We start from the raw sequence: 144,179 nt of genomic DNA, 5'->3' as shown, positions 1-144,179 counted from the left end.
CTAAGCAAGAGATGGAGAATCCTTTCAGTGTTGAATCACGTCGGACTTAATTTATGTGCTACGTAACAAAACACTACATGAGCTACCCCAAGTCACTTTGCAAGACCTGCTCACTAGTAAGTCGATATTCCGTTGTGCGACTTTAGAGTAAGTTTTACTGGACCGTGATATACTTGTTCCGTCCTTACCAATGAAGCAACGGGAAAGGGAGCTGACATGAGGGAGGACAGTACAAGCAAAGAGAGATGACGAGCAACTGCGTACTTCCACGTGGCTACCTTCAACCAAAATAATAAACAGAGATCCTTTATGCGAATTACACTCGTAAGCAGCAGTAGAATCATCAATACTGCGCAAATTACGAATTCATACATACACTCTGTCTGAGCTACATCTTATTTCTTCTGCCCCACAAATATTTTCTGCATTACTTTACTTTGGGAGTTTCCATTTGGCGCATTCAACTTTAAAGTTCGTTATCTCATCAGTGTAGATAAGGTCTCTTTCTCTTTCAGTTTTGATTAGAAATTTTCTTCTGTAACTTGTCTGATTGTAGCCAGTATTTTTAAAGGAAAAGTTCCGTCTACGCAAACTGGAGGAACGAAAGTTAGCCAATAAAGTACTAAAGTAGACTCTTATCTCCGACAGAGGAACTTCACAATCACGAAAGGAATCTGAGAGCATTATCTGCAACATCAGAGCTCAAAATTAAAACAGTCACAAGATGTAGAACCAAAATATTTCATCTAGGGATAGTATTGTCAAATATCTTGGTGCAACGAAACGTATGTGGATTTTGATTACAGTGTTAATCCCAAGATAAAACTGGCCCCATTCCGTAAGCAACACATGATTTTACTGTTTCCTGATCGGCGGATTTCCATGACGTAGCGGGCGTGGTTCATCGTCGTAGTTTCAGTTGTAGCTTGTCGCATGAAAAGTGCTGTGAATGGTTCCTTTTTGGCATCCTGTGAGCTGCGAATAGAAGGGTGCGCATAGTTCAAGCTTACAACCGTAGACTCGTGGAATTTTTCAAGTGCTATTTCCTAAGTCCAGCACTGCTGCGACAGAAACGACAAGAAGCCGATGACGAAATAGTGACTCAGTGGCGATGTCTTCAATTCTAAGATTAACCATAATAGTCCTTTTCGAACTCCACAAGCGGTTGCAAACTATTTGGTGACTTGTAAACCTTGTTATTCTATACTTAAGACTTACGACGATGCATGTGTCTGGCATTACATCCTAAAAACTGAAACTAAACTCCGTTCGAACAGGCCTTGGAAGTCCCAACGACACTGACCGGCCGCCGTGTCATCCTCACTCATAGGCGTCATTGGCTGTGGATATGGAGGGGCATGTGGCAGGCAACCCGCTCTCCCGGCCATATGTCAGTTTACGAGACCAGAGCCGCTACTTCTCAATCAAGTAGCTCCTCAGGTTGCCTCACAAGGGCTGAGTGCACCCCGCTTGCCAACAGCCCTCTGCAGACCAGATGGTCACCCATCCAAGTGCTATCCCAGCCCGACAATGCTTAACTTCGGTGACCTGACGGCAACCGGTGTTACCACTGCGGCAAGGCCGTTGGCGGCATTTCATCCAACTGAGAAAATAGTGATTAAGTATTGCGACTGATTGCTTAAGAAGATTATGGACGGTAAACTTGACTCTACGAAGTATTTTATGAGTGACGAAGCTTGTTTTCGCCTTTAGACTAATAGCTTCTTATGTTTGATGTAACCAGTGTTTTTAGAGGCGTTTAACACCAATTTTTCGAGAATTTCTACCCTCAGTTAAATGAACTTTTACATTTAAATGGATCGAAATCTACATGCATACTCCGCAAATTCCTTTTAAGTGCGTGGCAGAGGGTTCATCGAACCAACTTCACAATAATTCTCCGTTATTCCAAACTCGAACAGCGTGCGGAGAAAACGAACACGTATATCTTTCTGCGCGAGCTTAGATTTCCCTTACTTTACTGTAATGATTGTTTCTCTCTGTGTAGGTCGGCGTCAGCAAAATATTTTCTTATTCTGAGGAGAAAGTTGGTGACTGAAATTTCATAAGAAGAATTCGCCGCAACGAAAAGGCTTTTGTTTGGATTATGTCCATCCCGTTTTTCTAGAATCGGCGGAATGTTCGTATGTGTACGAATGTCCATTTAGAACATCTGAGATGAAATAATGAAATAAGGTCCCACACTGTAATTTCCTATGATGCCGCACCATAAAGTTACGGTCCATGGCCGTTGGTGCTGCACCTGACGAAGCAAAGTTGCTTCATCGGTAAAGGGTACACCTTGGGAAAGGTAAGGTCGTCTCTCAGTTGCTGAAGGATAAACCGGCAAAATTCTGTAGAACGTTCGAAATCACATTCGTCGAGTGCCTGAAGTAGTGACAGATGATAGGGATGGAAATTCTGTCGATGCAAGATGCGAGTGGCACTCGTCTGGCTGAGTCCATATTCCTTGACAATATGTGTCGCACCACTGTGCGGATTCATTGGCGTCGTAGCCAGATCAGCTTCCTCGTGTTCTGTCAGCTTCAGTCTTCTTTCTTGTCCTCTTTTTGACATTCAAGCAGCCTGCCTGGTATGTCGGGCATTGGCGATATAGCCCTATACCGCTGTACTGTTTATACATGAAGTGTGATGCTCTCTATGTCTCCCAGTATTGACGGAAAGCGTGGGTTTGTCCCCATATACAAACAAATTCCCCAGCTACGACTGAACAGCACTGTCGCATGGTGGTATGCAGTCATCATCATGGCGGCGCTGTCGCTGCTGGATCAGTGCTTTACTGTTCCTGATAACACATATTGATAAAACGAATATCGCACTTGACTAATTTTCGGCCTCTCTATCGACTGGGCAAGTGAAATTACGATTTAATAATCGCTTTGTTTACAACAGGACACACAACGATGCTTTCCGTCGACACTGGTCGTCACGTTAAAGACCTCATGTGCAATACTTGGTTGGGCTGACTCCAGCTACGCACAGCAAAAGCGAATCTGTAAATGCCTGACGCAAGCCAGAGGATGTGCATGATATCTCTCAGGAGAGATACCTGGTATATAAAGTATACGATTTTATTCATAGCTTTTGGTTATGACCCTGTAATGTGGCAGGGTATACACAATCTGTAACGTTCATGCGCAATGTGTATTCTCTATCATTCAGGCATCTGCTTTGCATGGAAGGCAGTAGATTCCGCCAAATTAAACCTACTGATTAGATTCTAAAATATCTTTCTCCACTTAGAGAAATGCCTATTTTTTGCTGAAAATCACTTTAAAAGTTACTGGGTTAGGTAGTATGCTACACAGGAGGCTAGTAGACACCGCTAGTTCTGTGAAATCTCTTCGTCCCAAAGATGGCGAATACCAAAGGACACCTGGCGGCGCTCGGAAGTCTCAGCGAGCGTTTTGCGTCTAACAAAAGTTGATCCTAATGGGAAAATCTATCACCCCTAGGCGTTTATCGCAAAGACTTAGAAACACCATGTATACTGTGGGTGTCCCTCCGAACAGTCGTCAAGCTCATTTTATCTGGTGTTTCAGCAGATATACGCAGCTTCGTTTTTGCAATGTACACTATGTGATCAAAAGTATTCGGACAACATACGTTTAGCCGGCCGCTGTGGCCGAGCGGTTCTAGACGCTTCAGTCCGGAACCGCGCTGCTGCTACGGTCGCAGGTTCGAATCCTGACTCGGGCATGGATGTGTGTGATGTCCTTAGGTTAGTTACGTTTAAGTATTTCTAAGTCTAGAGGACTGATGATCTCAGAGGCTAAGTCTCATAGTGCTTAGAGCCATTTGAACCATCTTTGAACAACATACATTTTTCATATTATGCGCATTGTGCTGCCACCTACTGCCAAGTACTCCATTATCAGCGCCCTCAGTAGTCACTAGACATCGTGAGAGAGCAGAATGGGGGGCTCTGCAGAACTCACGGACTTCGAATGTGTTCAGGTGATTTGGTGTCACTTGTGTCATACGTCTGTACGCGAGATTTCCACACTCCTAAACGTCCTTAGGTCCACTGTTTCCGATGTGGTAGTGTAGTGGAAACGAGAAAGGTCACGTACAGCACAAAAGCATACAGGCCGACCTCGTAGTTGACTGACAGAGACCGCCGACAGTTGCAGAGGGTCGTAATTTGTAATAGGCAGACGTCTATCCAGACCATCTCACAGGAATTCCAAACTGCATCAGGATCCACTGCAAGTACTACTGACAATTAGGCGGGAGGTGAGAAAACTTGGATTTCATGGTCGAGGAGCTGCTCATAAGCCACACATCGCGCCAGTAAATGCCAAACGGTGCCTCGCTTGATGTAAGGAGCGTAAACATTGGACGATTGAACAGTGGAAAAACGTTGTGTGGAGTGACGGATCACGGTACACAATGTGGCGATCCGATGGCAGGGCTTGGGTATAGCGAATGCCCGGTGAACGTCATCTGCCTGCGTGTGTAGTGCCAACAGTGAAATTAGGAGGCGGTGGGGTTATGGTGTGGTCATCTTTTTCATGCAGGGCGCTTGCACACCTTGTTGTTTTGCAAAGGCCTACATTGATGTTTTAAGCACCTTCTTGCTTCCCACTGTTGAAGAGCAGTTTGGGGATGGCGATTGCATCTTTCAGCACGATCGAGCACCTGTTCATTATGTACGGTCTGTGGCGGAGTGGTTACACTACAATAACATCCCTGTGATGGACTGGCCTGCACAGAGTCCTGACCTGAATCCTATAGAACACCTTTGGGATGTCTTGGAACGCCGACCTCGTGCCGTGTCTCAGCGACCGACAACGATACCTCTTCTCAGTGCAGCACTCCCCAAGAAACCTTCCAGCACCTGACTGAACGTATGCTTGCGAGAGTGGAACCTGTCGTCAAAGTTAAAGGTGGGCCAACATCATGTTGAGTCCCAACATCATCGATGGAGGTCGCCACGAACTTCGAAGTCATTTTCAGCCAGGTGTACGGATACTTTTGATCACATAATGTGTATCTGGAGCCAGCCCGCACAAACACTACTCATCACTTCTTTCATGCGAGCCGAGTGTCGGCGGAAAGTGCCGGTTTAATTCCCGTTACAAACAAACTGATTTTTAATATGGAATATAACGTGCTCATTCGATAGAGAGGTCAAAAATAAATCGGTATCTATCAACAGGAATTGAACCGACTGCTACCTTAATGCAGCAACCCTCCTCAGTCGCTGTTGGAGCTCTTTTTCTTCATATTCTGCTTATGATATCGACATGTACATTTAATCCATTTGGACTGTCCCACAGTCGACCTTGCTCCAGCGTCGATCGGGGTTCAATATCTCGCGCTTAACTACAGCTCAGATATTAGAGAAACTATGATGTGGTTAGTCTTAAAAGGGCACAAAGTGGTTAAGAAAGTTTTTGGTAATTCATATTATTTGATTTAAATTGCGTCCGTATTTAAGATGTTGTGTTTCTGTGTGCTGTATTTAGAGTTCTCGGTTAGTTTGGGAACTAACTTGTCTAGCTCCTTCTCTAGCTAAGTATCGTTTATGGGTAAATTAAAAGCCAGGTCCTTAAATTAGCTAACTACTCCAAACTTTGATGTTATTAAGGCTCAAGCTATTTTATTTACATTGCTTTGGTGGTATAAGTGCTTAATAGATGTTGAGTTGCAGGATGTATTATAGCTATGTGCAGAAATTATGTTGATGAAAGGCCGAAATAACAACCATAGAGGTGGCATGTGCAAGTGGTATCAGCTGATGGCCCAATAAGTTAAGTTCTTTTGGAAGTGAGGTGCTTGATTTTCACTTATTTGAAAAGGGATTGGCCTATTTGGCAATGCATTTCTAATCTGTCAAGTGATTTTATCTGTTGATAAATGTGTATATTTGTTTTCATAAGGTTGTTTTTTTTTTTTTCGAAATTAGTGATAAGGACTAAGGGACAAAACTGTTGAGGCCATCGGTCCCTAGACTTACGCTCTACTTAATCTAACTTAAAGTAACTAATGCTAAAGACAACACTCACACCCGTGCCCGAGGGAGGACTCGAACCTCCGTCGGTATTGAAAAGTTTACCTAAAGAAATTTTCAAGTTGATGAAAGCTTTGGAAGTTTTAAAGTGGATGTTTTAATGTGTTGCGAAGTTAATAATTTTTTGAGTTTTGGTCTTATTGCAAGGTCGTGTGTAGAAATAAATGGTTTTGCAAATAAAGGCTTTGCCTGGAATCCAACAGATGGCAGTATTTACTACGAGAGTCGTCTACAAAGTAAGTTCCGTTTGGTTATACAGAACAAACGTTTGCAGATACAGAAAAAATATTTATTTTACAAAACTTTATAACTGTTAAACTACTTTTGTACATAGCTTCCGAAATTTTGTAGGCACTTGTCATAGCATGGCACAAGTTTTTGTACGCCTTCTTCACAGAAGGTTGCCGCCTGTGTATTCAACCATGTGGTAACATGTTATTTCAGCTCCTCATCATCGTTGAAGTGTTGACCATCAATGACAGAGGTGCGGGCTGTACGGAGGATGATCAAACGCGTCCCAGTGACATTCCCGTAAGAGTTATTTGGTCATATTCGCCGTGTGAGGTCAAGCATTATCGTGGGAAAGAAACACCTATTGACTGTAATCCGCGGCGCTTGATCTGTATTGTTCTCGCAGTAACCATGTGCATTGATTGTTTGGCCTCGTGGTAAGAAATCAATCAGCAAAATGCCTTTTCTGTCCCAGTAACCACAGACGGGCGTCCACTTCGTTCTTCATCGTGCACTTGATCACGTCCTTCATTAACAGTCTGACCCATCTTCTAACCATTGAATCACTCATAGCATTTTGTCCGTAAACCTCGCAGATTTGCCGATGAATTTCCTTTGGTTTAACTTTTTTTGCATTTAGAAAACGAATCACATATCTGATTCCACACGCGGCGGAATTTTCAATTACGGCTGACATTATAAAGAAGCACTACAAAGCACACATCGGCAGCAGCGATCTGAAAATGGCGTACATGTCTTATCCTTGAGTCAGAGTAACTGCCACTCATGCTCGAAGCTGCGATCGTAGCGCTGCCGTGGATACAAATAGAAACGGGACTTACTTTGTGGACGATCCTCGTAAAAGAAATAAGTTATTTTAATCAGTGCTTATCATGTCTGGAAGTGGTGTATGTTAGTTCCATAAGCTTGAAACTACGCATATGGTCAAAAATTAATTAATATTTGTCTAATTAAAACTGTGTGGAGTAATTAAATTATATAATACTTTCTTAAGTATTGACCCAAACTGGCAGCAGAGTGTGGTTCAATTTCCAGTTTAAACTACCAAAAAAATTATTAACAAGGGAATAAGCTAGGCAGACTCAATCGACAAAAATTAAATATGAATAAACTGCGCATCAGTTGCTTGGTGCGCTACGCTCTTTCAATTTAAAGAGATATTTCCATCATTTCACTACGTGGGCACTGGAGTTACATCTATGTCTGGTATCCAGTGCGAAGAAACTTCACACAGGTCTGCTTTAATACAAATTTTGTAGAATAGGATAATTGCTTACCAAATGTAAAACTTGCGCTGCATTCTTTGTCACTAATGCTGGAATACCATTCTCATATATATTAGTCACACTAAAAGACCCATCTGAGAATGAGAACATTGTACACAATACGACCAACAACTTGCTACACAAGCTGCCTACGGAATGGTGCCTGGAATGGGAATAAACAGCACTGCTTTGTTGCAAGTGCAGTCCACTCGTGGAACTGATCCACACTAACACATACCGGTTGCAGACACTGCAGCATTACATACTCCATTCATCTTGGCGGGATCCAGCTGGCACATAAAGCCACCCACCCACACTTGGCACCACACACAGTGGCTCTCATGTGGATAGCTGCTCTATGGCTTCCTCTTTATCTATGCAAGGAAGCATTGCAGACGAGCTCTTTCTCTCTCTCCTTCTCTCGCCATCATGCGCACCATTTTAAGACTACATGTGCCAGAGTTTCTGTAATAACAGAGGTGCAATTTAACGTGAGATATCGAACACTGATCAAAGCTGGAGCAACGTCGACCGGACCACAGACTTAATTGCTCGCTCCCTTTAAACCACATCAAGGGAAGAGGGAACGTTCTAAGTAACTGGAGAATTTTCCCTACGCTGATTACCAGATCCCAGTTTTAAATGGATAAAACTGGCTCTCATTTTTCGCTTCATGCTGCGGTCTTGGTTAATGCAGCTCACTGGAGATAATACCATTATCACATCACAGGGCCCCACAATTCTTTAGTGCATCCTCTTGTAATTTTTGCACTACCCTTACTTTGAGCCCAAAAATTCTTCACTATTGTTTCCACGAGAGTCCCTTGTCGTATTTTACGAAAATAATGCTCTAAATGAGACGCTCTGAATAAGCTGTTCATGAACAGAACTGTTCACTGTAACAGTTTGTCTGACCTCCCTTCCTATTAATTACGAAGCGTGTTCTGGTCATACTATTTTCAGCTGCTATTGATATTACCGTGTACTCCTATAGCCAGATGTCCTTATCTTCTTCGCATTTTAATTATCTGACTGATATGGATCCATGCTCTGACTCGTAAAACGTTACTCTCTAATTGGTTTTCAATGCTTTGCTCATGGTTACCTTCCCATTGGCTGGCTCCTTCGAGAGATCTGAATAGGGTACTAACATGGAATCTTAATGGGACATCATCATGGAACTTTTTGAATTACAGTCCTCACATTATGTTCCTGAAATGCAGTGGCTTCCATTGCCATCTGTAACCACATGCTGTTGATCATTGCTCTTTCTTCCGATTTTTAGTATAGTTTCCCACTCGAGAAACAAATGAATTCCACGAAACACTCTCCGTTCCCCCGCTCTCTTTGTCCAGACGTTGACAAAGCGAGGGTGCCGCTTTGTGCTGAAATTCCTCGCCTGCTATTGTTGAAGATTTTTACTCAAAATTTAAGCAGTGGCCAGGGACGTAGGACTTTTAAAACGCTATCCCTAAGTGAAGAAACGGCAGAACAAAAAATTAGCTAATTATTTTTCACAGTTAATCTGTGACACTTCTGTGAAGTTATGAAACTTCATGGCGGGTGAAAATGGGGTGCTACACCGGGACACGAGTCTCTAACAGTGCCTTGCCCTTACCGACTGGACCACCCAAACATGAACTCCGATATATCTGATTCACTTGGTCATTCCCATAGTTATAAATGTACTATCAAGCTCAAAAGTACCCGGTATGGCCTGAATTAGATTTGACCTGAGTTTAATGCATCCCACATAAATTAACTGTATTGTAGGTCTTCTAATCTCGTTTCGGTACAGGCATTTGACTATCCAAATGGTTAAGACTAGTTACCACTAGAATACACTGTTCTGTATGACAATTGCTCCAGGTGTGAATTAATACCATGATACAAAAAATTTCGGGGAACACCTGAGACAGTCCTTAACGCTTGTAAACTCAAAACTGTTACAGGAAGTGACATTTGCGTTTACCACTGTCATTAGTATCTGAAACAAATAATGACTGTAACTCTAATACATCATCTCGCAAACCACCTATCGTGCTTGTTATCTAACATTAAGTGACATTAAAAGTGAAAGTTATTCATATGTCGTGAGACTCCACCACAATACTAATCGTCATTGCTGGCTAACCATGAAGGGACGTGATACAATACATTCCTAGCCGCTATCTCTTAGCAAATCTGAACTTCAAATTAATGACGAGAATTTCTGTATTGGACCAGGCAACTATCCGCAAACTGTATCCCTGTTAAGTAACCACAAAGATGTTAAATATGGTTTCATTCGTGAGTAACAAACATTAATTGACGTAATGCATGTGTTGGATAGTGATTCGAACACAGCACCTAACCAGGTTGGTATTTAAGCACAGACAAAGACCATATATCGAAATTTTCTCAGCAGTCGCTAGATGTTTGAAACTGCAGTGACGAGTAAAACGAATAGTTACTCCCCTCCCAGGATTCGAACCCAGTATCTATCGCTGTTGTTTTCTAGGCACCAATAGACATTAAATACATTTTTCTTTCACTAAAAGTGAGTTGTGAGCATGTCAGAACTGGACATGACGTCACGAAGAGTACAGTGATGACTGGGCATCAAACCCCGCACATGTCGTTGTTGACTATACAAGAAGACACGTTATCTATCGAATTATTTTTTAGCAGTAGCTAGGAGTGGCATATTTGAACTTGAAATGATGTGACGAAAAGATCTATGGCACGTTGGTAGTAGAATACGTCATATACCGTTATTCACGTGCATGAAGAGACGTTAAAAATCAAAGCATTTCCGTCAACAGTCAGGTGTGCTCATGCTAAAGCCTGAAAAGATATAATGAAAATTTTTGTGCCGAACTGGGATTCGAACTCTGCCACGCACTTTAAGAGCAGAAATTGAGGAGTCTGGAACGTTGAGCAAACAAGGAGTTGGTGGCACTATGTGACCACAAAGAGATCAAATCCTATGAAACCAGAACCAATGTACTCAACATCTCAGGGTGCAATAACAGATACAGTAAATGATATGTGACCTTACATGGCATTTTTTCCTTCCACTAAAGCCGGCCGGTGTGGCCGTGCGGTCTAGGCGCTTCAGTCTGGAACCGCGTGACCGCTCCGGTCGCAGGTTCGAATCCCTGCCTCGGGCATGGATCTATGTGATGTCCTTAGGTTAGTTAGGTTTAAGTAGTTCTAAGTTCTAGGGGACTGATGATGTCAGATGTTAAGTCCCGTAGTGATCAGAGCCATTTGAACCATTTTTGATGGCAGACTTGGCAGCCGAAGACTTCCAGCATAAGAAGTCAGCCTCATTCTGCCAACGGTCTTGTCAAAGAGGGCGGAGGAGCGGATAGAGGTTCAGGGCACTCTCTTGTCCTAGGGGTGGGAAATTTCCCCTAAAGGTGTAAGAATCAGCAATGATCAACGACATGAGGCTGCAGAAGGCAATGGAAACCACTGCATTAAAGACACGTAACGTGTATCCACAGGACATGTGGCCTGTAATTGAAGAAGTGTCATGATGATCTCTCCATTGGCAAAAGATTCCGGAATAGTCCCCCATTCGGATCTCCGGGAGGGGACTGCCAAGGGGGAGGTTACCGTGACAGAAAGATTGAATAATCAACTAAAGGATAACGTTCTACGAGTCGGGGCGTGGAATGTCAGAAGCTTGAACGTGGTAGGGAAACTAGAAAATCTGAAAAGGAAAATGCAAAGGCTCAATCTAGATATAGTAGGGGTCAGTCAAGTGAAGTGGAAGGAAGACAAGGATTTCTGGTCAGGTGAATATCGGGTAATATCAACGGCAGCAGAAAATGGTATAACAGGTGTAGGATTCGTTATGAATAGGAAGGTAGGGCAGAGGGTGTGTTACTGTGAACAGTTCAGTGACGGGTTGTTCTAATCACAATCGACAGCAGACCAACACCGACAACGATAGTTCAGGTATACATGTCGACGTCGCAAGCTGAAGATGAACAGATAGAGAAAGTGTATGAGGATATTGAAAGGGTAATGCAGTATGTAAAGGGGGACGAAAATCTAATAGTCATGGGCGACTGGAATGCAGTTATAGGGGAAGGAGTAGAAGAAAAGGTTGCAGGAGAATATGGGCTTGGGACAAGGAATGAAAGAGGAGAAAGACTAATTGAGTTCTGTAAAAAGTTTCAGCTAGTAATAGCGAATAGCCTGTTCAAGAATCACAAGAGGAGGAAGTATACTTGGAAAAGGCCGGGAGATACGGGAAGATTTCAATTAGATTACATCATGGTCAGACAGAGATTCCGAAATCAGATACTGGATTGTAAGGCGTACCCAGGAGCAGTTATAGACTCAGATCACAATATAGTAGTGATGAAGAGTAGGCTGAAGTTCAAGACATTAATCAGGAAGAATAAATACGCAAAGAAGTGGGATGCGGAAGTACTAAGGAATGACGAGATACGTCTGAAGTTCTGTAACGCGATAGATACAGCAATAAGGAATAGCGCAGTAGGCAGTTCAGTTGAAGAGGAATGGACATCTCTAAAAAGGGCCATCACAGAAGTTGGGAAGGAAAACATAGGTACAAAGAAGGTAGCTGCGAAGAAACCATGGGTAACAGCAGAAATACTTCAGTTGATTGATGAAAGGAGGAAGTACAAACATGTTCCGGGAAAATCAGGAATACAGAAATACAAGTCGCTGAGGAATGAAATAAATAGGAAGTGCAGGGAAGCTAAGACGAAATGGCTGCAGGAAAAATGTGAAGACATCGAAAAAGATATGATTGTCGGGAGGACAGACTCAGCATACAGGAAAGCCAAAACAACCTCTGGTGACTTTAAAAGCGACGGTGGTAGCATTAAGAGTGCAACGGGAATTGCACTGTTAAATGCAGAGGAGAGAGCAGATAGGTGGAAAGAATACATTGAAAGCCTCTATGAGGGTGAAGATTTGTCTGATGTGATAGAAGAAGAAACAGGAGTCGATTTAGAAGAGATAGGGGATCCAGTGTTAGAATAGGAATTTAAAAGAGCTTTGGAGGACTTACGGTCAAATAAGGCAGAAGGGGTAGATAAAATTCCATCAGAATTTCTAAAATCATTGGGGGAAGTGGCAACAAAACAACTATTCACGTTGATGTGTAGAATATATGAGTCTGGCGATATACCATCTGACTTTCGGAAAAGCATCATCCTCACAATTCCGAAGACGGCAAGAGCTGACAAGTGCCAGAATTATCGCACAATCAGCTTAACAGCTCATGCATCGAAGCTGCTTACAAGAGTAATATACAGAAGAATGGAAAAGAAAATTGAGAATGCGCTAGGTGACGATCAGTTTGGCTTTAGGAAAAGTAAAGGGACGAGAGAGGCAATTCTGACGTTACGGCTAATAATGGAAGCAAGGCTAAAGAAAAATCAAGACACTTTCATAGGATTTGTCGACCTGGAAAAAACGTTCGACAATATAAAATAGTGCAAGCTGTTCGAGATTCTGAAAAAAGTAGGGGTAAGCTATAGGGAGAGACGGGTCATATACAATATGTACAACTAGGAGGGAATAATAAGAGTGGACGATCAAGAACGAAGTGCTCGTATTAAGAAGGGTGTAAGACAAGGCTGTAGCCCTTCGCCCCTACTCTTCAATCTGTACATCGAGGAAGCAATGATGGAAATAAAAGAAAGGTTCAAGAGTGGAATTGAAATACAAGGTGAAAGGATATCAATGATACGATTCGCTGATGACATTGCTATCCTGAGTGAAAGTGAAGAAGAATTAAATGATCTGCTGAACGGAATGAACAGTCTAATGAGTACACAATATGGTTTGAGAGTAAATCGGAGAAAGACGAAGGTAATGAGAAGTAGTAGAAATGAGAACAGCGAGAAACTTAACATCAGGATTGATGGTCACGAAGTCAATGAAGTTAAGGAATTCTGCTACCTAGGCAGTAAAATAACCAATGACGGACGGAGCAAGGAGGACATCAAAAGCAGACTCGCTATGGCAAAAAAGGCATTTCTGGCCAAGAGAAGTCTATTAATATCAAATACCCGCCTTAATTTGAGGAAGAAATTTCTGAGGATGTACGTCTGGAGTACAGCATTGTATGGTAGTGAAACATGGACTGTGGTAAAACCGGAACAGAAGAGAATCGAAGCATTTGAGATGTGTTGCTATAGACGAATGTTGAAAACTAGATGGACTTATAAGGTAGGGAATGAGGAGGTTCTACGCAGAATCGGCGAGGAAAGGAATATGTGGAAAACACTGATAAGGAGAAGGGACAGGATGATGGGACATCTGCTAAGACACGAGGGAATGACTTCCTGGTACTAGAGGGAGCTGTAGAGGGCAAAAACTGTAGGGGAAGACAGAAATTAGAATACGTGAAGCAAATAATTGAGGACGTAGGCTGCAAGTGCTACTCTGAGAGATGAAGAGGTTAGCACAGGAAAGGAATTCGTGGCGGGCCGCATCAAAAAGAGTTCTAGGGGACTGATGACCACAGATGTTAAGTCCCATAGTGCTCAGAGCCATTTGAACCTTCAACTAAAATCAAAATACTGGTGTTAGAAACGTTACCGATGGCAGACTGCCGGCCAGTGTGGCCGAGCGGATCTAGGCGCGTCAGTCTGGAACTGCTCGACCGCTACGGTCGCAGGTTCGAATCCTGCCTCGGGCATGGATGTGTGTGATGTCCTTAGGTTAGTTATGTTTAAGTAGTTCTAAGTTCGAGGGGACTGATGATCTCAGATGTTAAGTCCCATAGTGCTCAGAGCCATTTGAACCATTTTTCATGGCAGACTTTCTACATGCTTCCATCTATGCCTCTGTCATGGCCCAACCTAACCCGTCGTCGATAGCGAAGAGACATCAAGCTTAATGTGAATTTGAAACTACGATGGAATCGTGTGTTCTTCATCTGGCATAATCAGGGGTATATAGGATCTACTTGTGCCTATTAAAAACCTCTTCGCCTGAAGTAACAGCGAACTCTGACTCTACGTTTGCTAACCTAGTATCAAGCCCCCGGAACATTTGTCTGAGTCATGATTTGTCATAACCCTGGTGCACCAGAGTGGATGAGAATTCTGGCTTCCTGTCTATGAGGGAGCAGTGCATGGAAATAATGTATTAACGAAAATTCTCTTAGCTACAAGGAAATTTGTTATTTGGTAAATTGGAAATTTTTTCAGAAGAGAGAATCCCTTTTCCATTCATAAAACATCTCAAACGGCCTCTCTTACTTAATTCACTTGGTGGGGAAATGTCAGTATTCAGCACACTTTCATTGATAAGGAAAATTCATTTCTGCTTGTACGCCGGATGAAGATTTATACAAGTAATGTAGTTTGATGAAGGTTGATGACAGCTTAGAAAGGCCAGCACTGCGACAAGAGGGTTCAATAGCCGACATTTTGTTGGCGTGCACAGATACATACGCAATACTTATGTACCTTGTGTACATTTCCCACAAGTGTCTGGGCGTAAGTTTCTATGTCTTCACAAGGTATACCATCCATACAACTATCAGCCAGTGCACAAGGTTATGACGAGAAACTGCTGTAGTGTCTCTTTAGGTGACTCGTACAATCTTTCTGCAAGTGTCAAAAGTCATGAGTGAGTGATATGTATATGTACAGAAGGCGGTAGTGTCGCGTGTACAAGATATAAACGGGCAGTGCACTGGCGGAGCTATAATTTTAAATGGTTCAAATGGCTCTGAGCACTATGGGACTTAACATCTATGGTCATCAGTCCCCTAGAACTTAGAACTACTTAAACCTAACTAACCTAAGGACATCACACACATCCATGCCCGAGGCAGGATTTAAACCTGTGACTGTAGCAGTCGCGCGGCTCCGGACTGAGTGCCTAGAACCGCTAGACCACCGCGGCCGGCCTATCATTTTACTCAAGTAGTTCATGTCAAATGGTTTTCGACATGATAATGGCCGTATGATGGGAATTAACAGACTTTGAACGCAGAAGGTAGTTGGAACTAGGCTCGCGAGACCCTCCATTTAGGAAATCGTTAGGGAATGCAACATTCCGTGACCTACAGTGTCAAGAATGAGCAGAGATTACCAAATTTCGAGGAATTATCTCTCACCATGGACATCGCAGTGGTTGACGGCCTAACGATCGAGAGCAGCGGCGTTTGAGTAGAGTTGTTAATGGACAAGCAACACTGCGTGAAATAACCGCAGAAATCAATGTGAGACGTACGAAGAGTGTATCCGCTGGAATAGTGCGGCGAAATTTGGCGTTAATGGGCTATGGGAGCAGACGAGCCCCAAGAGTTTTTCTGCTAGCTGCACGACATCGCCTCCAGTGCCTCTCCTGGGCTTGAGATCACAGCGGTTGGATTCTTGACTACTGAGAAACCATGGCCTAGTCAGATGAGCTCCTATTTCAGCTGGTAAGAGTGGCGCAGATCCCTTGAAACCATGGACTCAAGTTATCAACATGCACTGTGCAAGCGGATGGTGGCTCCACAATGGTGTGGATTATGTTTATATAGAACTGAACCGATGGCTGGCTACAAGTAATAATGTTTGGCTACTTGAAGACCATTTGCAGCCATTCATGGAATTCATGTTCTCAAACATTTATGGTATTTTTATGGATGACAGTACTCCACACTTCTGGGCAACAATTGTTCGTGAATGGTTTGATGAACATTCTGGACAATTGTAGGGACTGATTAGGCCACTCAGATCGCCCGACGTGAATCCCATTGAATATTTTTGGCACAAAATCGAGAAGTCAGTTGGTGCGCAAGCCCTGCACAGGCAACACTTTAGCAATTATGGACTGCTATAGGCGCAGCATTGCTGAGTATTTCTGCAGGGGACTTTACCGACTTGTTGAGTCCACGCCACGACGAGCTGCTGCACTACGACAGCCAACAGGAACTCCGACACGATATTAGAGGGTATCCCACGACTTCTGTTGTCTATGTGTACTTGTTCACACAGTGGCACGAGGGGTACAGTGTTTGATGCTATCATGGTATAAGGCCAATAGGGAGGACACTTTACCTCTTACTTATTAGTTCAGGACTTATTTTAGAGGAGTTACAGATCACTGACGTGTGAATAATTTATATATTTGTACGAACAATTGAAGGAATTGTTGGTTCCAATAACGATGTATGTAATGTAAGAGCGCGATCCCAGTCAGAGGTCTCATTGTCACAGATAGGAACTACCTGTAATGTGCTGTAATGTGCTGGCGTGGCGTTACGCCACGGCGTCGCTTATACGCCAAAATTTACCTGTCGGTGACCAGCTGGTTACCAAAATCATTGACCCTTCATCATATGGCGTGCGTGAAATTTGCGGCAGCCGTACCAAAACAAACCTGCTTTGGTGTGTATAAATACTGGCCGCCCAGACATCCGCTCATCGAATTGGCGAGTCATCGAGTCGGCGTTTGCTGTAATTTTATCTGCCTGCCAGGGGTCCAGGCCGAGGATCGAATTGAGCCCTTCCAGCCACGAAGGTTCAGGGCGTTCGCAACAGCTAGGCGCCGGCGGCCAGACGCAGCTCTGAGGTTCTACCTGGTTGCCTCCTCCACCTTACTGTGGACCTGTTGTGCACTACTTCGTACACAACGGAGGGTGAGTTACGGTGTTGTGCGGCAGCTGCCGCCGAAGGGACGCTGGGAAGGAACAGAAATGATTGGTGAACACGTAAATATGGTACAGAAGTTTCACTTAACTTGCGTCCTCCAAGTGTTGCGAAAAAGCATTAAAAAGAACAAACAGCAATAAAATTCTGCTGTTGAAATAAGCTAAGTGAAGGGCGTCATATAATGCGGGGCTACGTCTACTAATGTACGAGTGAAGTGTCAAAGGCTGACTAAGATTGAAGACTGAAGCAGACTGCGACACACACTGGGCCTTGCAGCTGCGCCGGCTATCCTATATCACGGCGGCAGAGGGCGCACTTAGAAATGCTGAAGTTGTGGATCAGTTTGCACGCATCATTGGATCCCCGCCAGACCACTGTCGGGGCCTGACGGAAACGTGGGTTTCCGTTGCCAACTGTGAGGCGCCGATGAGGGTGGTATCGATCTATAATACCACATAACCGATCGCGAGCCAGCCACCTACGACTATGGTAGAGTCGGCAGTAGTACCTTGTGGAGCAGCGAAGCAAGCATCGCCGGCAGACTATACGGACAGTGCAAGGTCATCACGCTATCAGCGTCACCTCCACATTTGGTGCAGCTCCGTCCGAGGGTACGACGCCCACCAATCCCATCCAGCGCGCCCCTGACGTGGGCATGATCCTCAAAATAAAATAGGGTGCCCAGGACACATAACCTGGCTCACTGACTCCTTCTTCACAGGACGACAGTTCTTCGTAAGGAAGCGAGGCAAGTCCAGCCATACACGGCAGATTGCGGCAGGGGTCCAGCCAGGCTCGGTTTTAGTGAATGGCTTGTCGAGAAATCAACTGTCTCTTGCGGGACACTGTAGGAGCCTCCACGAAGATTGCGTTCACCACACGAACAACAAGCAATCGGGCGTCCCCTGGAAACGACCTAATCAGCAATCCTGCAAACACCGGAGCACCAAAACTAAAGATGCCAAAACAGCTCTCCGAAGAGCCCCAAAAAAGGCCTTTAACAAGACCATCACTAGTGACAACTTCCTGCAATATTGAAGGCTTATCTATAAATAAAGAAATTTTATTATCTGACATGTGTAAACGGAACAACTGTGATGTTTTAGTGTTACAAGAAACACACAGAGCACCAACTAGCCATAGACCAAGAATACAGGGCATAAAATTAGTTCTTGAGAGACCACACGAAAGGTACGGAAGTGCTATATTTGTGAAACCGAACTTAGACGTATGCTCCTGTGCTTTGACCTGCGAAGAAAATATAGAAATTTTAACTATTGAGCTACATTTATGTACTGTAACATCCGTGTACAAACCACCCAGTGCGAGGTTCAGATTTACGGAGCCTGGAAATTTCCATTCAAAAAACATTAAAGTTGTACTAGGGGATTTAACTGTCACGGTCTCGCAGGGGGCTATAAAGAGACAAATGACGATGACGAAATGCTGGAGATCTGGGCAGACCAGGCTAAACTGACTGCCACAGCCCAGTGGTACTTCATATACAACACAGCACAAGCACAGCCCTCGATGCTTCAGTAAACATTGTTGGGAAATAAATAACCGCTTCTTCTGACAACGAACTGCTTTTGATTCACTCTGACCCACTAATCTCCGCTGGAGGACATCCGACACCGTTTCAGTATAATCTTGCCTCGCTAACAGTTATAAAAGCTGCGGTCATTACTGTTCTGCTGTGCAGGGATGTATGTCCTCCGGTGACACTGGAGAAGGCAGTCTGTTTTGATTCTGTCGCTCTACGATTCGCTTTGAAGCAGTATATCAAAGAGGTGGGCCGCGACCGCGCAGGCGCAGTGTCATGTGTATGGAGCTCTGTGTCGATGTCACCGCGCAAAGCAATTTCCCGTGCGTATGGCCGCTGGGAACAGCGTTATCAATCAACGCACTGCAATTTGCTAGCCTCACTGTGCGTCAAAGGCGACGTGCGGTGTGGCGCAGCGGAATAAATCGGTCAGTATTTCCCTTTTAGAAACAGTCAAACGTTGCTTTTAGCTATTACCTACAGTGCATGAACCGCGTAGCGGAAGCTGTAAAACAGCGAAAAATATTACTTATTCCTTCCCTTCGTAACTGGAGATCGCGCACGTACACATGCGGGCATCATAGGAGAAAATCGGCTAGTATCAGACAAAGGATTGTATCGGACAAGAGCTGTTTCTAAACTCTAGCGCTAATGGAAGCACCTGTCGCTTCCTGCAGTGTAAACTAGGGATAGAGAGCGCTTACGGAATTTCGATTCAAAACTACAGTGCGTTTCGGGGAAGCAATAAGTTACCTGTTTCACTTACTTTTTCGGTACACGAACTTAATTTTGGAGTGTTGTAATTTGTTTGGTAGTGCAACAGGCGTATATGCAGCACTTGCGAGAAAACAGGTTGAAAGGAACATGGAGGAAACCTTAGAAAAGTGAGACTTCTTGACATAACAACTGGCGAAGCTTGTGGGAAATATTTCCATCTAAGAATTAATTTGGTGATAGAAATACAGTTTCATCGAAAACAAAGACATGGTCATGAAACCTGTTTTAGAAAATAGCAAACTTTTTCCGTGCACATTCATCGAAGAACAGGAAACAACATTGTACGATAAATGAAATGCTAGAAGAAAACTGAATTCGACACAAAAATTCGTGAGCCCATGAGAATTGTGCCAACATAGAGAGCTGAACAATCTTTGCTATATGTCTGTTAAATGTTTTACTAAAAGTCAAACTAACTTCGATTGAGGCTTATTGAGTTCAAAAATTTAACTTAATATCTTTATTATGAAGCTTTGCTTGAGTCAGTTTTCTCCGACCTCGAAAATTAACACTGTGTAACTTGTAATTAACTCAGTTTAATGTTCATAATCATTTACGATCCAACCAAAACGTTTTTGTAAAAAAAATAATTATTTTACACCTTACAGTTTCATGTCCTACACAATCCTCCAAAAATGCAAAGAATGAGAAAAACATAAAAATCAAGGAATATTTATTTTTAGAACATTAAGTTTTATAATTGTATTTAGCAACATGTCATAGTAGTGATTAGTATGATGAATGTTTCTATAGGAGCCTCAGGAAAGTATGAAATTTAGAAAAAGCTTATATGTCTGATACTATTCGAACCGCCACTTATCAACATACGGCACTGTTTCCGTAAAAAATCTTGTTCACATTCGAGACCTTAATGAGACTATGTGATGAGTTTTATGCAGTATACCTTGAAGGGTATGTGCCCTTTCTGGTATTCTTATTATCTCGCTATGAGGATAAACAAATAGTAGGCTCTTGTGTTTGCGGAAGAGCAGCGTCTTCTTACTTTTATTATTACAGAAGTTATGATCAGTGGCCTCGTGTTTTGTATTCCTAAAGACAGTCACGTTTCTTCTTAGAGTAAGCACAGGGGACAAATAATTAGTTACCCCTAGAGTTATCAGCTTAACTCCCTCTGAGACCGCCTGTAGCCATGGTAATTAAGTCAAATAGACAGGAAAGGGTGGATCCACAGCTTTCTTTAGGTAATGCAGTGATTAGACTCATAGAAAGTGATACACAGAAAGTTAAAGCTACCCTTAGAGCGTAATGTTCAAAAAGAAATTTATAGCATGATACAAGAAGCAAAAACTAACGATTACAAAGTTCGCGAGGTTGAATAAAATGAAACAAAGACCCCTGAATACATTAAACAAAGAAGAACCGAGTTTGATCAATAAGACGCAAATGGGTCATGTATCAGTTAAAATGTTAGATCATTTAGAAATAAAAACATTAACGCAAATTACGTCACTAGTAATTGATTACCTTCAGAGGAAACGAATGTATAGCAGGCAATCATTGTAACAGATTTTACTGCTTTGATGTTTACCAAGTTCTGTGCGGTATATGTCGTACACAGTAAATAGCAGACATGCCGTAATTCCAGTGTTCACTTTAAGGAACATAGTACTGGAGTTGAATGTAGTAAATCCTTACTTGGACAACAGGTGCTACAGAGTACTCAATGTAAAGATATCTCATAACGCCCCTGAAGGTATTTCATTAGATCCTCTAGAAGAAGTACAGTCGGCATAAAAATGGACCCCAAGGCCTTCTGAACGAGCAAATCGATTTCAAGGAGAAAATTTTCAACGATTTATTTGATGATTTAATGTAATGTTCTTACTGTTCTTTTGTTTTATGCTTTCCTATTGATCCTTGTGATCTTACGACTTTTAGTAACATAGTCTCATTCTGATTATGGTTTTATCATATTGTTTTTATTTTTATACAGGACTTCTTATATAGTTTTAATCTTTTCAAGTATGTCAACTCTATATAGTCTAATAGCAACGTTACACTCCTTCATTTTTCAGCAGCTACTTTTGACCTATTGTTGTGAACTACTATTAACCTATGAACTCAAGGAACAATAAGGAGCCGCGCGGGATTAGCCGAGCGGTTTAGGGCGCTGCAGCCAGGGACTGTGCGGCTGATCCCCGCGGAGGTTCGATTCCTCCCTCGGGCATGGGTGTGTGTATTTGTCCTTAGGATAATTTAGGTTAAGTACTGTGTAAGCTTAGGGACTGATGACCTTAGCAGTTAAGTCCCATAAGATTTCACACACATTCGAACATTTTTGAACAATAAGGAGATGCAGTTTTAATATCCACTTATCAAAACTATAATTAGAATTATAATGATGTACTAATGACGTTTCGCATGAGTTTGTAAATACGCAATATCGCGCTGTCATAGGTGCATCGCTGAATCAAACTGGTGACAGAAACGACGATAACGAAAAATTCATCCAGAAACTTCGACAGAAAGTTGGCAGTGATGTTTGTACTATCTCTGAAGTAAGGATTTTAGCTGTATTTAGGTGCTCTCTGAAGTTCAGTGTCGCTCACAACCTAACCAGAGGACGGAGTTGACGGTCGTGATATATTGTGGCTAACGTGAAGACAGCTAAGGTTTATGATTCATGGAAGTTGGGATACGTTAGGAAATTTCCTCAGACATCGTCTAAATCGAAGATTCTTCTCTGGGAGCTGATTCGAATATCATGAGTGAATATTTGTGGGTTGGTAATAATAAATAAGGAATCTCCTTATTGATCTAAATATATCACAGTTAGACTCCACAAAAGTGTATTACTTAGCTGCTCGCAAATAGAGAGTGGGTACTGATGATACGTCACAGTGGACGTAGGCCCTGACGTATTAGCTGTGTCGAATAGCTGTACATCCAGATCCGATTATTTCTGAATATAAAGTAATGCATACCTAGTGCTTTTATGCAGAATGTTTAAAAAAAAATCATCCTTTTTCGTAAGCCTGTGTCCACAATGATGTGTAAAACTTAAGGACGAAGTAACTTTCGCATGATCTGTCATTGCCAAGTAACATAGTTGATGCAACTCGAACTATACGTATATAGAACTGTTACTGTACAGTACAGTAGGTAACTGAAAGACATACACAATGAGATAAACAGGGACGAAGTTTTATTTAAAGATAATAATTACTCTGAAGTCACCGCCATTTATGATGGTCCTCTGCAAATTACAAAAGGCGGGACATGGTTCTTAATAGGGTGTCTGTCCATCACCGACGGGAATGTATGCTTTGCAACGTGCTCAAAGTTCTTGTGGTAGGACGTTCCATTCCTTCATTAGCACAACTGACAACTGCTCGATGGAAATGGAAATGCCGTATGGCTGGGTCCTCCCGTCGGGTAGATCGTTCGCCTGGTGCAAGCCTTTCAAGTTGACGCCACTTCGGCGACCTGCCTGTCGATGGGGATGAAATGATGATGATAAGGACAACACAATACCCAGTCCCTGAGCGGAGAAAATCTCCGACGCAGCTGGTAATCGAACCCGGGACGTCAGGTATGACATTCTGTCTCGCTGATCAGTTAGCTACCAGGGGTGGACACTGCTCGATGGGTTCGGTAAATGTGGACGTGTTGTAATACGTGTTTCTAGTGCATACCACATGTGCACCATGTGACTGAAGTCGTCGAATATCCTGTCGTTCCAAGAGCTGCTGCAACTGTGCAGTTCGATGCCATCTAACACTGTCATCCTTAAGAGTGAAATCAGGGCAGAATGCACGTAGGGAAATAGTACAGTGTTACAATAACATTGGCCACTAAGTGTACTGATCTGGAGGTCAGTACCCCTATACAACATTATGTTTCCCCACACTACAAGACCTGGGTCACAAGAACCACCATGTTCGACAACACTTCCGAGAGCATTAAGTGCTCCCATCTCTCGCCATATGAAGGTACGTCCACCTTCTGGCCGTGACTTCATTTTTGTGGGCGACAACGTGCGATCACATGGAACGTCGCAGGTGGAGTAACTCTTGGAAAGAGGGAATATTTGGCGAGAGGATTGGCCTACATGTTCCCCATCGATAATGTGTGGGATGCGGAGTGGAGACATAATCACACCACCTCCACATGCTCCAAAGACAATCCAGCAGTTAACCACGCTGCTGGAGGAGTGGAACGCCCTCCCACATGAACTCCACTCCAACCATGTGGCCGTTATTTGAGCACGTTGCCGTCTACGGTTATCTTACACTCTATTAAGCACCTTGTCCCGGCTTTTGTAATGTCCAGGGAACCATCATGAATTGGGTGAATTCAGTGTGATTGCCGTCTCATTTCGGATCGTGTTATAGTACATTTCACGCAGTTGCCTTCTGTACTGTACTGTACTGTATTGTATTGTAGTATACTACAGCAGTTCTTTCTATGTATGATTGAAGCTTTCTAAAGCTATGTTATTTCTCAGTGACATATCAAGGGAAAGTTACTTTCGTTCTTTAGTTTTGCACACCAGTACACAACATTTATCTTCTGCACGAATAGAGGTAGAAACTTGGGTTACGTTTTCACTCGCGCAATAAATAAATGTAAATGACGTATGACTAGGCCCTCCCGTCGGCTAAACCGTTCGCCGGGTGCAAGTCTTTCGATTTGTCGCTACTTTGGCTACACAACACCCAGTCCCTGAGCGGAGAAAAATCTCTGACGCTGCCGGGAATCGAACCCGGGCTCTTAGGATTGACATTCTGTCGCGCTGACCCCTCGGCTACCGGGGGGGGGGGGGGGAAATACTTACGCATTGAAACCAAATGATTACCTTGGAAAATGTTACAAGTCGCCATTTCAGGTGCTTCCGGTACGGTTTTTTATGAGGAAGCTGGCTCGCCCTCTCGTTTATTACCAATGAGAGCCAAGTTGAGGTGCCGATAACAAAACAGAAAAATCTGTTTTCGTTCTGCGTTTTAACAGCTGCAACGTTCAACTGTGCGGCGCCGATTAGGTGAACACTACGGCACTGCAATTCTGACTGTTTAAAGCACTTGACAATGGCACCACCACTCTTTCATTTGTCTCCTGGGCTACCTGATCTCATGATATGTAATGACTCTGAGAAACTTCGAGGCCGCCTGACAAACACAATGAATGCACTAACTTTAGCCGCGCTCGTGAATTTTGGAACGAGTCTGAACTATGGTTTATCGTGTGGCCGGTGGATAGGTCGTTGAACACTTGTGGAAAGTAACTGAGTTCTTTGAAACTAAAGGTAACTGTTACACTACCCTCAAGCTCGTATGTGTCTGCATGTGAAAGATAACCCTTGTAAAATCGGATGGTTCTGTTGAAAACAAAAACTTCGAAGTCCTAGGCGCAAGTTAAAATCCACTCCAAGTTTCTGTCTTAGGAAATGGCCCTTTGAAATCAGACGAATATTTTTGATAGTCCCTGTTTTCATGCAGTGTTTTTGCTCCTCGACCTTGTCGTTGCTCTAAGCTTCTGGCATTTAGAATAAGCTACTTATTTCCTTTGCTGAAACTCGAACGTTAATGATTGAACAAATGAAATGTATCAAAATCAATAAACGGTTAACTGCGATGATGATGGTTTCTTCGGTTTGAAGTAGCTTTGACATTCTGAGTAACTCAAAAATAAATGTAGTTAACTATATCACTGATTCCAGAAAAAGGAGCTTCAATAATCAGTGTCCAAGTGTCAACAGTAGTGTTCAATAATGTTGCTATTCTGACTAAATTTAATCTCATTATGTAATTGAATGTGTTTGGAAATTGTCCTGTCGTCCGTCTGGTGTTTTATATTCTGGTGTCGTTTATGAATTTCTCTGTGAAGCTTCTTCCAATGCGTTTCCGAAAGTAACTGGTACAGTCACTTTTCTTTTGTCATTAGTGAGGATAATGGGATACTGGATTGTGAGACTAAATCTGTAAGGAAACGCAACCTTGAGGGAATGTACTTTGATTGATTTAATAACTCCAGTAACTATTGTGTACCGTGTGTTTCAAAATTGTTGCATTTTATCATTAAATATTTCAAAATCTTAAGTAGCAACTTTCGTTGTTCTTGCATAAAGTAAACCTGTTTGTTAAGGTGCGTTTACAAGAGCTATGGGACGTCGAAAATAATGTATACTAAGACCCCATTCTGAGAAAGGATAGTTGGCAAGTTGTTGCCGATCACGTCGGAATCACACTTGATAAATAAATGTAAATGTCGTGTGACCAGGGACTCCCGTCGGGTAGACCGTTCTGCGGGTGCAAGTCTTTCGATCTGACGCCACTTCGGCGACTTGCACATCGATGGGGATGAAATGATGATGATTTGAACAACACAACACTCAGTCCCTAAGCGAAAAAAATCTCCGACTCATCCGGGAATCGAACCCGGGACCTAAGGATTAACATTCTGTCGCGCTGACCACTCAGCTACCGGGGGGAAACGTCACACTTGATGAAGCATAAAAAAAATTCCAGAGTCCTCTCATCTTTGCCAAATGAGAGGCAAAACAGTTCTGTGGTAACAGTGGAAGCGCAGGTGACACTTCATCCACATAGATTGCATTTGACGCCATGAGACCGATATTATCTCTCAAGACAGGCCTGACGCAGGAATAGTTGGTGTGAACAGTGATTGGTACTGATGAATAAGAATAAAATATAAATAAAAAACTGCATTATTATTTATAACTTACCGTCACGAAATCATTCAACATGTGTACCGTAACATTGTACACTTATGGTACGGGGGATGGACAAAAATGTGGAACAACCAAAATCACAACACGGTACCACTCCTAATTCGGTGAAGGAAACTGTTGGTATTCGAAACAGCTCCCGTTCGTCTCGGAATTGACAAATACAGGTCGTGTACAGTTGCCAAGGTAATCTTATAACATTATTCCTCAAAACCAGTGGGAAGTTCAGGTAATGATAATGGACGTGGAAGATGGTCACGCACTCTTCTCTCCAGAGTGGCCAGGGGGAATGCAACAATTCATCCACGCTCTCCGAAACCCAGTCCTGGATGATGCCAGTTGTACGAACAGGAGCTCCGTCATGTTGGTACGCAGCGTCACCACTGGGGTGGGTACCATGCGTTGACCTCTTCACCAAAATGGTCATATAATCCTTGACGGTAAAGCGACCTTGTCGAGTGCGCAAAGTGCCCATGAAATACCACGACACCGGTGTGCAAATCAACACCTAACCTTCGTCATCCTTCATTCTTGGGACGTACTTTTGACCAGAAGATGGAAGCAGTGTAAAACTAGACTCATCCGATCAAATGAGTTTCTCCCCGTGTTCCTTATTGCTGGTTTTATGTCTTCCTCATTAAGTTTTCCTCTTAGTGGCGTTTACATCATTGATGAGTAGTAGTTTTGGGATTCCAGTTCGTCCTACAATTTCCTACTTGTTTCGATGCTTAGAGGGTTGGCTAGCGCGACATTTAGTTCTGCAGTGACGATTGCAGCCACACCCTGTTTTCTTGTCACACTCCTCTTCAATGACCGCCAGTCACTATGACTCACCACATCCTTTCGACTGCGTTGTGATTCATCGGGTGTTTTTTTTCCGTTTTGTCTGTCTGTGGTACGAATCTTTGATATGTACCTCTTGAAATATCAAACACTTCCGGTAACTTGGTAAAAGAAGCACCCACCATACGAGCGTCAACAGTTTCCCCATTTTCGAATTCACTTAGCTCCGGCGTAGTGCACTTACATCTACAAAGAACACTATTCTGGCAGCAACGACAACGTATAGAGGACATTGCACAGGGTGCCGCTTGCGGTCAAATACAATAGCTCAACTTGCAGGCTTGGCTAGCCACCTGCATTTATATTCGATCATGCATTTTTGGCTGTGTTCAGATATTTTCGTCCAACCTCTGTACCAAGAGCCTTTTTGATGAACAGTTCAGTTTAAAGAAGTGCGTTAGGTAAACTTTTGTACGAACGAATCACCAGTAACTAGAAACGGAAGGATGGTCACCAGTTGGGTTATAACTTGTATATAGTGTCTCAGCCGGCCGTTGTGGCCGTGCGGTTCTAGGCGCTTCAGTCTAGAACCTCGCGACCGCTACGGTTGCAAGTTCGAATCCTGCCTCACGCATGGGTGTGTGTGCTGATATTACGTTAGTTGCGTTTAAGTAGTTCTAAGTTCTAGGGAACTGATGACCTTAGACGTTAAGTCCAGTAGTGCTCAGAGCCATTTGAACCATTTGAACAGTGTCTCATATTTGTATCATTTTAGCAGTTCTCCAATTAGTTGCTTTTACGAGATATTCAAAATCGGGTTTCGACATTCTAGTAAGATTCTGGGAAAGGTATGTATGCAACATCAGTTCTCGAGTTGAACTTTCTACAGCATTCCGTTTACTTAAAAATAATAAAGAACCGCATTCACGAAGCCCTATTTCTCTTATTGTTTCTTTATTTGTTGTGAGATGTAAAAGGAGATCCACAATCGTCTCCACTAGCTTGCGTTCGTCCTTTATGTAGCAGTGGTGGAGCCATGCGTAAATACTTCTGGCGCGTAATTGTACTGCAGCAAACATTTCTGGGCAACAGAGGCCTGTAATGTACATGCGGATGCAACTTGTGTGTCGCAAAAGTTTCCAGAAAAAATTGTCAGTATATACAGGATGTAGCAAATTGGTATGGCCAAACTTCCACGACACGTCCCTGAGAGAAAAAGAAAATATATTATATGGACACTGGTCCAGAAACGCTTTTTCCATGTTGAAGCTCATTTTACTCGTCTCTTCGTGATCACATTAATCATGGGAAACACAGCTGCTTTCAATCATATTTAATAGAGTGCAAAAGGTTCGCTAAATAATTCAATCAATTCTGGAAGTAGAAAAGCTATTGGTGACAAGGGAGAAATTACGAATGGAATCTCTCAAGGTTCAGTTTTGGGTCCACTCATATTCTTTATTATGCACTGTCGTAAACTGTCATGATATTGCGTAATAAAGTCACTGATAAAGGTTTTATGTCAACGTTTGGGCTGGCGTTGTTGGTGTTCTTTCCTTAGGGACTCGCGTTGTTCCACCCGTTCCTAACGGTGCAACGTACTATGCTTTCTTAGAAAATATTGTTTCTTTTGTGCCAGAATAAGTGCCTTTACGAGTGCGACGAAGGATGTACTTCATGCACGATGGAGCTCCTCCTCATTTCAGTGGTAACTTTCGTAGACGTCTAACAGATGCAGTGACTAATGAAAAGGTGGAGATGGACTAGCCCACAGCCTTCATGTATTTCGTATCTGTATCCATTAGAATATTATTTGCCAATTTGTGGATGCACTTTAAAGATATTGTGCGTGGAATGCCGGTACGAGATCCACAGATTCTTCGTGCCCGTATTGTGGAAGGCTGTGAAACATTATGCTTCTCTTCAGGGATGCTTCAGCGAGTTAGGAATTCAATGAGACGGGAGGTTGATCAATGTATCCTTACTAACGGAGAACAATCTGAACATTTAATGCAGGGATGTGATCCATAATGTGCTCATACGTCCTTTTTGTGTGTGTTTCCTACGATTAATGCGTTGAAGAGTTGTGGAAACTGAATGATAACATGCAAATGAAGTATTTCCGGACCAGTTTCTATACAATGAATTTTCTTCATTTACGTGTGACGAACGTTTCCTGAAATTCTGCCTATAGATATTTTGTCACAAGCTGTATTGTCGGCAATACGCAATTTTTAGGCTGTGAATTACTTTTTAGCGCTTGCGATTTATTCATGTTGCATAGTAATTGAGGTCGGCGTAATCAAGTGTTTTAATTTGACCTACCGCGCAGCTGATCCTTTTTTATTACAATTTCCCCTCTTTCTTGTGCCTCACTCAATCTTATCTTTCTTGGGTATTTTCCTCTCTGTGTGTGGTATATAAATTGAACTTTATTGTATGACACCCTTTTCAATAACACATGTAATGGTAGTTATATGTGTAGATAACTGACTGTACACTTTCCCTCGAAAGTTATGCCGAAACTCCTGCATTGTATTAAGAACTCTTAGGCACATGCAAGTGCGATCAGATGCTTTGCTTATTATGTCGTCTAGTACAAGGTAGCTGAAGTCTTTTCTGTGTTGCGTTTTTAATTACATCATGTCTACTTGAATGGTACAGGGTGATACATTTCTGAACAGGTCTTGAGGAAAAAAGTCGATTACTGAATTAAAGAAAACAGAAGAGTGCTATTTAAAGAAGATGTTTTGCTGTATATATTTTCATAATGAACGAAGTTACATGAAAGGGAATCACACTGGTTCATATACTCACAGTAGCTAAACAACATTTGCTTGATTTTTTTAAAAATTTTGCTTCTGGAGTGTGCCAACACATAAGTCGCCACTGTTCCGATGCATCTGAACTATGGCGTACACCTCTGACGTTGGCGCTGTCGACCATGGCGCCTCCTAAAAGAAGCTGCATGCCGTCTGCCATGGAGTGACAACGCTTTCTCTCTTCCGCCATCACTTGGAAACCTGAAGACACTATCGGCGGAATCCACCCCGCTGGAGCCCTGACTGGAAATGTTCGTCAGTGGTGGCGCCTACCGTTGGGTGATCCAGTATGCTAATGGTCACCTGCTCAGTACTGTGAAACCTCGTGTATATCGACGGAAGCGCAGGAGGACTGCGTGGCATGTTTGTTACCCGGAAAGGCTCTGGTCGTGATTCACCTTAGCGTTGGTGTTGCTGGCCGAAGTCAAGCTGGCTGTGTTAAGCTGGTGGCTCCAGCCATATCTGTTGCTGATTAAAAATGTGGATGGTTGTTTGTGCAAAGAAAAATGCTTCTCTCTATCTGATTTAGGCATAACGTCATTCATGTCACAACAGTAGTGTTCGATGCATGTCCACTCAGTTCTTGCGTAACATGGAGAAAGAATTACTTGGTGTGATCAGGATAAATGGAACACACTGTATGTGTAACAAGCTATGTGCATGCCAGGATGTAAACTCTGGCGACGAGCAAACCTGGGCATGTGGCTCAAAAAGTTTTAATTGCCACCCAGAAAATACAAAGTTACGTAAGAAATTTTTGTTTGTTTGTGGGTACGTATCTTTAGTACTAATACACAGTGAAATCTTCCATGCCACACTACCGTAGCAAGCCGCTGGAGGATCCGAAACAAAACGACGCAGCCCAATGGTAAAGCGAAGATCTGCCATGCTATTGTTTCTTCTCCTGTGGAGGTTTGGTACGGTACTGTGGCGTGAAGACTTTAATGTTGACAAATTAATAAAAAAACTAGTTTTTTCTGGGTGCCAATTAAAACTCTACACGTACCCGTCGTACAGCTTGAGGTGAATGGGACCAAGTCAGTGTTTCGGTGGTGTTGGTGGTGGTGGAAGGGTACTGACCTGGCCCGACCTGCTTGGCGGGCGTGGGGAAGGGCCGGCGCTCGACCTGCGGCGAGTGTCCTGGCTGGCCGCCGGGCTGCGGGGGCGGCGCGCCGCCCACGCGGTGCTGGCGCCACTCCAGCTCTCGCTCCCAGCGCAGCTCCTCGCGCCGCTCGCCCGCCACCTTCTCCAGCTCCTTGAGCGACGCGGGCGACACGTCGGAGTGGCGGCGCAGCTCCGGGGACCGCGGCGGCGCCAGCCCGCTGCCGCCACCTGCGAACCAGTCGCAAGCTCATACCCACTTGTCGTATACAATACACTGGGTAGATGGGGACTACTTGCCTACTGTAAATATGTAATAACTTTAAGGGGGGTAGGACGTCAAATGGGTCGACTTAGAGCTGGAGAGGCACCACAGGCCATTTTAATTTCCACTGTCTATACTTTTAGAAGTAAATTCATAAAACTTTGTCAGAATGACCAGGAGGGATTCAGGATTCACAGTCATAGCAGCGGAAGTTCAAAAACATAACAAAATAAATTTTTTTACGTGTGAAATTTCATCATTTTTTCATTTACTATTGGCTGCATTTGTTGCAATAAGTACACTTTTCTTCATAAGTAAGAGATAGTGTTCGATGAATTTTGCATAGCATACAAACCATACTTACAGGTGTCTGAAACTCTAGAATCTATTTAACTTATGAAAAATTGAATGGGCTGTTACGTTTTAAACTTTATGTTTAGAAAAAAATCAAATTTTGTAGTTAATTATCTCAATTTTTACCACAGGTTTTAATACACTTGGAAAACTCTAGAGTTTCATAAATCAGTAAGTATGGTTTGTATGCTGTGCAAAATTCATCAAAGGATCTCTCTTACTTGTTAAGAAAAATATACCTATAGCAACAAATGCAGCCAACAGTAAGTGAAAAAATGATGAAATTTCATATCTAAAAAAAATTTATTTTGTTATGTTTTTGAACTTCCACTTTTATGAGTGTGAATCTTGAATCCTTCCTGGTCGTGCTGACAAAACTTTATGAATTTACTTGTAAAAGTATAGGCACTGGGAATTAAAATGTCCTGTGGTGCCTCTCCTGCGCCAAGTCGGACCGTTTGACGTCCTACCCCCTTTAATAAACACGAATGTCAGAGAGTGTTCAATAAGTAATACAACACTTTTTTTACGAAAGCAGCTAGGTTTCGTTCGATATTCCAGTACATAATTTTATTCCCCACTCATTTGGTTGCAAAACCGTATTTGTATACGTAATCTCCGTTTAATGCGGTGGCGTTACACCACCTTACTCGGAGGGCTTGCATGATCGCAAGGAACCACTCTAGTGCTTCTACGTCACAGCCAATGTCTTGCTGCATCAACAACCTCCACATCATTCACGTGGTGCTTCCCACGGAGAGCATCCTTCATTAGGCCAAAGAGATGGAAGTCACAAGGTGCGAGGTCCTGGCTGTAGGATGGATGAGGTCGGTTGGTTTGTTGATTTGAGATAGGGGACCAAACAGCGATGTCATCCGTCGTTTCGGATTAGGGAAGGATGGGGAAGGAAGTCGGTCGTGCTCTTTCAAGGGAACCATCCCGGAAATTCCCTGGAGAGATTTAGGGAAACCACGGAAAATCTAAATCAGGATGACCGGACGCGAGTTTGAACCGTCGTCGTTCCGAATGCGAGTCCAGTGAGCTAAACACTACGTCACTTCGCTCGGTGATGGATGAAGAACAAAAATATCTGCACTTCCACACCCACACACTATATATATATATATATTTGATTAATTGTTACAGCCCTCACTGTTCAAAACTTGTAATACAACTATGGAAAAATATTGAAAAATCATACTGTAAAAACTTTGTAGAAGAAATGCTGGCAAAGTCAAGGAATTCCGTAATGTTTGGAATCCAAAAAATCAATGCCCATGTTTACAATAATATCGTTGAGCGCGTGCACCCGCAGGCACAATATCAGGCAGAGAATGGAAAGAGAGAGTTACTCTTCTTGTGTGCTGAAGTACGGACGTAAGGTTGGGCGCTCTAATGCATGATTGTGATTGTCTTCGAAATGGTGTCATAAGCATAGCAACGCATTGTGGAAATGTGGGAGACCATATATCTACGCATAGACAAGGTATGTATGAAGAATCGTTACATGAGGAAGAGTTTAATGTGGCCGAATATTATTAACAGCTGCTCATTGTTAAAGAATAGCCTGGTGTCAATAACGGACATTAGAAAATGTATGACGTCGTCCCACCAGCAGCTCGCCACAAAGTAAGACCAAGATGTAGATATATAGCGTCCTAGTTACGTAGTCGGCTTGCCAGCGGAGTAGTTTCATTATTTGAAAATTGTAGTGTATATTTCATTGTACCATAAACCTTGTAAGTGATACGGATTATTTCGTTTGTCATTAACCATCAGCAGTGTCCTTAAAATTTCATAATGAATACCAAGACAGTCACAAGAGAAAGAGATAATTAAGTGAAGATAAAAGCAATTAAATTTTTAAATTAATTACATCAAGTTATTCATGAAATCAGTTTCAGTAGTAATGAAAGCTTTTTGTGTGTTGTACCGCCTTTACTGTACCCAATCAGAAAAGTAAAAGTTCTTTCACAGAAAAGTGCTGATGCTATTTCAAATAAAGTGATTCATAATTTTATGTTGTACATTTTGCTATTACATCAGGTGCTGTTGGTTTTCGTAAGACTGGCATTGCCAAAGTTCTTGTTATTAATGGGTTAGTTTTTTATAACGCATTGGCTTGTCTTCAGTATTTGTTTCACTGAACCTGACAAAATGTAGGTTTACAGTGGGTAATGCAGTACATTTCGTGGGACGTGTTAATAGTTAGTAACTATTATAAGTTTTTATTAACTGCAAGTAATTTCAATACATTTCGAATGAATTTAATATTGTTCACGATACGCGTGGCTTTTAAATTAAACTCACGTGTGTGTAATTTTGTTCCCCTACTGCCTTACTTTACATTTATAATTATTACGTAATTTGAGTGTCAATTCAGTCACTAAACAATTTTATCTTTTGCTCGTTTTTGGGCTGATGGCCATAATTAGTTATCTGCAATCTAAATTTGATACTGTTTCACTTACCTATTCTCATTTATTCTCATTTATTGCTGGCTACAGTAACTCATTTAATCTATTACAAAATTTCAATTCGATGGTTGTTGTGCTCGATAAATATCCGTGCGGGAGCGATCACGTCGTAACTATCTGCATTCTTTGTTAGCACTGTTTTTCGGATTGATGCCTTAAAATAAGGAACATTAGGTACACGCACCGTAAAACCATTTATGTATGGGAGAGTGTACGTCCGTTATAACACATGATGTTTTTAAGTTAAAAAGTAATACAACAGGTTTAAAATACGATAAAAATCATTACTTTTATGAATTTCTATCGAACTCGGAAGGCGACGGTCACACATTCAGGAACTCCCTCGATATGAGCTAGTACTATAGGCTCTTTGGATGAAAAGAAAGGAATGGTGGAGACACGAGAGGAAATCACAAATGGGTCTGGGAGTAAGAGGATGACGTTGGGCTGGAAAGATGGAAGTACGCTATCTGATCAAAAGTATCCAGACACTCTGTCTAGTGAGGAACTGACCACGAGATGTCATGGGAGGCGCTCCTGCCAATATGAAAGGAAGTGGGAAGTATTGTCTTGGCAGTAGATAAACGATAACAGCCGGATGGGTCGTCCAGGAGGGCTCGGTGACTTCGAACATACATTAGTCGCCGAATGTCAGGAGAGTAACAAATCCACCAGGGACATTTCGACCCTTTGGAAGCTTCAGAAAGGAGAAATTTCTATCTCTGCGGCATTCGGGCAATGAAAGAATTCATTGGTGACAAATGAAAGCTGGGCAAGTCGTCTGTTGGTGATGTGACTGTGAAGTGGAAACACGAAGGAACAGCCGCAGCAAAACCAAGACCACGCAGACCCCATATTCTGGCGGACAGGGACCATGGGGCAATGCTGAGAGTAGCTGAAAAATCTGGGAAAGAAATCGTTCGTTAGTTCCAGCAGTCGAACTAGCACAGTGTATGTGCGTAGGAACTTAAAAACACTGCGGTACAATGGCCGGTCAGCTCCTCATAAGTCAAACATTTCTGTAGTCAATGCTAATCGATCGATGGTAAGAGCGACGCACTGGGTTGTTGATGACTGGAAACGATTGATTTGGAGTGATGTACCTGTGGCAGCTCGCCTGAAGGTTTTGGGTTTGATGAATGCCCGGAAAATGTTACCTACCATTATTTTTAATATCAGCAACGAAATTTGGAGTAGGTGATGTTAGGGTACCGGGTACTTTTCGCGGTTATGGTGTAGTCAACTCATTGGAATGGAATGGAAACGAAATCCCATGATTATTGACAGAGCGTAGGGGAACGATGCGGGAGACCCGCACCGCCGTACGAGACAAGGTCCTAATGGAGGTGGTTTGACGTTGCCTTCCTCTGACCGTAATGGCTATGAATGATGATGACGAAGACGACACAACAACACCCAGTCATCTCGGGGCAGGTGAAAATCCCTGAATCCGCGAGCAATCATACCCGGGACCTCGCGCTTGGGAAGCGAGAACGCTACCGCGAGAACAAGCACCGCGGATCTTCACCGGGAATATCGGCTAGATACCATCTTGCAGGTATTCCGAAAACTCTCCACACGACTGTACAGAAACACAATACACTCGCGTAACCCGTTTATCCTTTCTCTGGGTAACTGCGACCACAACCATAGATGGAAACATAATAGACCAAAGACACTATTAGCAAGAAACTAAACATCAATGGTCCATAGCACGCTAACACGACAGTACTGACTGGCCCCTAAAACACAGCTACTACTGGCAACCCCAGATTCTCGGCCCGCCGAAAAACAGGCAATCGAAGGGAGAACCATACTGTAAACAGCACGCAAACCAGCCACACCCCCCCTACACTGTGAGCTGATCTATGACCGATCACCCATTAATATATGACGACCTTGAATAGTTACAGGGGCGCAGCAGCTGCAGCAGGCCCTACAACGAGCACCCACAACGACAAAGCTAACCGTGCACGATACCTCGCACTAACATAACCACACTTTGCATGCACTGTCGCAGTTAGCAGTTCGCTACAGCCCTTACTACCCGTCCTACTGTCGCAGAGGATTTTTTTCCCTTGGCGCTTGCCTTGTCACTTTTTTCCCTCGATCGCTTTCGTCCACTTTCTGTCTCCTGACGGACCATGTCAATGAGTAATCCTACCCAGACGCATGAACAACATCACAGCCCGCATCCTGTGACTCACGATTTGAAAACTAACGTGTTATACGGAGGTGACAGTAGAACTTATGGTTTGGTCACCAGGGTGTGGACGGGCCCCACTCCCGGGAGGGGGGGGAAAAGGGGGGGGGCTACGGACAGTTAACTCATTGGCCTCAAGAAAACGTTAATTTGGAAGGATACAGACACATTTTACAGCTATGTATGTCGCGTACAGTAGGAGCAAAGTTCGGAGATGATTAATGTATGAGCGGCACAATGCACTGCATCATAAAGCAGCAATTGTGAAGCAATGATTTTTGGATAATGAAATTCCCGAAATGGACTGGACTGTCCAGAGTCCCGACCTGAAACCAATGAAATACCTTTGGGCTGACTCAGAACGTCGACTCCACTCCATTCCCTGGGTCCAACATCACTACTTTCTTTGGCTTTGGCTCTTGACGAAGAATGGGCTGCCATTGCTCTACAGAGATAAAGACACGTCTTTGAAAGCATTCGCAGGAGAGTTGAAGCCACCATAAATGCGAAGATTGAACGCACCTCATATTAATTTCAGCTAACAAGTCTCCTGATTCTTTTGGGGAGATCGTTCTGTGATGCAGAGAGATGGTGTTGGGTTGTGCGTACAAAGATCATTAGGACTTGGCGTCTAAAACTGATGACTGCGACATCCGGGATGAACGTTGTGAGAAGCTGCCTAGTAATCGACATCAAGAAAAAAATGTACAATTCATCCCGATGACCTGAAAGGTGAACTCCAGAGAAGCCGTGAAAATAATCTAACGCAGTATAGAATCCGAAATTTTATTAAAAAGGAGGTGGAATTTCATTCGTGGAAGCTGCGGAGCTACCAAGAAATATCCGCAGAAGACTGCGACTGTCGGATGGACACCGTACAAATCATGCTGTGCTAGTTCTTAGACTTCCCCGAGCTAGTTTCAAACATAATGTGGAGTAATAAGGTCTGTATCTCATGTGAATGGATTTACAAGCCGTCGTAATTCACATTCCTGGGTAAAAGATTCTCCACATCCCACTGTCGAGAAAATCCACCATGACACTAGGGCTACCGTCCAGTGTCGCGTCGACACAGTATCAAAACGACACACAGACCCGTCCCTTCTTCGGACCCCAGTACACTAACACCTGTACCTAGATGAGCTGGTCAATTGTGTCGACGCACATCAGTATCAACGACCTCATGTTTATGTAAAACTGTGCCCTGCCACATTTTGCAGTCAGTGTAACGGAACGGCTCGATGACCATTTCTCATGACGTGAGACAGTTCGCCACGGTCCTGACGAACGAACAGCGCGGATCCCTGATCTCACAGCGTGCGACTGTGCGACTTCATCTTGCGGGGGTGGGTGAAGATAGACGTATATCGTCACAAACCACGTACTGTGGATGATGCTCACCAAAGTATCACAAGGATTCCCCTTGATGTCAGTTGAGAACTTCGAAACGATTGTAGAAAATGGTCGAAAATGCTAGCGCCTGGATGGAATGAGCACTGTAAAAACAATTTACACTATGCCAATGAAATAAAGCGCAATGCAAAACTAAAACGTGAAAGTAACTGTCGAAATCAGTTGTCACTGTCAACTCATGTAACTCGCTGAAACTTAAAAACACACTAAAGAAGTGCTGTAGTTAAGAACAGTACAATACAGGAGGTGTCTGAAGTAAATAGGCAAAAAAAAAAAAAAAAAAAAAATAAGTAAATTAGATTTTCATTCAAAGAAAATAGTTACACTGAAGGTATCGCGATTCATGATGGTCCCCTGGACATTACAAAAGACGGGACATGGTTCTTAATAGCATGTGTGATCACTACGGATGACGGTGCATGGTCTGAAACGTGGCCTCATACTGGCCACAAGGTTGGTAACATCTTGTGGTAGGGCGTTCCATTCCGCCACCAGCGTAGCTGAAAATGGCGTATGCTCGTTGGCGCATGTGGGCGCCCTGCAATACGTCCCCCCAACGTACCTCACTCGTGCTCGATGGGATTTAGGTTGGGGAATGGGCAGCCCGGTCCTTCCGGCGAATATGCTCTCGCTCCAAAAGCTTCACCACCTGCGCAGTTCGATGCCCTCCCTTATTCTCATCCATACTTACTCATGACCGAATGCACCCCTGAAAAAGATTCACAAGGCGAAGGAGTACATTGTTACAATGACGCTGACTGACGGCTGTACCGTTTGAAACAATTGAGGGTCCATTCGCCCTTGAAACATTAAGCATCCCCACACCATAACAACTGGGTCACCAAAACGATCATATTCGACGATACAGGACGTACTCTCACATGGCGAGAACTGGGAACATATAACGCACCCAGAAACTTTATCAAACGTTATAGTTCTGCTAGCCTAGATGTTATGGCGGGGGAAGTGGGTGGTGAGGTATAATGCTGCGTACTCCAAATCTTCAAGCACGGTACACTCACAAGTCAATGTTATCGTGACATTTTGCTTCTCCTATATGTACGTCTTTTCAGACGCGCATTCGGCTCTCACTTCGTTTTCATGAATGACCGCATCAAACAGAACAGGTGGAGAAACCAGAGGATACTCGGCGAACAGACTGGCCTGCCCATTCGCCAAGCATGAATCCGTCGAGCATGTGCGGGATGCATTGGGGAGACATGCACCAATGACCATCCAGCGTATCTCAGGCTCGCTGGTGAAGGAATTGAAAGCCCAACCACAAGAAATCCATACCAACCTTGTGGCCAGAACTGGAACACATTGCAGAGCATGTACTGTCATCAGTGGTCATCACACATCTTATTGAGAACCATGCTCCGCCTTTTTTACTGCCCAAGGGACCAACACAAAACGTGTTTACTTCAGTGTGATTATTGTCTTTGGATAAAAGTGCCATTTCTCTTCGCCCCATTGCGCAACCAGCTGCAGGAAGGACTAGACGTTGACTGTAGTGGGGTTTTATAGTTAGTGCCCAAGGTAGAAGAAACAAAGTACGCACACCTTATATCCAATTCGCAGTACGCATAGACTTATTATTAGGCGGCTATTCCTACAATAATATGAATAATGAAACGGTATATGAAAATTGTGAGGACGTCACAACTTTTGTAGTATAGAACTGGGCTAAAAATGAAAACTTCCAGAGCAATTTTGTCTCTCTATGTAATTCGGCTTTAAAAGATACCATGACATAGTTTAAAATGTAATTCATCTTTATACTTCTTCTATAAAATTAATTAGATGGATTACAGTGACCACCGGTTCATCGTGACGATTCGTGGATTAATACAATAGCACTGTGGCTAAATATTATCAAAGTAGTACTGTGCGCGAAGTATTGGCAAACAGAAATGCCAGCCACTGTTTAGTTGTGTTACGCAAAGCATTGACGCATACAGATGTCTTGCCTGTGGCAGCGCTCCGCTTGTAGGAGTACTGGGATGCACACTCTACTACTTCGCCTGTCTGTTTATTGGCTACAAATGCGTAACAGAGGGTTAGAATATACTGAATAAAAGTGCACCTAACTCTAAATTAGACGTGAAGATAAAGTACTTGAAGAATTGTTATTTTGCTCACGGCAGCTGCAATTTCAGACGGCGTCGACTAAATAATGATTAAGAAAGGATTGTATTATGCCAACTGAAAATTGGCAAGAACTCGATACACATCTTGACATAAATAAAGTTATACAGGAAGAGAAAGAGACAGTAAGATCTCGTACCGTTACTCTCAAATAGCTTTTAAATGTGTAACGCTGTAATACAAGGTATTGGGGACATAAGCGCAGATATTGTGATCATTGGCACCTTAATATGCACCTAATTCCGTCCGTTGGTTGCGTTTTCACTGCGTCTAACAGTCTTCCCGCAAAAACGCCACATAATAAATTACCTGATGTTTTCCGCTCGGTCGTAACTACATAACTAAGTGTATTGTGACTGTCATTAAGGACTTACCATTCTGCGCCCACGCGACCACACTTCAATACCTGACCTGCTGGCTAGTGGAAAATAAGCATTAACGGCTTGCGCTAGCCAGAAGTACTTGGAGGTACTAACCAACGTAAAAACATACTACTCCTGATAGCAATAATTATTAGTTTGCAAATGAAGTCAATACTGATGTAATGTCGTTCAGTACACCGTGTCCAATCACCGATAAAAATATCTACACTTATACCTCTAACACACTGTATGGCTGAACCGTAAGCAAGTCCACAGAATACAGCAAAGTACAGGCATTATGTCATCTGAGATCCAGTTAGGATATAATTGTCCCAACAACCAATTAGTTATACGAACCCAGATTTCTTTTACGAGCACTGACTGCAAAGCGCAGGGTGTTCTGTCTGCAGACCACTGAATACGATTTATGAAAATTCTGTGTGTGTAGTATGGTTTTAGTAACTTAGCGAAATGGAAGCAACGTGAATGAGAAACATATTTCATTCCACCTTGGCAGTGCAGAATAAAAACGTCTTGATTACGAAATTATTTAATATCAGTGACGCGTTTCACCCTTTTGGGGCATCATTAGATTGTGTAAAAATAGCTGGACACGTAAACCATCAGATATAAGGCCACATAAAATGCAATCCATGAGGTATAAAATCATATGAAATGGAAGATGGACTTTGAGCACACCAGCAAATTCAGCCATATCACTACAAAACTGCGTCACGCTTACAAAATAAATGTGGTGTGAGCAGCACACAGTACACTTTCCGTTTGGCGTACACAGAATAAATATTGCTGCCAATATTTGTGTGCACGAAAACGGAAAATATGCTGTGTGCAGTCTTCTGATCAGTTTGAAGTGTCCCGTCACGATTTCACCTCCTGTGCCAATCCCATCTCGGAATAGCACTTATGACCTACGTCCTCACTTATTTGCTGGATGTCTCCCAATCTGGGTCCTCCCCTACAGGTTTTACTCTCTAGAGATCCCTCTAATACCATGAAAGTTATTCCCAGACATCTTAACTAATGGCCTACCATCCTGTTCCTTCTTCCTGTCAGTGTTTTTCTTATATTCCTGTTCTCACTGATTCTGCCTAGAACCTCCTCGTTTCTTACCTCACCAGTCCACCTAATTTTCAACATTCTTCAGTAGCACCACATCTCAAATGATTGATTCTCTTCTGTTCTGGTTTTCCCTCAGTCCATGTCTCACAACCATACAACGTTGTGCTCAAGATGTAATTCTCAGAAATTTATCCCTCGAATTAAATTCTGTGTTTGTTGCACAGCAATGACCATTTTTATACATGCTAGTCTGCTTTTGATGTTCTCCTTGCTCCGTCCGTCAAGGATTATTTTGCTGCCTAGGCGGCAGAATTCCGTAACTTCATCTACTTCGTGATCCCAAATCCTGATGTTTAGTTCCTCACTGTTCTCATTTCTCCTACTTCTCATCACTTTCATTTTCTTGCATTTCATCTCAGTCCATGTTTTGTACTCATTAGATTGTTTATTTTATTTAGCAGATCCCGTAATTCTTCTTCACTTTCACTGAGGACAGCAATGTCATCAAAGAATCTTATCATTAATATCTTGTCACGCTGAATTTCAATTCTACTCTTAAACCTTTCCTTTATTTCCGTCACTTCTTCTTCTATGTACATACTGAACAGTAGGGGCGAAAGACTACATCACTGTCTTACACCCTTTTTAATCTGAGCACTTCGTATTTGGTCTTCCACTCTTATCAATACCTCTTCGTTCTTGTATATACTGCATATCACCTGTTCCCCCATAGCTTACCGCTATTTTTCTCAAGATTTTGAAAGTCTTTAAGCATTTTACATAGTCGAACGCTGTTACCAGGTCGACAAATCCTATGAACGTGTATTTTTTTACTTAATCTTGCTTCCATTATCATCCGAATCGCCAGAATTGCGTCTATGGTGCCTTTTTCTTTTTTAAACGAAAACTGATGGACATCTAATATACCCTGAATTCTGTTTCCCATTCTTCCGTAAGTTATCCTATATCAAAAACTAGGATGCATGAGGTGTCCAGCTGGTCGTACAATAATTATCCTCGGTTTTTGCAATCTTCGGAATTGTGTGCATGACATTTTTCCGAACGTCGAATGGTCTATCACTAAAAGCATAAATTCTACACACCAATGTGAATAGTCGATTTTTTGCTACTTCCCCCAATGATTTTAGAAACAATGATGAAATATTATCTATACTTTCTGCTATATTTGAGTTTAAGTTGTCCAGAGCTTTTTAAAATCCTGATTCTAATACTAGATCCCCTGTCTCATCTGTATCGACTCGCGTTTCTTCGTCTATCATGTCATGAGACAAGTCCTCCCCCGCTCTCTCCGCCACATTTAACGGTGGAATTCCCATTGCACTCTTAATGATCCGCCATTACTTTTAGTTTCAGCGAAGATTGTTTTGACTTTCTTATATGCTGAGTCAATCATTTAGTTTGCGATTTGTTCACATTTTTCATGCAGCCATTTCGCCTTAGATTCCCTGCACTTCCTATTTATTTCGTTCCTTAGGGACTCGTATTTTTGTACACTCCTGGAAATTGAAATAAGAACACCGTGAATTCATTGTCCCAGGAAGGGGAAACTTTATTGACACATTCCTGGGGTCAGATACATCACATGATCACACTGACAGAACCACAGGCACATAGACACAGGCAACAGAGCATGCACAATGTCGGCACTAGTACAGTGTATATCCACCTTTCGCAGCAATGCAGGCTGCTATTCTCCCATGGAGACGATCGTAGAGATGCTGGATGTAGTCCTGTGGAACGGCTTGCCATGCCATTTCCACCTGGCGCCTCAGTTGGACCAGCGTTCGTGCTGGACGTGCAGACCGCGTGAGACGACGCTTCATCCAGTCCCAAACATGCTCAATGGGGGACAGATCTGGAGATCTTGCTGGACAGGGTAGTTGACTTACACCTTCTAGAGCACGTTGGGTGGCACGGGATATATGCGGACGTGCATTGTCCTGTTGGAACAGCAGGTTCCCTTGCCGGTCTAGGAATGGTAGAACGATGGGTTCGATGACGGTTTGGATGTACCGTGCACTATTCAGTGTCCCCTCGACGATCACCAGTGGTGTACGGCCAGTGTAGGAGATCGCTCCCCACACCATGATGCCGGGTGTTGGCCCTGTGTGCCTCGGTCGTATGCAGCCCTGATTGTGGCGCTCACCTGCACGGCGCCAAACACGCATACGACCATCATTGGCACCAAGGCAGAAGCGACTCTCATCGATGAAGACGACACGTCTCCATTCGTCCCTCCATTCACGCCTGTCGCGATACCACTCGAGGCGGGCTGCACGATGTTGGGGCGTGAGCGGAAGACGGCCTAACGGTGTGCGGGACCGTAGCCCAGCTTCATGGAGACGGTTGCGAATGGTCCTCGCCGATACCCCAGGAGCAACAGTGTCCCTAATTTGCTGGGAAGTGGCGGTGCGGTCCCCTACGGCACTGCGTAGGATCCTACGGTCTTGGAGTGCATCCGTGCGTCGCTGCGGTCCAGTCCCAGGTCGACGGGCACGTGCACCTTCCACCGACCACTGGCGACAACATCGATGTACTGTGGAGGCCTCACGCCCCACGTGTTGAGCAATTCGGCGGTACTTCCACCCGGCCTCCCGCATGCCCACTATACGCCCTCGCTCAAAGTCCGTCAACTGCACATACGGTTCACGTCCACGCTGTCGCGGCATGCTACCAGTGTTAAAGACTGTGATGGAGCTCCGTATGCCACGGCAAACTGGCTGACACTGACGGCGGCGGTGCACAAATGCTGCGCAGCTAGCGCCATTCGACGGCCAACACCGCGGTTCCTGGTGTGTCCGCTGTGCCGTGCGTGTGATCATTGCTTGTACAGCCCTCTCGCAGTGTCCGGAGCAAGTATGGTGGGTCTGACACACCGGTGTCAATGTGTTCTTTTTTCCATTTCCAGGAGTGTATTCCTGAATTTCTCTGAACATTTTTGTACTTCCTAATTTCATCGATCAGCTGAATTATTTCTTCTGTTAACAATGGTTTCTTCGCAGTTACTGTTTTTTGTACGGACGGTTGTCTCTCCAACTTTTGTGATTGCTCTTTTTAGAGATGCCCATTCCCCTTCAACTGAACTGCCAACTGAGCTACTCATTCTTGAAGTATCTATAGACACAGAGAACTTCAAGTGTATCTCTTCATTCCTTAGTACTACCGTATCCCACTTATTTGCTTGAACTTCAGCCTACTCTTTATCACATCTAATTGCGATCTGAGTCTATATCTGCTCCTGGGTACGTCTTACAATCTAATATCTGATTTCAGAATCTCTGACCATTACGTAATCTAACTGAAGTGTTCCCTCCTCTTGTGTTTCTTGTACAGAGTTCTTGCTATACTAGCTGAAATTTATTGTAGAACTCAATTAATCTCTCACTCCTAGAACCAAGAGCATATTCTCCCATAAGCCTTTGTTCTACTCCTTCCCCTACAACTGCATTCCAGTCCCCCATGACCATTCGATTTTCATCTCCCTTTCCGTACTGAATTATCGGTTCAATATCCTCATATAATTTCCTATCTCTTCATCTTCCGTTGCAAGGTCGGTACCAGTACATGAACTACAGTGGTCGGTGTTGGTTTGCTGTCGATTCAGATGCGGCTCTCACTGCGGCTCACACCGCGTGAATTTGTAAGCCTGGTCCTATTTTGTACTGATATGGCCAAGACCCCTGGTGTGTTCACGGTCCATCTTGCATTTTATACGAGGGTGAATCAGAAAGTCTTTACCTGTACTTTTTACTAGCCAAAGTAAGGCACACACAGGTAATGACAAATATACATCCTATTCTAAGTACCTTACACTACTTTTCCACATAGTACCCACACCCGAGCACAGATCTGTTCCATCGCAGCACTAAATTTGTGATGTCTTGCGGTAGAATTCGTCCAGCTCATTATGGAACCAACGTCGGGTTGCTGTCTTGGCTTCATCGTTACTTGTGAATCACTGTCCCGCCAGGAACTTCAGCCATCCGAAAACGTGGAAATCACTAGGAGTGAAGCCTATACTATAAGATGGGTGGTCCAGAACCTCCCAGTCAAATGCACGGAGCTTGTCGGCAGTTCTGATTTCCACATTAGGTCACCCAATGTCGTGGAGCAGAATCAGATTGTCCACGTGGAGAATCCCTCGGCTCCTTCGACTGATGGCAGTCCTCGGAAGTGTGGAACAATAACTACCGGCATTGGTGGTTACACCTTGTGGTATGATATCCAGCAGGAGCGATCCACAGCTATCCCATAAGGCCATTAACATCACTTTCCCAGCAGATGTTGCTGAAAAGATTTTTTTTATTTTTTAATTTTTAATTTTTAATTTTTTTTATTTTTTTACTTTTTTTGTCACGGGCGAACCCGGATGTTTCCACACAGTGCTCTGCTGCTTGGATTCCGGTGTGAAATGCAGTATCCACGCTTCATCGCCAGCATCGCCAGTAACAATACGGCCCAGAAAACCTTCACTCTCCTTCGAGTACCATTCCAGACGATTCAGTGAAGACATCATTCTTCTAAGCGGTAAGTTCTTATGAGACAAAACTGCTGAGGGGATCGGTCCCTAGGCTTACACACTACTTGCTCTAATTTAAACTGATTTACGCTAAGGACAACACACACACCCACGCCCGAAGGAGGACTAGAACCTCCGACAGGGGGATCCCCAGATCGCGTGGCTACCCTGTGCGGCAAGACATCATTCGCTTGCCTTTCATCATGGCATCCAACTGCTTAGGCAGGCACAGATATGAAACCTTCCGGTACCGTAAGGACCAGTGAACAATGTCATAAACACTCCAGTACGATACCCCAAGCTCCCGGATAATGGCCGTATGAGCACACGCCGATCTGCTTTCATCATTGTATCCCTGCGAAGAACGCGGCTTCTCCGACCGGTCATTGTCATACAAGCAAGCCTTCACGGCTTTGTCGAACTCGTGATACCACCACCTCAAAGGTCTCAGAGTAAGGCAGTTTTCCCCATTTGTGGGCTCCACTTCCCAGTAGATCTTTATGGGCTTTCGTCTCTTGCTCCGCAGAAAACTATCACACTTCGTTGTTCTAAGGCGCGTGGACGTGTGAAGCAGAACCGACATCTTTAAAAAGTGACAGCATGGCCTTACGGCGGAGCTACCGGTAGATAAGGCCGCCACGAATCAAGAATGCTACAACGCTGGGAATGAATATGTTGACTTCGTATTTACAGCCGTAATTTGGCTAAATGAAATGGGGCAAAGACTTTGTGACACGGCCTCTTATTATTTTATGACAGATGAATTACATATACAGTTACTGTTACACCGATTTTCCGTTTTATGTGGCTTTATGACGGATGGGTTACATATCCAGCTATTTTAAAGCAATCTGATGACGCCCCAAAAGGGTGAAACGAGTCATTGCTATTAAATAATTACTCAACTGAGACTGTTTTTATACTGGAGTTAATGTGAATGAATTCAGGACTATGACGTAAGAAGTTAGATTGAGCACTTGGATAGCTGCAGTTCAGCTAGATAATTTGCTTACGCGATAATTTTCTTTTCGTGGTAGGTTATTGCATACTGGTCTGTGGCTGAAAATGGTAGCTATGAATTGGTATCAGTCGGTAGTTTTTCTTGATTTATGTCGATGATCTGCCACTAAGCGTGACGGATGACTGAAAAAAAAAATTGTGAAAGACGTAGTACGGACAACAAGTAATCTACACTACTGGCCATTAAAATTGCAACACCACGAAGATGATGTGCTACAGACACCAAATTTAACCGACAGGAAGAAGATGCTGTGATATGCAAATGATTAGCTTCTAGAGCATTCACACAGGGTTGGCGCCGGTGCTGACATGAGGAAAGTTTCCAACCGATTTCTCATACACAAACAGCAGCTGACCGGCGTTGCCTTGTGAAACGTTGTTGTGACGCCTCGTGTAAGGACGAGAAATGCGCACCATCACGTTTCCGACTTTGATAAAGGTCGGATTGTAGCCTATCGCGATTGCAGTTTATAGTATCGTGACATTACGGCTCGCGTTGGTCGAGATCCAATGACTGTTAGCAGAATACGGAATCGGTGGGTTCAGGAGGGTAATACGGAACGCCGTGCTGGATCCCAACGGCCTCGAATCACTAGAACTTGAGATTACAGGCATCTTATACGCTTGGCTGGAACGGATCGTGCAGCCACGTCTCGATCCCTGAGTCAACAGATGGGGACGTTTGCAAGACAACAACCATCAGCATGAACAGTCCGACGACATTTGCAGCACCATGGACTATCAGCTCGGTGACCATGGCTGCGGTTACCCTTGACGCTGCATCACAGACAGGAGCTCCTGCGATGGGGTACTCAACGACGAACCTGGTTGTATGAATGGCAAAACGTCATTTTTTCAAATGAATCCAGGTTCTGTTTACAGCATCATGATGGTCACATCCGAGTTTGGCGACATAGCGGTGAACGCACATTGGAAGCGTGTATTTGTCATCGCTATACTGGCGTATCACCCGGCGTGATGGTATGGGTCACCTCTTGTTCACACTTTGAACAGTGGACGTTACATTTCAGATGTGTTATGACTCGTGGCTCTACCCTTCAGTCGATCCCTGCGGAACCCTACATTTCAGCAGGATAATGCATGACTGCACGTTGCAGGCCCTTAGGGCCTTTCTGGATACAGAAAATGTTCGGCTGCTGCCCTGGCCAGCACATTCTTCAGATCTCTCACCAACTGAAAACATCTGGTCAATGGTGGCCGAGCAACTGGCTCTTCACAATACGCCAATCACTACTCTCGATGAACTGTGGTATCGTGTTGAAGCTGCATGGGCAGCTGTACCTGTACGCGCCATCCAAGTTCTGTTTGACTCAATGCCCAGGCGTATCAAGGCCGTTATTAAGGCCACAGGTGGTTTTTCTGGGTACTGATTTCTCAGGATCTATGCACCCAAATTGCGTGAAAATGTAATCACATGTCAGTTCTAGTATAATATATTAGTCCAATGAATACCCGTTTATCATCTGCATTTCTTCTTGGTGTAGCAATTTCAATGGCCAGAGTGTAGCTAAAACGCAATACTTGCAGTTTTTTGCACAGAATTCTTGAAGGAGGGTGTGCTGAATAGTAATTTCTCCTCCTTTACATGTGAAAGTTGTAAATTTTTTTAAATAAAACGAACGTTGACACTAATTTGCACCTTTATCCCTCATGTCTACTTTTTTGCAGTCCCCTACCGTTAGAGGGCTCCGAAGTATGTATGTCTGTGCGTGAGATATAGCGTACTGTACTCGAGTTTAGAATTCGAAGAGACATATACGCATGACGCGCCTTCTGCTTCAGCATAACTGCCAGAACAAACACTAGCGCTGCGACATCTGCAACGAGCCGTTGCTTTGGATTCAGTGTCATTGATTATCTCCCGTACAGTCCCGACTCGACCCTATCCGATTTTCATCTGTTCCCTAACTTAAAGAACACCTTCAAAGACTTCACTTTGACACTGATGAAGCAGTGCATGCAGAGGTGACGTTGTGGCTCTGTCAAGAAAGTCGAACATTATACTGTGACGGTACCAACAAACTGGTCTCTTGTTGGGATAAATGTGTTTGTTGCCAGTGTGACAATGTTGAGAAACAAATATATAGACATGAAGCATAAAGATCTAGATGTACTTACATCCTCCGAAATTTATGGTACGGTGCATGGTGGAGGGTACAACGTACCACTGCTACTCATTGCATTTCCTGTTCCACTCGCAGATAGAGTGAAGGAAAGTGACTGTTTAAAAGATTCGTACGAGCCCTAATTTCTCACATCTAATCTTTGTGTTCCATACTCAATGTGTACTCTGGCGTCAGTAGAATTGTTCTGCAGTCGTCCTCAAATGCCGGTTATCCCAATTTTCGCAATAGTGCCTTCCAAAAAGAATGTCGCCTCTCCTCCATTGGATTCCCATTTCAGTTCTCGAAGCATCTTCATAATACTTGAAAGCTGCTGAAACCTACCGGCAACAAATCTAGACACCCGTCTCTGAATCGCTTCATTGTTTTCCTTGAGTGCGACCTGGTGGGGATCCCGAACACTCGAGCAGTTCTGAAGAATGTCGCACTAACGTTCTATACGCCGTATCCTTTTCCAAAAGCTCCTCAGTGAAACGAAATCGAACATTCGGCTTGCTACTACCAACTACTGTGCTCATTCCATTTCATATCGCTTTGCAACGTTGCGCGTACATATTTAATCGGTGTGACTGGATCACGCAAAACCCTACTAATGCTGTATTAGAACCCTACAGGATTGTTTTTCGTCCTCACCTACATTACGTTTTTTTTTCCATTTAGGGCAAGCTGCCATTCATTACAACAACTAGAAATTCTGTCCAAGTCATCTTGCATACTGCTACAATCACTAACAACGACACCTTCCCGTATCACCTCAACGTCATGAGAAAACAGCCGTAAACTGCTGCTCACACATCTCTTTGTGTCACAGTGCTATGTTAAAAATCTATCGCTGCGTTAGCCCGAGTAAGTGTTACTAACTGTGTGCTTAACACCTTTTGTTATGTGGAGTGGATATCTGGAAGTTGTTGTTTTTTCCTTCGTGTATAGAGCGTGGGTTGCGGCAACTACGAGGTCACAGTGCTTCTTGCTGCAGTTGGGATGCAGTAGTCGCCTGCAGAGGTGAGCGTCTTGAGGATGGCCCTCTTTAATGCAAAGCTCGGCATCACCTGCGGTCAATATTCGATTTCTGGGCTGCAGTGCCAGACGGTGTGCGTCATCAATCCACGTCACAGACCGGAACACGACGCCCTCATTGCCGGCTGGCCTCCATGTTTACTCTGCCATCGCGCGGCCTGGTCATCCTCACGGCCTCGGCTGCCTTGTCCCACTACAACACGAGCGCACGAATTAATGTGTTTTCTAATTATACAGCAATGAACTATCAAAATTCTAGCAGAAGTACCCTTACAATCCCTATTTAACGCCCTTCCGGCTTTTCGTGTTTTCTGCAGCAGAATGACAACATGTACACAAATTTCGGTATTTTTGGAATCCAATTAACAGTAGGCGCGTCGTATTAAATGTCTTACTCGACGAACTTAGCATCAAAAATCTGTATGAACACTTGTACCCATACGCATAAAGATAAATAATTGTTATGTACTGTGCCGAGGATACACTGTACTCCACCATAGGCCGGCCTGGGTGGCCGAACGGTTCTAGGCGCTACAGTCTAGAACCGCGCGACTGCTACGGTCGCAGGTTCGAATCCTGCCTCGGGCAAGGATGTGTGTGATGTCCTTAGGTTAGTTAGGTTTGTTCTAAGTTCTAGGGGACTGATGACCTCAGCAGTTCAGTCCAATAGTGCTCAGAGCCATTTGAACCAGATTGTATTCTGACGAACCTTTCGTTTATGCGAGAAATTTCTGTTGACCATGTAAAAAAAATTTAAAATGATGAGGATTATATTTGAAACATGCGTAGTGACCGAACATTAACAAGGGTGAATCCAATGAAGTGATGTATCCTGCTAACAGTAGAGACCGTAGTTAATGATACACAAGCGACTCCTCCTCACTGTAGCAATCTTGGAAAGGGGTGCCAGTCACTAATATGCAACGAACATCTTATCCGTACTGAATCGGAAACTGATAGAACATGCGAAGGCGCGCCGAAAAGTAATGCCGAATTTTTTATGTGAAAACCCTTAAAGATTTTTGAACAATAAAATTTTAACATTCTACAACTTTATTCTTCACGTCTACGTATTTAATCGTATTTCTTAACATAGTCACCCTGGTGACGAACAAATTTCTCCAAAGAAAGATCACATTGTTGATACCGCCACTGTAGAATGTTTGACTTTCTTGGTGGAGCTACAATCGTATTTCAACTTGCGCCACTTCATCATTATGAGGGAAGTACTCGAAAGTGTTCTTTAACTTTTGGAAAGAGTTGAAAATCGGACGCAGCCAACTCGTGACTGTAAAGGGGATGATCGATGACAGTGAACCCAAGGCGTCGGCTTGTTGCAGACGCCGTAGCTCTCGTATGTGGTCTAGTATTGTCATGATGGAAAGGAAAAAGAAATTGTATGTAATTGAAGCGTACAGGATTATGTATTCCGTTACTTTCATCTTGACCTTCCAGCAACCCTTGGTATGTGAACACGAACAACAGGTTCCTGGTGCCGAGAAAACTACTGTTTCCCTATTTTTACGATGACTATCATCCTAGCACGTGTAAATCATCAACTGTAAACCAATAAAATTATCTAATTTTATATACGATGTTCTCGTGTAACTCTTGAAATCCCAAACATTCATTTACATTTTCTGTTAAGGCTTTTTATGAAAAGAGTAACATATGCAACTACAACAGACTGAGAATTATTCCAGTTTATTTGCAGTTTCATTAAAGTTAAAATTGAAAATAAAAAATGAAAAATATTTCCACGTAGAGACACGACCCTACGACTCTCAGATTTCCATTCTTTTTCCACTGTGCCAGCCGCTGCTTGCAAGTTACGTTAACATAAATGGCTCACGGTTTACCTGACCAACGCCAAAAATCCGGTTATTTGTAAACGCTTGTCCATACGGACCTTCTACTTCTGTTACTCTCATTTCTGGCCACGCCATACGTACACCATAAACCTGAACGAAATCGGCAGTGAGTAGTAGACGTGGTCCCCTCGTAAGGTATTTTGAGCGACAAATTCATTGAGAAGTGCTCTGAATACGGCTGTTATGTCTGGTAAGTATCGGATGATGCAACTTCGTTCTGTTCTTGAAACCTGTTATTTCCTACTTTTTTTTTTTAGTACCACCAGCCAGAAGTAAGAAACACGGAAAAGTACTGTACACCAAGTACAGAACGTACGTTCTGACCGCCCGGCAGAACTTGGTTTCTGTTCTGTGTTGAGCAGCCTTCTGAAAGGCTACTAACTGCATCATGCAATGCACAGCTTTACTTAGTCTTAATTTTATTTTGCAGTCAAATTTGTTCACATTCTGATAATTTTGGAATGCACACGTATGTCTTTTATGATCCGAAGACTGCAAGAATGTGACCTAAATTTATTGTCAAAATAAGAGTAGGCCAGCTGTCTGTTGCATGATGCAGCTCCTAATCTTAGTATACCGTTTGCTAAGAGAGACGGCAGTTGTAAGTTAATATTTTATCCAGTGTCTCTCATTACGCTTTGAGCTCTCCACCAATGAAATATTCTGACTGATCTGATGCGACCTACCATGACCACCTCTCCTGTGCCAACGTCTTAATCTCACCACTGTACTAACATCCAATGTCCTCTGTTATTTGTTGAATGCGTTCCCAATCTCTGACTTCCTCTACAATTTTTACTCTTTACAGTTCCCTCAATATGGAAGTTACTCCCTGACCTATTCACACACGTCGTATCATCTTGACTCTTGTTCCTGTCAGTGTTTTTTATATGTTACCTTCCTCGCCGGTTCTACAGAGAACCTCCTGATTCCTATCTTTCTAATCTAACTGGTTTCCAACATTCTTCTATAACACCAATGCTCTGATTTTTTTTCTATTCTGGTTTTCACACCGTCCATGATTATCTACCAAACAATGCTCTGCTTCAAACGTACGTTCTCAGAAATTTGTTCTTCATATTATGAATTATTTTTGATACTAGCAGACTTCTTTTCGCAATGAATGCCCTCTTTACCTCTTCTAGTCTCCACTTTATGTCATCCTTTTAACATCTGACATGTGCTGCTTTGCGAACTGTAGTATCAGTTATTTTTTCTCTTCTGAAGACGAACTGGTGTTAAACATTTCTGATCTTTCTGTTCATTTATGTATTGCTCTACTCATGACTATAAAAACGTAGAACGCTAAGTATATTACTGCAACAGTTTCGATATACATCTGAGATTACTTTCTACATCAGTAGGGATATAAAGTTTTCCTTTGAATATTATAATATATTTCCTGAATATAAGGTCTTGCATGCAAGATTTAACAATCTTCTGATTTCACAAATACGAATAAATTCCGGTGACACTGCCTGAATCACATCGTTTCTACGAGGTCGTCCTGAAAAGCAATGCCTCAGAATTTGTTGTTTGAAATCTCTTAAAGGTTTTTAAATAAAACAAACGTCGTTAACATTCTACATCTTCATTCTGCATGTCTACATATATGCATCCCTCTGCCACTAGAGGGCTCTAAACTGTAGCGGGAAACAAGGCAGTGTGCAACGCAACTATGTCGCTGCGTGAGAAACAGCATGCTGCTAAGGAGTCTCAAGTTCAGAGTTTGTCCACACAAGTGGAAAACCCTGAGCGACTAACGTTCGAGATATATTATGAATTACAGAAAAATCTGCTATAATGTTCACATAATATTCGCTTACAAACTGAATGAGAGTGTCATTTTTAAATTAAGTAGAGGTGGAATCTTCAATTTATTTTGTTTTTTATAGCATATCTAGAAAACTGTACCCTCTGTAAGTACTTCTATCGTACATACGGCACATCTAAGATGCACACCTTTCAATATTATTAACAGCAACCTGTATCACTACTGCAAACACCTGAAATCAAGAAACGTTTGTGACAAAATGCTATGTTATTTATAATTGGCCAAACAGCGTTCCTTTTTTCTACTCTGTTAAGCTGAGTTTCAATTATGAAACAGCAAGAGTAGAGTTAATTTTTATGTTCTCTTTAATAAAGGTAGAGATTTAGTAATTAGTTTTGGAACTAATGCCATATTCTCTTTAATAAACAGTACGTGTCGCTAATGTGACATGAATCGAAAGAGGAATGTTCGTCTGAATCTAACGAGACATTACGCTACAACCCTGGCATTATAACTAAGTAGCGCATCCACAAGCCATCATATCAACTACTCGTATGTTATTTAATCACTACTATTTACCACAACACGTTCACCATTTGAACTTAAGTCTTTCTGACAGCTGCACTTGCGGCGTCCAGGAAACGTAAGATGTTTATCAGCTGTTTTTTGTAATGCAAGGGTGAACGTGGGAGGCAGTTAGGACGTTTTTAAATTTTTTATTTTGAGTCATCAGTCTTCTGACTGGTCTGATGTGACCCACCACGGATTTTTCACCTAAGGCAACCTCTTCATCTCAGTGTAGCACTTGCACCCTGTGTCCTCAGTCATTTTCTGTATGTATTCCAATCTCTCTCTTCCTCTACTGTTTTCACCCTCAACAATTCCCTCTACTACTATAGAAGTTCTTCCCTGATCTCTTACCGCATGTCCTACATCCTATTACTTCCTCTTGGCTGTGTTTCCCACATTTTTTTATTTTTTGGGAGGAATACAGTCTCTCTCTGTGCTAGTCTGCTTTTTATGTCGCCGTTTATTCGCCCGTCATGTGTTATTTCGCTTCCGCGGTAGCACATTTATTCACGTCGACTGCTTCGTGGTCACGAATTTAGTTGTTAAGTCAATTGCGAATCTCATTTATGTCACATCTTATTACTTCGGTCTTTTATTCGGATTACTGTCAATCCATATTCTGTAATCATTAGACAGTTCTTTCAATTCCTGTGATCCTTCTTCCTTTTGACTGAGTATAGCACTGTAATTACTGAATCTTATCATTGATATCCTTTCACCTTGACTTTTAATTCAATCCTTCACTTCCTTGATTGTTTCTTCGGTGGATAGACTGTACAGTAAGGGCGAAAGACTGGGTTCCAAACTGAAATCCATTTTAATCCGAGCATTTCGCTCTCGGCTTTCCATTGTTGTACCTACTTGGTGTTTCTACACATTGCACATTAGCGCAATCAGAAATTTGAACATCTCGTACCATTTTAGTCTGCTGAACGCCTTTTGTAGGTCGAAAAGTCTTTTGAACCTGTCTTAATTTAGTTTCGGTCTTGCTTCTATTATCCACCGCAACGTCAGGACTGCCTCTCTTGTGCCTGTCGAAGCGATAGACATTTAACAGCTCCTTGAATTTCTTTTCCATTCCTCTGTATAGTACTCTTGTCAGCAGCTTCGATGTATGAGCTATTAAGCTGACTGTGCGATAGTTCTCGCACATATTTGCCGTTGCTATCTTCCGAACTGTGTTGATGATAGCCGGCCGGTGTGGCCGTGCGGTTCTAGGCGCTTCAGTCTGGAATCGCGTGACCGCTACGGTAGCAGGTTTGAATCCTGCCTCGAGCATGGCTGTGTGTGATGTCCTTAGGTTCGTTAGGCTTAAGTAGTTCTAAGTTCTAGGGGACTGATGACCACAGATGTTAAGTCCCATAGTGCTCAGAGCCATTTGAACCATTTTTTTGTGTTGATGATATTTTTCCGAAAGTCTGAGTGTACGTCGCCATCTACACATCAACTTGAATAGTCGTTTGTTTGCCACTCTACCTAATGATTTCAGAAATTCAGAAGCAGTGTTATCTATCCCTTCTGCCTTAATTGACCGCAAGTCGTCCAAGGCCCTAATAAACTCTAATAGTGGGTTCCCTACGTCTTCCATATCGACTCCTGCTTCTACCTCAGTCATGTCATCTGACAGAGAGGTCTCCAATCAACTCTTTCTACCTCTCTGTCCTCTTGTCTGCGTTTAACTGGGGATTTCTCATTCAGTTTTTAATAGTGCTGCCTTAGCTTTTAATTTCTTTGATAGTTGTTTTGATTCTTCTATATTCTGAATTATTCCTTTCGAAGAGCATTGCTTTTCGATTTCTTTCTGAGACCACATCGCTTTAGCTTCTCCGAAATTTCTGTTTATTTCAGTCCTGCGTCATTTACATTCAGCTATTCCTTTCTTACTCTCAACAGTTTTCCCTTTCTGCTTTCGTTGATCAGTTGCAGTATTTCTTCTGTTGTCCAAGGTTTCTTCGCACTTATCTACCTCATAACAATGTTTGTCTGTGGTCCACTTGTCTTCAAATGAACTGCTTATTGAAGCATTCCAATCAGAGTATCCCCATCTTCAGCCACCTTCAAAGGGGTCTCATCATTCGTCAGTACTTTAGTATCCCACTTTCTTCCCACTTATTCGTCCGGGCGATTCCTCCAAACTTCAGTCTTCTCTTTGTCGTTACTAAATTGTGAGCTGAGTTCTTATCTGTTTCTGGGAATGCCTAACAGTCCAGTAGCTGACTTCCAAACCTCTGTCTCACCATGATGTTAATGCAGCTGGAGTAACTCCTTCCTCTTCTATAGCATTGCAATCATCCATATTACCAGAATTTCATCTCCCTTTACACACTAAAATACGCGTTCAGTATTTTCATATATTTTCTGTATCTTAATCTTCTGCTTCTTACAACGGGTAATATAACACAAGAATAGCTTCAACAAGAAAGAAGGAAGTTTCAAAGTAAACGGATCCTGAATTCCTGCGCGGCAGCGAACGAGCGTTGCAGGCAGCAAGAGGAGAACAGGATCGGAAATGAGTGCGAAAAATCCCTTGGATGTTGACGCACCAGGTACGAGAACCTGCAACCGCGAGCTCGGCTCCAGCTTACGATCAACAATGGAGGTTGAGGCTTTGACAATGCCAGCCACTCGTGCTGGCGAAACTTCAGGAAAATCATCGGGTAAACGTCTGCCGAATAACCCTAGGCAGAATGTTTGAAACGATTTTCTTAAATACGTGTGACGTGATTACCATCAATGTAATTTTAATTGGATCAACTGCAGGTTCTTTGTGAAACATTGTAAATCAATTAAACAAACACTGTTTTTGTCTTGTTTCACAAATTTTCTTAATAATGTTACTGCAATGGGCTCACCTTTATCCCTCTTGCTAGCAGAAATGTACATGGACAAGTGGGACACTGATTTTCTTAAGAGGGAACCACTGGCAAAATACGTTGTGTATCGGTACAGATATGTAGATGATATTCTTTGTATGTGGAAAGGCTCCAATAGAGAACTCCACAAATTTGTGGAAAATATGAATCAGTGGCACACTAACTAAAGGTCAGCAGAGAGTTGGGGAGGGGGGTGGGGGGCAGCATAAATTTCCTGGACATAACCTTAAAGATGGAAGACAGTAACCATAAATTTAAAATTTATCGAAAAGACTTCTTCACTTACACATTCATGACGGCTTCCTCCCACATCCTACAGCCTATAAACATGCAGAATTCCACCAAATGACCAACCGTCTCCTTTCTAACCCTATGTCCCAAGAAGACTTTGACCAGGAATACAATAAAAACAATTGCCAAACTAATGAATTTATCGCCGACATCATTGATAAAATTCTAGGTAATAAGATGAAGAAGCAAGCCAGGTCCCTAGAGTCCCCAACGAGAAACACAGACAAACCGGAAAAGAAATGGTGCAGATTACCTTTTTCAGGGAAAACATGAAGGAGGATAAGTAACATTTTGAAGGCAAATGGTTTCTCTATGTTTTTCTATGTTTCTCAGACAACGTACGCCCCCGGTAGCTGAATGGTCAGCGCGACGGACCGTCAATCCTAAGGGCCCGGGTTCGATTCCCGGTTGGGTCGGAGATTTTCTCCGCACAGGGACTGGGTGTTGTGTTGTCATAATCATCATCATTTCATCCCCATTGACGCGCAAGTCGCCTAACTGGCTTCAAATCGAAAGACTTGCAAAAGGCGAGCGGTCTACCTGACGGGAGGCCCCCGTCACACGCCATTATTATTATTATTTCTCAGACAATAGGTAGTTGCTTGTTCAATGCAAAAGACAAACAACCAGCCATCACAAAAAGTAGGGTTTATGAAATCAGATGCCGTGAGCGTCAGTGTTGCTACATTGGACAGACGGGGAGATCAATCTGCTACAGGCTTAAAGAAAGCCAGAGAAGCTGGAGACTGAAGAAGCCTGATTCAGAAGTCTGGAAAAGGGGGGCAAACTCAACCAATTAGAAATTTTAGAAATTAGAAGACATCACCAGACCTATTATTAAATGAGCAAACCCAGTTCAATTACTCACCTCTTTTAGATGATATTACACCTCCAGAATAGAAATAAAACTTCGGGTTTCAGTCCGTCTGCATGTAAAAAGTTCTTGGACAATGCATAGCGTTAGTTCCGTCAGGTTAGTGTAATTGCTGAATTGTGTAATTCGATATGCAATTGTTAAAAAATGGTCACTGAAGTAATTTTACGTTAAGCAATGGATCGATACATTAAGAAGTTGAGACGACTACCTTTGCTTTATCATCATGTTTATCTGCCTATTATCATCTATGGGAATCAGTAATGTACTTAAAAAAGGGCTTATAACCCGAAACCTAGCTTGTGTAGTATCATTAATAATAGTATTTGTGAAAAAGGCAAAAAAACAGTGTTTGTTTAGTACCATCAATATTTTAACCAGTTTGAATAATGTGTTGTAAACTGTTTATAGCCCTTACAGAGTAATTGTGTAAGTCATGTGAATATTCACAGACAAAATCATACACACATCTGTTATGATTTGAATTTTTACAGAAAAATGTGGTGGCTGTATATTGCAGCAGCGCAAAATGCCAAATAAAGGCGATCACATCTCTGGAAGTCACAAGTCATTTTATTTGCGGTTGATACCTTCAGTGAGATTTGACGATGTTCAAGGAATCCGAATACCCCTTCGTGATTAAATACACTGCACAACAAAATTAAAGGACCACTTTTTCGAAACGGCATAATTGTCTTCCATTCCGACGATTAACTTTTTCTCAACTGTGCCTACAGTATACCCTTCCCATGTAATGGTGCAAAGGCGTGGCGAACTGCGGCGTCACCCACGGGCTCGGCGACGCTTCAAACAGCAGCTGGTCGAAACATGAAAAAAAAAAAAAAAGTTCATGTGATCTGTAAGGTGGGTTAGTGGTGTCACGTTGGCATAACATTTCACCACAATTCTGGCTAACAACGTCGTGGACATGTCACAGGATGGCAACGTCGTTACAGACTTGAAAACATTTTGCTCCTTCTTCTGTTGCCTCTGCAGTGGACGTCAGAACTGCGCACACCCCGTGCTAACATCGTGCAGTTTTCTTATTGATGGCCGAGACGAATATTTCAGACACACCGCTGCGAGGACTCGTGATGAAAAGGTGTCAAGGTGTGGCACAAAGGGATTCAATGAAATCTTCCCTTACGTTGGGCTGTTGATTGCCAGACATTTATCAGTCGAAAACGACAGTTCGCAGCGCAGTGTCCAACAGAACGTTGTTCTTGACAATGTTCGACACTTCTACCAACCCCTGGGCGCCTCTGCCCTTTTCGACGGACATGTTGGGGCTACAGCCCCACTGAACGTAGTCTAACTCCTTTGGAATGTTGTACTACTAAACAGTGTGGAATCACTAGAGACGTTTCAAAACCATTCGAAGAAATGTGTACGAGGTCCGAAGCAGAAGAGCGCTTTTACGCTTTTTCATCCTTCTTTTTTCGCTCCGTCGTGTGGCGTGACCACGGAGGGGTGCAACGCTTATATAGATGGGGATGAAACTGCAAAGGGTCCCCTCTAAGATTCCACAGTTCGGCAACACCCTTGCATGTTTGTTGAGCACGTAATTGTTAGAAACTTCGACAAACATTCAGCTTAGCGGCTGCTCTAGTGGCTATGGTTTAGGGAACCCCTTCGACATCGTTTGTGTGTGGTTTGCCTACCTTCAGGCGCTAGAATCAACCCTGTGGCTGAATGTGTGTCGAAATTTCTGATAGCTACATTTGTAACGTGTTCACCAAAGGTGCTTGCGTGACACCGACGTGGCTGCCGAACTGGTGGTTGTTAGAGGGACTCTTCGCCGTTTTATTCCTGCTCATGTTAATGTTACATCCCTTAGTGATCACGAACACCAATCATGTTCGAATTTTCTCGAATGGTTTATAATGGTCCCCAGGTGTTTCATACTGTGTACCATAGCAAAAACAGCAGAAGCATAACATTCCAAAGGAGCCAGACTACATTCAGTGGAGTTGTAGCCCCATCCTGTCCTCCGACTATTTGAACTGCCCATGGCTTGATAGCAGTGTTGAAGTTCGTGGAGAACATCGTTCTGTTGTCCATCGTAATGCGAACTGTAGTTTCCGACAGAGAAATGTGTGGCAATCGACGCTCCAAGGGAAGGGGTGGTTTCATTGACGGCCTTTATGCCACACTATGAGGCCTTTTCATATCTATTCTGAGCGGCATGAATCTTAAATGGCTTCCTCGATCATCCATAAGAAAGCCACTTGATTTCAACTGGGTGTCGCGGTTGTGACCTCCATTGCAGGCAAGTTAATTGAAGGGGTGAAACGTGGGTAAGAGTGGGTGTGAAGACCTTCCCATCTTGTGACACATCCACGGCGGTATTGGGTAGAATTGTTTCTGAAAAGTGGTGGCAATGCGACGTCATTAACCTACCTTACAGCCCACATGAACTTCTCATCCGTGGTCTTTTTCTTCTTCTTCTTCTTTTTCTTTTCGTCATGTGTCAACACCTCGCTGTTTGAACTCTTTGAAACGTTGCTGAGCCCGAGGGTGGCGTCGCAGGGCACCACGCCTTTGCTTTGTTACAGGGGAAGGCTGTAGGCACCTTTGAGTCAAATTTCAAAGTTATGCGTCAGAGTAGCACACAATAACGAGGTTTTCGAAAACTAATCCTTTAATTTTGTTGCACGGCGTAAATAAGACTTGCAGAACATCATAGAAGTCTTCATTTCTTAAATATTTATCTCATGTTCTGCAAAGTACCAACATTCAATAAGACTTGGAGAACATCATAGAAGTCTTCATTTCTTAAATATTAATCTCATGTTTTGCAAAGTACCAATATTCAATTAAAGTTAATCTGCTTTCTCCCGTTATGGTGTTTCAATGTGTAGAATCAGTAGTGTGAGTTTTCACTACGTTTCCTCGCGGCTGCCTTAGGATTCTAAGGTGGAGGTGGTCAGCGGGCAGCCTGCAGCGTGTACTGACCTCCGCTGACGGTAAGCGAGCTGCCGGAGCCGATCTTGACGTCGGAGTGTCTGCGCTGGAGCGCCTCCAGCACTGGAACGTCCAGCAGGCTGTCCGTGGACTCCTGCGTCATGACGGGCGGCGCCGCACGTGACTGCAGCTTTCGCCTGCAGATGCTGCAGCGCCACGTACTCTGCAACAAGAGACCGCCACAAGGCGTTATAAACGACACGGAGGAACTTTCACACTAATGACTGCAACACTTAACAGAAAAACCGAGGTGTTGACACAGAAAATAGTTTCTCCTCACTGTGGTATAACTCCAGTGAACTCGCTGCAAGTTTCATATCCATTGCCAACACTCGCTTGTTCCATGTCGGCTCCTTCAGACGAAAGCTGCTTTGTGAACTATTACTAAAAATTCTGCGTAATTATTTTTTATGTAAATTGAGAGACTCTCTTGCACCACAACATAAAATTGCTTGAAAATATCCGCCCGTTTCCATATCGTTTTTTTATGTTTATTTACTTTTCAGGTTTTTTCGTCTAGTTAAAATTTTCGTATTTTCTTTGACTTACCGAAATTACCAGTAAATCCCGAGTCTTTTAAGAACAGAACTCCCATTATAGAATAGCTTCGAACGTCCAGTTACTTGACAAACGAGTTAACGTGTTAAAATTCTCGTATTTTCTTTGACTTATCGAAATTACCAGTAAATCCCGAGTCTTTTAAGAACAGAACTCCCAATATAAAATAGCTTCGAACGTCCAGTTACTTGACAAACGAGTTAACGTGTTAAATACAGCGGTATCTGACACTAAGCATGTAACCTAGAAAAAGTTTAGAAAAGTTTTCAAATTGCATCTTATAAGATGAAAGACAAATACCAGTGTCAGCTGCATGAATGCATTGAGACAATTCAGTGACGACCGGGAGTCTAACCCGGATTTCCTGCTGCACGCGAGCGGTCTACTCAAGAACTCCACCTATCCGAGCACGCTTCATGTCCAATTTAGATACCAAACTAGTCGCACACTACTTCCATAGCGCCCCCCCCCCCCCAACCATGTCTATTTCCTCACTGCTCGCAGCATCTTGCATGATTCCCACAAGACGTTGGACCTAGGGTGCATCAACACTGAAGATACCATCAAATGCCGACAAGGCTTAGTTCTACTACAATATGTGTGGTGTCTGTTCTTTCGGACACGTTCGGAAGAACACACACCTCACACATAATAGTCACTTTTAATTTTTGTTGTATGTTGCTAAGTGGCATCATTATCAAACTCTGGGTGAGTTTTTCTGCGTAATATGCACTCCATTATAATCAAAAGCTTGATTTTCACGCATCTCAACGCTTATGATGTTATATCTCCTGAACCAAGTGTCGTGTAATGATATAATTTTAGAGGTACATTCAGTGCTACGTGTGGACACTGTCTGTCAAATAGTGAATACAGTTAGCAATAACGAGGAAACTTAATTAAATTGTCATGCTTGATGCAGCGGTTCTATTGTACTACCAGTGAGAAGGTAGTAAGCGATAAAGTTCTGAGATTGTCAGAAGTCACTAAGTGCTCTCATTTGCAAATACCGGAGGAACATAGTCTGTGTATTTGCAAGGGGCTGAGTCACGCCTCCTTGAGACATATACACATTTTACAACTGTAATATTTGTCTTATTTTGTTGAACGTTAATGAGTGCACTGTGTCAGTATATTACATTTTACAGTTTGTTGACTGTTTATATGAATTATTGACGGTTAAATTTTTGTTGCCCCTGCAGGTCTTTAGACAGGCAACTGCAACTCGGTCTGGGAGCCGTGCCCTGGGATATTCGCTTAGTGATATAAAACGGAAATAAAACGTGCAACACTCTCGTGTATGAGGTCATTTTATTGACAAGTGAGGTGACAGGTAGTAATCAGACCATATAAAACACAGGTCGCGATAAAGAGTGCCCAAACAATTACATCAGTCACAACGTGTCCTCATCTGGCAGCAACGCAGGCTTGCATTGTCGCATACGAAAGATCATAAAGGTGCTGAATGGCTTCCTGCGATAGATTGTCTCCAGCATCTAGTTCCTCTTGTAGCAATCCGGCAGTAGTTCTTGCAAGACTTGGAGAACGAGTAAATTCCCATTTTGTAACGTCCTGTACGTTTTCAATTGACGAGAAATCTGAAGATGTTGCTGAACATCAGAAGAACACGTGGCGTCGCAGAAGCCATATATGGACGCGCAGTGTCCTCTGGACGACCACTTCTCCTTCCTTTTGAGGAAAAGGTAACGGCACAGGAATAGCAGCTTGTGCAATGTAGTCGACACTGGTTACTTTAATCTGTAGAAACTTCAGATGCGGCCGCGATTTGTAACTCATCGTCTCCCACAGCATTAATCTGGAATTTGTGTTGGGTGTCGTGGAAGAGTGGGCTGCTAGACAGCTCGCCACGACTACGCCACACACATGTACTTCCATCAATAGCATACACACAGACCCGCTCTCATTAGTGAAGACAACAGAGCTCCATTCCACTCTCCAGTCAACTCTTCCACGTCCCAAGAGTACCCATAATTGGTGCTGTCGTGGTGTCAGCGGTATCCTGGCCAGAGCCACATGTGGTCCTAATCATGCGGCAAGCAAACGATTCCCAATGGTCTCTGATGACACGGTGGGTCAACATGTGCCCATTTTTCATCCCTGGGTGATGTTCAGTCGGTGTCTGCCTCTCGTACAGTGCGTCGATTATGTGGTGCGTCTATTATGCGGACGCCCAATATCGAAATGTTCTACAGACCACTTGAAAGCAGTGACACACTACTGATACACCGTACCCAACACGTGCAACAATCCGTTGATACGTCCTTCCTGCTTCCAGCAGACTCAGTCGCATTTCGATGCACTGAACTTTGATTTTCTGTATAACTGGCCAACAGTAGAGCTTAAAATTACACGCTACTTAATTTGATTCATAAGATACATCGTAATTACGACGCAGGGATTTTTGATGCCACGGGAATGACGTCATCTTCCATTATAATAGAAGCTGCAGACTCAGCTGATGGAGGATGCCTCTCACACAAATTACTTGTGCAAGGGTTTTCCGTCTCATATGTCAAGATAATGCAGAGTTACTTACAAGGAGGAAGTTTCTACGTAAGGACTCGATGAAGGAATCTCTACTCGTCGTGTCACACCCGCAGGAGCTCCCCAAGTGTCTGTCCTCGGCCCGCTGTTGTACGCGATCTACACGGCTAACCTACCTGCGACGCAGAGCGTACAGCTCGCCTTCTATGCTGCCGGCATCGCTGTGTACATGCGTGGCGTGAATGCCACGTGATACGCCGACGACTGCAGCAGGTAACCGACAACTTAGCCGAGTGGCCTGGGAAATGACGACACTCATATTACTCCTCGGAAACCCAAAGTGTCACAGTTATTCAGAAGGTGGCGATCCAAGGTTCATAAGAAGGTCATTGTGCGGGGGGGACCCATCCGAGCCAAGTGTCTTGACATCACATCGGAGAAGACTTACGTGAAGCCAACAGGCTCTCCAGGTCAGAGGGAATGCATTCGGGAGACAGAGAGAACTTTGCCCCCTGTTGAAACCCAAGTCTTTTCTTCCTTGTGACCTAGGTCTTACCCAATGTAAAACTGTGGTGTTCCTAGTAAAGGAATATGATGCTGTTGTAAGAGGCAACACAATTGGATGGAACTCGCGGATGATGCAGACAATACAAAACCGCGTCTTAAAATCACACAGAAACTACATGTTTGATATACCACTAAAACGATTCGCGAAGTGGTTGCTATGCCGCTCGCCCGCGAGTACTTCAAGAATTCGCCGCGACAGTTCTACGAAAAAACTACTGAAGCCAACAACACAAAAACTCGCGCCCTGGACTACAAGGTGCATCAGCGCAGGTCAACGAAATGGCCCGAACTGCTGCCCACGTAAAGCGTTACTTCGCAACCAAACCAGCACGGAATGACGACGCCAACGACTAACAATTCATGCCTACCACATCCGTTTTGCTTACTGTTCCACAGCTGTAGTTGCAATTGGAAGAACAGCGCGACGCATTTGTCTCAGTCCACATCTGGAAGTTTAGAATTTCCAGTTATGTTAGCTGTAAGGGGGAAGGCGGGAGGGCCCTCGGACGGTAGTGGTGAATGCAGACGCTTTGATAGCTACAGATAGCGCTTTATTGTTTTTGTCTTTCTTGAAGATGGAAACGCTAACGCTGCGAGATAGATGAATGAGTACCTTTTGTTTCGCAATCCAGATAAACAGCATTACCCAAAGCTATCGTTCGATATTTATAAAGTTAAATAACACCTCAATAAACATTCGAAGCCGTGGACCTGCAACTCTCACAACAGAAGACCACAAGATAACGCGAATTGTGGACTTGGGATTCTGCATTATTGGTGGAGGGTTCCCTCTAATGTCATATCAAGTAAGCAATAGGTAATCTCATCACCAGAAATGACAGAAGGCTTCTTTTTTGTACAGGAAGGTAATAAAGGCACGCCGGCCGAAGTGGCATGGATGTGTGTGATGTCCTTAGGTTAGTTAGGTTCAATTAGTTCTAAGTTCACGGCGACTGATGACCTCAGAAGTTAAGTCCCATAGTGCTCAGAGCCATTTTCAACCAAGGAAAACAACAATGGACAAAACTAATCTTCTTATTCTTCCCTCTGATGAACACACACCATGGCATGGCAATTTTTTCCACAATAACATCCGTGTCGTTTTCAATGTGAAACTTTTATTGAACGACCAAAATGTAAACTTCTGCAATTAAGCTGTCTGCCAAGTGATCCACCTTTGGCAGAAATATGTTGCATTGAAGTGTGAATAATACAGAAATAGTAGCACCATCATCGTGTTGGACAGTGACACCTTGAATTTTTAGAAGTTATAATCAACATGTACCAAGATCAGTCGTCATCAGGAAAACAAAAACCGGCATTCTGTGGGTCGTAGCGTAAAATGTTACAACACATAATCGGATGGGTAGATTATAGAACTTAAAAAGACAAATAGAAAGGGTAAAGATAAATATAGTGGGAATTAAATGAAGCGTGGCGGAAGGAAGAATAGGCTATCTGGTCACATCAGTACAGCGTTATCAATAAAAAATCAGTTAATGGTGATGCATGAGTAGGCTAATAATAAGAAAATAGGAATGCGGATGAATTACTATGAACAGAATAGTGAATACATGGTAACCAAGCTAGATACTAATCCAACAAGCACTGCCGGAGTACACGTTTGTAAGCCAACTGGCTATGCAAATGATGAGATTGGAAGAACGTATAAAGAGGTTAAAGAAATTATTCAGACATTTAAGCTAGACCAAAGTTTAATTAAGATAGGTGACATCGAAAAGCAAGAGAAGGAAAAATAGTAATATGGCACAGACTGGGGAGAAGTAATGAAAGAGGAATTCACTTGGTAGAATTTTGCAAAGAGCATAGTTTAATCATCGCTAACACTTGGTTTAGGAATAATGAAAGAGGGTTATAACGTGGAAATGACCTGGAGATAATAGGGGATTTTATGATGTTTATATAATAATTAAAACATCTGCGGTCCCGAGTTAGAATCCCGCCGCTGCGTAAATTTTGATTAATAATCAACATTGGCGACCGAAGACTTCCGGCATAAGAAGTCACCCTCATTCTGCCAACGGCCTTGTCAAAAGAGAGCTGAGGGGCGGACAGAGGTTCAGGGCACTCTCTTGTCCCCTGGGAGCGGAAGAATCAAGAAAGATCAACGGCATGAGGATGCAGAAGGCAATGGAAACCACTGCATTAAAGACACGTAACGTGTATCCACAGGACATGTGGCTTGTAATTGAAGAAGTGTCATTATGATCTCTCCAATAGCAAAAGATTCGGATCTCCGGGAGGAGACTGCCAAGGGGGAGGTTATCACGAGAAAAGGCTTGAATAATCGACGAAATAAGAACATTCTACGAGTCGAAGCATGGAATGTCAGAATCTTGAACGTGGTAGATACACTAGAAAATCTGAAAAGGGAAATGCAGAAGGCTCAATCTAGATATGGTAGGCATCAGTGAATTGAAGTGGAAAGAAAACAAGGAATTCTTGTCAGATGAGTATAGGGTAGCATCAACAGCAGCAGAAAATGGTAAAACGGGAGTAGGATTCGTTATGAATAGGAAGGTGGGGCAGAGAATGTGTTACTGTGAATAGTTCAGTGATAGGGTTATTCTTATCAGAATCGACAGCAAACCAACACCGACAATGATAGTTCAGGTGTACATGCCGACGTCGCAAGCTGAAGGTGAAGAGATGGAGAAAGTGTGTGAGGATATTGAAAAAGTAATACAGTGTGTAAATGGAGATGAAAACCTAATAGTTATGGGGGACTGGAATGCAGTTGTAGGGAAGGAGTAGAAGAGAAGGTTGTAGGAGAATATGGGATTGGGACAAGGAATGAGACAGGAGGAAGACTAATTGAGTTCTGTGATAAACTTCAGATAGTAATAGCGAATACTCTGTTCAGGAATCACAAGAGAAGGAGGTATATTTGGAAAAGGCCGGGTGATATGGGAATATTTCAATTAGATTACATCATGGTCAGACAGAGATTCCGAAATCAGGTACTGGATTTTAAGGCGTACCCAGGAGCAGATATAGACTCAGATAACAACATATTAGTGATGAAGAGTAGGCCGAAGTTTAAGAAATTAGTCAGGAACAATCAATACGCTAAGAAGTGAGATGCGGAAGTACTAACGAATGACGAGATACGCTTGAAGTTCTCTAAGGCTATAGATACGGCAATAAGGAATAGCTTAGAAGGAAATACAGTTGAAGAGGAATGGACATCCGTAAAAAGGGCGATAATAGAAGTTGGGAAGGAAGACAAAGGTACAAAGAAGGTAACTGCGAAGAAACCATGGGTAACAGAAGAAATAATTCAATTTATCGTTGAAAGGATGAACTACAAAAATGTTCCGCGAGACTCAACAATGCAGAAATACAAGTCGCTGAGGAATGAAATAAATAGGAAGTGCAGGGAAGCTAAGACGAAGTGGCTGCAGGGAAAATGTAAAGAAATCTAAACTGAAGTGAGTGTCGGTAGGACTGAATCAGCATGCAGGAGTGTCAAAACAACCTTTGGTGACATTAAAAGCAAGGGTGATAATATTAAGAGTGCAACGGGAATTCCACTGTTAAATGCAGACGAGAGCGCGGGTAGGTGGAAAGAACACATTGAAATCCTCTATGAGGGGGAAGATTTGTCTGATGTGATAGAAGAAGAAACAGGAGTCGATTTAAAAGAGATAGGGGGCCCTGTATTAGAATCAGAATTTAAAAGAGCTTTGGAGGACTTAAGATCAAACAAGGCAGAAGGGATAGATATTCCATCAGAATTTCTAAAATCGTTGGCGAAAGTGGCAACAAAAAGACTATTCACGGTGGTGTGTGGAATGTATGAGCCTGGCGACATAAAGTGCGACTTTTGTAAAAACATCATTCACACAATTCCGAAGACGGCAAGAGCTGACAAGTACGAGAACTATCGCACTATCACCTTAACAGCTCATGCATCCAAGTTGCTGACAAGAATAATATACAGAAGAATAGAAAAGAAAATTGAGGATGCGCTAGATGACGATGAGTTTGGCTTTAGGAAAGGTAAAGGCATGAGAGAGGCAATTCTGACGTTGCGACTAAAAATGGAAGCAAGATAAAGAAAAATCAAGACAAGTTCATAGTATTTGTCAAAAATGTGGAAAAAGCGTTCGAGAGTGTAAAATAGTGCAAGATGTTATAATTCTGAGAAAAATAGGGGTAAGCAATAGGTAGAGAAGGGTAATATTAATATGTACAACAGCCAAGATGGAATAATAAGGCTGCCGGCAGCTCGTGGTCGTGCGGTAGCCTTCTCGCTTCCCACGCCCGGGTTCCCGGGTTCGATTCCCCGCGGGGTCAGGGATTTTCTCTGCCTCGTGATGGCTGGGTGTTGTGTGATGTCATTAGGTTAGTTAGGTTTAAGTAGTTCTAAGTTCTAGGGGACTGATGACCATAGATGTTAAGTCCCATAGTGCTCAGAGCCATTTGAACCATTTGAATAATAAGGCTGGAGGACCAAGAACGAAGTGCTCGTATTAAAAAGGGTGTAAGACAAGGATGTAGCCTTTCGCCCCTACAATTCAATCTGTACATCGAGGAAGAAATGATGGAAATAAAAGAAAGGTTCTGGATTGGAATTAAAATTCAAGGTGAAAGGATATCAGTGATTCGGTTCCCTGATGACATTGTTATCCTGAGTGAAAGTGAAGAATAATTACGTGATCTGCTGAATGGAATGAACAGTCTAATTAGTACAGCGTATGGATTGAGAGAAATCGAAGAAAGACGAAGGTAATGAGAACTAGTAGAAATGAGAACAGCGAGAAATTAATATCAGGATCGATGGTCACGAAGTTGATGAAGTTAAGGAATTCTGTTACCTAGGAAGTAAAATAACGAGTGACGGACGGAGCAAAGAGGACATCAAAAGCAGACTAGCAGTGGCACAAAGTGCTTTTCTGGCCAAGGGAAGTCTACTAATATTAAACATCGGCCTTAATTTGAGAAAGAAATTTCTGAGAATGTACGTCGGGAGTACAGCATTATATGGTAGTGAAACATGGACTGTGGAAAAACCGAAATAGAAGAGAAACGAAGCATTTGAGATGTGGTGCTACAGTCGAACGTTGAAAATTAGGTGGACTGATAAGGTAAGGAATGAGGAGGTTCTGTGTAGAATCGGAGAGGAAAGGAATATGTAGAAAACACTGATAAGGAGAAGGGACACAGTGGTAGGACAAAAATGGTTCAAATGACTCTGAGACTGGACATCTGAGATCATCAGTCCCCTAGAACGTAGAACTACTTAAACCTAACTAACCTAAGGACATCACACACATCCATGCCTGAGGCAGTAGTCGAACTTGCGACCGTAGCAGTCACGCGGTTCCGGTCTGATGCGCCTAGAACCGCTCGGCCACAGCGGCCGGCGGTGGTAGAACATCTGTTAAGACGTGAGGGAATGACTTCCATAGTTCTAGAGGGAGCTGTAGAAGGCAAAATCTGTAGAGGAAGACAGAGATTGGGATACATCCAGCAAAGTTTTCAAGTGTTCTTCTGAGATCCTGAGGTTAGCATAGGAGAGGAATTCGTGGCGGGCCGCATCAAACCAGTGAGGAGACTGATAACCCCCCAAAAAAGAGAGATTTCTTAACCATATTTGAAACTGTGAGAGCCTTCAGAGCCTTATATGACTTTGACCATAATTAAAAGTGAAGCAGTTGCAGAAAGATAGGACATTGAAGTGATAAAATCTGTATAACTTTAGGGAACCAGGGGTTGTCTAGAGTTTCAGAAGGAGCATTAGGTAACGTTGAAGTAAAACAGGGGAAGGGAATATAGTATAAGAAGAACGGGTAGTTTTGGAACGAGCGACTGCGGTCGAGGACCTTATAGGTAAAAGAACAAAACCTAGCAGAGATCCCTAGGTAACACAGGGGATACTAAATTTAACTGACGAGATAGGAAAATATGAAATTCGAGCAACTCAAACAAGTGAAAGGAAATACAGACGTAAAAAATGAGATTAATAGTAAATTCAAGTTGTATAGGAAAGAATGGCTTCAAAACGAATGCAAGATTGTAGAAGCATGCATAACAAGGAGAACGGTAGATGAAGCCTGTAGGGTAATTAAAGTAAGATCTGGAGATATGAGAAACAACTGTATGAATATCAAGAGATCAAATGTCAAATGAATAGTAATCACAGAAGGGAAGGTCGAACGGTGGAAGGAACACGTAGAGGCTCTAAAAAAGGGAAAGGAGCTTGAGGGCAATATTACAGAAAGAGAAGAGGAAATCATTGAAGATGATACGGGAAGTGAGGTTCTGCGAAAATTTGCTGACGGAGCGTTGAAAGGCCTAAGAGGAAACAAGACCAGTGCAGTGGACAATGTTCTGTCAAAGTCATTGAGATCTTTAGGAGAGGCAATTGTGGCAAAATTATTCAGCTTGGTGCGCAGTGTGTATGAGACAGCGGAAATACTCTCAGACTTTCGGAAGAGTGTTGTAATTCCAATATTCCAAAGAAGGTAGATGCTGACTAGTGAGAGTACTACTGAACCATCAGTTTTATAAATTTTGGTTGCAATACACTGACATGAGATATTACAGTAGAATGAAACAAATATGGCAGAAGCCTACCTTTGGGAGGATCAGTTTGTGTCCCAGAGGTATACTGGAACACGCGATGCAATACTGACCCTATGACTTATCTTGGAAGAAAGGTTGAAAAGAAAGGAAACCTATGTTTCTAGCATTTTTTGGGAATGTTTTCGACAATGTTGACTGTACTAGATACTTCAAAAGTTTGAAGGCAGGCTGGGAAAACGGCGTGATGGAAAGATTATTTATAGCTTTTACAGAAACCAGACAGCAGCTATAAGTGACGAATGACATGAAGTGGGAACAGTGGTTGAGAAGGGAGTGAGACTGGATTGCAGCCTACATCGACGTTATTCAGTCCGCACATTGACAAAGCCGTGATGGAAACCAAGTAAAAATTTGGTGAAGGAATCGTAGTTTAGGGAGAAGAAATATAACCTTGATGCTTTGCCAATGGGACTGTAATTCTGTCAGATACCGGAACGGACTTAACGGAATGGATAATGTCTTGTAAAGAGAGTATAAGGTGAACATCAAAAAAAGTAAAACATGGTGAAAGGAATGTAGCTGAACTAAATCAGGCGATGCTGGGGGAATTGTATTAGGAAATCTGACACTAGTAGTAGATGATTAATTTTCCAATTTGGGCAGTAAAATAACTGATGATGGAGGAAGTGGAGACGATGTAAAATGCAGACTGGCAATTGCACGAAAAGGACTTCTGAAAAAGAGGGATCTGTTGTCATATACGTATTAAGAAGTTGTTTTTTAGGGTAACTGTTTGAAGTATATCCTTGTACGACAGTGAATCTTGGACAATAAGTAGTTCAAAACAGAAGAGAATAGAAGCCTTTATGAAGTGATGCTACAGAAGAATGCTGAAGATTAGATGGGTAGTTGGAAAACTAATGAGGAGGTGAGGAGTGGCAGTCAATCCGCATTTCACGTGATTTTGTAATTTTATTAAGTATGTTAAGTGTTTTGCCCGTGGCTGTGTTTCTCAGATTCTTATCATGCCAGGGAGAGAGATTGCGCTGGGAACCGATCTGACTTATTTTTGTTTTATCACCTATGCTTGATGCTGAGCATCCCTTGTATCTTTATTCACGATTCATAAACATGTATGATTGCAAAACTATATGAATGTGAGTGTAATTGCAAACGGATGTACATCGGTAAATTCATTTGAACTTGTTTCGGCTTCGCCTTGTAGCAGAGTCTGTGAACGTCCGTTGGGCTTAAGCATTCGAGGTGCCAGTTTGGCGGTGCATCTGCCTCATCGTCCTTTCTATTCTCGTGACCTTGTGGTTACTTGCTATAGACTCACACGTAAGGAAAACCGTTATTAAAATTTTAGACGTTGAGTCGATGGAAAATTTGGATCTGTGGCACCAGGATTCCTGATTGTATGGAACGCCTGGTAGCACTACAGTTTCACTGCGGCGATTAGTCAGTTCACCACCGCCAAGTTCTTTTCTGTCTCTGTCCCCGGAATTGTTGCAGGTAGAATTTCGTTCTGAGTGAGCAGTCGCTGTTCAGGTGTCTGATGAGTATGAGGTGCCAGTGCTGTGTACACTTGCAATGTGATTTTTGATGGGACTTGTCAGTTTTTCGTTTAGGATACTTCTGTTATCGTTAAGTCACATGTCTGAAGCATTTTTATGGGGTTCTTGCGTGTGAGAATGTTCTTATCCTTTAACTACTTGCAGTTAGGGCCCATTTGGTTCCTTATACAGCCAAAATTCACTTCGTGCATCACGATCCCGATTCAACTGCACGATATCTCTTCGGTGTGGGTCAAGTCACTTTTCACAACTCGAACTGCTCTAGAGATGATGGACTTTACCTTCCGTCATCTTTAAGTGAACTTTTGTAATACTCGCGTGTCCATGTTGCGTTCGTCCTGAATAATGACGATTATCTTTTCGAAAAACAGATACCTGTTAATGGGCCATCGTGACAGGATTTTGTCTCTGTTAATTTCTTACTGAAGTTGAGGAGTTCGCCCGACTTTATCAGTAAATGTAGCTTGGAATCAGCTTAATACGCTAAGCTTCTCCATAATGTGTATTTCGGCACACCATTCAGCATTTCTAAGCTCAGTAATGCCAAGCGTAATATAATAAAAATGTGTAAAAAGCACATACTGACATTTTATCTCGTGATCGACATTTCTGAAGTCTGATAGAATTCCCGTTGTGTACTTTACTATAAAGCTTAGGGCGAAATTCAAGTAATGTATCGTGTGACAGTAGCCAGATTGGCATTCACTGGGAGCGTCAGAATGATAAGCATTGTTTGCTCAAAAGCAGTCGTGCAGCTACGAAAAAGTCCGTGTTACGTGGCGGAACGTCGTTCAAAAATTTGGGCGATTTCCGTATTTGATAAACACTGGACGGCTTTTAGGGGTACCGAATCTGAGGAAAAAAAAGAAATTTCACAACTTGACTAAAAGAAAGGAGCAACTGATGGGATACTTCCTGAGGCATCAATCAAGGGTTAGTTTGGTACTGGGGAATACGCCTGTTGTATTGCAAATGTCATTTTCATTGTAATGGTTTTGATCCACTTTATGTTCCGACGTTATCAAATTGTTAATGTTGGCTTGATATCGTTTGACAACAAATTATATCATTCTTACGATTGGTAGTCAAATAGTTATGTCTTTGGCCGCATAGCGCCACTTCCTTGAACCATGTGATCTATATGGAAACTTTTTTCTAATGTTTCCTTTCTTATGTTACTAAAGTAGCTCGTTACATTGTATTATTTCCATGTGCACTGACGTGCCACTTCTAATTGTGTCATTTTAAGTTACGTACACAATTACGTACACAACTGACAACCCTCTTGGCATTATGCTAACTTTGCACTTTGGTAGGTAGGAATAGATTGTGTTTCCAGTTTTGTTTAATGTTGTTTAGCTACAATGAGTTGACAAAAGTCATGGATTGGCGATATGCACACACAAGGAAGGCCGTAGTATCGCGTATATAACGTATAAAAGGGCAGTGCGTTCGCGGAGCTGTCGTTTGCACTTAGGAGATTCGTGTGAAAAGGTTTCCGACGTGATTATGGCAGCATGACAGGATTTAACAGGCTTTGAACACGGAATGGTAGCTGGGGCTGATCCATGGCACATTCCATTTCGGAAGTCATTAGGGAATTCAGTATTCTGAGATCCACAGCGTCAAAAGTGTGCCGACAAATTCACATTTCAGGCATTACGTCTCAGCACGGACAACGCAGTACAGACGGCCTTCTCTTAACCACTGAGAGCAGTGGCGTCTGATAACATGCAAGCAACATTGCGTGAGATAACCACAGAAATCAGTATGGGACGTGCAACGAACGTATCCGTTAGGACAGTGTGACGAAGTTTCGTGTTCATACGGTATGGTAGCAGACGAATAACGGGAGTGCCTTTGCTGAACAGCACATCGCCTGCAGCGTCTCTCCTTGGCTCGTGACCATACCAGTTGGACCCTAAACGACTGGAAAAGCATGGTCTGGTCTCATGAAATCCTGATTTCATGCTGATGGTATGGTCGAGTGTGGTACAGTCCACGAAGCCATGGACCCAAGTTGTCACGAAGACACAGTGCAAGCTGATGGTAGCTCCATAATGGAGTGGGCTGTGCTTACATGGGATGGACTGAGTCCTCGGGATGTTCGGATGCTTGGAGAATATTTGCACCATTCATGGGCTTCATATTCCCAAGGAATGACGGAACTTTTAAGGACGACAATGCACTGTGTCACTGGGCCACAGTTGTTGCCGATCGATAAGGAGAACATTCTGGACATTTCGAGCGAATGATTTGGCCATCCAGATCATCCAACAAGAATCCTATCGAATATTTATGGGACGTAAGTGAGTGGTCAGCTCGTGCACAAAATGCTTCCGTGGCAACACTTTCGCAATGATGGACGGCTGTAGGAGTAGTATGGCAATTTTTTTTTTTTTTTAAGGGACTTATAACAACTTGAGTCAGTGCCACATCGAGTTCCTGCACTGCGATTGTGAAATGGAGTCCGATGCGATGTTAGAGGGTGTCCCATCACTTTTCTCACCTCAGTGTATTACTATCTAAAAAAGTTATTGTATTTTTGTGTACCAATTCGTTTGTTGTATTTCTGTTATTGAGTTCCGAAGATGAAAATAATTCCGAAACTTGGCATGAATATTTTTTAATCAATAATGTATCACTTCACCTGCTGTATGTCTTTTTGTGCGACCCACCCAGCTTTAAGTACAGATCTAGGAATATGTATTAGAACGGTCGCTAGCCTCCTCCGTGACTATTAATCAAAGCTTTATGATTATCCCTCGAGTAAGGTTCTTCCAGTGATGTTACTTGAATGAAACTCGTTGCCTGTCCTCAGGTCGGTTGGTGCAGAGGAACACGGTATACAGAAACGCGAGAGGGGTTTAGTTGTGGTTCAGCCCTGGGCGCTCTTCCCTGCAGGCCGTTTTGCGGCGCACGGCGGAGCAGCGGCCCCAGAGCACCGCGCGTGTGGGCGGCGATGGGCGGCCCTCAACTCGCGTCCTGATAGCCACGGCACGCCGGGCCCGTATCCCGACACAATGGGCACACAGCGCGGCCATTGTGTCCGGCGGTGCATGCCGCAAATGCTCGGACTGCGCTCGGCGGTCCTCGCGGCCGCAATCCACTTCCGTAATGGACCGTTACAAGGCGCTCGCTGCCACATTCCGATCTGCGGAGACTGACGCACCGCACCACCTTCGTGCCTTCACCGCTTCATTTGACTGTTCAAGCTAGGAATGGCGGTTATCGCTCAGACAACTGGTTTTCGGTTATATCGTTTTTTATTCCTCGCCGGTATATCCTGACTGCTAAAACCGCTCAAAACAACCGGTTTACTATTTATTCCTATTGGTTCTAGTAACAAACGTAGAAATCAAACAAAGATTTAAAAAAAAAAACCTTTGAGTTTCAGGATACATAGCATCAAAATATTACATTGAATAGGCAAACAAAAGAATACTTAATCCGTCGACCGATCGCTGCTTTTCTCGAAAAGTGATAATTGGAAAAGTGACAAGTGGTTAAATATTACAAAAAACGACCATGCTTCTCCTACAGGTTCCAATTTTTTGAAACTGTGCGGCGGGGCTGGTTGAAGAAAACGCCGCCTAATATCTGTCCTGCAAAGTCCGCGTGAACTCTAGTAGTATTTCAGTTCCTGCAATATCACATATATCAAGATTTTGGGTAGTGATATGGCGCATTTTTTCTCACAGTAAATGTTTAAAAAATAGTAGATAAGCCTTTATATTGCTTCTAGCACACTCGAAAATGGGCTATGAAGTCCGCATTTAACTAACGTATCTATAGTTCTCTGTGCACAGTTCATACAACCAATTTGACACGCAAAGCAGCCAGAAATTTACACAAGTCCGCCCGATTGATGACGCGACGTCACAGTCACAGATCTGCTACTATAAATGAGTTTCACATTCGGTCCTTTTCAGTGAGTTTCTTTGAAAGAAACTGATCGCCAAATACTCCATATCTGAATACAGAACACACCACATGGAATTTTGATAAAGGCCAGAAGTTCACACGCAGCTAACTTTCCAACAAAACACTCTCGAAACTCCAAACTATCATCAGACTGTTCATAACTACATCAGCGTTAGTCACGACAAGTATTAAATGCGAAGAACTCAATATTCCTTCATTTTACACATAATGAGAATCACCACATTTGACATGTCCTTCCGTGTCCGAAGCTGGCGAGCGACTCTCTCGATACTGCCTCACTCACAGAATATCTAACTAGCTGTGCGCGGTAACTACTTAATTCTGATTCGCTGATCAGTTTGACGTACCAATCAGAATCATCCTTCGAGATCATTCTCGCGGAAAAACTCGCCTAAGAAAATCACTGTTCAGAAAGTAATTTACGTCATCCCCAAATGCAAATACTAACAGAGTGTTTAATAAAACAAAACGAAATAAAATTAATCTTGAAAATAATTTAGAAAACGATTGCACTTTAAAGTAATATTCTGGCTGCCTTCTTACAAAAGCAATCACCCCTAGACACATGTCATCTTCAATATGGGTAAATTACATCTTTCCCACGTTCCAATTACGTAATGTTGTACATGATATAATATTGAATTTTTTCGTATGTCCCACATAAACACTCTCTCAATCTCATTTATTCACAGAACAACATAATAACCAGACACTAATTTTTTTCTGAATTTTTGTACTACGAAATGAAAAATAATGAAAGTTTCGAAAATAAAAATCCTTACTAATTGATTTGATGTATTGAGAACTCTGAATGACTTCAGTGGCAACAAAAGACAAACTGCAACCGTTCCTAACTGAATTTTTCACCCTAAGTGTCAGTTTGGTGAGTTTTAGGTAATTTTCTGAATCTCCGAAACTATTATATGTACAGCTTTGAAATTTAAAGGAGATCTTCTTTTGAATAACAAAAAATAGTATACCAAGTTTGAAAGTAATCAGTTAATATTTAATATGATTTATCTACATTCGTAGGGAGTATGAATATACAGTCATTCTAAGTGACACAGAAGCCAGTTCTCACGATGCCTAGTAGCGATAGATGTGTAGTCATAGTCATGGGTTAAACACAAGTTTGCAGCCTCCTGTATGTCCACCGGGCTCCATGTCTAGGTATCTTACTGCAGTAAATGTTGTCCTGTGATAATTTGTGACATCACAACTGCTCAAAAATCGTGCTGTAATCGGGGAACATGTCACTAGTTGGACATTTCAAACAACCTGTGCAGAAGGTTGAAAACCGAGATTGAAGAACTGTTTTTCACGCTAATCTGTCCGGTTTCGAGGGCTGCAAGCCCATAAAGGCATAGTATGTAGACAGAAAGCTGATCAGTTACTTTCTGTGCCTTTTGTTAAGTCTTTAATTGATTACTGTTACCATAATTTCCTTCCTCTTATATTGTTTTGTAGAAATAGCAGACTACTCTTTAATCTTCTAAAACCAATAAAAAATGGTAATTCATCACTACGTCGCTTCGTAAAAAAATATTTACAAACTGGGGTTGGCGCCATTCTGCGCTACAACGGATGTTCAGCGATGACAGCGAGAAACTGACGAATAAATCACTTGGGAGCATGTCCTGCACACTGCACACACACACACACACACACACACACACACACACACACACACACACACGTACATTAAGCCACTACACACTGCTACAACGCTATTCCAATCTTATGCCACGTGTTTGTTGTTCGTTTCTGTCGGCATTGTTATTAAACCAGCACTGATCACCTCTTCCACTCTCTATAATAACTCTATATTTCAAATCAATGAAAATTGAAAACCGAAAAATTTTAACACTGCTGCTATGGTTCATTGATATTTCGATTTCTTATTTGACTATTAGTAAAAAATAAAAAAGAGTCTGTTGTAACTGATACAAAACAAATACCGAAAAATACAGGTAGTTCAGAACTAAAATGCCAGTATCGTTTTCAACCGGTCAGTTTATCCTATCCCTAACTGAATCATCAGAACCCGTTTCACAGAGTGAAACCTCTTACTTACAATATTAATTGATCTTCGTGGTAGACTAGTGATTTGTGTTTCAAATTACTATAGGCACTAGACAACTATCACAAAAATTCATTCCTTTGAACGTTCGCATATGTGATTAAAATGCTCTGTAGTTTTGACTCGCGGATGTCCGCCCCCGGTAGCTGAGTGGTCACCACGAAAGAATGTCAATCCTAATTTTTCTCCGCTCAGGGGTTGGGTATTTTGTTGTCCTAATCATCATCATTTCATCCCCATCGACACGCAAGTCGCCGAAGTGGCGTGAAATCGAAAGACTCGCACCCGGCGAACGGTCTACCCGACGGGAGGCCCTAGTCAAATGGTTCAAATGGCTCTGAGCACTATGGGACTCAACTGCTGTGGTCATAAGTCCCCTAGAACTTAGAACTACTTAAACCTAACTAACCTAAGGACAGCACACAACACCCAGCCATCACGAGGCAGAGAAAATCCCTGACCCCGCCGGGAATCGAACCCGGGAACCCGGGCGTGGGAAGCAAGAACGCTACCGCACGACCACGAGATGCGGGCAGGCCCTAGTCACACATCTATCTATCTACTCGTCGATTTCTTGTCGAAGCGTTGGAAACTGGTATAAATAAACGTATTCACGTCAGTTTCCCCTACCGGCCGTTGTGGCCGAGTGGTTCTAGGCGCTTCAGTTTGGAACCGCGCGACCACTACGGTCGCAGGTTCGAATCCTGCCTCGGGCATGGATGTGTGTGATGTCCTTAGGTTACTTAGGTTTACGTAGTCCTACGTTCTAGGGGACTGATGACCTTAGATGTAAAGTTTCATAGTGCTCAGAGCCATTTGAACATTTTTTTTCGGTTTCCCTGGTTTCGGGTTGGCGTCGTCGACTCGTAAATGGATGTGATAGCTTCGAGACCATCCTCATGACTGTCGGTTTCAAATGCCTCGTTACTGCGTCAAACTTTACGTTCATACGAAGAATTTTAACGAACTATCTACACTGACCGAAAAAATGGCAAAACCATAAAATAATTAGAGAAATTTCGGGATTACATCTGTCTAGATAAATGAATATTTAAATGAAACATTCCAAGAGTATAGGTTAATGTAAGAGCGAGATAAACCGGTGCAAATTTGAAATACGGATACATTCTAAACAGCTTAACCGCCAGAATGTTGAATGCAACCATTCAAACGTGCATGCATTGCGTTATACGTGTGCCGGATGTCAGCTTGTGGGACGGAGTTCCCTTTGTCAATCAATACAGGGTCGGTTAATGCCGTTTGTGGACTTGTCGTCCGATAATGACCCGATATGCTCGACTGCAGACATCTCTGGTGATCGAGCAGGCCAAGACATCCATCTCCCTGAACCTACTTCGATACTCCGAAATCCACCGCATGGCGCATTTCCTTTCCTGTTCCACTCGCAAAAAGAATGAGGTAAAAACGATTGTTCGTATGCCTCCGCATGAGTCCTAAATTCTCTTATCTTATATTCGTGGTCCTAACGTGCAATGTATGTTGTAGGAAGCTTCAAATGCCAGTTCTCCAAATATTCTCAATAATGTTGCTTGAAAACAATTCACTCCAGGGAATTACATTTGATCTCCGTAACACTTGCGTGTTGTTCAAAACTATTGGTAGCAAATCTAGCAGCCCGCCTCTGAATTGCTTCGATGTCTTCCTTGAATCTGACCTGGTACGCATCCCAAACACTCGAGCAGTACTCAGGAATACGTCGCACTAGCGTCCTATATGTGGTCTCCTTTACTTATGAACCACACTTTTCGAGAATTCTCCCAAAAACCTAAGTCACCACTCGCCTTCAGTACCACGGTCCTTACATGATCGTTTCACGTCATAGCCGCTCGCGGGTCGCTATGGCCGAGCGGCTCCAGGCGCTTCAGTCTGGAACCGCGCTGCTGCTACGGTCGCAGGTTCGAATCCTGCCTCGGGCATGGATGTATGTGATGTCCTTAGGTCAGTTAGGTTTAAGTAGTTCAAGTCTAGGGGACTGATGACCTCAGATGTTAAGTCCCATAGTGCTCAGAGCCACTTGAACCATCTTTTTGCGATCAAGGAGATTACACCCATTTGAACCATAGCCGCGCGGAGTGTCCGCGCAGTCTAGGGCGCCAGTCAAGGATTGCGCAGCCCCTCCCGCCGGAGGTTCGACTCCGCACTCGGGCCTGGGTTTGTGTGTTGTTCTTAGGATAAGTTAATTTAAGTAGTGTGTACGTCTAGTGACCGATGAACTCGGCAGTTGGCCCCTTAGGAATTCACACACACACACACACACACACACACACACACACACACACACAAACACACACACACTCCATGTCATGTCGCTTTGCAATGTTACGCCCAGATATTTAAACGACGTGACTGTGTTAAGTGTGACACTGCTAATGTTGTATCCGGACATTACGGATTTTTTTTTTTTCCTACTCGTTCGCATTAACGTATATTTTTCTACGTTTAGAGCTAGCTGCCCTACATCACACCAACCAGAAATTTAGTCTAAGCCATCTTTTATCTTCATATGGTTCAAATGGCTCTGAGCACTATGGGACTCAACATCTGACGTCATCAGTCCCCTAGAAATTAGAACTATTTAAACCTAACTAACCTAAGGACATCACACACACCCATGCCCGAGGCATGACTCGAACCTGCGAGCGTAGAAGTCGCGCAGTTCCGGACTGAAGCGCCTAGAGCCACTCGGCCACCGCGGCCGACTCTTTTATCTTCCTACAGTCACTCAACTTAGACCCCTTCCCAGACACCATACCATTATCAACTAACAACCGCTAATTGCTACCCATTCTGTCCTACAAATGATAAATAGAGAATAACAGCACTCCTATCAGATTTCCCTGCAGCACTCTTGACGATACCCTTGTCTGTGATGAACATTCACCGTCGAGGACAAAATACTTGGTTCTATTACTTAAGAAGCTCCGAGTCACTCACATATCTATGAACCTATTCCATATGCTCGTACCTTTTTTAACAGCCTGCAATGGGGCACCGCGTGAAACGATTTCCGGATATCTAGAAATGTGGGATCCGCCTGTTGCCCTTCATCCATAGTTCGCGGTATATCATGTGAGAACATGTCGACACTCTGTAGAACATCTTGGCTTACAACAGTGGTATCTGGCGAGCCTTCTACTGCTGGAAAATACCCCCTGGAATGCAGTTCGCGAATGGAATCACCAGACTGACGTGCAATTTATCACGGTGCGTGGGGTAACCAATATAGCTCTCCAGCTGTCATAGGAAATCGCACACCAGACCGAACTCCACATGTAGGCCCAGAGCTTCTTGCACGCAGGCAGATTGGTTGCAGGCCCTCAGCTGGCCTCCTTCTAACCAATACACGGCCATCACTAGCACCAAGTCCAATCCAGCTTTCATCAGAAAATACAACAGACTTTCAACCTGCCCATCAATGCGCTCTGGCTTGACGCCACTGGAGAAGCAAATGGTGGTGTTTGGGTGACTGGAATGCACGCTACAGTGCGTCTGGCTCGGAGCTAAGCATAAAGCAACCGATCTAACAGTTTCTCGTAGTGCCAGTTGCTGTCCAGATTGCTGCTACAGATGCATTTGGTTGTTTGAGTGATTTGGGGGAGGGGACCAAACAGCGAGGTTATAGGTCCCATCGGGTTAAGGAAGTATGGGGAAGGAAGTCGGCTGTGCTCTTTCAAAGGAACCATCCCGGTATTTGCGGAAGATATTTAGCGGAATCACGGAAGACCTAAGTCAGGATGGCCGGATACGGATTTGAACAGTCGCCCTCCCGAATGCGAGTCCAGTGACAGATTCAGTACAATGCTCCAGAGACATACTCCGAACACGATAGTCTTCCCTCTCGGCAGAGTCACAAGGCCGCCCGGAGTCCGGTCTTCTTGAGATCGTACCTTCTCGTGACCACCGCTTCCAGCAATCATGTACTGTGACTACATTCTTGCCAAGTGTTTCTGCAGTATCGCGGAAGGAATATCCAGCTTCTAGCAGTCCTGTTATACGACCTCGTTCAAGGTATTGATAATAGTGTCTTGGTCGCCTTAAAGGCAGTCTTGACTAACATCAGCTCACCACATGCTGCCTCAAAGGTAACTGATGATCACGACCGTTACAGCGTGTATTTAAAGCAAACCTGATTCTCCACTCTTGTGCGATGGACATAAACTTTCAGATGTATAGTCACGACTACTACTTTTCGTTCATGACGCACAGCTCCTACTTGACATTGGGATTTTTTTTCAGTCAGTGTACTTTTACATCTCTGCCCTGAGATACTTACTTGTTTCTTCTTTTTTTTTTATTTTCGAGATATCCACAAACTGATGAAATGGGAAAAGAAAGAATGTGGTAGGCAACCGATCTTACTCATTGCCTGTGACGTACATGAAACTTAATCAAATGGATAGCTGCAGGCCAGTAAATGAGTGTAACTACCTAATTTAAAAAAGTATGCAACTGCCGCAGATACTACGGAAGGATACATTATGAGGAAACCTGACTGCAAAAAATCAAAATATTATATGGGCATTTTCTGTACTGGAGCACTACAAAAATTAGTTCAAATTGTGATTTTACAAACAGGTGCTGAACTAGGCACAGCTGTAGGCCTACAGTGAAGACCACATAGCGTGATAAAGGGTTAATAGACATTCAATACGATTTGTTTCAAACAGACTTGAAGCACAGAGATAAAATGTTTATTTGAATAAGATACGAAGAGAAGGGATATTAAGTCTTCCAAGGAAGATAGTTACCTAGCATTGGAAAACGTCAAAAACTACTGGAAACAATAGAACTGGATACTTTGGTATAACCTGCTATGCTTGTCTACTCAGGAACCTCCCAATATTGTCAGAACCAGAAAACAGAACAGAATGACCAATGGCCTTTGTGTTCCCTTGAGCCCAAGCCGAAAACACTCGTCAAAGACAACGTTGTATCCTCGGAGTCTTTCACGGCAGTGTGTTTGAACAAAATCTCCTCCGCTTTCAAGCCACGTCAAATAAATTTCTCTGAAATTCTTTATTCCAATTAACGCGGCTTAAAAACCGAGAAAATTTTATTCAGACACAAGCTTGCCAGAACATCAGTACGCACTAGATCACAGACAGAGGGAAATAACAAAATAAATTTTACGTACGAGGTGAAGGGATGGGAGAGATGTAAAGAGGGTAATAGTCATTTCAGTAAGACCATGATAAATTTTATTATTTGTAGTTGGACATTGTTAAAAACTGCATTTCAATTGCATACGAAGATCTAAACATAAGAAATTCTGACATTGCACTTCGCTATGGAAAGAAAGTATAGGCGTCTGATTATGGAAAGAAAGTGTAGACATTCGTATACCGTTCTAGCGTTTGGGGACCTAGAAAAAGCCTTCGGCAGTGTAAACTTTAGTAAAATACTAAAAAGAAAGAATTGAGTAGACAACTTGAACGTAATGGACTATTTACTTTGTTCATAGATAACAGTAAACAGAGATAAGAGTGGAAACATTTTGATGTGGTGCTATTGAAGAAGATTACAAATTACGAGTGAGCAGGTAAGGTATGAAAGGGAGTACTATGAGTAATAGGTGAGGAAAGTATTATATGGATGACTCCTCAGAAGAAGGAGTAGATCAGTGGGATACCTGGTGGAACATAGTGATAGTGGAGGGAACTATAGGAGAAATTTTCAGTGGTAGTGATGGATTATAAAAAATAATTGACGGAATTAGAGTTTAGATTACGACGACAACAGGGTCATTAATGAGGAAATATCAGTTCGGATAGGATAATGACAGTGGATGCTGGTCGACCGTATATCAAGATAAACGTCCTGGTAATTGCTTCAATGATTTAGCGTAAACGTAACAAACGTGGATTTAACCCTGCGCCTCAAAATATGAAGAAAGGAATTTTAGGGGTGAAAGTCTAGTGACGACGAGGTCATTAGCTATGGAGCGTAATCTCAAATTGTGGACTGATGGGAAAGAAAGGGAAAGGAAATACCGATGGACAAGATAGGAAACTGCAGAGTCAAGTGAGAGTGTAGTTTCCTATAAAGCTAGCGCGATGTATTTCTTTATTCGGGTAATCAAATTATGATTTTCAAATAAGACACTGTTCAGTTTGATATTTAAAAACATATGAATTCCAAGTTATAAGTACCGCAGTTTATCCGAAAGTACTTATCGGACTGCAGTAAGCGAAACACCTTTCAATCTGTCTCTATCAAATGTACGATACTAGCAGATAATACCGCTGTTTCCGAAGTTGATAAGGTGATTACAAGATGCCAGACGTTATTTTATGAGGTCTTTCCCGCAATGGATCTGGGTCGAAACATAGTTACTATATCTTACAAGATTTCGGAAACGTTTGAGTTAAACATTTCTGTTGTCATCTCGAAAATATCAACATTTCAGTAAACCCATAGTGAATAATTTGCCTTAATTACCAGATGGTACGATGATTGCCCATGAATACTCAAGGATCACCTGTGTTACAATTGCACAATGCGTTAGTCGGCATTATTTAGCGAACTATATAAAATCGCGAAAATTACATCTGGAATTGCATTTGGTAATAGATTTTAATTTGAAAACTGAATTTTCCCTTCGATGACGAGGTCTTTATAGAGATGAAAAGGCGGAAGGTTGGGGAAGGAAAGCAGCTATGCCCTTTCCAAAGGGCCTAACTCAGCATTTGCCTTTAGTGCTTTAAGGAATCTACGGAAAACCTGACTATGGATGGTCGGATGGGGATCTGAATCCCGATTGCGAGTGCAGTGTCTTACCACTATGCTACCTCATTCGGTCTCAAGGACGCGAGTCGAATGTCTTAAACATTAGATGCCTTCCTGAGCTGGCAGTTGATGGTTGAAGTGCTGACACCACAGTTACAGATAGTCTGCGTAAACCAGTTATGTTGGTCACTGATGCAGGGCATATATGGATCGTGATAGCCCCAGCAGCATCACCTACTTCCTGAAGATGGCGAACTGATGCGCCGAATCTGGTAGTTAACAACAAATAAGAACATAAGGATGGCTGTAGGCGTTTCGTTTTCTTACAATAGTGAACGGCCATGGTCCCCAAGACCTCCAGTCAAGAAGATGTACATATAAAAACGTTCTTAGATAGATGCCACTGCTTCACTGACTTACATGTTCATGTGATATTTCAGTTGGTCGAGGACTTCCGATACATTCTTAGTGGAAGCTTCCGAAATGCCGTTTAAGATACAAGACGGACATCGTTAGACTCATTTCTCCCGAGCCGTTTATCGATGTCTGATCATATCTCCATAAAGGCAGTGACTGAATTCAAACTCCTGTGATAGTAAGGAGCAATAATGGTCAAATGTCTTACCAAAAATCCAACAGGGCACTAAATTACCTTTCTTTCTGTACCCGTATGACATCTTCTTCAATACAGCCTCAGTGTCATCCTTGCCACTCGATTCAAGAAACGGGCAGGGCAACAATTATGAACTTGAGTAATAGTAATTTACTAAACGAATTTAGCCACCGTATGCTTGCATTTACACAGATGGGTCCAAAATAGAAGGAGATGTAGGATACGCCTTATTGCGCTTTCACCTGAAACATCTATCTACACAGGGGAACTACTGGTCATATTGGAGGAAATTTGTTATTGAAAACAGACTTTTCAGACATTTAAACTCATATTGATACTCACGGTTTCCCAAAGCAGTTTGCAGAAATTACAGAATCAAAATTCGACAAGAAGACTAACAGACATATTTTGGGTGGACTGGAGATCATCAAAGAAGCAAGAAAAAATGACACAGACGTCGATTTGCTGTGAATAAAGAGACATGATAGAATTTTACATAAAGAAGCAGTCGACAACCGGGTAAAAAGGAGCATTACTGAAGGACAGTTCCGTCCAATACCGATCCCTCAAACTGATATCAAACCTATGAGCAAGGAAATTGGTTATCATGACTGGAACCGTGAATGCCATCTATCTCAACAACATAAGGACCGATGACAGCAGCCATAAAATACGACTATTCGACCGTGGTTCGTCTCTGTGGAGCTAAGTAAACGTCGTGTGACATTCAAGATTGGTATAATGCTGGGTCGTGGATGTTACCCAGCACGTTTACAACGCATAAACGTTCCACTTTCTGGATGTTGTAATCCAGATCCCACTGAAGTGGCCGATCTGGACCACATGGTACTGGAGTGCACAGAGTACAAGTAATCACAAGAAGCACTGTACAGGAAATTGGTTGCAGGGGTTTCTCGTACCTGCAAGTGTTACCACAGTACTCTCCTGATTGGATGTTAATAAGTACACTTTATAGTGGAATACATAAAAGAAGCTGATATACATGTTCCACATCACGTCTTAAACCACTGTATCGATTTCAACCAAACTTGGTACCCACATTATGTATATATATGGGTGGGAAAAATCGTTGAAATTCATGGTGAAAACCTTCAGCTGTGCAAAATAAAAGACAGCTGAAGGTTTTCACCTGAATTTCAACTATCATCCATATTACCTACTATCTGGATAAAGTACCGTGGAGACTAAAGAACCAGCAGCCTCCTACTGTGGTGGTGAGAGGGGGGTGATAACGTAGAGAGAACGGATGGAGGAGGAGATGGACAGAGGAGCAGGAGGACATGAACAGAGAGTGAGGGGTTATATAGGTGGGCATGGAGATGTGGGAGATTGAGATAAAGAGCGGGGGCAGGGGGAGATGGACAGAGAGGGAAAAGGAGATAGACTGACGGAAGCTTGGGATAAATACATACCCAGGCAACACCAAGTACTCAGCTAGCGTGTGTATATACACATAAAATTTTCTGTTTTGTAAATTACGAATTTATATTTGTATATGATGACTCAGATTACTGTATCTTTATATATTTTTTATTTAAGAACTTGCATGTGTATATGCATATGCAGACTCAAATTATATTGAATCACGTGATCTTTACGAAACCATTAGAAGAATGGAGTACCGCATACTGTTTTCTCGTTAGTATGTTGTTCAATCCACAAAGGTAAACTAGTTTTGTCAATTTATTTCACATCAGAATTTTATGTTAATTCCTCAGAGCTATAGCTATTTCTGGCTGTATGGTTGATATCGCCAAAGATCAAAATAATACACCAAAACATAATAAAAGTTGGTTCTCATACAACCGTTGTTGACGCTTTATGGGCGTGCATACAAATCACGTGGAGACCGATTCTTCGAGGACATAACCAGGGCTGCTTCGACAGGAAACTTACTTTTTTCTGTTTATCACTCTAAGTATTGCTTAAGACACGTGTTCTGCGTTTTTCTGCAAATTGGGGAGGCTAGTTCACATTCCGCATTTCCTATTTTGTTTCTGTGCGTTTTCCCTACATCACTTAAAATTAATGACAGGATTATGTTTTCAACGTGGCTATAGTCGATTTATTTCGTCACTGTCGTCAAACAACCTAGTAGATGCTAAACCATGCGACCTACCGATTTCAACAAGCTTCGGTGTACTATGAAGAGCAACTCGGAAGCAGCTCCCGTTTAAGTGTTTATGTCACTATGCTTAAGATGTGGTCAAACCTCAAGAGGGCAAATATGTTTTGAAGTAGGTGGCAACTGTAGAAGTTCCGAAGTAAGGAAACTGTAATCATAAACATTAGCCCCGCAAGTAATACACTGATGGGTCGGGAAGGGGGGGGGGGGGGGGGGGGAGGAAACGCAACACTAAGAAGGATCGTGTAACGTAAATGAAAGGTGTTAGGCGTGTTTATACGACTGAGAGATTATGTTTATTCAGATTTCGCAGGACACGCTAAAGAATAGCGCCGGTAGCGCCACTATGAAGACGCATATAAAGTTCGATTTAAATACACTCTGTAACGGTCGTGAGCGTTAGTTACCTCAGAGACTGGATGTGGTGAGCGAGATATTAATAAAGAATGCCTTTAAGGTGATAAAACACAATTATCAACATCTCACTGAGTTTGAATGACGCCCTATAATAGGGCTACGAGAAGCTGGATGATCCTTCAGCGGTACTGCAGGAAGACTTGCAGGAATGTCGCCACTGTACATGACTGTTGACAGCGATGATCACGATAATGTACGGTAGCCAGAAGACTGAAGACTGGGCTCCGGATGGCGACGTAGCACTACGAGAGGTAAGACTACCGTGTTTGGCGTATGGCACCGGCAGTAAGTTGAACAGCAGTTGGCACCACAGTGAAACAAAGAACTGGTACAAATCGGTTACTTCAAGGAGATCTCCGAGACAGACGCCCTGTTGCCTGCATTCTACCGGCCCAAACCACGACTATTTGCGTCTTCAGTGGTGTCAAGCGAGAGCTCATTGGAGGGCGGGGTGTAAGTCTGTTGTGCTTTCTAACGAAAGCTGCTTCTACCTCGGTGCCAGAGATGGCCTGCAATCAACCTGTCTGCGTGCTAGACACATTGAACCTCCACTGTGCTGTGGTCTGGCGTGCGATTTCGTATGATAGCGGGGGCACTCTCGTGGTTATCCGGCGCACCATGACGGCAAAGTTGTACGGTAGTCTGTTTATTCGACCTGTCGTGCTCCATTCATGAACAGCCCAAATACCACTATTGTAATCCAACATGCTCTATGGGGCGTCGACATGTTGTCTTGGCCTGCTAGATCACCAGATCTGTTTCCAATCTAACACATACGTGACATCATCGGACGACAATTCTAGCTTCATCCACAAACTGCATTAACTCTCCCTATTTTGAGCGACCACATGCAACAGGCATGGAACTCCATAGTAAAAATTGGCATCCGAAACCTGTACAGAACAGAATGCACTTTTGCGTGAGTGTATTCAACACTGTGGTGCTTCCATTGGTTATCAATGTAGCAGGAATTCACATTTGCAGTGGCTTATATCGCACTTACAATAAGCTGCCATCTTACAATGTTAATCACTTAAATATATTACCTAGACAAATCTATTCCAGAATTTTCAATGTTCTTTATTAATTTCTTTTTGATGCCGTGGTTTTTCCATCGCTGTAGTTCCCGAGAAAAACAAAAATTACTGATTTATAGACTGATTTGCAGATGTAGTTTCGCAGGAAAGCCGTTGGTAAGTACGGCAGTGGCTAACGATAAGTGATACAAAACCTGTATTCAGCTCACAGTAACCTAGTGTGTGTGTGTTGGTTGCAACTGAAAGGACTGTAACTTTTTCCTCTATGACAAGAGAATGAATGGTGTCACAGAATTTATATATCGCTGTTAACTAAAATAAGTTACTTCGAGCAAGATCAAAGCGGGGATTATCCTACATTTCAACGAGCCTTGATGACATACGGTTGTACATAGGTTCAGATTTGTTTATCACGTGTCCTCTTTTTCACACCAACTTGCCCCTTTATAAAGAAAGTGAAGCCGAAAAAGCGGCCAAACATATCACTCAATTATCGCTGGTTCTCTAATATCTGCTAAGCTGAAAACTACGTTGTGAAAGGTGTACAATTAACAGGTGCTGAAACCAAAAGTCACAGATGAAAAGTAGTGCTTACTAGGGTACAGCGGGGCGGACAAATTGATGTAACTAATATGTGACTCTATGTTTATCAATCTAACATTTATTCCAGTAGTGTGGTGTTTATTCCAGTCGGCAAATTGCGGTTCTCCCACAGTGCATATTTCACTGCCATACAATGCTGTACTCCTAGGGTACATTCTCAGAAATGTCTTCCTCAAATTAAGGCCTATATTTGATAGTAGTAGTCCTCTCTTGGCTAGGAACGACCTTTTCTCCAGGGCTAGTCTCCTTCTTATGTGCTCCCTTGTCCCGTCTATTATGGGTTATTTTGGTCCCTGGATGGTAGAATTACTTGACTTCGTGTACTTTGGGATCCTCAGTTGCGATATCTTTGCGTCCTCTCCGGAGATAGTTTGGTAGTCTTTCTAGTAATCTTTTAGCCTTTCAAAATCCAGGAAACTATCATTCATGTCACGAACTATGAAAGGTGTACGCTTCCAGCAGCCACGCATGAGGCCCATCAATTCCTAAGGCGTGAAGATGTCTATCCTCTTCTTTTGCACCTATTTTAAATTTCATACAACAAGCTCAACGAACATCAAACTGTAAGTCACAATCATAGTAATATTTTGCACTTGGATCACTTAAGCTTTCACTCTAAATCAGATCAGTTCTAAGGGGGGAGATTTAGGAGGGAAAGTGAGACGTTTTTACAGAAGATGGTGGTATTAGCATATGGAGCAATGCCGCATGAAAATTTATATTTTCCCTCAAGCATCAATGGGGAAAGCTCTAATAAAGAATCAGTTTTACTTGGATCAATATGGTCTTACTGTCACTAGATGGCATTTTGGGACGTGTAGCTCGTTAATGTTGATTGATTGGCCAGTTGCAACTGTGATTCCTGACACTTACTTACCAAAGAACATCCCGAAACAACCGTATGTTTTGAGAAGTTATTTTATTTAGACAACCAGTTCTGGCGTGTCAATGATGCTCTCTTGAGGTCCATGTATATTCAAAACGAATATACATGTAGTATATATCAAAGTATATCACAGCTGACTTTACAGAAAATGAAGCGTAATAATAAAAGTCCTTCAAACGCCTACAAAATGCAATTTGCACCGTTAAGACAAGTACCTGTGCACATGCAGCTCAACAAAGCAGAATATGTACAAGTGTTGGTTACTATTAAAACTATTTTGACATCACAGACTTGGAACATCTTAAACATTAAAAAAAAAGACTATATACAATCAGAAGGACAAACGATTAAATTTTGTCTAGTGTTTTTTTTCTTCACTTTCTGTCTTTCTCATTCTTATGTGTTTTCTACCTTTTCTTAATTTATGACTTTTTAAATAGGTGTTTCTATGTTTTATGTATCTTTAAATACGAAAGGCGTACATACTTCTTATATGAGAAATAGTCTAGTTCTTAGGAACACCAATCCTCATTCAAAGCAAAACGTCACGCTGTAACCTATGAAGTACAAAACAGTGGGCTTATTTATCGACTACGTATATCACTACAGGTGATGTACAAGAATTAATTGCCACGATATCATAAACACAACCACAATCAAAATCCAACAGCAGACAAAATGTTAAATGAATGTCTCCACTTTATTGTCATTAAGAGTAATCGTAAAATTGAATTTAAAACGTCTTGCTAGCATGGTACTTTCTTGGAGAGGAAAACTTATGTCTTAATGACCCTAAAGTGGTGGATAATTTTTTTCGTTGACCTTAAAGTTGGTCTTGAGTCTGTAAAAAGAGAAAAATCCCAACTTAGAACTACTTAAACCTAACTAACCTAAAGACATCACAAACATCCATGCCCGAGGCAGGATTCGAACCTGCGACCGTAGCGGTCTTGCGGTTCCAGACTGCAGCGCCTTTAGCCGCACGGCCACTTCGGCCGGCGCAGTTTTAGAAAGAGAGGTCAAGTCTGTAAAATATAATGACTTACAACAGAGGGTGGGGAGCATTATCACTAGCATTAAACGCAAATATAAAAAAATGAGACTCTTATCACGAAATCCGATAAAGGATATTCGCTCGTTGTAGCCATAAAATCGAATATACTGCTAAACGTTTGTCTTGTTTCGAGGAAAATGGGATCTCCGAAAACGAGCAGGATCATACTCCTACTTGGTAAAAGGAAATTAGGGATATTTTAGGCAAAAATAAGCATCTTATGAAAGAGTTTCAAAAGAAAACTTCAATTAATATGAACCCCAGAGCATCTACCCTTACAAGTCAATTTAAAGTACACAAAAGTAAACACCCAATTCGTCCGATCGTTAATGGAATAAAGAGTTCACATCATAAATTACCGAGATTCTTACACACTAAAATTAAAGAGGCCTTTGTGTTTGAAAGTAATTATTCTGTCAGAAATAGTGCTGAGTTAATAAACAAGCTAAAAACTGTAGATTTCACTACCTCCTCTCCGTTTGTTTCGTTCGACGTTGTGAGTTGATACACTAAGGTTCACTCATAAAATTACTGAAAATAACATTTGACAACATGAAACTTTAAGTGAGTCGCAACTGTCAGAACTTATGTCACTATTGCAGGTTGTACTTGATTATAATTACTTTCAGTTTAATGGCAAAATGTATGATAAACCATTCGGCTTAGCCATGGGTTGCCCGTTAGGTAGTGTCTTAGCTGACATATTTGTGAATGCTTTAGAAGGAAATTTTTTCAAAAATAATCCTGTGTTGGGTAATATGATTTCTTTCTATGCTCGTTACGTTGATGATATACTCATAATACTTCAAGGAAGTGACCAACACCTGCAACTAATGTTTCATGTTTTTAATAGTTTTCACTAGAAAATGAATTTCACAAAAGAGATGCAAAACGATGAGAGAGAACTCAATTTTCTTGATTTGAAGCTTAAGTTATTTGATAACACAATTAGCTTCGACATTTTTCGTAAAAATACTTTTTCTGATAATATTATCCAAGCAGATTCTCGTAATCGACAAACTCACAAAATTGCCTTCTTTCACTATGCAGTTCATCGTGCCGTGAACACACCTTCAGAACAGGATTGTTTAGAAAAATAAATATCTTTAGTAAAATCCATAGCTATTAGCAATGGATACGACCCTATGTTAATTGACCAAACTGTTAGGAAAAAAAAGAGCAGTAAAATGTTTAACCTTAGGAGATAACAGGGCGATAAAGAATGAGCGTAATAACTTTATTTCTATTCCATTTTTGGGGAACGTATCATACAAGATAAGGAGACTTCTACAGAAGCAATATAGTTACAGAGTTGCTTTTCCGTGATTAATAGCTTAAAACAAAGAGTGATTCATACTATTGTGGCACGGGAAGAACTTGGCACTAAATCCGGGGTTTACAAAATTAATTCTAACGACTGCCCCAACTTTTACGTTGGACAGACAGGTAGACCCCCTAAAGTAAGATATAAAGAACACATACTAGTTAAAAATGGGGAAAACTTGTACAATTCCACGTTTCCTGAACATCTATTTGCTCTTACAGCATACGCCGCGTAAACAGGATGACGTAGAATTGCTACACGAAGTCTGGAACCGCGCGGCCGCAACTGTCGCAGGTTCGAATCCTGCCTCGGGCATGGATGTGTGTGTTGTCCTTAGGTTAGTTATGTTTAAGTAGTTCTAAGTTCCAGGGGACTGATGACCATAGATGTTAAGTCCCATAGTGCTCAGAGCCATTTGAACCATTGATACACGAAGTGAATAAGGGTTACGAACTGGACCTGTTCGAAGAATTAGAAATTTTCAAACATCTATCTGAGAAAGATGGATTTATTCTTAACGAACAGGTGTAGTTTAGAAACAAAAAATTTTTGGATAGTTTCAAACCCCTTCTTGCTCTAACGTACTATAGTTTGGCTGACTTGAAGCTAGTTTTCTTGTCTGTTGATGCTGGTGAGATGCTCCTTTCCTGTCTTGCTGGGATTTTACGTATTTTTGATGATTATTGTTCGCGGTTCTCGATGTGTATGTGTGGTTTAAATGATTTTGTTATGATTTTTATTCATGACGACATATGGTTTCGATTTAGTAAAACATTCTGTTCGTTTTCGCTAGTATGTATCCTAGTCTTTAATTTGCGTGAGATTCTCGCGCATAACACTAGTGCCCTCATTCATCAGATGTGTTCCTTAGCGCAAGGGTTAGCGCAGAGGGTTTTAAGCAGCACAACCTTTAAAATTTTGACGCACATGGGTATGTATCCCTGGGTTTTAATGTGCGCGAGTGTGTCGCGCATACCACAATGCCCTCACTCGGTGAAACTGTCTACCCTAATGCTTGTACACCCTGTTCACGCTAGTTCACAGGCTAAGTACTGATAATATGCGGTGTTCGCACCGACCAACTCTTCATAATTATGCTGTACAGATAGAGGTGATATTTTAATTTTTACTACTGACAACGCCTTTGGCACGATTGTTTTATGCATCTCCACTGCAGGTTGTGATTTTAGTAAGTGACTAAAAGTTTTTGTGGTTGTAATACTTTAGTAATTTTCATGGTAACTTGAAGCTATAAGTGTTTTTTTCTTCTATCTCAGTTAGGTTGCTAAGTTTTTTGCTAATGAAGGTGTCTTCCTGTCCAGGTGTAATTTTGCTTCTGATGAAGGTATATTTAAATATACCGAAACCGTGGACAAGGATGTCAATAAATCTTTATTCTGCAACTGTTTGGCTGTTATCACTTACCGTGAAGATTTTCAACAGTTGCTGCTTGAGCCATGTTAAAAATTTTGAAACATTGCTAGACTCGTGGCTAATATTCATTTCAGGTAAACATTTTACTGGCTAATTGTGATGTAAGATATACAAGGGGAAGAGGACAGATTGTTTACCAGACCGCACGTGTAATGGAACCAAAGGGATGTTAATAGCACCCAATCTAGAAGATGCTTGAAGATTAAAACCTGGCACCATCGATGTTCTCCCTGCAAGGGAAGCTACTGTTTTTAATTTCTAAAAATTTTTCAAGGTTTTGAAATTACTCTGAAGCTGCAAAATTTTTTTCCATGCTTAGTAGTATAGTTGTTGACGTGATGACCTTGTTTCTACCACAAGACATTTTTGGTGTTCTTTTAAGTTTTATAAGCTGTTTGTTTATTTGTGCTCGAGACTCAAAGGTATTTTACAATGCGCTCCAAAGAGCGATTTGCTAAAATTTGATGTTTTCTCATTTATATTTTATTATTAGTAATAATTCAACTACGCGATCCTGTTCTTTCATCTTAATGCCCAGTACCGCCTTACACTGGACACAATTACATCAACTACGAAATCTACAGAATTATTTGACGTTATACATGTCTGATTACGCAAATCTGTGCTACGAAGTGCTAAGGACCACAGAGCATTTTAATTTAATCGTTTCGAAGATAAATAATAGCTGATATTTTGATGTAAATGATTCCAGCAAGATACGGAATTAACGCTGTAGTAAGTGTGGGACGTAAAACTTTGAGTGTGGAAGACCGACGTGCTTACTCATTTCCGTGAATGACAGTACTAATAGTTCTACTTCATAGTTACTTCACAACGCCAAGTACAGAAAAGAATCTTGGATGAAGAACATTGGTATACTCGCGATGTGTGGCGTTAGTATTTGTACACATTTCATACAGGACACAAAACCACTCATGTACTTGTAGCAACCAGAATGTGGCAAGAGATCCAGCAAAAATGCTGAGATATTTCTGCTCTTGTATTCAGATTTGCATGTGATTATAACGTGAAAACAGAAATGCGTTTCCGCACTGCCAAACGGAGCTATCTGAAACGTACTGGATTGTTTGTTTAATGGAGTACGGACGTATGCCACTACCGCAGCGGAAATACATTTTTTAGCCATTCATAGCATTTGCATTTATTTTCCGGTTCGGCAAAAAATATTAATGCACCACGGGCAAACATTTACTTACCGTATGGAAATGAATGGATCCCGTGTTTTGTGTTCAAGGAATGCGAAACAACGAATGGGGAATTTTCTGTATTTATATGTAGGACAACTTGTCGGTTAATAACGAAATATTGTTACTATATAAAAGAACAATGCATTTTATAAATGTGAGGTAATTAGTTTTCAAAAAGATTTCATAAAAGTTAGTCTGTTGGGTAAGTAACCCATTCTTCATGCGATGTCACATCTGGGCGTAAGTGTCAAACTGGGCAACCCTCCACCGAAATAAAGCGTCAGTGAATGTAAGGATGTTTGAGGAAGACGTGTTGAAGTGAGATAGTGAAAAGGAGGTGTGAATTGCGCTAAATGATAGATACACGCTTTCCTACATGGTGGTCACACTGTGTAGGTGATACAAACTCACTGATTCGCTCTCAAAAACCTGTTACACTTTATGTATTATCAATATACTAATAGATCTGTAAAGAGACAATAATGTGCACAGTCTCCCAGCGTGGTGGGTTCACATTTGGAAAGAGCGTGATTCAAATTCCCCACTCGGCTTTTCCCACAGATTTTTTCAGTTTTTTATAGGCATAACTATTGCTAAAAATGAAACTGTCAGAACTACGAAACTGCAGACCCAGACTGCACAAAGAAGCTATCACTAGCAAAGTCATATACAGATATCTGAGCTTCATGCTGGCTGAGAAACATAATTTTCGGGACCATTTTGCCTGAACGTCTTACAAAATAACCACAAACACGAATAGAGTTGCGAAACACAATATCTTCAACTTCCAGATGATATTAACATATAGTCTAACTTACAACGAGAAAATAATTTATATTATTATGATTTCTGGGATCAGGATGTGGTCGCACACTTTATACCTCCTGGAGTATGTAGCTACTGTGGCAGACAGGATAAGGCCTTTTGGTAATATTGGACATTCTTCTCATTTGCCTGTGTGTGTATATGAACGCAACTGGTTGCAAGAAGGAAACTGATTGATACAGCAGAATATAGTCCAGAAAGGTACAGAGTGTAAAGAAAAAATTAAGGAATATCTGAAAGCATTACGGCAACAGATATGAGATATTTAATAACACTGGAAATGAATTTCCTGTACAAGTCCGCGATTATTACGAATATTTTGTGAATAAAAGTGTCTAGAACGCTTTATACATTTCTTTATTTATTATATTATTTTGGCTATTGCAATCGTTGGATCTGTTTTTACGATTTAAGGAACATAAAGAGTGAGAGGCGTTCGTCACACAACATCCAGCTTAAAAACACGAAAAATTAAAAATTATAAAAATTTTAAAAGTCCCTCAGCTTTAAGATGTGAGACTATCTCTGAGCGGTTAGGGTACCACTGTGACAACAAGTAGATCTGAACCTGGTCGCCTCCACAGTGAACAGACCACTCCCCATGAGACCCTGGGAAACATTAAGAAAATCATGCACAATGGAAATTATTCAGCATCCAAAATTAAACAGAGGTGTTCCCTTTAAAAGTAGTATATGAGTATCTCACATAGGTATAATTAGAAATGAATTTTTCAGGCGCACGTTTCTTCCAAACTGTCACATAACTAATACAAAACCCGAATGAAAATGTCAAATCAAACCAGAATAAATTAATAACTGCCGGTAAATGAAATATGAATCAGTATCTGTGATTGCCGGTATTTAACTATGTTGATTATACACTGAAGCTCCAAAGAAACTGGTGTAGGCATGAATATTATAATACAGAGATACGTAAACAGACAGCGTACGGCGCTGCTGTCGGAAGCGCCTATATAAGACAAGTGTCTGGCGCCATTGTTAGATCGGTTACTGCTGCTACAATGGCAGGTTATCAAGATTTAAGTGAGTTTGAACGTGGTGTCATACTTGACGCACGAGCGATGGGACACATAATCTTCGAGGCAACGATGAAGTGGGGATTTTCCCGTACGACCATTTCACGAGTGCACAGTGAAAATCAGGAATCTGGTAAAATATCAAATTCCCGACATCGCTGCGGCCAGAAAAAGATCCTGCAAGAACGGGACCAACGACGACTGAAGAGAATCGTTCAACGTGAGAGAAGTGCAGCCCTCTCGCAAATCACTGCAGATTTAAATGCTGGACCATCAACAAGTGTCAACGTGCGAACCATTCAACGAAACATCATCGATACGGGCTTTCGGAGCTGAAAGCTCACTCGTGTACTCTTGATGACTACACGACACTAAGCTGTGAACTTCGCCTGGGCCCTTCAACGCCGACATTGGACTGTTGATGACTCAACATGTTACCTGGTCGGACGAGTCTCATTTCAAATTGTATCGAGTAGGTGGACGTGTACGGGTATGGAGACAACCGCATGAATCATTGGGCCCTGCTTTTCAGCAGGGGACTGTTCAAACTGGTGGAGGCTCTGTAATGAAGTGGGATGTGTGCAGCTGGAGTGATATGGGACCCTGACACATCTATATACGACTCTTGGATGTCACACGTACATGAGCATCCTGTCGGATCACCTGCATCCATTCAAGTCCACTGTGCATTCCGACAGACGTGGGAAATTCCAGCAGGACAATGTGACACCCAACATTTCCAGAATTGCTGCACTGTGGCTCCAGGAACACTCTTCAGATATTTGAACAATTGCGCTGGCACCAAACTCCCGAGTCATGAACATTATTGAGCATATCTGGGATGCCTTGCAACAGGCTGTTCAGAAGAGGTCTACTACCCCTCGTTCTCTTACGGATTTATGGACAGCGCTGCAGGATTAATGGTGTCAATTCTCTCCGGCAGTACTTGAGACATTAATCGATTCCTGCCACTTCTGCGTGCTCGGGGGGGGGGGGGGGGGGGGGGAGGGGGAGGGCTACATGATATTGCGCTTGTGTACTAGGTTCTTTGCTCTTCAGTGTAAATGCTCATTCACACAGCAGTAAGAACGAACAGAGCTGACTGTGAACACGGAAATACTACAAATCTAGGGCCCTAGATAAGGGAATTAAGACTGAGACAAGTGACAGAATTGTGAAGTAATGGGAAGTGTAGTGCAGTGGGACAGAAGTAAATTACTCAACGAATAAATGTTCTTCAAGCAATTGCCAGTCCACGGGACTGAATGACTGGACAGGGACTCTTCACTTAGCCATGTAGGTAAGCGTTTTACTGTTATCGACAGGAGGTAGGCTTAAGCGCTGAACAGGACATACTGACGGTGGTAAGAATAGAAGGAATAGTAGGAATAGAAGGAAAGCGTTGCCGTGGAGTATTAAGACAGAAGACAGCAGTTTGTATAAGAAGTAACTTTTGTGCAGCATATTGTTTCGCTTTGTATAATGTATACATATTTATCATTAGCAATGTAAGTTAAAGTAAATTATAAACATGTTGTGTTTTAGATTTGTCTCATTTTTAATCCAATACTTTTAAGCGTTACTTCAAAAATGCTTTGATTGTGAACTCTTGTCTTTTGCTACTAATTCAGTTTCACCCCATTTACTGACTTTTTAATCCTTTAATTGACACTACTTTAACATTTGGAGAAAAAATTAAGTTATCATTTTTAGTTTTTTAATAAACGTGTAATCTTGAATGTAATGAAATGTTATACATGTAATAAACCATTTTAAAAGTATTGAACGTTAGTTGTAAGCAATTAAATGCTTTCAGTGGCTAAAACATCGCGTAAATTTTGCATTACGTAAATGTCAATGTACCCAGATATGTTGCATAAAAGTGAACTGACTCTTCTCTGATTCACAATAACATTAAGAGAGAGAAAGAGAAAGAGAGAGAGAACAAAACCACCAGTTATAATACGTCAGAAATTTCTTGTACTTGCATTAGCTAATGTGAATCAATATTGTTTTAAGAACAACATTGCCATTTCAAAGGATAATGTAGTAATGAATTAAATGTAACACATTGGCAAAGTACTAGTGACTAACACAAACATAAAAGTGAAATTTGTAGCACGTCTTAACAGGTTACGAGGAAAAGGCAAGAAATAAACACAGTAAGCACCTCTGGGAATTGCGTCGACAGTTCCCTGATCAGTGTGCCACTGTTTTATTGCTCTCACGGCCTCTTTTTTGTTCTTTACTTACCAATGACAACATTAATTATCGTGCAAGCACTAATTGCAAACTCAAACTATTGGGCACTTTACGACAAAGTGGTCGATGGAGTGATAAAACATTTCGACTACAAACTTCCCTACAATGTCAAAGTATGGTTTTGAATTATCCTCAGTGATATCTTACTGTGGAATACACCTAATTTTTCATTTTAGTTCGTATTCTGCAAAGGCTTGTGTCCGTGAATTTCTGGAACAGTGGCCAGGTTGGTACTGTAACACTCATCTCCCAAAGTAGTTTCGCAGTTCTCTGATTTCGTTCTTGTCCTCGTAATATTATCCTCGAGAGGACGACGTCCTTTGCTGCAACAGTAATCCGGTTCTTTCGTGCTCGGAAATCCCGCCGTGTTTTAGAAAGGTGGCTGTTTCCCCCCGCTTCATAGTGGGCGAGCCAAAGAAGACGCGGAGGAGGAGGAGGAGCTGGAAGAAAGAAACCGGGAGAGCGGCTGGTCGCGAGGAGGAACCTCTGTAGAGGAAGGCAGCAGCGGATATGACATCGCCGGTCGCATAAGCCGGCTCCGGCTTCTCCTCGACTCGGGGCACGGTCGACAGGAGCGAGGGATCGACTGTGCGGGGCCCCGTGGGCGCCCGACGTGCTCGTTCGGGCGCAAGCGGCCGGCTACGCTGACGACATTCGGCGCCGCGACGGTTCAAATCTGACACTCCTTTGTTTTCGCTTTAATTTCACGCTGTCACGCTACCCCATATAGCAGTGGTGGTTCCGAGAATTTCTGAGAGCATTTCCTCCGAATGGAACCAGATGTAGCAGGTGCTCTCCCCCCCCCCCCCCCCATCCTTCCACCGCCACTTTAACACAGCTTCATTAACATTCGAGTATGGCTAAGTTTTACAATTAAAAAAAATTGTCTTTAAATACTTTTATTTTTAAAATGATGTAAGGTAAATGATATATAGTTTTTGTAGGGGATTTATTAAACCATGGACTAATGAGTCCTGCTTATATCTGAGAACATTTTTTAATAAAATGGGTGAAGCAATTCTCTGTTTATCGCGAATGCCACCTACAGGCCCTTCTCAGAAAAGAAAGCTAACTATCCACACTGACTTTGCACCACTCTTCCTCTAGCGACACACCCTGCACTCACATAGAAAATGAAACAACTCCACATTTGTGCCTACTGTTTGTAAATCACTTGATTGTTGGACTTCTTACGACTGGCAAAAGCAGGAATACTGCAACCTGCCAATTCTCTGTGTCTGACGGCGCCCACTACTACTATTACTCTCGACGGTAATAATAATAATAATAATAATAATAATAATAATATAGCTGCACAGCAGTATAGTAGCCATTATATAGTTATTGTTGATCGTCAGTCACTTGGTTTATCTAGTGAAGTGAGTGAATACTCAAGCAGTTTATGATCCACTGCAAGAAATCTGTACTACTCGGGGAAGCCATTTCCTCATTCATTTCACACAGGTGTAACCTTCACCACTTTCTGCAGCGTATTAATGCCACGAGGATCATTCAATAAGTAATGAAACACATTTTTTCTCTGGGCCAGTTTTAATTGAAAAAGTGTGAAATTTGTCGTGGGACATTATGGAATATTCCGGCTTCAGCCCTTGTAGTTCCATGAAGTTCCAATAACTGGCGGTGCTATATGAAGTCTTGAAAATGGCGTCTATAATGGATGTGATTCCAAGTACATAACTGCCTTTGAGTTTCTTTTAGCGGAACACCAGAATATCATAGATATTCACAGGCGCTTGCAGAATGTCTACGGAGCCCTGCCAGTGAACAAAAGTACGGTGGATCGTTGGTCGAGGCATCTGTACTCATGGCAAAGAGGTCACGCAAACCTGTCCGATCTGCCAGGTGCTGGCCTGCCGCACACAGCTATGTCTCCTGGACTCATGGAGGTAAGAATAGAGGGAGACGCCGTGACGTCACAGCTGTGAAGCTGTGTGAAGCCGAGGGTAGCCATCTCAGTCAGACCAAAACATTGCTGCTGTAAGCTTGTGTGCATAGGCTTGTCGCTCGCTATTGGAAGGATTTTGCGTTATTATGGTGACTTGTGTGGTGTTCGGATGTACGAATCGTTCTGATAGTGATGCGAAATCGAAGGGAATAACATTTCATGTGTAAGTTGTCTCGTTAAGTGTGATTTTACAACTTCATTGTGAATGAACATGTGCTACATCGGTACTTGTACCATAGCGTGTTTTTCTTCTGTATGATTTTAATTTCCTAAAAATGAAAGTCGGAAAGCTCTGTGCGAGAATGCCGTGAGGAGGAAGAATTGGCGTGCGTCTACGTGGAGCACTATATGTTCTCAGCATTTCCGAGAAGAGGACATAGACTGAACTTCCCTTGCAATAGTAAGGCTCCGAGAAAATGCTGTAGTTTTCCCTACACACCCAAAACATTTGCAAAAGGTATGTTAATTCAAAGAATTAAATTCTTAGTTTTCAAGTTCACGTTTCAGTATAATACGTACGTATCGTCGATAATCGAAGTGTTGAGTAACTCACTTTGTCTTCATCACGTACCAAATTAAAAGCTAAGACTACATTAAATGGCGTAAAGTATACGCCTAAACAGGACACTGTGTAGATTTGCCATTCTATGTACCGTATTTCAGTAAATATTGGTGGTAATGAACAGTGTTTCCCATTAGTGTAACGTAACTGAAATGTCCCAGTACGTATTACAAACAAGATGTATTTATGGGGCTTTGGAGGGAGGGTATAGCTAACTTAGTTTTCAGTTTCTATTATTTAGTTTGTGATACACGTTTATTACTGAATTAACAAAATTGTATCGTTTACATTGAAGACTAGCTATTCGTAATATTACATTAAAAACTATTTTTAATCAGAAGAGACGCGGAATTTCGCCTTTACGAGATTTTATTTTAAACAAAAACTTTGAAACAACCAATCTGATGACGTTACATGCGTATATGGTGCAATTAGCGACTGTAATACACGCAGCGCTATAGCACACTGGCAATGTTTTGGTCAGAGTGTCATGGCAGCAAGCCACGCCCCCATGGCTTCAAAACGCAGTACGGCTGGGATACGTAGCGCCACCTCCCCTTATTCTTACCTCCATGCCGGGACTGTTGGAACGTGCAGTCACTCCCACTTTAGGTGATCGACGGACCACAATCAAACACCTTGCCGCACAACTGGATGTCTCTGTTGGTATTGCTGACACACTCGTCCATCAGTTGATGTACTCCAAAGTGTATCACCGCTGGGTCCTTCGCTGCCTATCGGAAGACCATAAGGAGCAATGAAAGCTCAATGGAGGATGCACTTCACGGGAAGCAGTATGTGAATGATAGGGGGGTTACCCTCCTAGTCAGGTGGTGTAAGGCCGTCGCATTGAACGGAGATTATGTCGAAAATTAGAGTTCTGTATCGAAAAGGATGTAGTGTATTGGAATCCTGAATAAGACCAACCTGCTTTTAGAAGGAAACTGTATTGTATTGCTTATTTAACGTCCTTCGTAGAATTTGAAAGAAAAAATGCAATCATTGCCAACGTATAGAATCAGTACGACAGTCTTACAAAAAACTGATAGCAGCAGTTATCGTTTGAAAAAGTTTACTTTCGTGCGCGAGACGTAATTGAATCCTTTTGTTTTTGCCCTTTAGAGAATTTCATTTTAGCCCTCACAAAACAATTACCACGAGGATAGGAACCGCAGCCCTATAGGTTTGTTCAAAATTTCTTGTCATCCAGAAAAGAGATTCTTTCAGCATGAAGACGGCGTTGTCAATAAAAATAAAAATCGCATTGACTTAGCCGGTAGATATTGGGGAATGTTTCCGTGTGAAGAGTCGTTGTTGCTTCCCGAGAAGCTGCTCAACAGGTAAGTCCTTTGAAAAAAACTTGGTGCCCAATGTTGGCAAAATAACATGATTATTCTCGACATTCAACACGGTTGTTAGTATTGGAAAGCCGTCTTAATGGTGCCCTTGCCCTGTGGGAATGACGGAAAATTTTCAGTGTGGTACATGAGTTCTGCTCAAGACCTAGTATCTGCGGAGTGCAGTTGAAGTGACTTACTGCAACCACTGTTAGTCAGAACACGATCCTAGGAAAGGGTTCGTGATTTTAAATACGTGGGTGTGATCTTTGCAGAGGATGCGTCGTATGAAGTACACTTCAAAGTTAATACCTAAGCCGCAAACCGAGAATACTTCGCTCTCAGTCAGCTTTTTAAATCTAGGAGAGTGCCAATGAATTTTAAACTCCAACTCTATGATTGTTATGATTGCGAAAAAACGGTTCATCTCATTTTCGAGCAGGAAGTCTTGAGGAAAATCTATGATTTGGTGGAAGATGAGATAACCGGGGAATGGAGAATCTGGCATGATTCTGACCTCGAAGAGGTCTATACAGCCGAGATATTTAGGGCGTGATAAGAAACAAGTGATTTGTATGGGCAAGTCACGTCGCTCGGAGGGAGAAACATCGATGCCCTCTGAAACCTATGAATTGGACTCCTCGCGAAAGAAAACCATCAAGTAAATGAACAAAAATGTGATGAGACGGCATCAGCTGGGACTTGAAGCAGATCGGAACAGAGGGTGTTTGGTAACAGAAAGCAATTACTAGAAGCCAGTTGAAGGGGAACCTCTGGCTCCACTGGACCTTGTCACATAATGTAAATATGTAAATAAGAAGTAAGTATACGTTACAGTACTCTTTTGTTTACCACCTCCTGTATCTCTTTGGTTCCGAAGCGTAAAAAACAACAATTCTTTGACGATATACCACAACCTTTCAGGTGGTGGCAATGATATAGCAAGGTATAAGAACTGGGCAGATAAGTGTTTAAGTATGCTCTTCCCGACGACCAGGTAATCGTAAAGGACAGAGAAGATGAATTACAAATAGCAATACATAGATTAAACAATACAAACCTACATTATAACCTGATACCCCAATATAATCAATGGTCTTTTTGGGCAAGTACCCCATAGAAATCGAAATAATCATTAGTAACTTAACGGTCTCGTAAACTGACATATGGCCGGGAGAGCGGTGTGCTGACCACATACCCCTCCTTAGCCGCATCAAGTGACGCCCGTGGGCTGAGGATGACAGGGCGGCAGGTCCGAACCGTTGGCACTTCATGGCCTGTTCAGGCGGAATTAGTTTTTATCAGTAACTTAATAATAGAACAGTTGTCCCAACTGTAGTATCTGGGATGTAACATAAGATTTGAAGAAAAGAAAGACATAAATATAAAAATTAATCTTTGACAAAGTATATGTGGCACAACAAGAAAAATGTTGAAAGATGAAACGAGAATAGAAACCGAAATGGAATTTTGTAAAGTCCCGCCGCAGTCTACAGTCCTACTTGAGCACAAAGTTGTATAATGAGATCAGAAGGCATTAAAACAACTTGAAACATCGGAAATGAAGATCATTAGATCTGTGTAAAGTTGTATAAGAGAATAAATATCAAGAAATGAAGAAATATGGAAAGACCTGGGGGACAGCCACTAACTGAGTAAATAATGTAGCGAAAGCATGCTTAGAAAGAGCATGTATTGCGAATGACGCCTTAGATTATCCTCAACAAGTGACCAAGAGATGAAATAATATCTCACCGGTAGAAAGAGTTTGGAAGGACAAGAAAGAGATAGATGGACTGGAACAGACTATAATGGCTACTCCTCGCTTGGCAGAGAAAGAAGAAGAATTAGAATAATAAGAAAAGTAACCCTCGCTTCCACTTAATAATTTGGATAGTCGGTAGGAACTTGACACCGTCAATTAATAAGACTGCATTATCTTTTAACCAGTGTTTTCCAAAAAATTGCAGATTAAATATCAAAAGGAACTTTGGATTTAAAGCTCATTTATTGTCAACAAATAACCTAAGGCCATCTCAGCAGAAGAATACCAAACTTATATCTAACTGACATCTGATTTATTGTTACAATAAAAATTTAAACTAGCGCTGTTATCATAACTCTTGTCTAGTTAAAAGATGTATAACCTGTACCGTCTCAAAAGGCCATTTCGGTTCTATTACCATTTGCCACTACATATATGTGCGTAACTGTTTTATAAATAAATACCGCAGTCGACTTGACGCCTAAGCTCTCGCAAGAAATCAACTGTTATCCCTAAAGCGTATATTAAATATATCTGTCAAAATTAAAACCAATACCACGTATCTAGTTGATTAAGTTATTTTAAACCTAAGATCAAGAACTTTTGGGTTACTTTTGAGGCCAATTTTTGCTGTAAAGAATTAACTACTATATGAAGCGGTTTTCATATTTGTTACAAATAACTCATTTACAGAATGTTGCATTAAAACATACTATAGAAAAAATGTGGTCTTCCATATACAAGTGGATATTAGCGGTGATCTACTTATCCAAAAGAGTAAGATACGCTGCTCTAGAACAAAATAATTATTGTTTAATTATTGTACTATTTACTTACCTGTGGACTTATAATATTCTAGTTGGCGGCGTATTGCTCTATTGCTTCTAAGTACTGTGTATCATCATACAAATTCAAAGGCAGTCTATTTCCTCTTTTTCGTTCTTTTCTAAGTAAATTGGAATTTATAAGCTTTTTTCCAAAGAATAGTCAGGTGATTTCTCTCTGACTTACTGGAAGGTAGTTTCATTTTCTACAATAGAGCGAAGCCTCTTAGTTTATAGTTCGTTTCATATGAGGTTCATTGGGAACAGAAAACGTTGATCTGATGTTCATTAGAAACAAAATATGTGAAATGGAATTTTATGAGGATAATCGTTAGTCTGGCACTAAATTCACTCCATGAGTATTTATTGACACTGACAATAAATAATGTTGCCAAACTACGATTATCTGCGAGGTTGTTGTGGTTAAACTTTTACTTAGGTACAAATTACAACGTAAGCATGATCTAAAGATAGTTGGTAGTCAGCGTATTCCTGTTTTCATCTAGTTGTTATTGCCTTGCATTGCCATCAAGGGCCGCCCGGAGTGGACGAGTGGTTCTAGGCGCTACAATCGGCAACCGCGCGACCACTACGGTCGCAAGTTCGAATCCTGCTTCGGGCATGGATGTGTGTGACGTCCTTAGGTTAGTTAGGTTTAAGTAGTTCTAATTCTAGGGGACTGATGACCTCAGAAGTTAAGTCTCATAGTGCTCAGAGCCACTTGAACCATCTTTTTGCGATCAAGGAGATTAAAATTTGTGATAAATAACACAGATTACTGTATGTGCCCTCCCCCCCCCCCCCCTGATTGCTTCAGGACATATAAATTTCATATCGATAATACGGTTCTTCGCAAAATGTGTCGGGCACTGACCAATAGGCTTTATTTGTTGTTGTTGTTGTTGTTGTGGTCTTCAGTCCTGAGACTGGTTTGATGCAGCTCTCCATGCTACTCTATCCTGTGCAAGCTTCTTCATCTCCCAGTACGTACTGCAGCCTACATCCATCTGAATCTGCTTAGTGTATTCATCTCTTCGTCTCCCTCTATGATTTATACCCGCCACTTTGCCCTCCAATACTAAATTGGTGATCCCTTGATGCCCCAGAACATGTTCTACCAACCGATCCCTTCTTCTAGTCAAGTTGTGCCGCAAACTCCTCCCCAATCCTATTCAGTACCTCCTCGTTAGTTATGTGATCTACCCATCTAATCTTCAGCATTCTTCTGTAGCACCACATTTCGAAAGCTTCTATTCTCTTCTTGTCCAAACTATTTGTTGTCCATGTTTCACTTCCATACATGGCTACACTCCACACAAATACTATCGCAAACGACTTCCTGACAATTAAATCTATACTTGATGTTAACAAATTTCTCTTATTCAGAAACGCTTTCCTTGCCATTGCCAATCTACATTTTATATCCTCTCTACTTCGACCATCATCAGTTATTTTGCTCCCCAAATAGCAAAACTCCTTTACAACTTTAGGTGTCTCATTTCCCAATCTAATTCCTTCAGCATCACACGACTTAATTAGACTAGATTCTATTATCCTCGTTTTGCTTTTGTTGATGTTCATATTATATCCGCCTTTCAAGACACTGTCCATTCCGTTCAACTGCTCTTCCAAGTCCTTTGCTGTCTCTGGCAGAATTACAATGTCATCGGCTAACCTCAAAGTTTTTATTTCTTCTCCATGGATTTTAATGCCTACTCCGAGTTTTTCTTTTGTTTCTTTTACTGCTTGCTCAATATACAGATTGAACAACATCGGGGAGAGGCTACAACCCTGTCTCACTCCCTTCTCAACCACTGCTTCCCTTTAATGCCTTCGACTCTTATAACTGCCATCTGGTTTCTGTACAAATTGTAAATAGCCTTTCGCTCCCTGTATTTTACACCTTCTGAATTAGAAAAAGAGTATTCCAGTCAACATTGTCAAAAGCTTTCTCTAAGTCTACAAATGATAGAAACGTAGATTTGCCTTTTCTTAATCTAGCTTCTATAATAAGTGGTAGAGTCAGTATTGCCACACGTGTTCCCATATTTCTACGAAATCCAAACTGATCTTCCCTGAGGCCGGCTTCTACCGGTTTTTCCATTCGTCTGTGAAGAATTCGCGTTAGTATTTTGCAGCCGTGACTTATTAAAGTGATAGTTCGGTAATTTTCACATCTGTCACGCCTGCTTCCTTTGGGATTGGAATTATTATATTCTTCTTGAAGTCTGAGGGTATTTCGCCTGTCTCATACATTTTGCTCACCAGGTGGTAGATTTTTGTCAGGACTGGCTCTCCCAAGGCTATCAGTAGTTCTAATGGAATGTTGTCTACTCCCGGGGCCTCGTTTCGACTTAGGTTTCAGTGCTCTATCAAACCTCTATATACTCCTTTCACCTTTCTGCTTTCCCTTCTTTGCTTAGAACTGTGTTTCCATCTCAGCTCTTGGTATTCATACAGGTGGTTCTCTTTTCTCCCAAGGTCTCTTTAATTTTCCTGTAGGCAGTATGTATCTTACCCCTAATGAGATAAGCCTCTACATCCTTACATTTGTCCTCTAGCCATGCCTGATTAGCCATTTGCACTTCCTGTCGATCTTATTTTTGAGACGTTTGTATTCCTTTTTGCCTGCTTCATTTACTGCATTTTTATATTTTCTCCTTTCGTCAGTTAAATTCAATATTTCTTCAGTCACCCAAGGATTTCTACGAGCCCTCGTCTTTTTACCTACTTGATGCTCTGCTGCCTTCACTACTTCATCCCTCAAAGCTACCCGTTCTTCTACCGTATTTCTTTCCCCCATTCTTGTCTATTGTTCCGTTATGCTCTCCCTGGAACTCTGTACAACCTCTGGTTTAGTCAATTTATGCAGGTCCCATCGCCTTAGATTCCCACCTTTTTGCAGTTTCTTCAGTTTTAATCTGCAGTTCATAACCAATAGGTTGTGGTCAGAGTCCACATCTGCCCCTGGAAATGTCTGTCAATTTAAAACCTGGTTCCTAAATCTCTGTATTACCATTATATAATCTATCTGATACTTCTATTATCTCCACGATTCTTCCATGTATACAACCTTCTTTTATGATTCTTGAACCAAGTGTTAGCTATGATTATGTCATGCTCTGTGCAAAATTCTACCAGACGGGTTCCTCTTCCATTTCTCACCCCCAATCCATATTCATCTACTATGTTTCCTTCTCTCCCTTTTCCTACTGCCGAATTCCAGTCACCCATGACTTTTAAATTTTCCTCTCCCTTTACTACCTGAATAATTTATTTTATCTCATCATACATTTCATCAATTTCTTCATCATCTGCAGAGCTAGTTGGCATATGAACTTGTACTTCTGTCGTAGGCGTGGGCTTCGAGTCTATCTTGGCCACAATAATGCGTTCACTATGCTGTTTGTAGTAGCTTACCCGCACTCCTGTTTTTTTATTCATTATTAAAACTACTCCTGCATTACCCCTATTTGATTTTGTATTTATAACTCTGTATTCACCTGACCAAAAGTCTTTTTCCTCTTGCCGAACTTCACTAATTCCCACTATACCTAGCTTTAACCTATCCATTTCCCTTTTTAAATTTTCTAACCTACCTGCCCGATTAAGGGATCTGACATTCCACGCTACGATCCGTGGAACGCCAGTTTTCTTTCTCCTGATAACGACGTCGTCCTGAGTAGTCCCCGCCCGGAGATCCGAATGGGGGACTATTTTATCTCCGGAATACTTTACCCAAGATGACGCCATCATCATTCATCCATACAGTAAAGCTGCATGCCCTCGGGAAAAATTACGGCCGTAGTTTCCCCTTGCTTTCAGCCGTTTCGAGTACCAGCACAGCAAGGCCGTTTTGGTTAGTGTTGCAAGGCCAGATCAGTCAATCATCTAGACTGTTGCTCCTGCAACTACTGAAAAGGCTGCTGCCCCTCTTCAGGAACCATACGCTTGTCCGGCCTCTCAACATATACCCCTCCGTTGTGGGTGCACCTACGGTACGGCTATCTCTATCGCTGAGGCACGCAAGCCTCCTCACCAACGGCAAGGTCTATGTTTCATGAGGGGGAGGCCTTATTTATTGAGTGGAATTAGGTACATCTAAGTCTTACGTATAAATTACTAAGGTGGTAATCACTCACTATTGCAGGTCAAGATTTCTTTGTAATTTAGCACTCTGAAGTCTCTGTATTTTCAAATATGATCCAGTTACAAAGCACCTAGTGAGTCTTGGGTTACGCTTAAATATGTATGCTGAAGTATATTACAGTAGTTCCAAGGCTTAACATTTAGAAAATGTAAATCCTTGACACTTAATGAAGAATTGGTGATCGCACGAAACGAAACCCACGCAATTGCTACTGAATATGCTAATCGTTTGTCTGAAACTGCTTGGAGTTGAGCCTGATCATTAGAGCTCAGACAACAGTACATGAGCAGAAGTACAGTTTCATAGGAACGAAACAGTGAGGTAGCGCTTTTGCACTCATCCATTACTTCTTTTTCGTGATAATAACAAGCATTTTGCTTAACTCTCATAGTATCTCTTCAAATTCATTATATGGGCAAAATATAAATTGACACCAACATTATTTCCAGACTTCGTTGAGACCATTAATAAAGGATTCTTATTTGCCTTATAAATGTTCGGAAAGAATGGCGATTCGTGTCTCTTCCTGGGTGTAGTGATACATTGTCAAAGATTTAATTTTACTTTATGAGAAAGGAAGCATAATTCGATCAAATATACTATAACGTAGTTGGCACAGATATAAATAATAGGGTAATGGTTGGAAAATCCGGAAAGCGTATAACTTTAAATTGATATGGAATAAGCTTTCTAAAAACTTCATTACCTATGTGTCCAACAGATTACTTCGACATAGGATATAAGCGTGTGTGAGCATACGTCTTGCTTAGCTTTTTCTCCAGGTGTAGCAGGACTTACCTGTTTCAACATGGCGGGTTACTGCAGCGATCTGGCTTGAAATGGCTGCTGAGGGCTGTTACTAGCGTTGCGTTAATTAACTTTCCTCTGCTGAATTGAATATTGCTGTTGGATTCAATTAGAGGGAGTGGAAGAACAACATAAATTAAAAGCTAGTCTGTGTTAACGCCGAGCGTGTGGGGTGGAGGAAAAAATATTCTGGACCAGCGTTACGATGAGAGCATAAAAATTAATTGGCAAGCAGCGAGAAGAAGTTAAGAGGCAAGCAGAAACTTTTTCTGTTCCGGGGGAAATTTAGTGGCGGACGTAATTACATTTAGAGCAAATGGATGGCAGGAAGCTGAATTTTATCCACGCTGACCGGAAAACCGACGAAAGATAAACATCTTACAAGCATTAATTTCTACCTGGAGCATTTTCATTAAGAGAGTGATTTTCAATTGCGCAATCAAAGAAAAGAGCTAACACAGAAAAATGGAAGCGTGAGTGGAGTGTCAGTAAGTAAGTGGCAAACTTATGGAGATTAAGTATCTTAAAAATGACAGTCGGTATTCGCCAACGTGTATATAAATCTCAGCTGCCTTATTTTCTTAACTAAATTTCACTTAATCCAAGAGTACATTCACGCATCATAACTTATTTATAAGGGAAAACTGTTTCAAGATGATGTAGCTTATTCTCAATGTAAAAATCATTCCTAGTCATCTGAGTATTTTCGAAAATTCACAAAAGCAGAGAGATGCAAATAGCAGTCAGTTCTATGCATTCAGCAAGTATGATGATGAAATGCGAAGTGGCAACAGATGAATGCAAGAAAATTAAATGTAAGACATGCTAAAGAGAATTGCACTTTTTTTTCTCTTGGGTGTGATTTCGAATGTTGTAAAACTGTCCATCATGACGTATGTAAGTGCTTTACAAAGATAAGTATAATTCTGATAAGGACTCATCATTTTTGGACCATTTTTTAAATGCGTTGTGATATATTTAATATGGTGCAGCTTACAACTAATAATTAAATTATCCTTATGAACAAAAATAAAATGTATGAAGTTGAACAAAATAAATATTTCTTTGTGAGTTTATTACTCGATTATGTATGACACTAGAGTAAATAGGTTTTATATTTCAAAGAAGGTATAAAACAATTACATATGTATTAAGATTAAAGAAGGGTGAATTATCTCAAATCGTATGACAATCATTCATAACAAACCATCACCATTGGTCTTTGTGTAGTACTTGCTTTGGTAAAGTCTGTTTCGAGTATTTAAAAGAGAAGCGCAGAAAATTCAAATTCTGTTAGCAGCTGGAAGACATTATTAGTTTTCATTTCGAATTGTCGTAAATAGTATTTGTTATTGATAAAAAAACTGTTTTTGTGAATACTAGGTATATTTCTTCACAAATGACCTTGCTTTAATCGCTGATATAAGTAATTTTTCCAGCGGAAAAATATAACATTGCAAGAGATAAAAATATGTAAAGAAGAAGTGTTTTACATTACCCTCACATGAGAGCCAGTTTTTGGAAATGTAACATGTCAGCATCGTTTGTGCATATAATAAAATATTAGAATGAACCACTTTTCCAATAAGACTTCTCACGTCTAGGATGCAGTAGTCAACAAGTTATGTTACTATGCAAAGTTCATTGTTCAGGATAATGTTCTGAAATATATTTTCATATATGCATGAAATATTTGTCATATATGAAGAAGTCTGCAAGAGTATCTTTTGTATGTGTATGGAAGTAAGTCTCCTACATGGTACATTGAAAGGACAGTCCATGTGTAACCAACCAATGGTCTGGTTCTTGACATCTCTGATTTTGACAACATTTTGTCACTGACACTAGTAGTTGTGTGCATGAAAAATCCCAAATTAAAATTTAATGGAACTTTTCGATTCTGAGCCACTAATTTCTACATTTCTAAAACTGTGCTTGTTTCGTTACATTTTGAAACCTTAAGACAGGATCTTAATCTTAAAACGGTATCTTAAAATTTCTGATTTTCATCTGTTTCCAAAATTTAAAGAACATCTTCAAGGGGCCTTCATTTTCATAGTGATGATGCGGCAAAGCAGAAGTGGAGTTGTGGCTCCATCAACAAAGTCAAATATTCTACAGTGATGGTATCAATAAACTGGTCTCTCGTTGGGAGACATGTATTTGTTGCCAGAGTGGCTATGTTGAGAAATCAATTATCGTATCAGTATGTGCATTCTCAATTTCCATACAAATACTCATTCTTGCAAATTAATTATTATTACCCTGAGGCAATAAATCGTTACCACATTAGTACAGAGTAGATTTCGCAGAGCTGCTCAAACAAATGCTCTGTGCATTGCAAAGAAAAACGGTTAACATTTTTTGATAGGCACTTTGTAACTGAATAGTTCTGATAATTCAACACTGATATTTGTTAAGCTTCGCTTATAGTGAAAGTAACAATTAGCACCATGGAACATGGATTCTGAATGAGGGCTAAAACAGATCGTACTTACGATTTGTTTTTGGCAGTTAAAAGTGAGTATATATTGTGCTAAATTCTGATGAGCAATTACGTGAGTATTAGGTTGTTACACTTGGTACTACACGTAATACAGTAATGCAACGTTGATAGACATCCACCGTCCTTTTCATGCGTAAAATCATGCACAATTACGATGGAACGTACTTGCTGTAGGATTACTCGCCATCATCCTAACAAAATTATGTTTTCAGTTATTAATCACCGTCCAGTACGCTACAGCAAATATTTTCAGTTTTTAATCTTCATTCAACAGTGACCTGTCTTGCCGAAAAGTATTACCTACTCAAAGAACTTAAGAACAGTCTGCTTAGAGCTTTACTATTACGACAACGATTAATCTCATCCTATGTTAGGGCAGAAAATACATGCTGTGTATCGTTATGTTACATATTCTGTTAACTATTATATATTCTGTTGTTATTAACAAATAACATCAACAATGTCCAACAACTTCAATAAAGCTTTACATCTACGGTACGAAACTTTATCTCTCTATATATACTTTCGTTGCCTTACGTCATAATTGCTTCTAGCCTCTTTATTTCAGTGTTTTCTTCAAACCGAATTTTACTCATTTGCAACAATGTGTTCGAGACGTTTAGTTTCCGGATACTTTCTCTCAAATTAGTGTGTATATATGATAACAGTAGTATCCTTCTTCATTTGATCATGCTCTCGTTCATGCTTCTTCCAATTCTGGTAATATTACTTCCTCGACAGTAAACATTTTTGTCGCTTTCTCTACTGTGTCTTCCAGAATAGTGTTCGGTACGTCGCTGTTCTGTAGTGTCGCGGAATAGTAAAGAGTTGGAAACATGGAATATTGTCAAAGTTTCGTTGCCTATGCCGAGAGCCAGAGGCAGTACGTTAGTCAAGAGGTGGGAGGATTGCACATTTATAGGAATGTGTTGTCACGCAGGGGAAATGGCCTGGTTACACGCAACAGGCGAGAGAGAATTGCTTAGCACGCGGGTTTGTGTTAGACGGAGACTTTCGTAGAGTGCAAGACAGAAGTGTAGCGTCAGCTGTACCGCATTTCACAGCTTCGCGTAAGTCTGCGTATTAACACATAACTCTGTCGCAAGAACACCTAAGGGGCAAGTACGACAGATGAATCAGCAGTATAAGTGGAACGAATGCGTCAATTACAAACGAGCATGACGTAAGGACGTCGCTCGTGCTTCCTTTTAATATGCCAGCTTTGATAGCAACAAGGCACTTGCAGTTAGATGTGTACTGGGTCGCTGCGTAGCGCTCAGCTCAGTGATCGACATGTTAATCTTTCTTAAGGAGATGTTGCAGTAAGGGCGGCTCATCCAGCAGCAGACGTGAGGGGACAGTACCAGCTCTGGTCCTCTCTGCTGCCACTGTCAATCGTCAACCCAGGATTAGCAGACATCGCGGCAGACTCGCTCGCCGCCAATGCTGACCACATCAGTGAGCCGTCGTCGAGATCATGCGGGGCCTATGCCCTGTGCATCCACCGTCACAACCGGGTGAGCCAATGAAGCTGGGGGACTGCAGCCCATTTCGCCCGTCCACCACGGACGAGCCACCAGGAGGAGCAGGGAAGAAGATGGGTGGGATAGAGTACACTCCGCACTACGAGAGCGCCTCTCGTGCCTACAGCGCCGGGACTCCAACCCGGAGCCTCCTGCTGTCCGACGCCGAGCCGGCCGACCAGCCGGGCGCCACCAGCCACACGCGGCTGAAGTACGAAGTAAGGACATTCCTTCGCTACACCACAGCACCCGGCGCTGCGCTATCAAGACTGTGCGGCCCGGAGCTGGTGTCATCGCTACGAGTCAGCGAGGACTCGGGAAGGTCGTTGATGTCACCAAGCCACATTGTACTCGGCAGGAATAAAGGTGTTATGAATTAATAATGTTTCTTTGGCGTTTCTGACGCGTCCACAGTCATTTCCTAGCATCCTGACAACTGGAGAGGTCACCGCTCGGCCATCCAGTCCACCGTAGGCGACCGGGACCACTGGGGCGCCTACAGTTCGCCTTTATATGACTCTTGTAGCGTCGTTATTGTTACCCATAACGTAAAATCTGAGTTAGAGAGGCAGCCAGTATGTGAAGGTCTTGTAAGTCACTTAGAAATTTGATCAGGAAATTGTTGCATTGCCTTCAACACTTCACATTTATATCCGATTCTGTAAACGTATATAATTTTCTTCCACAGTTGCCATCTCTGACAAGTCAAAAGGCAGGAAACTGCCACCTTTGGCAAGTCAAAACTTGGCACACTTTGCAAACAAATAGTAGCACTTAATCGGCTATACTGAATGACCAGTTCTTTTTAACATTCGTCGGTTCTTATCCGCAGTCTAAAACTAAACTATGAATACTGTATATGAAACTCAAAATATTTAAAAGCTAACGGTGTTCACCTTTACCGGTGAAAATCAATGGTGGCTGGGGCTGGAACTTATAGACGTACTTGTCCTCTGCTATATGACTTTAAGAAGTTTGTTACTCATGTAGAACATGCTGATAGAATTCTGAGCAGCTCATATTTAGTTTATTTTAATAAGACATTCACTATCCAGAGATCTCGCCTTATGTTTCTTTTGTTCATCAGTCCAGAACTTTTCCGTCAGGAAAAACACTCGTTCCACAGAAACGAAACAAATTTCTGTCTCTGTAATGAGTTTGAGCTGAAGTTGTATTATACAAATGAACCCATTTTTCGTCTGTTGGTAAATCTGAAGTTTTAAAAGCTACAATTACATTTTTTAACGCTGCGAATTCATCGCCGTTCAGCGGACGGAAGGCCACTGGATGTGACTGAGCGAGGTGGCGCACTGATTACCACACTGGCCACTGAGATTTAGGATTTCCGTGATTTTCCTAAATCACTCCTGGCAAATGCCTGGATGTTTCCTGTGAAAGGCACGGCCGATTTCCTTCTCCATCCTTGACATAATCCGAGCTTGTGCTCAACCTTTCATTACCTCGATATCGACGGAGTGTTAAACCCAATCTTCCTTTGCCCTTTCATCTGGATTCTACGTAAAATACTCGAAAGAACTTGCCCGTCTTCTAGCAGCAATGTACCATAGATCTTTGGGGGAGCGAAGTTTTCCTGAGGATTGGAAAAAGCCCACGTAATTTCCGTCTTCAAGATGGGTCGTCGGACAGACGCACAGAACTTTAGGTCTATACCTCTGATGCCTGTCATTTGTGGAATTTTGGAACATGTTTTACCCTCGCATGTTATTTAATTTCTGGGGCCGAAAATCTCCTTAGTGGAAACCAACATGGGTTCCGTAAACACTGAACCTGTGAAATCCAGCTCGCTGTTTTCGTCCACGAGATACATAAAGTAGTAGATTCAAGCGCACAGGTAATGACGCGTTGTCTTTGACATCCGGAAGGCATTTGATACAGTCCCTTACTGCAGCCTAAGGGGCAAAATACCAGCGTACGGAGTATCAGATAAGATATGTGTTCGGACTGAAGAGCTTCTAGCCAACAGAACACAGCATATCGTTCCGATCGGAAGGAAGGATTCAGACGTAAGAGTACCTTCGGGCGTGCCCCAGAGGACCAAAATTTTTCACAATGGTCGACAAACCGCGGCTCGCGAGCTGCATGCGGCTATTAGGCCCCTTGACCTTGGCTCATCCACAAAATACCACATGCGGGCGCACACTTACAGCGCTACAGCTCTTAATCATTGCTAATTTAGAGAACTTTTAGTTGTAATGGTGAGTGCGCAGCAGTTCCTCTGCTGCTTAACAAGCTATTTTCGTTATTAAGACGAAACGTTTAGAAACGTTTCGCTTCCTTATTAATAGAAATTACAGCATTTATCATTGAGAAGTGTGTCATTATACAGAAATAAGGAGCGATTAGTGCATCTGAAATTTTATTTCAAGGCAGATGTTGCGTCTCATCTAACTTATCTTATTTAGAAGCTACAGGGGAATACACTCCTGGAAATGGAAAAAAGAACACCGGTGTGTCAGACCCACCATACTTGCTCCGGACACTGCGAGAGGGCTGTACAAGCAATGATCACACGCACGGCACAGCGGACACACCAGGAACCGCGGTGTTGGCCGTCGAATGGCGCTAGCTGCGCAGCATTTGTGCACCGCCGCCGTCAGTGTCAGTCAGTTTGCCGTGGCATACGGAGCTCCATCGCAGTCTTTAACACTGGTAGCATGCCGCGACAGCGTGGACGTGAACCGTATGTGCAGTTGACGGACTTTGAGCGAGGGCGTATAGTGGGCATGCGGGAGGCCGGGTGGACGTACCGCCGAATTGCTCAACACGTGGGGCGTGAGGTCTCCACAGTACATCGATGTTGTCGCCAGTGGTCGGCGGAAGGTGCACGTGCCCGTCGACTTGGGACCGGACCGCAGCGACGCACGGATGCACGCCAAGACCGTAGGATCCTACGCAGTGCCGTAGGGGACCGCACCGCCACTTCCCAGCAAATTAGGGACACTGTTGCTCCTGGGGTATCGGCGAGGACCATTCGCAACCGTCTCCATGAAGCTGGGCTACGGTCCCGCACACCGTTAGGCCGTCTTCCGCTCACGCCCCAACATCGTGCAGAACGCCTCCAGTGGTGTCGCGACAGGCGTGAATGGAGGGACGAATGGAGACGTGTCGTCTTCAGCGATGAGAGTCGCTTCTGCCTTGGTGCCAATGATGGTCGTATGCGTGTTTGGCGCCGTGCAGGTGAGCGCCACAATCAGGACTGCATACGACCGAGGCACACAGGGCCAACACCCGGCATCATGGTGTGGGGAGCGATCTCCTACACTGGCCGTACACCACTGGTGATCGTCGAGGGGACACTGAATAGTGCACAGTACATCCAAACCGTCATCGAACCCATCGTTCTACCATTCCTATGGTTCAAATGGCTCTGAGCACTATGGGACTCAACTGCTGAGGTCATTAGTCCCCTAGAACTTAGAACTAGTTAAACCTAACTAACCTAAGGACATCACAAACATCCATGCCCGAGGCAGGATTCGAACCTGCGACCGTAGCGGTCTTACGGTTCCAGACTGCAGCGCCTTTAACCGCACGGCCACTTCGGCCGGCTACCATTCCTAGACCGGCAAGGGAACTTGCTGTTCCAACAGGACAATGCACGTCCGCATGTATCCCGTGCCACCCAACGTGCTCTAGAAGGTGTAAGTCAACTACCCTGTCCAGCAAGATCTCCGGATCTGTCCCCCATTGAGCATGTTTGGGACTGGACGAAGCGGCGTCTCACACGGTCTGCACGTCCAGCACGAACGCTGGTCCAACTGAGGCGACAGTTGGAAATGGCATGGCAACCCATTCCACAGGACTACATCCAGCATCTCTACGATCGTCTCCATGGGAGAATAGCAGCCTGCATTGCTGCGAAAGGTGGATATACACTGTACTACTGCCGACATTGTGCATGCTCTGTTGCCTGTGTCTATGTGCCTGTGGTTCTGTCAGTGTGATCATGTGATGTATCTGACCCCAGGAATGTGTCAATAAAGTTTCCCCTTCCTGGGGCAATGAATTCACGGTGTTCTTATATCAATTTCCAGGAGTGTATAAACACAATTTTTATAGTGTTAGAAGAAGATGTTTCATTCGAAAAAAGTATTTCTTTTTGCTCAAGACTCAAACAAAAACTTTTATTCACTTTCCAAGCCTGTTGAAATATAGCTAAGACAATTATTCTTGCGCTGAAATTTACTGTTTCGAAACAACAGTGTCAAGTACGAGGAAAGTTTTTCTCAGTAGGTTTCAGATATGAGAAACAGCAAAGCCTTTGTTTAAAAAAATCGCTTTAATTCTACTGTAACACAGTTAAATTTTTCTCCCTTTAATAATGAAATTTACAACTAAAATGCGATTGATGGATTGTGGATCTTGAAATTTGAACGTCTTTGTGATGATACAGAAATATGGGAGAAAAGATAAGGGAACTTTGTTCACAGCACAGGTGGTCTGCTTTGACAACCTGGAGAAGGAATATGTGTTGATTTTTGATACACAGTATTCCTGATTCATATCATAAGCTGAAAAAAAAATGGCGTTTGATCTTTTTTCCTTATTCGGATTCCCGCACTGCAATATCGCATTCGCTTTCGTCGTTCATGCTTTTCACGAATGGCCATACCAAACTGTTGGTCTCTTTTTTTCCGTTTGAGAGAGAAAGTACGTTTAAATAGTTGCCGAGTCGCATAGTAAACGTTAAAGAGCCGGCAGCAACAAACACCGTACAGGACTGTGCCATAAAATTGACTATTTTGTTCAACAAATTCACAACTTTTTGTAGTTCATGAGTTTTCTTACTAAAGGATGAAAACTCGTTGCAGACTTTCAAGAATAGATTCGCGACGTGGAATTTAATCATTTCACATGTATTTTTGGCCATAACACGTTACATTTCGCTTCAATCATATTAATATTTAAAGATTTAATATTTGTAAAAACTGTGTGATGTTTTCCATAGTTCACTGTTGCGTTGTGTGTACGGAAACTTGATACCTTAGAAAATCCCTTACTGTGTTCATCAAAAATAAATTTTAGTTTTTCGAAAATAGCATCAGCTGTCTCAATACTAACCTCATTGAAGCTTAGTAATTTCTCCTTTATCCAGAATACCTCAGAAAAAAATTTATCGACACAGAAAAGTTTTTAAGATTAACTTTACTGGAGAAATCAGTCGAAACAGGGAATAATGTGTCATCTTTTAACTCATTTTCTAGGAAGTCCACCAATGCGGAGCCAACGCATTTTGTTCCAGTAGCTCACATTTTGTACGCCCACAGCGAAGTTTTGGACTTCGAGTCCTTTAAAGTTGTACTTCCTGCCTTAATGCCACTATCTGTTAAAATCATAACTCCATAATAAACAAGTTACCACAATTTAATTGTTAATAAATGCATGTTTCGCACTAAAAATTTACGATAGATTTACTTTGGGAACTTAATGGAAGAGAAAATTTATGTTGCTCTCTTGATGCATGGTTTTACACGTGCGCAGTACCTTCACTTTCTCTTGAAAAGGAAGCGGTAGACATTGTACATTCTGACAACGCTAAAAACGTGTACTGCTTTGATAATCTGATGTTCCCTTACCATGGTCTCATGTAGAACATGTAACGTGTAGTTAGACACAATACCGTCATGTACCATCATCATACTCCATTTCACGGATCCCTCCCACTGCGTCTGCATAAAATTAATCAACCAGGACAGCGTATTGTTCTTTCATATAAACCTGCATCCATACTTTGCAAACCACTGGAAAGTGCTTGGCAAAGGGTGTACTGAATTGTATTAGTCATCTTTCTCGTTGCATGCAGGCATGGAGTCCGGGAAGAAAGATTGCTTAGATGCCTATGTGAGTGCTATAGTTACTCTAATTTTTTGTTTGCGATCCCTTTGGGGCCGACATTAGGGGGTTGTAATACATTATCAGATTCTTCACTATAGAGGGTAAAAACTGCAGGGGAAGACAGAAATTTGGATATACCTACGAAATAATTGAGGACATACGGTGCAAGTACTGTTCTGAAGTGAACAGATTAGTGCAGGAATTCGTGTCGGGCCACATCAGACAGCCAGAAGAATGATGACTTAAAAAGGCGTACGGTCTGACCGAATCCCTAACTTAATATTATTTATTATGGAAACATGTAGGCAAACGTGCATAAGAAAGAAGGAAGCCATTCGCCTTGAAGGAAGCTCAGCTTTTGCCCTTGTCGTTTCCATTCCGGGAATATCCTTACTACAAGAGAAATAGGCAGATCCGGCGGTAAGCGAAAAGATGGGGGCATAGGGTGGAATTGTCGTACTCTGTCTTGGGAACAACTTTTTTACGTGGAGGAACGTTTACCGCAGGCAGACTGAGCGGGCCAGAAGTAGGCTGACAGCAGTGACAGTGAGCTGTCACCCTTTTTTGTTGCGATCCCAAAAACTTTACACTCCGTGCCAATATCTGCACAAAATATTGCAGGAAGTTGTTTGTCAATACTTCTGCATTAGTAAGTCGTCTCTGTAATTATTAGTCATCACTGGAAGAATCACGACGGTCTGTTATGAGTTTTCAGCGGGTGCGCAACTATACTTCATGTAAGCCGAATATGTGCACTATTGGCGAAAGTATGGTGAATCGCTTTAACCAGAGACATGAAAAAATTTGGATAAATGGTTTTTTTTGACACTACGCCACCAACTTCACTGCAGTTAACAAGGCAAACTACGAACTTTCAACTGTCATTAATATAAAGGGGAGACAGTCTTAACTACTTCGTTTTGTGATCATGTGTACTTTTTACTATATATTGAAACCAGACGTACAGAGCGTGACTGATTTCAAAACCCATTTCATTTTTTTTTTAAATTTTATGTTCAGATGTAATGATGATGCTTCTAACACCAGCCGCAGTGTTTTCCAAATCAGAAGAGTCGCAACATTACGCATTTTTGTTGAGTCGCTTTTCTACATTACTTTAGTAAAATTCATTTGCATAAAGTAATTGTCTTAAAGTTACGACAGTACATTTTCTTCATCCCAATAGCAATTATTAACTGTAACTGAATTTGGGAAACGTTAAGTACTGAAAGGAGGAGAATAAGTATGTCGGTTTTATTCTGGTTCTCAAAAGCAAATTTTAACTTTATTAAAAATTAACTGAAAAACTGTTCCAAACTGAATGAACGGATGTAATTTTCAACAATCGTTCCTTCAGAACGTGGCTACCGTATTTAATAAATAGCAGCATTGAATTTCAGGAAGAATTTCACAAGGTGAGTGAGGTCACAGATCCCGTTCCAGTAGTGGTTGCAGTCGCTGTGCTTAGTGGAAAACAGAAATGCTGGTGAGCAGTGAAGTGCATCGAATACCTTGTTGCTAATTATAACTACCCAATGGTTTGAATTTTAAACGCTTCAGAAGAAGTCCGATAGCCAAATTAAATTTCACTTTGTAAACACATGGTCACTATTAGTTACAGAGTGCTTTGTAGTTAAATATAGTCTTTTAAGTGTAAATACTGTAGTTGGTTTTGTTTATGATTGCGCTCTGAGACACTACGTCAATCTGAGAAGGTTGTAGCAAGGCCGCGTTGTTTCACGGACCTGAACTGACTCTCGAAAACACTAACATAAAGAGAACACTATATTAAAATATAGGAAATAAAGGTATACGGTCGTTATAGACTATTTGGAGAAACGTCGAAATTGTTTGAGTCGTTAAAGGCATTAATGTTTTGAAGTGACATAAATTTTTCCTTTCCTACATATTCCTATAAAAACAGATCATGATCGGAAATTCATAGACACCGCATTTTAATTCTGAAATATAAAATATAATTACATATTTCTTCATCGAAAACACTTCAAAGCCCGTGAGGACGGCTTTCAGTGCATAATTAAATTCGTTAGTTAAAAACAGATAGCGCAGAATAACAGAGCATATAGTTTTACAAATTTCTGTCAAAGGGATTCTGTTATTTGTCTTCTATTTGAGGCCAGATTCTATGCGTATTCAGTAACGACTGTCCCCGGGCGACTGCGCCACAGCTGCGGGATTGTTTCGAGCGCCACGTGCAGCCAGTCATAGCAGCGAGCAGCCCGGGGCCAATATTGAGACGTTATCGGAGCCAGGGATCGGAGAGGCAAACTACCAGCTGAACGGTCTCCTATATGTCACACCGTTAACGCAGGAAATTGGGTAGCCATTCCCGCCTTTAAAAGTAACGACCCATGTCTACGTGCGTTGCTCTCAAAGGGAGCTTCTAGTCAAGGGACGATTACGTCGTCCTTCCTGTGCCGGTGTTGATGGCTCTTTTTGTATAGCCTTCCACTCATTAATGGCGTATTATCTCTCTTATTGCAGAGCGAAAATTAACAGTTAACGAATGCACGGTCACTGAGTGCTGTAATGATTCATTCTGGGACGACATTCAGTACCACCTATTATTTGGAATAATTTCTGATCTTAGAAATTAGTGCAACAAATGGAGTCCATGACTCCGAATCCCAGTAACTGTGGAACTAAGCATATGCTTTTCACATGAAGTTCCTCAATTGGTGGTAATGTAATAACGAACAGCTCTTATTCCCCTTTTTGGTTGCTAATAACAATAGTTCAAATGGTTCAAATGGTTCAAATAGCTCTGAGCACTATGCGACTTACCTAAGGACATCACACACATCCATGCCCGAGGCAGGATTCGAACCTGCGACCGTAGCGGTCGCTCGGCTCCAGACTGTAGCGCCTAGCACCGTACTGTCACTCTGGCCGGCAATAACAATAGTTCACTTGTTGCTAAAACTTCTTTTCAGGCATGGGCCACCGTCTGTCCGACACCAACGATAACTTTGGTATAACGTAATACAATACTATGCATTAATTTATTTTTATCGTATATTCCGATAATGGACTATGTCGGAAAAGCGTAAATAAAGACTTAACGACAAGTCGACTGTTACTAGTTGCGGCCAGAAAATGGGGCAGGAAGATTCTCATAATGGTCGCATCCCTCCTGCGTTACTTCATGTAGCAGCTTAAACTGGTGAAAATAACAATGACAGTATTGTTAGCAAACTGGGCCTAAATCATCCCAGTGCGAACATTATTAAAACAACTTACCAGTGATGACAGGACAAAAGTTTAATTTGCACTTTTTCTCTTCTAGACTCTCTCACGATCACAGGCATCCACCTTCAATTGCGCGAAACATAAAGATGGTAGACAGGAGAGAATCGACGAAATACATTGCTCCATGCAGATGCACACCAGAATATGTGTTTCCTCTCAGCTGTTGTAAGATAGTAAGAAGTATTGGGAAAAACTACATCTTTGTGTTGAGGCTATATTTTTTTGCCGTAATTTTAACGTGCTCTTTTCCGGCAGTGGCTATGCTGGAGTCTTGGTCAATGCTCTGGAATACTCTTAGTAAATGGCTTTGTATGCCTTTCGTGCCTAGCAATTCCCACAGTATTCCCCCAGCTAAATTGTCAACGGCTTTTTTTGTATTCAGCATGTAACAGACATGCTCTTCTATCAACCAAATGTTCTTCCTTCAATTAAATTGTATCTTATTTTAAATCATTTGTCTGAAGACGAATGCGTTGTCTGAAGTACCTATCCTTTCTGAATACCGTTTACTCCTCCAGCAAGATATTTTCTAAAATTACTGTGGGCCCTTTTGTTATTATCTTCGAGAAGGTATTTCGTATCCACTGTTACGTAAAGAAATTCCCCTATAATTCTTACAGTGTTTCCTAACCCCTTTCTCAAATATTGGTGTTACTATGGATAATTTCCACCAGTTCAGAATTTCTTTCATCTGAGGACTCCTATGATGATATACATATTTGATTAAATCGGTACTTATGTTATTGCTTACCGGTATCTTCCTGTTTTTCACATCTCATAGAACGTCTCTGATTCTGTTCACAGTTACTGCGTCTTTCTCTTCACTTTCTACAACTGGTTCGAGTCAATTTCCATTTGCTCCATACTCTGATTTACTTTAAACTAAGTTTACAAATAATTAATATAGCAAGAGGGAGTACGTCTTTGTGGTCTATCGCCTTCTTCCTCGGTCCGGCACAAGGCGCGGATGTTAGGCATCATCAGCGAATAGATGCCCAGAGAAGACACAATTTGGGGGTATGTCTTTGCAGATCGGTCACTTCTCTGGAACCAGCAGTGCCAACAAAAGAGTAACATCTTAGGAGTGAGCGAGTTCTTTTCTTTTTTTGAGTTATGAGTCTTCCACTGGTTTGATGCGGCCCGTCACAAATTAGTCTCCTGTGTCAGCATCTTCTTCTCAAATTAGCACTTGCAACCTACGTCCTCAATTATTTGCCGGATTTATTCCAATCTCTGACTTTTTCTACAGTTTTTACCTTCTACAGCTCCCCCTGGTACTGGGGAAGTTATTCACTGATGTCTTAACAGACGTCCTATCGTGTTGTCCCTTCTTCGTGTCAGTGTTTTCCACATATATCACTCCTCGGCGATTCTTCGGAGTACTACTTCTTTCCTAACCACATCAGTCCACCTAATTTTCAACATTCATCTGTAGCAACCCATCTCAAATGCTTCGGTTCTCTTCTTTTCCGGTATTCCCACAGACTATGTTCCACCCAATTCTGTGCACCAAACGTACGTTCTCAGAAATTCCTTCCTCAAATCAAGTCTTATGTTTGATACTAGTAGTCTTATACTGGCCAGGAATGCCATTTTTGCAAGTAATAATTGCTTGTCATGTCCTCTTTGCTCCATACGTCAAGGATTATTTTGCTACCTGGGTAGCTGAATTCCTTAGCAACATCTACTACGTGATCGCTTGATCGCTAATCCTGATGTTAAGTCTCTCGCTGTTCTCATTTCTGCTACGTCTCATTACGTTCCTCTGTCTTCGGTTTACTCTTAAGCCACATTCTGAACTCATTAGACTGTTCATTCCATTCAGCAAATCCTGTAACTCTTCTTCACTTTCTCTGAGGGCACCAATGTCATCAGCGAATCTTGTCATTGATATCCTTTCATTTTAGATTTTAATCCCATTCTTTAACTTTTCTTTTATTGTAATGTAAATACATAAAATTGCAACCAGTTACTTTTTTAAGTAGTTATTATTCCATGAAGCGGTTTACAAGTAACAGTTGCATAGCACAGGCTGGATGCTGGCAATGTTTCGCTATCACAGTGTACATGCTTGTAGATGTGCAAAAGTGTGTGAAGTGATGTACCAACTGGCTATCAAAATAGAAGCAGACAGATGGACACTAACAGAAAAAAGTCACCCATACTGTCGAGACCCAGCACTCAGCATTATGTCAGAAATAGTGATGTAACTTCCAGAAAACCATCTTGTGATGAACCTGTAAAGGTTCGAAAACCGGATATGGAATAATAAATAACTATTCAAAAATGTGGGTGGTTGCAATTTTTATGTATTTACATTCCACTAACAGTCACGGTAATGGAGAAGTTTCAGTCTTTTATTTTATTTACGTCATTGCTTCTTCGAAGCATAGACTGAAGAATGGAGCGAAAGACTACACCCCTGTCGTACACCCATTTTAGTCCGAACACTTCGGTCTTGTTCTTCGAATATTATTGTTCCCTCTTGGTTGTTGCATACTCCTATTTTTCAGAATTTTGAACATCATACACTGTAGAACATTTTAAATGGTCGAAAGCTTTTTCTAGGTCGAGAAAACCTATGAATATGTGTTGATTTTTCTTCAGTATTGCTTTCATTATCAACCGCAACGTCAGAACAGCCTCTGTGGTGGCTTTACCTTACTTAAAGCCAAACTGATTATCATGTAACACATCCCCAATTTTCTTTTCCACTCTTCCGTATACTGTTATTGTCAGCAACTTTGATGCTTGAACTGTTAAGCTGATTGTGCGATAATTACTCGCACTTGTTGGCTCTTGCAATCTTCGGCATTATGTAGATGGTGTTTTTCCGAAAAATTCTGATTCTAATACTGGATCCCATTTCTCTTCGATATCGACTCCTGTTCCTTCTTCTATCGCGTCATGAGATACGTCTTAACCCTGATACAGATCTTTCCACCTATCCGCTCCTCTGCGTTTAACAGTGGAATTCCCATTGCACTCTCAATGTTACATACCTTGCTTATATTTTCACCGAAGGTTGTTTTAATTTCTCTATGAGTTGAGTCAGTCCTTCGGACATCATTCCTTTTTCGATTTCTTCGCATTTTTCCTATTGCCATTTCGCCTTAGCTTCCCAGCACTTCCTGTTATTAGTCCTAAGTGATTTGTATTTCTATATTTCTGAATTTCCCTGAACAGTTTAGTACTTCCTTATTTCATCCTTCAACTAAAGTATTTCTTCTGTTACCCATGGTTCCTTCGCAGTTCCCTTTTATATTTATGTTTTTCTTCTGCGATAGATCTTTGGAGATGTCTTATTTTCTTAAACTGAACTGCCTCCTGAGCTATCTATTATCGCAGTATTTGTATCCTCAGAGAACTTCAAGTGTATCTCTTCATTCATTAGTACTTCCGTATTCCTCTTCTTTGCCTATTAATTGTTCCTGGCTATTATCTTCAAATTTAGCCTACTCTTTATGAAGACTAAATTTTGATCTGAGTCTATATCTGCTCCTGGGTATGTGATTTCGGACTCTCTGCGTGACCATGATGTAATCTAACTGAAATCTTCCTGTATCACCCGCCCTTTTCCAAGTATACCTCCTCCTCCTGTGGTTCCTGAACAGAGTATTTGTTGTTACTAGCTGAAATTTGTTGAGGAACCTGATTAATCTTCCGCCTCTCTCATTCCTACTACCAATATCATTTTTTTTTTGGTCATCAGTATGCTGACTGGTTTGATGCGGCCCGCCACGAATTCCTTTCCTGTGCTAACCTCTTCATCTCAGAGTAGCACTTGCAACCTACGTCTTCAATTATTTGCTTGACGTATTCCAATCTGTGTCTTCCTACACAGTTTTTGCCCTCTACAGCTCCCTCTATTACCATGGAAGTCATTCCCTCAGGTGTAAGCAGATGTCCTATCATCCTGTCCCTTCTCCTTATCAGTGTTTTCCGCATATTCCTTTCCTCTCCGATTCTGCATAGAACCTCCTCATTCCTTACCTTATCAGTCCACCTAATTTTCAACATTCGTCTATAGCACCACATCTCAAATGCTTCGATTCTCTTCTGTTCCGGTTTTCCCACAGTCCATGTTTCACTACCATACAATGCTGTACTCCAGACGTACATCCTCAGAAATTTCTTCCTCAAATTAAGGCTGGTATTTGATATTAGTAGACTTCTCTTGGCCATAAATGCCTTTTTTGCCATTGCGAGCCTGCTTTTGATGTCCTCCTTGCTCCGTCCGTCATTGGTTATTTTACTGCCTAGGTAGCAGAATTCCTTAACTTCATTGACTTCGTGACCATCAATCCTGATGTTAAGTTTCTGGCTGCTCTCATTTCTACTACTTCTCATTACCTTCGTCTTTCTCCGATTTACTCTCAAACCATACTGTGTACTCATTAGACTGTTCATTCCGTTCAGCAGATCATTTAATTCTTCTTTACTTTCACTCAGGATAGCAATGTCATCAGCGAATCGTATCATTGATATCCTTTCACCTGTATTTTAATTCCACTCCTGAACCTTCCTTTTTTTTCCATCATTGCTTCCTCGATGTATAGATTGAAGAGTAGGGGCGAAAGGCTACTGCCTTGTCTTACACCCTTCTTAATACGAGCACTTCGTTCTTGATCGTCCACTCTTATTATTCCCTCTTGGTTGTTGTACGTATTGTATATGACCCGTCTCTCCCTATGGCTTACCCCTACTTTTTTCAGAATCTCGAACAGCTTGCACCATTTTATATTGTCGAACGCTTTTTCCAGGTCCACAAATCCTATGAAAGTGTCTTGATTTTTCTTTAGCCTTGCTTCCAGTATTAGCCGTAACGTCAGAATTGCCTCTCTCGTCCCTTTACTTTTCCTAAAGCCAAACTGATCGTCACCTAGCGCATTGTCAATTTTCTTTTCCATTCTTCTGTATATTATTCTTGTAAGCAGCTTAGATGCATGCGCTGTTAAGCTGACTGTGCGATAATTTTCGCACTTGTCACCTCTTGCCATCTTCGTAATTGTGTGGATGATGCTTTTCCGAAAGTCAGATGGTATGTCGCCAAACTCATATATTCTACACACCAACGTGAATAGTCGTTTTGTTACCACTTCCCCCAATGATTTTAGAAATTCTGATGGTATGTTATCTATCCCTTCTGCCTTATTTGACCGTAAGTCCTTCAAAGCTCTTTTAAATTCCGATTCTAATACTGCATCCCCTATCTCTTCTAAATCGACTCCTGTTTCTTCTTCTATCACATCAGACAAATCTTCACCCTCATAGAGGCTTTCAATGTATTCTTTCCACCTCTCTGCTCTCTCCTCTACATTTAACAGTGGAACTCCCGTTGCACTCTTAATAATACCACCGTTGCTTTTAATGTCACCAAAGGTTGTTTTGACTTTCCTGTATGCTGAGTCTGTCCTTCCGACAATCATATCTTTTTCGATGTCTTCACATTTTTCCTGCAGCCATTTCGTCTTAGCTTCCCTGCACTTCCTATTTATTTCATTCCTCAGCGACTTGTATTTCTGTTGCTCCTGATTTTCCCGGAACATGTTTGTACTTCCTCCTTTCATAAATCAATTGAAGTATTTCTTCTGTTACCCATGGTTTCTTCGCAGCTACCTTCTTTGTACCTATGTTTTCCTTCCCAACTTCCGTGATGGCCCTTTTTAGAGATGTACATTCCTCTTCAACTGTACTGCCTACTGCGCTATTCCTTATTGCTGTATCTATAGCGTTAGAGAACTTCAAACGTATCTCGTCATTCCTTAGTACTTCCGTATCCGACTTCTTTGCGTATTGATTCTTCCTGACCAATGTCTTGAACTTCAGCCTACTCTTCATCACTACCATATTGTGATCTGAGTCTACATCTGCTCCTGGGTACGCCTTACAATCCAGTATCTGATTTCGGAATCTCTCTCTGACCATGATGTAAACTAATTGAAATCTTCCCGTATCTCCCGGCCTTTTCCAAGTATACCTCCTCCTCTTGTGATTCTTGAACAGGGTATTCGCTATTACTAGCTGAAACTTGTTACAGAACTCAATTAGTCTTTCTCCTCTTTCATTCCTTGTCCCAAGCCCATATTCTCCTGTAACCTTTTCTTCTACTCCTTCCCCTACAACTGCATTCCAGTCGCCCATGACTATTAGATTTTCGTCCCCCTTTACATACTGCATTACCCTTTCAATATCCTCATACGCTTTCTCTATCTGTTCATCTTCAGCTCGCGACGTCGGCATGTATACCTGAACTATCGTTGTCGGTGTTGGTCTGCTGTCGATTCTGATTAGAACAACCCGGTGACTGAACTGTTCACAATAACACACCCTCTGCCCTACCTTCCCATTCATATGGAATCCTACACCTGTTGTACCATTTTCTGCTGCTGTTGATATTACCCGGTACTCATCTGACCAGAAATCCTTGTCTTCCTTCCACTTCACTTCACTGACCCCTACTATATCTAGATTGAACCTTTGCATTTCCCCTTTCAGATTTTCTAGTTTCCCTACCACGTTCAAGCTTCTGACATTCCACGCCCCGACTCGTAGAACGTTATCCTTTCGTTGATTATTCAATCTTTTTCTCATGGTAACCTCCCCCTTGGCAGTCCCCTCCCGGAGATCCGAATGGGGGACTATTCCGGAATCTTTTGCCAATGGAGAGATCATCATGACACTTCTTCAATTACAGGTCACATGTCCTGTCGATCCTCATGTCGTTGATCATTGCTGATTCTTCCGCCTTTAGGGGCAATTTCCCACCCCTAAGACAAGAGAGTGCCCTGAGCCTCTATCCGCTCCTCCGCCCTCTTTGACAAGGCCGTTGGCAGGATGAGGCAGACTTCTTATGCCGGAAGTCTTCGGCCGCCAATGCTGATTATTTATCAAAATTTAGGCAGTGGCGGGGATCGAACCCGGGACCGAAGACGTTTTGATCATGAATCAAAGACGTTTCCCCTAGACCGCGGGTACATTACCAATACGATATCCGCCTAAATATTTCTTCTATCCCTCCCACTACCATCGCATTACACTACTCCATGACTATTAGATTTTCAGCTTCCTTTACGTAGTGAATTTTCCGAGTGTTTTGTAAAATCGAAAACAGAGATTTTAACAGCTAGTGAAAATCTTTTGATCTAATAATTAAGTAAAATATCCTGATTCTGTTAAAAGATTATAATGAAAAACTTTTTTACTTAATAAGTCGAACGATTTTACACGCTATACGAATGAGCAAATGCGCTTAGTCGTGCGCTATGCGTCATGTATTAAGTCTGCGACATTTCGTCCTGGACGTTCAATATTATTTTCCATACGCCATTTCCCTCCTTCGTCTTTCGGGCGCGTCAGTCTGTTGTTAAGCAAACGAAAAAACTGTACATCCTCTACAAATGTTCCCATTTGGGATTCCCCTTCCCCCGCTAATAGTTCGCGTTGTATTTTACATCCTCTACAGATCTTCTCAATTGAGATTCCCCTTGCTCCGCTATTAGTTCGCATTGTATTTTACAACCTCTACAGATCTTCTCAATTGAGATTCCCTTTGCCCCGCTATTAGTTCGCATTGTATTTAACTTAAACGTCACCGACTCTCCAATGATCATTGCTGCCCGCTCTCTTTCTAGGCGCAGGGAATGAAGAACATTAAAAGTCATAGACAGTGGAGTGAAAACAATTGTTTTTAAAGCACATTATCGCTTCTCTTAAACAGTAACTTTTTATCGTTGTGATATTCTATTTAATTATTATCATCAGTTTCCATGTTTTCTCGATTGAGCGGAAGTTCACTAAACTCTCGATCACATCACAGATGTGTTCGACCGGGTTCAGATTTAGTGAGTTGGGGAGGGGAGGGGGGTGGAGGAGGGCAGCATATCAACTGGAACTCGTGGCATTGTGACACGGCGCTTTATCTTGCTGTAAAATGCCATTGGCGTCGAAAACTTGATCGTGATGAAGGGGTGTACGCGGTCTTCAGCCAGTGTACGATACTCTTCAGCCGTCATTGTGCCTTTCAGGAGATCCACTGTACCCATGGATTCCCACGTCCCCAAGTACATAATGGAGCCGCCGTCAGCTGGTTTCCGTCCCGCAGTACATGTGTTAAGGAGCTGCTTCTCTGGAGGACGACGGATTCGAGCTCTCCAATCAGCATGATGTAGAATGTTTTGGGATTCATCATGCCATGCCACGCTCTTCCACTACACCAACGTCCAGTGCCAATGCTCATGTGCCCATTTCAGTCTAGTTGCCGACGTCGTGGGTCATCGGCTGCAGAGACCCATCGTTAGGAGTGTTAGGTGCACTGTGTGTTCAGACACACTTGTACTACTCTGCACAGCATTAAACTCTGGTGTTCATTCAGCCACAGTTCTCCACCTGCCTTTTTTTTTTACCAGTCCGCCCAACCTATCACGTCCGACATCTGTAATGAGGGGTGGCCGCCCAACCCCATCGCATGTGGACGTACTTTGACGTTGGTTTCTTCCTGTGTTGAAGATACTCACGGCAGCACTCGTAGAACATCCAACAAGTCGTGCAGTTTCCGAAATGTTCGTGCTGAGGCTGCCCTCGGTCAAGAATAATCGCGCGCCCTCCCCATTCTACGCATGGACAGCACACGCACTGATACTACATGCACTGCTCGTGTGTCTTATTAGCAGTCAGTCCTCGCCAGTTGACACTGATATCGCCTAGATGGGTGTATATCGATAGTAGGTCGGTGGTAATAATGTTGTGGCTGATCAGTGTATATATAAAAATCAGAGGGGTGATAGAAATAAAAATTGAAGTTTAAGTCTGATTCAGGTTGTTTCATTGCAGTCTAAAGTCATTTATATTGACTTCAAAATGGTTATGGTTAATGCAACGACAGGATAAGATGCCCCAGTCTAGTCATTTTCACTGTTAACGAGACCGGATGCTTTACAGAGATAAAAGTTTAACACATGTCGTGAGCAGCATTTTGTTAAAGACTGGCACGTTACTAACCATTGCAGTAATACGACTAGCATTTTTGGCTGTAAAAGTTTTTGGTGCAGTAATTAGGTTTTAGTAGCTGCAAGGTGTTTTTCACAATTCCAGAATCTGGCGATTGGAGAGTGAAAGCGTTGATCTGAAATGTGTCTACGGTGGACTTTTGATGTAAAAGAGAATGTTGTTTTTCACTGACAGAAGGAGAATTATCTTCTTGCCCCAGCAACATTGTGAAGATCTAAATATAGCACAGTGACAGATTTTCCGCAGTGGCTGGGAATAGGAAGCGTACTATTCCTGTCTTCAGGGTATTTGCGTCAGGCCTTAGTTTCCGCGAGCGGAAATGGGCTGGCCGGTTGGCTGGCTGAAGCAAATGCGGCGCTCGTCGCTGAGGGCGCTTAAGTAGCAGGAGGGCAGCTCCTCAGACTACGACGCCCCCTGCACCATCACGGGTACGCTAAGCTTCGGAGCAGACTGCGTGTTAGATGGGGGGGAGTCTTTCAACGCGAGCGACAACTACTTGTTCACTGCACAAACAACAGGGGAAGAAAGAAGGTTAAAGTTTAATGCTGAATACGACGAAGCCATTAGTGACAAAAAACTAGCCCGGACATGAAATGCATGAGGAGGCTTACTGATAAAGTGCTTTTAAAAGGAATGCCAGAACTTCCAAGTACACTTCTTTAAATAATAATGACTATTATTGGTGTCATGCAAACTTTCATAATTTTTTAGAAAGCATGTTCATGAATCGCTTTATTTTATTCAAAGGAATCACCCGGGGTTCCTCTTGATTGCTTTATAGGACCGAGGGAAACGTAAGTCTGGATAGTTGGAGAAGTATGACTTCTGGTCCTCCTGAAGGTGATTACATGCATTACACATCTCGCTCCGTGCATAATTCATACTGTTGAAAATTTGAGCAGTGCGTGAACAAGCTGAAAGACAGCAGGCTTATGAACGGATTGTACCGATAATCATTTACTGCATCATGTTTAAGTTTTCACGATCTTCTCATATACATGTTTAAATTTGTGTTATCTACGATTTTCCAGCATTCTGGAAGACAGGACTTCAGAAACTGTACGGTTTACGAACTTATGCAATAAATTACAAAGAACCGTCGATGCTGCAATATTAATTTTTTTATACCTTGATGAGTTTACTATCAAATGAACAAATAAACTGAGCAATAACATACATTACGACGACCACGTGACTGTTATCCTAAATACGTCTTGCAAAGCAACACAGGGCTGAACTTCATTCACCTAATTAAACTAACAAGCTTTACAAAATGTGTTCAATTAGAATGAACAGTAATGTGGCTGTCATAATGTATGCTAGTGCATAGATTATTGGGTGATCTGATTACAATCTTAGGCTCGACACTAGTCGTCAAGCAATAAAGAAAATTAACATTACATCACCGATGGTTCTCTCGAAGTTATTCCATAATACAGTAAATTTTTAGGTCAATATAAGTATGCAGGGTGAGAAGTTCAGCGGAAGCAACTAACTCTGGTACCGATACAGATGAGTATTGAGTCGATCAGAGTTAGGACGGAAATGTCCTTCCTCTGCTGCTTTACCTCCCCGTGCTGCTCAAGCTTGGCAGACTTCATCAATCTTAGTGGCTAAAGAGTGGTGGCATGCCATTCTCTCTACAGCTAATGGCCAGATGTTTCCAGTGCGTAAGAGGTCTGAAGAACGTGGTGGCTCGGACAACAGTCGAAAGCCCCCTCAGTGGGAGCTTGGTTTGGACATCTGGAGTGCTATCTTCAGGAAATAAATCGTCACGGAGACGTGGAAGACAGGGAACCGCCAACGACATTAGCACGTCATAAACGTAATGGCCACTGTCCAGATTGCCGACATGCGACTCAGAGGTGACCGTCTTGTGCACCCAGTGGCCTATGTACCATTATGTTAATTTCTGAGTCCATACAAAGAAGACGAAACATGATTCTGTATGCACAAACGGAGCAGTTGAGGTCCTGGATTATGTTCTGTGTCGTTCCCTGAGCCAATGGATTCGATATTCGCATGGCAGTCGTGGAATCCCGATCGACTCGAGCTGAAATACCACAGAACAATCAAGTACAGTCTCGATAGGCCACCATAATGTCGCTGTAGAATTCCACCACGTACCGGTAGACACTTCACTTCTTATGTAATCTTCTCGCTAAAAACCCACATTCAAATCTGATTTCTGAGTGAAAAACGCTGTGCATAATCTTTCCTCGTATACAGCATATGGGCAGCATTATTCCTACCTATAATGAGAAGTTAAAACGAGACAAATGGAAAAGAAGTACGTAAACTGTTTATTATTTCAAAATCAAATGGCTCTAAGCACTATGGGACTTAACATCTGAGGTCATCAGTCCCCTAGACATAGAAATACTTAAACCTAACTAAACTAAGGACATCAAACACATCCATTCCCGAGGCAGGATTCGAACCTGCGACCGTAGCAGAAGCGTGGTTCCGTATTGAAGCGCCTAGAAACACTCGGCCACAGCGGCCGGCTTATTTCAAAAGTAATCGAGAGAACTGTTAATACATTTACCCAACTATGAGTCAAGACGGTATATATTTTCATAGAAATAAGTTTGTGGTTGTCTAAGGAGCCACGATTGTACCTCGGCGTGCACCTCGTCGTCCGAAGCAAATGGACGGTCACGAATGTCTTTCTTCAAGGCTCCGAAAATATGAATATTGCACGGAAGAGTTCGGAACCGTAGTTTATGGGGAACACACTGCGAACAGATTTTCCGGAACTTGAGATGCCCTGTCATGATGGTGTGGGCGGCACCGTGACTGATATCCAACACGAGCCGGTCATTTCTGACGTCAGCATCCACCGCAGCAATGGCCCTATGAGCCTGCCCTAGGCGACCGCTGTCTTTAAAAGACAGCTGATCTTCTAAAAACCGTTCATTCTACGCAGACACACGTAGACGTGACGTAATGAGTTCGCCATACACAATAGACATTCAGGCATTTATTTCACTTCCAGCTACTGCTTTCGAAGTCTAAAACCACACTACACCTCGCTGTTCCTCTTTCCTGCGTCCTCCATAGTGAAGTCGGATACACACAAGACTTGATGACTTCACGTCGAGGATGTCTAATATACAAATGGCGCAGCGGTGAAAGTTCGCTCTGTTCCTTCCTGATTCACGAGAGAGAACACTGCTGTAAACAAACATAACTGCGTTCTCTACGTCCGCACCGTGCTCTTTATATGGTTTGTCTCGTTTTCATTTGACTGCTCGTTAAGATTTGTTCGGCTGCGCTGAAATGTCAACAATTTGCTTATCAACCATGAAGTACACTACACGCCAGTACTACTGAAGTTGCGAATCGCAGTCAAGATATTGAACTTCAATGGTCGACTGTGTATCTGTGTAGAGTATTTCTAATTTTGGAAAAATAAAAATGTCGTGTGAAATTCAAAAATTTGTAGCTTCTGGGTGCTTTGACTGTTCATTTTAGAATTTCAGAGAGAGGAAACAAATTACACTACTGGCCATTAAAACTGCTACACCACGAAGATGACGTGCTACAGACGCGAAATTTATCCGACAGGAAGAAGATGCTGTGATATGCAAATGATTAGCTTTTCAGAGCATTCGCCGGTGGCGACACCTACAACGTGCTGACATGAGGAAAGTATCCAACCGCTTTCTCATACACAAACAGCAGTTGACAGGCGTTGCCTGGTGAAACGTTGTTGTGATGCCTCGTGTAAGGAGTAGAAATGCGTGCCATCACGTTTCCGACTTTGACAAAGGTCGGATTGTAGCCTATCGCGATTGCGGTTTATCGTATCGCGACATTGCTACTCTCGTTGGACGAGATCCAATGGCTGGTAGCAGAATATGGAATCGGTTGGTTCAGGAGAGTAATACAGAACGCCGTGCTGGATCCCAACGGCCTCGTGTCACTAGCAGTCGAGATGACAGGCATCTTATCCGCATGGCTGTAACGGATCGTGCAGCCAGATCTAGATTCCTGAGTCCACAGATGGGGACGTTTGCAAGACAACAACCATCTGCTCGAACAGTCCGACGATGTTTGCAGCGGCATTGACTATCAGATCGTAGACTATGTCTGCAGTTACCCTTGACGCTGCATCACAGACAGGAGCGCCTGCGATGGTGTACTCAAGGGCGAAACTGGGTGCATGAATGGCAAAACGTCAGTTTTACGGATGAATCGAGGTTCTGTTTACAGCATCATGGTGGTCGCATCGACGGCCGGAGTGGCTGTGCGGTTCTAGGCGCCACAGTCTGGAACCGATGCGACCGCTCCGGTCGCAGGTTCGAGTCCTGCCTCGGGCATGGATGTGTGTGATGTCCTTAGGTTAGTTAGGTTTAAGTAGTTCTAAGTCTATGGGACTGATGACCTCAGATGTTAAGTCTCAAAGTGCTCAGAGCCATTTGAACCACTTTTTATTACTTCTATAGATGTGGTTGGCCAACAGCCTTGCCGCTGTGTTGATACCTGTTCCCGTCAGGTCACCGAAGTTAAGCACTGTCGGGCTGGGTTAGCACTTTGTTGGGTGACCATCCGGTCTGCCGAGCGCTGTTGTCAAACGGGGTGCACTCAGCCCTTATGGGGCAAACTGAGGAGGTAGTTGATTGAGAAGTAGCGGCTTCGATATCGTAAACTGACATGCGGCCGGAAGAGCTCTATGCTGACCACATGCCCCTTCATTTCGGCAACCAGTGAAGCCTGTGGACTGAGGATGACACGACAGTCTTCAAGGCCTGTTCGGGCTGAGTTTAGTTTTTTAGTATGTCTGGCTATATTAAACTCTGGAAAACAGGAGAATCGAAGTGTTTGTGATGTGATGCTATAGAAAGATTTTGAAAATTAGTTGAACTGCTTGAAAATGGCGATGTTCTCCACAGAACTGGCGAGAAGAGGAAAACGTTGGAAGAAGGAGGAGCATGATGATAGGACATATGTCAAGGCATCAGGGCCTTGCCTCCGTGGTACTAAAAGGAAATATTTTCACTATGATTTTTTTAATTATGATGAAGTCATTTTCGTGTCTTTTCGTTCAGTAATAATTTTGCATTATATTTTAAAATAACTTCCAGATGAGCTAAAAACTTCAAACTTTCTACGTTGCTTAGAACTGAATGACAATGCAATATGAACGCGCTTTCTTGTCTAGCACGTGTTGGAGTGCACTTTGTCCACCACTATCATTTCCCGATGAACAGGACACTAACTAGACGACAATGCAGTATTAACCCGCTTTTGTGACTGTTTTGTAGCAGAGAGTACCTTGTATACCATTGCTATCTCTCCCTTTTGCTGATCCATTTGCGAATGTGTCGATATAAGATTGGTTGCTGGTAAGTCCTTGCGTGAGCTCGATTCTGTCTAATTTTTACCTTCGAGGTCTTTTCATTAGATAATCGTAGAAGGAAGCAATGTTTAGGTTGACTCACGTGAAGAGAAAGTCCTGAAATTTTGCCACATGTTCCTGCTGCAATCTCATCGAAATGTTCGAAATCAATTGAAAAATTTGACAGTCATAAGACTAAAAAGGAGAAAATAATTATTTAAATAAAAGATTTTTAGTATACCACGTTTTTCAAACGGACTAAGGCATAAGACAATTTCTTTTATCCTCACACAGATTCCTAACCCCTTACAGATAGACCTGAAAATTTGTGCTCATGAATTTTTAATAGTTATGAACCTACTTCTGGAATTTAAAAAGGGAAAAGTGGGGCGCACGCAAGAAACCAGCTTTCTGCAGAACCAAACTCATAAGTGGTACAATTTCGTTAAATATTATTTTAAAAGTTAATGATTTTTTTCCAACTGAAAGTGAATGCTGACTTAATTCATATCAGCTGTCCACTGAAAATTCGGCCGAACGAAAAGATAAAGTAATTACACCTATATCTTGTCCGCCCCTGGTAGCTGAGTGGTCAGCGCGACGGAATGTCATACCTAAAGGCCAGGGTTAGATTCCCGGCGGGGTCGGATATTTTCCCCGCTCAGGGACTTGGTGTTGTGTTGTCCTTATCATCATCATTTCTTCCCCATCGACACACAAGTCACTGAAGTGGCGTCAACTCGAAAGACTTGCACCAGGCGACTGGTCTACCCGACGGGAGACCCTAGCCACATGCCACTTCCATTTAGCTAAATCTTCTTATTATTAGTGTTTCCACAACACAGTAATAAAACGAACGCTTTTTTACTTCAAATTTTTATAGTCCGGGACAGTAGGCTACAGCCTACACAGGCCGCGCGTAAAGGCGGTTGTGGTGTGTTAAAGTGTGTCTATCTAATGTATATGACTGTATGGCGATGTTCCCACTGAATGTTGTAATAAATATCGCGCAGTGCGACGCTTGTGTGTGCGTATTACCATGGGGGGAATATGAGAGAGCAACAAGACAGCGGGAATTCATTAGTGCCAGTTTTTTTTTTCTTTATTGTCATTTTACACCTTACACAAGGTGGGCTGGCAGCGTCAACTACACTCCGGTCTTCATCCACAGGCAGTACAAAAAGAGAAAACCAATGATGACGCAGAAGTAAGATAACGGTGTTCAAAAAACAGTAGACACAGTAACTAAAAAACACGAGGCCGTTCACACGGGAAGAAAAAACAAGGAAACTTTCAGCACTGTACACAAACACTGATGATTGAGACGGTACACGTGAACGAAGGAGCGTGGGCGGCGAAAACACAGAAGCACAAACACGACCGCACGCGCACAAAACCGATGGTGATGATCTCCGGTGCGCTAATGTTCATGAGAATTCGGCGAGTCCGGGGACCTGCCAGAAGGGGAAAAAGGTAGGGGAGGAGGGAGAGGGGAGAGTGGAGATGCCAGTGGCAGGGGAGGTGCGGGGAGGAAAGAAGGCATGGGGGGGGAGTAGGTAAGTCCAGGGGGAGGAAGGGGGAGGAAGGGAGGAGGGAGAGAAGGGAGAGAGGTTGCCCTGAGGAAAAAACACAGGAAGTGAGAGAGGAGGATCAAAATTGATAGGATGGGTAGATGGAGGGGATGAGGGCATCGTCAGGGAGGGGGAGTTGGTGGAAGCTACCTTGGGAGAGGGTAAGGAGAGTGGAGAGATGGAGTGCAGGTGGGACGTGGGAATACAGGCGCAGCAGCGGACAGGGGTGGGAGAGGATGGGAGAGACAAGCGGGTGAGGGGGATCTAGTTTACAGGAGGTGTAGGTGTTCCATATCCGTTCGAGGAAAAGGAGGAGGTGTGGGAGCGGAACAAGGTCGTACAGGATCCGCGTGGGGGAGGGGAGACGGATGCGATAGGCGAGGCGGAGAGCATGGCGTTCTAGGATTTGAAGGGATTTGTAAAAGGTAGGAGGGGTAGTGCCAGGATGGATTATAGCTTCTTGAGAGGATCGACAAAGAATAGTATTACCGGGCTCGTTTCGTGAACCAGCAGCAATAACAGCATTGATTCCTTTGCATCATATGAACTGAGCCATATTATCGCCTTGACAATTACGTAATTGAAAATGTGAAACATCGATAAAATATAGCGTTAAACAAACTTAGGTATCGGGCTGCGCCCGCCGGAGCAAATGGACGTCAATGGACGATAGAGGGCAGTGTAGCCCCAGCGCTGCACTCTCTCCTCTCTTGCCACTTGAATACACCGGCCAAAATTGTCCCTCATGGCCGCACCTCGACCGCTATGTCAGTCGTGGATTTTGTCTGATAGCGTTCGTTACAATCTCCGCCGTACTACTGTGGACTCGCCGACAACTGCACTTTGATAGCGGCTTTCTTCTTTGATTTCGATTTTCATTATTCCTCGTATTTGACCTGTTGACAGCGCTGTGTCGAAATTTCGTTGCGCTTCGTTGTTGCATAGGCGGCCATTCACTTGCTCTTGTTGTGTCGGGTCCGCCGTTCGGTCAGCCCTGTTGCTCGACTCCGGCGCCAGTCCGCAGGCGGTCTTCCCGCCTTGCGCCGTCGTTGTTTCTCTCCTGTTTTTCTGACCTCTGCACCGGTATGAAACTACTCGCCGATGTAGCACTAACCATGTTCAGTACGTACTCCTCTAAAGGGCATCACAGCGTGAGCAAGAGTTATCAATAGGAGATTAATTCGTTTCATCATGTTTCAGAAGAATTTGCAGACGCAACCATCGTAAAATAGCAAGGCAGATGGAACAAGAAAATCAACAAAATTGTACAGTTAAATGGAAATGAATGAAATAGCTCATAATTATTCTCCCCAACCTAAGACTTCAGATTTCGCTGCCCTGCCAAGCCACTTTATCAGCCGCTCTTACGAAATAATTAGGTATAGCATCTCTATTTCTTGTTACTAACATGTTTCTTCTTCTTTCATACAAGTTTTTAGCAGATTCAAGTCCTTTCGCAGTATGGCTGTCTTCAAGTTGGTGACGTCCAGAACGATGAATGCATTAGTTATGTCAATAGCAAAATATAATTGCACTTTCGTTGCTTACTTGGAACATTCTACTTGTTCGAAAAATTGTGGACAGAAACCCATACTGATTGTTTCGTGAATGAAACAGCGGACAAGAAAAAAATGTGTATAGCTAAACGTGGTGCTAGCTCCTCCATTGTCTATCTGTGGTTTGAAGATTAAAATAATTCTTAATGCAATGTTAACCAAAATGGAACTGAAACTGACTTCATAAATTACTTATGAAAGACAAACCACAAATAGCATACATACAAATCATCGAGTGTGGCGCATCGGAGCTTGTTGTGGCCAAACGTGAAAATACATTTATTTACTCAGGACTAGCAAGAGATATATATCTCTCCTTCCAATGCTGAAAGCAATTTCGACCTGTTAGATACATTTCTTTTGCAGAAATGCACCAAAGGCAAACTGATCACTGACTACATTCTTAACTGGAAACTTTTCAAAATATGCCCATTGATTTATTCATTTTCGAAGAATCATAGTAACAACAGGCAATAGTCAAAAGAAAATCATTTCATGATGAAGATGCTATGTAGGACTATCATAGGTGAAACATCATTTTTAACGAATAGTTTACTTTGAATCGAGTGAGAAAGACTGCATAGTAGAGAAAACATTTGAGCACAAAGGCAGCATTTCACAATTTTTTGATGCAACATGTAAAAAATTTACTACAAAACTGTTGTATCTAGAGAGACTGATTTTGTTTTGTATCATTTACATAAAACACAAGTGATAACGAAACATTTGGTGCTCCAAACTCCATTCCGCGTACAGTTGCATGGAGCTATCAGTACTTTTTGTTGCTCCAGACGACACAATAGACATTGGGTCATGATGTTTGTGCTCCCCAGTACTATATTTAGTGTGTGGTTTATGGCTTTTTACGTGAGGAAGTTGTGGACAAGAAATTCATACAACTGGATGTATAGCCTGTAGACGGCCTGTAGGTGTCATAGTGGAGGCGACGGAGAGCAGGGAGAAAGACCGATTGAGAGCTATAAATGTTATGTCCAGCGACCTGGGTGTGTGAGCAATTCAGAGAAACAGTTCTCTCTGAATTGTACCTGCAGAGGGAGTGTGGGCCATGGCACTCCACTCTCTCACTTATGGTTGGAGCAGGAGGGCTCCAGTTTGCAAAACAGTTTACCTGGGCCAATTGAGGGACTGTAATGAAGGTGTCCAGTTGACAAAAAGTGGCTGGAGGAAACAATTTAAGAGAGACAGATGTAATCTGAGAGACAGCTGTAATCTGAGTTATAAGACTACAAGCATTCTCACGTTAGAAGCTGGGATGATTACGAACAGGCTGGCTGGTGCATGTGTTGAGTAGAGGCAAGACTGTAACTCCCGTGACGTCAGGAAGTCGCCAGGTTCTTTCAGCGAATGGAAAAAACTTGTATTTAACAGGAATGACTGTCTAGGAAGCTTACCAGCCTTCTTTCAGAAACTGAAAATGGTCGCCCTTGAAAGATTAGATCTCTATGTAAATCAGGGACCGTGATCTCATCTAGGCAGACCTTTTTTTGCCAAAACATGACCATGCTTGCCGTGAGATTAACGCTTCCCTAGCCTATTTTTTTCAGGTAAGAGATATTTGGAGTCGCTGATTGGCTCCT

Source organism: Schistocerca americana, chromosome 3 (genome assembly GCF_021461395.2).
Source record: "Schistocerca americana isolate TAMUIC-IGC-003095 chromosome 3, iqSchAmer2.1, whole genome shotgun sequence".
Lineage (NCBI taxonomy): Eukaryota > Metazoa > Arthropoda > Insecta > Orthoptera > Acrididae > Schistocerca > Schistocerca americana.
This window is presented reverse-complemented; position numbering follows the sequence as displayed.